This window comes from Lepisma saccharinum, chromosome 11 (genome assembly GCF_977018435.1).
Source record: "Lepisma saccharinum chromosome 11, izLepSacc3.1, whole genome shotgun sequence".
In the NCBI taxonomy this organism is placed as follows: Eukaryota; Metazoa; Arthropoda; class Insecta; order Zygentoma; family Lepismatidae; genus Lepisma; species Lepisma saccharinum.
In genome coordinates, this window is record NC_139239.1 from 66,064,000 (window position 1) to 66,208,178 (window position 144,179).

The window sequence follows — 144,179 nt, forward strand, 5'->3', positions numbered from 1 at the left end:
TAGTCACACTGTTACATCTTTGCTTGGCAAATGAATACAAAAAGAAAATATAATGTTAATAATAAAAATACAATAGTGTATATTAATACTAAATCTCGTCATTCCGGGAGATAACAAAGTTTGTCCGCGAGCCCAGGTGGGTGAGGCGAAAATCAAATATTTCAAAGTACCCAAGAATGAATCGATGTTGTGTAACAGCTTTGAAGACCACTACTCTTGATCAACGAGATTATACATTATTATTTTTTTTAACAGAAGCCATGCAAATTATTAATTCTCAGTTGTCCATCAACTGCTGATAAGGAAATTAAATTTTCACAGGTTTACGAGACTGTGACGGCAAGGGTGTTCCTTGTCTAACGGTTTGCTGGTTGTGTATACACCAACCATAGTAGGATAGATCCAGGAGTGATTGGTCTTGTAGAACACTAATGTATTACTTACATTTCATAGGCCTGGGCATGAGTTTTCTTCGTGACTATCCATTCATCAATTTTATCTAATCGGCATTCATCCTCATCGTCACGACAAGCCAAAAGTGGCAGAAAAGAGACGGTAAATATGAAAAATACAAATACATTATTAGCCTAATAATTTGCAATAACACAACATTAATTGCCAGTAATTGCTAACAATTATTATTAGATATTATTTATACTATTGAACTTATATCAACGGCTTGACACCTAATACAAAAATTTCTGCTCGAGAATTGAAACAAATTAATAGCCAACTTTCTCTGCGAAGTGGTTAACACGGCATGCCACGATGTCAGAGGTCCCAGGTTCGAATATCGGCCTAGGCATGGTTGTTTGTGAATGTTCCTTCATCAGTTTCATCGTATCATCACTCATCCTCACCTTCGCGATTAGGCAAAGTGGCAGAAAAGTGACGCTAGATAACAAAAATCAAATCAAACAATTTACTAAAAGCGAAACATTGATGTTTTATAAGGCATAGCTTAATCTAGGAATTTCTTCATTGAAATTTGATATATGCAACAATTTTTTTTTTAGTTGTGGTGGCTAAGCAAATCGTCCCAAGAAATGATTTGATGTTCAAGTGCAAGATTCACTTGAGAACGTCAGGGAAATTCTGATGCATTCTCTCAAGTGAATGCACCACTTTTCTCCCCTTACATAAACACCGTGAGAAGACGGTTCGAAATTACGTCACTGGCAATGCAACGCAACGTGGATGCACCAGCAGGCAGCGGGACTACCGAAAAGGTACACCTGAGATGTTTCCTCCCCTCCAGAGTCCACCTCCTTCCTTCTGGAACCCCCTCCCCGCATTCCCCTTCCCTTACGGCCCACAGGTAACTGGGTCGCTATATAAACGTGGGCTGCCGCGGTCAGGCGTTACCATAAACGCTACCCGGCCCCAGTAGACGGGTGATTGTGACTACGCCGGCTTCAGCTGCTGAAAGTTCAAGGACACCGTAAGCCGTCAGGTATGGTTCAAAACAGGAACCACAGAGTTCATGTGTTTTGAACCATCTTCTCTTCCGCTTCGTCTCTCTCCCCTTCTATAATTTTGGAACTGTTCTTGTTCAGTGGAAGGACACTCTAGGATATTGTCTAGTGATCCAAGTTGATAGTGGTGACATATCGTCTGTTTTAAGAAGAGGTAAACACTGACACTTCTTGACACTCTTCAAGCAGCAAGCGGTTGCAGCAACCAGTCTATTTGGACTTTGAATGTCGACAGCAGTGGTGCCAGAACTATAGGTAAGACAAATCTATTTCTTTATCGTAATAACACTAAAGGTTCTGCAATCTCGTTACTGAAATTCATATCCGGCCTCCGTGGCGTAACGTTCTACGAAGTTTTATGGTCCTGTGTTCGAATCCTGCCTAAATGTATGTTTGATTTTGTGTGTTCTATTCGTGATTAATCTGGGAAGCCGACTAAAGTGGCGTAAAAAGCACATAAACTGTTAAATGGTTGGATCCAGTTGTGTTTCTATTTTCAGCAATTGTTTAGGATTCAGATTTTAGTGCTTTATAGTCAATTACATAAGTATTGCCAAGCAAGTTGTCCATCATCGTGTTTCTTCTGTTCGTTTTACATAATGAGCTTCATCAATTGAAACAAAACTCCAGACAAACTGCTCACAAACTCGGCATCAATAAATATAACCCAGCACTCCTTAAAAACACGTAGCATGCAAGAGACAAATGTTAATATAATGGATAATGGATAATTTGCCTAACAATACTTGTGCATCCCACTGTACTACTACGATATATACACTGTGTTTTGATAACGCCACAATAGAGTCTGGGGCAATATCCCGTAAGCAACGAACAAAATTTAAAAATTGGGGAAAATAACCCAGTATATAGGTACCATGAAAATAGCCTAGTATGTTTCATAGTATAACAAAATTAAAAGTTCACAATTTTCAACAAAACTCGGTCGCGGAAAATGTAGATTTACGAAACTTTTGGTTGTTTTGAATTTCAGACATGGGATTGTTGGACCTTAGTTGTTATTAACATTTACGAGTTTTTTTTTTTACAATTATTGTTGTTCTTTCATTCTACAAGTTTCTATTTACTCTTTATACTTTTTGTCTACGCAACACTCGCATTATTTTCTCAATCGGTGTCTCCCTGTTTTCATCTTCCCAAATTTTGAATTTATGTACTTTCTTCAATTGTTCGTAAGTTTATAATATTTTTTTTGTTATCTTTATGTTGTGCCAAACATCTTCCTATTTACATAGCCTAAGTCCTATTTCACATTTTGATATTCTTCTTTCATGTTGAAGATTGCTGACTTTCGTTTGCCAGAATATTAGTGGCATTAATGCATGCAATGGACAATACACGATTAAGATTTTTTTTAGTATTTTTTGTTATCTTCCCACATTCTGACAGTAGTTTGTACTTTGGAATATCATCTGGATGTATTTGCCACTTTTGCTACTTAACATGCCGATCAAATTTAATGTGCTTGTTATTATAACAACATCTGTGAATTGGCGTACCTTGGGGTAGGGGAGGTTGATGGGGGTCATGACTCCCCCCTGAGCTTTGAACAAATTTTCCTACCAGAAGGAAAGTCAAATGAGGGAAAAGATTGCAAAATATCGGACTGTATCCTGCAAAAAGAAGACATAGCCTTTTGACGAAAGTCCATGATACGCCACTGCAGCCGTGTCAGACACTCCTTTATTGTGTTTCCAATCTATATTGAACATAGCATAAGCGTCGTTACCGTTGAGTTGTTGGAAGGGACATGATGTAGACTGTAAAACATCAATATCTTCCATATACAAACACATTTTTCAGAATTTTTGGGGGACAAGCCCCCTGTCACCCCCGTTAACGTCGCCCGTGGAACATATCACATTACTTTCAGACCTTGTTTTTGCTTTCAATACATGTGGTTTAAAACGTAAACGTTCCCTCTTACGTAATACCTATCATGGGGGTATTGCAGTGTTGAGTTTTGTGATTATGGAATGACTGGCAAATTTTATTTCATTATGAAGCAATGTATACGGTGAGAAATAACAAATAGAACTGCATTGATATAGAAAGGATAATGTCGTCATTCAGGCTGAACTTCCAAATGGTGTTTTGTTGAGGATGTGTCGACGTTTCTTGCTTGCTTGATTGAAGTTGTTGAATTTGTTGAGTTTATGTTTTAAGTCCACTTTATGCACAGTAAGGCTAATCGGGACTGGACCTACAGTTTAAAGTGGAATCCGAACCACTATGTGCCTCCACCGGGTATCGAACCCGGGACCCCTTGATTACAAGGCGAAGACGCTACCACTGCGCCATCACGGAGGCCGCTTGATTGAAGTGATTGAAAATAAGATTCTGGATGATTCAGCACTTAGGTCATTTATCCCATCACAAGGTGATTGGAGAATGGTGCTGATCACATCAGTATAGCAGAGGTGGAGAATGTGTGGGACCTTCGTGACAAGGTATGATGCACGCGGGATATCTTTACTTTATTTTTACCTTTACCGAAACAAGTGCGAGACTTGTCTACGTATGATATCTTACACTTGTGGAAAGTTTGTTCAGTAATTTATATGGGAAATTTTGGACCTGTAAAACGGACTAGGGAAAAGGGGATAACCCCGCATATCTAACTATCTCGCTTTTGGATGCGCCTGTTTATAATATGAAGAACATTGATATTGCCACAAAATTACGAATCTCCTCGAGGAAAGGTTTTTCACTCCATAAGAATAGCGTCCTGGATTATTTGCTAAATAAATGTTACATTTGCGAAATCATAAATATTATTATTTATTACTTAGCTCCTCAGGTCTTTGTGTTTGTCTTGTGTAGTAGTTCCTCCATTCATATCGGGGGTTAGGCGTAGAGCTGACAACTCTGCACTGTAAAAAGACATGTCAAGAAACAGCAATATAAGGCCATGGATGTTCCCAAGGTAAAATATTCCGGAGGTAAAATAGTCCCCCGTTCGGATCTCCGGGTGGGGACTACTTTGGGAGGTCCCTGGACTAAGGATAAGATCTACGTTAGGAATAAGGATATTAAATTAGGCACCTGGAATGTTCTGAGCCTTTACCGGCCTGGGGCATTTCAGTGTACAGTTAATGAGATAGGGAAGTATAAATTAGATGTAGTAGCTGTCCAGGAAGTTAGGTGGTCAGGAGAAGGGAATTGTAAAACTAAAAATTATACTTTTTTCTATGGTGGTACTGAAAATCATAATTTTGGAACAGGCTTTTTCATAAATAATAGAATTATCTCGGCTCTTAAAACAGTAGAATTTATTAATGATAGGATATCATATGCAGTTTTACAGGGTAGGTGGTGTAAAATTATTTTAATAAACATACATGCACCAACGGAAGATAAAGATGATAATACTAAAGATGATTTTTATACAGAGTTAGAACAGGTCTTTGATAAATTTTCTCAGATTCTGTTAGGTGACTGTAATGCACAGATTGGCAAAGAAGAGACATTTAAACCCACGATTGGTAAAGAAAGTCTTCATGAATTAAGTAATGATAATGGTATAAGATTGATTACTTTTGCAACCTCAAAGAATTTAATTGTGAAAAGTACCACTTTTAAACATAAAGATATCCATAAATATACCTGGTCTTCTCCAGATGGTAAAACTCATAATCAGATAGATCATATTCTCATTGATAAGAGAAGGCATACTAGTATAATTGACGTTCGTACACATAGAGGTGCTGACTGTGCCAGTGACCATTATTTAGTAATTGCTAAATTAAGAGAAAGACTCTCAGTGATAAATCATAAGCAACAAAATCTAAAAGTTCTAAAATTTGATACAGGAAAGTTTGCTGATGAAAGAATTAAGAAAGATTACCAAATTAGACTGTCAAATAGATTTGAGGTTTTGCAGGATTTAAATGATGATGAAAATATAAATGAAACAGACGTAAACAAGAATTGGGAGCACATACGTAATGCAATAGAATCAGCAGCTAAGGAAAGTATAGGATACCATAAACCGAGAAAAAGTAAGCCATGGTTAGATAATGAATGTCATAATCTAATAGAAATAAGAAATCAGGCTAGACTTAGGTGGTTAAATAACTCGGATGATACAAATCTAAGCAATTATAATAGAATAAAGCGAGAAGTTAACCGCACGTTTAGAAGTAAAAAAAGAGATTACTTGAAAAGAAAAATTAACGAAATTGAAACAAACAGCAAAAATAAAAATATCAGAGATTTATATAAAGGTGTCAATGAATTTAGAAAGGGGTGGCAACCTAAAGTAAACTTGATAAAAGATAAAGACGGTGATTTTCTAGCTGACCCAAGCGATATTCTAAATAGATGGAAGAACTACTTTAATGACCTTTTAAATGTTCATGTAGGAGATAAATCAGAAGTGAATGAAGTACACACAGCAGAACCTTTAGTTCCAGAACCTAACTTGACTGAAGTTAAAGATGCTATTAAAAGGCTTAAGAATAACAAAGCACCTGGCATTGATTTAATACCAGCTGAGTTAATTAAATATGGTGGAAATTCATTAATATGTCAAATTCATAAATTAATTTGTTTAATATGGAATAAAGAAGAAATCCCTCAACAGTGGAAATAATCCATAATTGTTCCTGTGTTTAAAAAAGGTGATAAAATGAACTGCAATAATTACCGTGGAATTTCTCTACTCTCAACAACATACAAAATATTATCTAACATTCTTTTAACAAGACTAACCCCATATGCTAATGAAATTATAGGTGATTATCAATGTGGATTTAAACGTAACAGATCAACTACAGATCAAATTTTTCACATCAGACAGACACTTGAAAAAAAGTGGGAATATAATCAAAATGTCCATCAGCTATTCATTGATTTCAGAAAAGCATATGATTCAGTCAAAAGAGATAAATTATATAATATATTAGTAGAGTTTGGAATACCTAAGAAGCTTGTTAGTATGATAAAAATATGCACCAGTGAAACAGAAAGTAAAATTCGTGTGGGTAATAATATGTCTGACAAATTTATAATTCATGATGGGTTAAAACAAGGAGATTCATTATCTCCATTGCTCTTTAATTTTGCCTTGGAATATGCTGTTAGGAAAGTAAAAGAAACTAAAGAAGGACTAAAATTAAATGGTGTGACTCAGTTGTTAGCATATGCAGATGATGTAGACTTACTGGGGGATGATGTGAATACAATTAAGAATAATGCTAAAATATTTTTCAAAACTGCTAAAGAGATAGGTTTGGAAGTTAACAAAGAGAAAACTAAATATATGTTTACAGGCCGAAACCAAGTGTTAGGTAATAATCAAAATCTAATTATTGATAACAACTCGTTTGAACCAGTTTCCAAATTCAAATACTTAGGAGTAATATTAACAAGTGAAAATTATATTAAAGAGGAAATAAAAAGTAGGCTTAATTCAGGAAATGCATGTTACTTCTCTCTTCATAAACTTTTGTCTTCTCGTTTAATATCTAAGAAACTAAAAGTTAAAATATACAAAACAGTAATTTTGCCTGTAGTATTATATGGGTGTGAAACGTGGTCCCTTACATTGAAAGAGGAACATAAATTGAGAGTATTTGAAAATAAGATCCTTAGGAAAATCTTTGGACCTAAAAGGGATGAGGAGACAGGTGAGTGGAGAAGGTTACATAATTTAGAACTACATAATTTGTACTCATGTCCAGATATTATTAGAATAATTAAATCAAGAAGACTTAGGTGGGCAGGCCATGTGGCACGAATGGGAGAGGAAAGAGGAGTTTACAGGATTCTTGTTGGGAAACCTGATGGTAAGAGACCTGTAGGAAGGCCAAGACGAAGATGGAGGGACAACGTTGAGATGGACCTAAAGGAAATTGGTAGGGATGGAAAAGAGTATATAGATCTTGCTCAAGATAGGGACAGATGGAAGGCCTGTGTTGCTGCAGCCATGAACCTTCGGGTTTAAGAAGGCTAGAGAGTTAGTTAGTTCAGGTCTTAGGATGTTAACAATTTAACAAACCTGAAAATTTTGGGGGGTAAGTGCCCCTCTTGTCCCCGCTAAGTTACGCCAGTGACCATAAAGCACTGCAATACTTTCTACGAGTGTCGGACATCTACTGTATAGGTCCCGTCCACAATGCGTCCGAAAGCAGATGCACGGTAACGATGACACGAAACTTGGGCCTACGTAACGAAACGAACAAGCAATTTTTCAAGGAAGCTTCTCTTATTGCCGTAACGATGCGGGTGGAATTCCACGGCAGTTCGGGGTCAGCCGTGCTGTGTACTATGTCACATCACAAGCCGTACGCCGCCAGGTTGGGACGTTACCGGTTGTGCCATTAATAATAAATAAACAAAAACTATTAACATGTCGCCAGCTGAATACAGTTTTGCCAAAACTGATGGGGAGGGAGGGAAAGGGGGGGGGGGGCTAGGACAGTTACTTTCTCTTGGTCACATTGAGAGGAAGCAAGAGTGGAAAAAAGTGTGTGGATGCTCCCTTAAATGCCACCACTGCTGTTTTGTCGTATCTCCACTTTTCATTGGAAATAGACTTGATGTCGTTATTGTGTTCCGTACATGTTAATACGTCACGTTCCGAAGTGACGTGTCTTGATGTCAAGCGGTGTGAATTATTTTGGATTGGTGTTTTAAGTCCACTTTATGCACAATAAGGCTAATCGGGACTGGACCTTCAGTTGAAAGTGGGATCCGAACCACTATGTGCCTCCACCGGGTATCGAACCCGGGACCCCTTGATTACAAATTGTGTAGTGTATTCAAAATCTACTTACATCCAACTTCAATCAGCTCTTCTGAAGAGTTGGTGCAGGTGGACATACGACAAAATAGTATCCAACCGGCGATATGCACAGTAGTGTACTCGAGAGCTATCAGACTTCGAGTCCGCACCCTGAAGTATGGTTGTACCCACTTGCTGACTTGAAAATTCCTAATTCATGTAACCAAGTATGAGTTTTCTGAGTTACAAATGCAATGTAATCGTAAACACGCATACAAATTTGGACCAAGAAAAAGTTTCTATCGGATAACGTCCTAAAACTGATGATATGATGCGGATACAAGATCATGTCAGCAGACATCGGCAAAGTGAAGTCCTTGGGTTTAACTCTGCCTCCTTGTATCATCATTCATACATTATGTTGTTCCTTTTATTTTATGTTCTTGTTTTAGATAAGAGTGACATCCGTTTTATCCAGAAATTTTCACAATTCATAGGTTAACTATTATCTTAATTTGTCACATAGACCATCTAATATTTTGCCGTTATGTGAAAGAAACATTTAATGCCAGTATAAACTGTGAATCTGTGCTGCATGGCTGAATAAATGCAGCATAGAAAATGCTGTTTTTTGGATGCTTAGAGTCGAAACGAGTTCTCAATGAACAAGACATTACCAAGGAAAGTTGTTCGTCCTGATGTTCTGTGCATGCTGTGAAAGTTTTGTCGTTGTTATATGGCCAAACATTATCTAAGATTTCACGCACAACAATACAACAGTTATATTTCTTGTACCACCTAAATGTAAGAAAAAAAGGCTTTTTATTATTATAACTGATAAGTTTATAACATTTTCCCCAGCTTTCTGCAATTCTGATTGGCACCAATGTCGTTCCAAAAGAGAATAAAGTATTGTCTGGTTAGCAACAGTCGCCATTGTTGATAATTAACCGCATGGATTTCAACCGTAGTAATGTTGGCATTTATACGGTGCAGACAAAGGATTCGGTTTCGATGCCAGGCAAGAGCATATTCTTTGGTGTGATTTGTCCCGGTTATTCTGCCCGTCGCCATGACGAATGTGATTGCAATTTTATTTCGTGCCATTATTTCACTTACCAACTTTGTGCAAAGGCACAGTTTGTTTTTAAATACATTTTATGCTTAGGTAAGCTGATCCGGACTTGACCTGGTTTAATTTGGGATCTGAAGCACTGTGCAAATGTGCCTACATCGAACCGAGATCCACTGATTTAAAAGACTATAGCGTCATTCACTGCTCTATCGGAAAGGCAACATAGAAGGCTATACTGCACAATTGACCCTTGTGTTTTACAGTTTCGACGTAAAAGACAAATATGTTCATTCGTAGTACTTAATTTGTGCTTCGATTTGGCACTGTAAATTATTCAATTACAACTTCCTGTTCTGTGAAATAATATAAACTTTCTTACATTACTTACCATAGGAGCTTTCCTTTATCGAAATCCATGATCTAAACACACAGTATTGTCAGATCGAACTTTGGTTTTTACCCTGGATTGTTTGCGATATTTCCAGTAGGATTCAACTATCTTTATTTCGTTTTTCCATCCGTATTTATGATTTTCATTTTATTTTTGGATATTATTCATTAATTTTTAGTTCAAAGGTTTTCTTGATTTCAGCTTTTCCAAGAACCTACAGATGGCCCCTTTCTTTATAGGTGGGTCCGCAACTCCCCTATCTTGTTATATCCCCTTTCTCAAAATAAAGGAAGCAAAATATATTTGATAAAGTCGTGTCTGTCACGTCCTCCTACTTTGCAATATTGGGTCTTGGGTTCGATCCTCGGAGGAAGCTCCGAAATGTAGATGTTGATCCAGATCGCGGATTCCGGTCTCGAGAGCCAGAAAACAGCGGCGATGGGACACATTCGCTGACCACGTGCCACCCAACGAAAGGCTGCTTTGTAAGCTTTGAACCTCAATATTGCACCACGAAGAGAGGGACAAAGTTTTGTTTATGAGCAAAGTGCAGTTTAGGGACAGGACCACTGTTTAAAGTGGGATCCGAACGACTGTGGAATGTGCCTCAACTGGGGATCGAAACGGGGAAACTTTTAATACAAGTCAGAAACGTTACCATTGGGGCCATTGGTTCTTAAAATTGTACAAAACGTTAAATTTTAATGCGTAGAAGCTGTAAAAAATACGAAATAGCTATTGCATAATTGCCGATGGTCATATTCATAATATCGAGCACCTGCTCCATTTCCAACAATCTGTTTTGACCTATGGGCAAGCTGCTTTAATATTAAGTTATCCGCAGGTTTGGAGCCCAGGACCCTTTGCTTCACAGTACGCTGAGTGTCGTGCCTAAAATTTTCGAAAGGGGTGGGGGGTGGGGTGAGGAATAGTTTTTGTAGTCGGCCATCATTTTGAAATGTTTTCCTGCCTTTGTTTTTTTTTTTTTTTTAGAAATACTGGGCCAAAGTGAGGTATTACCCCACCACCCCCTTGGGTTTAAATAAGCGGAAATACATGGTTGTTCACCAGAACCAAATTATTTTAGTAAAAGGTAAAGTGTTCCCCTGTGAATAGCACCACGCCATGAAGGCGTATAGGGGGTGTGGGTGTAACGCCCCACACTTTCTTTATCCGGTCGTGAGTGGGGGTGATGTGATCAGCATCACGCCCCTGACCGCCTTTACCCCCCCAGGGTTTCCCCCAGGTACCCATGTTATTCGACGCTGGGTGGGCGCCGGGGCCGCTTCCACCGTTAGAAAAGTTCCCGGATTTGAACCGGCATCGTGCATATTTGTATAGAGTTAGCAAGACATTTAATCAGAAATACCAAACAAATTTGTTGTTTACTGTTACCAAAAAGCTTAACAAAACGTTGTTTTTTTTTTAAATTTAAACAAATATGTAACCACTAGGTAGATGGCGGGTGAATAAGGCTGCGCTTAGAGATCAGTGAACACTAACAGGACACCATGTTGTCAGGAAAGTGACATAATAGCTCCAAGGACATGAAGGAGTTTGAGGATTGAGTCGTTTGCTTTCACGCTCCACTATTCAAACGGGACACGGGCTCCTATAAGTGAAGAAAATCGATTCACTGACCCTTCACATTAAACGCCTCCTGAGCATTGCAACAGGCAGCGAACCATGATCCTCTAACTTGCAAGAGAACAGCAATCGCGTGAGAAATTGCGACTGCCGTGCCAATAATACCGCGATTGGCCTAAGCTGTTGCTCTTCCTGCCCTACCGAACGTTGATTTTTCGATTTATTGCCGATCCACGACTTCCCATATCAGGAACTATGAAAATTCCAATGAAAACAGTGTCATTTCAGGACCAGCTCTATACCAGTTGGATATTTCAGTGAAACGTCTTCCCAGCTTAGTGTCTGAAAACTAAAATATCCTTACCTTGGTTAAAAGCTGAGGCTGTAAAGAGGCACTCAGCACACATAAGGACAAAAACAGGACAACACACAGAATTATACTGGCCATAGAGCCAGTCGCCAGAGCCTCGCTACTCTACAAATAGCAGTCCAGGGTGTACTACATGGAAGTGAGGTTGACAATTGGGTGTACTACGCGGAAGTTACCCCCCTAGTTTTATCATTATTTTGATCTGTTCCTTTGAGAGTTAGGTGGTAGACCAGCAATAGCTGGACATCGGCAAGCAATAAAGTCAGTTCAATTTAAATTAACCTTGCCCATTGCTCTTTATATTCGCAATATTTACATGAATATCATTTTATCACCCACAAACGTGGCATAATTATCATGGAAACACCTAACTACAATATGCTGTAATCAAAAATAAACTTAAACCCAGCTCAGTACCAAAAAAAAATAAGATTTCTTTGTGTGTATCCCTCTATCGCGCGCGCGCGCGCTGAAGAGTAGGCCTAACTCTTTCTCCAATTCCGCTCGCATTGCACGAGAGGAGGAATGATGCATTAAACTTAGACAATAAGATAAAGCCAACCTCTTAAGCTAAATAACTGTAATGTAGGTTTACATGCGCCAGTAACCGAGAAACGAGCGTTTATGAATTGTAAACTTTACTCTGCAAAGTTAGGTTCTTATTTCTGGTGTGCATTATTCCGCGCTGACAATAAAAAATCCTGATTTGCATAAAAAGTGAATGTCGAGCGATAGTGAACATTCCATTGTTGTGTTTGTCTGATTGTTTCGGGCTAATTGCAACACGAGTAATGCGCAGTCAGGAAGAGAAGAACTAAATACGTACATAAATTTCTTATAAGAACTTAAATGTTGTTCTGAGCACTAGCCTACAAAAGCATTATTTCTTGTAACGCATCGCATATGAAATATAAGGAAATTAATTGTTAATTGCAGGGTAAGTGACATTTTGGTCATTTTTGAGTTACAAATTAAAATGTGCCATCCTTCAATTTTCGAGTGAAATTGCCATGTCATACAATTTGCATTGGACTCAGTGAAGCCTTCTGAAATTGGTAAACACAACATGAAAACAATTTATCTACAGTACAGCTTCTAATAACCTTTTCTCTTAATGAATTCAGAAATAACGAAAATGTCTCTTACCACGTTTCACACCCGAGCCCTTCGATTAATTATTTGAAATTAATTGTTCATTGCTCTTCTGAGCTTCCTTGGGTAAGGCGATATTCCTTTTGTCATTGTCTCTGGTCTATTATTGGATAATTTTATTACTTATTGTCGCTTTACCTAACCTTCTTTGTAAGCTTTAGCAAAAATCCCTGTTCGGTTAGGTTAGACTAACTTCTATCAGGTTAAAAGAATAGTTAGGTTTTGTTTCTGTCGGTGCATGCAACAAATCTAAAGTTTTAGAATTAGCAATAAAGTTTAGAAACGTAAGATCAAGCTACGACTTCACGAAAATAGAACCATTAAGAGTACTTTACTATTCCTGCGTGCAGTCGAAACTAGAATATAGTCAGTAATGTGGAAACTGACTCAAAAATACTTAATTTTAAACGGGGGCGACGGGGTGGGGGCAGTTGCCCTCCGCCACTTTTTGCCAGTTTTGCTCCCGCACTATGCTAAACCTTAGGTATATACCAAGAGAAAGTAAACTGCCCTTGCCACCCCCACCCCCACCGAGTTTTGGAACAATAGCCGCCACTAATTTGAAGGCTTGAATGCATTCAGACAACGTTCCTTAGGTACCTCAAATTCAAACCCTATGGAGAATATCCAACGATTCATGCGTTTTCAGTAAAGTAGCACCAAGCAACTTGTCCTGTCTCTACAGATCAATTAACGGTATAATTGACAATTCCAACATATTATCAGCCGTGGCATCTAATATTTCCGTTGTTAAAATTAAAGTCCCAAAGCCAAAATATTTCATTGCCAGAGAGCGAACTTCTCCGGAGAGCGTGCAACTCTTAGAAGAGATTACAAGTGAAAATAACAGCATAAATATTTTTGGTAGGTTTGAGTTTGTACAAATTCATTTCGGTACCATTTCTTGTGTTAATGAGATCCTGGTTTTGATTCCCAGTAAAGGTACAGTCACCGGCAATACAAATGGGACAACTAGATTCTGAAATACTTACTTCCCTACTATGCGTTATGTGTGTTATGCGATGAGTGGATTTTAATAGCAACGCGCAAAACCCATTGCAGGGAAGCGAGTAATTCAGGAATAGGTGTCCCATTTTTATTGCTGGTGACTGTACATTGCCCAGTGCTTCGGATTTCACTTTGCACGGAGAAATACATTTGTTTGTATTAACTCAAAAAATAATTTCCGCTAACAAAGCATTTGTTTAAGTAGGCGACAGGAAATTCTTGTTCAGCAGAAACAAAGTCTCTTTCAGTAACCGTGCACATTTGTTCAGAGATAGCAAAATAAAATTGCCACAATTACCAAATATATTGTTTCTTTTTTATTTATTATTATTACCAAACAGCTTAACCAAACGTGTTTTGTTAATTCAAGCAAATTAGTTTATTCTGTGTGCATTGCTAATTAACCCATTTGAAAGTCAAGTGAACTTAAATGTTGTCAAGATCTTTGCTCAACCAATGGCGCGTTGCTGCTAAAAAGATCAATTACATTGGTTTGATAACTGTCAATGTCACTCCATTACATGACAAACTGTTAGGTCAACGTGAGAGCAATCCCATGTCCCACAATGCAACGGCGGAGGAATTCGGGACGACTGCCACTTCCGCGGTCCACATCACCCTCACAATGAAAGTTGGCGGAAGGAAAAGGTCCGCCAGAAGAGCACGTAATCTGCTCAAAAGCCTCCTTCGCCACTTGACTTAATCCCATTCCTTTCAGACACACTGACACGCACATGAAGCCTAATTGTTACTGGAGATAAGTTTGCGTATTTGCTTTCTGAGAGGCGGAGGAAAAAAAAACCATTGCTCCCAGGAGTGTAAATACGCCGTGAATGAAACTGTGTCAACAATCTCACCACTTGGATCCAAGCCTCCGCTACTAGTTACATGTAGGAAGGAATCTGTACTTCCACTCTCGAGAGGAACAATCGATAACTCGATATCGATATCGAGACCAATCGAGAGCAGGTCAAGACCTACAATGCCAGTGTGTTGGCTCATTTGAGTAGTAGACTACACAGAAGACAATATTGATCCACGTTTTGTGCAACTGATCTTCTCAAATGGTGCATTTTAGTGCATCACACGGAACAGAAGCTGATGCATTTCTGTGTATTTCGATGCATCAAAAGTACATCACTAGCAGTGTTTTGCACTTTAATAGTAGATATCACTCAAGTCAACTTGTTTGTGCCAACTGACACATTTTCGATTCTGTGTGTGAAAAGCAGGGTACATTATATCACCAAACTCAAAGCTACTGTAACATGTTTACATCTTATTCGGACGTACCAAAAGGGAGGGTTGCCCCCCATTTTACCACTTTTGCCCCCTCCTTATGACCTCTCTTATGCTAAGCCTTGTCTACCAAGAAAAAGTAAATTGTCCTTGTCCCCCGCTTTTGTTGCCCAATCGCCGCTACTGCTGCCTCATGATTTATTGATAGGTTGCATGTGCAAAAACTATGCGCTTAGCTTGTTTTAATAAGTGTTTGTTTACATTTTGAATTTTTAGGAAACTATTTTACGTCTCTTTACTATACTTTGGGATAATCCACGCGATGAAGTGAATCGATGAAATAAGTGAAGTAACAAACATAATCAAACATTCACTACTTACTCTAGATTTGAAGCTAGGGCCTGCGGAAGTTTCATCGAATAGAAACATCAGACGCAAATAGTTACATCAATATAAATAAGCTACAGGAATTTGAGCGTAGACGTACTATATTTCCACACGCCCTCTTTTACCCCGGAAATGTCCACTTTTTAGATAACAATAAGGGCGCTCAAGCGGATTTTCTTTTCAAATTAAACATGTCTATATACAAAATGCTAACAAAGATTTCAAAAGCGTTAAATGTAAGCTTAGTAAGTAAAAATATGCTTGCTGGTTGTCATGCTAGTTCGAGTGCAATTATGATCACTGCTAATATCGATACTCATTCACATTCGATAGCGACCGATATCAGAAATCTAAACAGACCCTATCGCGTCTCGTAATCTCATACTCGAATTCTTATCTGGTATTCTACAGCGTCCAGTTGATTTGTTTTTTTTTATAGTTACATTAGAAAATAGAAATTCCGAAATGAAAATGTACGAATCCTGGCCTGGGAAGGGATGTTTGGGAGTGTCCATTCATCAATTTCATCATATCATCCCCATCTTCGCAAATTAGCCAAAAGTGGCACAAAAGCGAAGTAACATAAAGTAAATCAGTAACAATGTATGCCATAGAGACATTAAAGAAATCTGTACCTTTATGTATCGTTGGCCTGCAGATATTCATGTCTCGATTATTAAATTGTAATCTCGTCAATGTCTCGAATTCGAAGGCAAGAATGATGCTTATATTAGTACTATTCTTATTTTAGATGGACATTTAATACTTCCATATTAAAGCTAAATTTCTTACTAAACCACTTGCATTTCATGTTCTAATTATAATAATAATTTATTATTAATTATTGAAAACCATCAGCACCATCTTTTGTTCAGACGAGAAAGGTCAGAACAACCGACGAGAAGTTCCGTAAATTTTTGTTTCATTGTGAAATTCTGCATAGGTGGCGCCCCGAGTATGCTAATGTCTTACGCGTAACGGTGAAATATTTCTTTTACCTCTTTCTTTTGCATCATTCGGTGTCCTCATCCTTTCCTTCACGATGTGGCATGCACGCGCTGGAACCTATACAGCATTTATGACTCTTATTCAAAGCCAGAAATAATTGATCGACAAACAAAACCCGTTCTTTTGCCTCCGTGTCAAGAAGCAAGTGCTAATTAAGCTCGAGTGCAGAAAACTCTGGGGGTCATCGCATACTGGAGCAGTTTAGTGTTTTTATCCAGGTTGAGTCGAGAGGCAAGGCTGTGCTCCCAGCGTGAGCAAAATTGCTTTCTCATGCAGTGAGATGCGAGACCAATCTTCAGCGTTGACATTTTAATTGGGTTTATTTTTTTCTGAAATTGCGAGAAAATGGTTGTACTTAGAGAAAAAGTGCTAATAACATTTTATATTGTGTATAATGTAACAAATGACTTTCTTTAAAAAGCAAGTGTCTATGGTGAGTAGTGTAAGAGTTGCGGTCGAAAAACTGAACTGATGCATACAATCCAACATGGCTGACGGCTTTTCAAGATGGCGAATTTTCCCGGAGTGGGAAATCTTGGTAATTTTCCGGATACGCTCAGGGTCACATGATGAACACATCTTTAAAAATTCGTTTCGTTATTAATTTTGTCCATCTTAAACTCTGGCTGTATTGGACTACTTTTGAAGGGCCTGCCCGATACCGTAGTGGCTAACGATGCCACAAGGAGTCGCCGGGTTTGATTCACGGTGGAGGCAGATTGCAGTAAGAGATTTATCCACACACCCGTAACGGACCCCCAACATTTTCTGCAACACCCTCTAAAATGTTTCACAGAAGGCCACTTTTTAGTCATTTTGGCTATAAATTTACCTTCATAGCCTCTCACCATACACCACCATATTGAAAATTCTGGATAAATCTCTGTCCACTGTGATTTTGATTGTACTTTAACACTGGCGGTTTCAGGATTCGTGAACAAGGGGTACGATAAGCAAAACAGCGCCCCCCCCCCCTACTTATACAGAATGAAAATCGATTACACAGTCTCACACCGTCTTTTATATATTACAATACCTTTACCAATTGACGTGACTAATGTACAATTTACTGCAAAAGCGAAGCAAGTGCAAGAGCAAACGTATTTTTGCGTAACCTATTTTTGTTCACATTGAATTTCAATAAATTTTAAATTTCCTGTTTTTTTGTTGATCCATTGTAATTTTGTACAATAAAATTTGCTCATGGTTTCTATTCTAGTACTTTAGAATGTATTACACCAGAGGCGCAACCACGAATTTTTGTCTGAGGGGTGTAAGTGCCAGGATAGACGTCCAATAATAATAATAATAATAATAATAATAATAATAATAATAGTGCTAATAATAATAATAGTGCGAATAATAATAATAGTGCTAATAATAATAATAATGTTATTATTATAATATTAGTTATTGTTATTATTGACTTACTATATTTTACTTCGCCTTTGTGCCACTTTTGGCTAATGAGTGATGATATGATGAATTTGATGAATGGACACTCACAAACATCCAGCCCAAGCCGGGATTCGAACCCGGGACCAACATTATTATTATTAATCGTAGTCGTAGTAGTATCAAAGACGTTATTACCCTCGTAAATTATGCAAAAAGGGTGTGCTATAGCATTTGTGTTCAAATAAATGATTTGAATATTTTTTTCAACACGTTAAATTTCACATTAATAATGGAAAACAAGTACGCAAACTATTTTTGAAAGATAGAAAATGCTTGATAAATGCATTCCTAATATTCTTTTTTACATTAACATGTATAACTTTCATGTACGATATATATTTCACACATATGCAACATGGAGCGACGTGGACACTAAATTGTGTACGTATTCAAGGTTTCTTTAATACATATTATACAACATATATTGTACCATTTAAATACAATACACAACCAATTGATCCATTTCACAATATATCAAGAGCAAAAATTACATAAATTGTCTCTCAAATGTGGACACTCCCTTTCCTCCGAACAATTATTAATGAATTTAAAACAAAATCAATTAAGACAAGTCTTATTTCTATGTCTGTTAATTTACAAGTACAATGCATTACAGATTACAATGAAAAATTGCGAGCGAAGCAAGCAAGAAAATTTTTGGATCCCATTTTTATGCAGGCTGAATCAATATTGATTAAATAGGGCGCAAATAATTTCACGGGATGCCAATGCCTTCTCTGTTTTACAACTTTTGTGCCTCCCCGATGGTGTAGTGGTAACATCGTCGCCTTGTGATCAAGGGGTCCACAGTTTGATACCCGGTCAAGGCACATGGCACAGTGGTTCGAATCCCACTTTAAACTGTAGGTCCAGTCCCGATTAGCCTTTCTGTGCGTAAATCAATCAATCAATTGTACAACTTATTTTCATATAGATCGTTCGGTGCCCAGGGCGGACTCCCGCCGCCTCCTAGCTATGGTCCTGAACTTGATAAGACTAAGAAAAACGCATTGCGTGCGAAGCGAGCAAGAGAATTTTACGAAAAGTATTTTTATTTGCATAAATTTTGAAGTTGTGGGGGGTAATTGTCTCCTGCAGCTACACTTGGTCGTCAATGTTTGCCCCCCTAGAACTCATTTCCGCCCAAGGTTTGGGGGGAAGGAGCAATGCCCCCTGTGGTTGCGCCAATGTATTATACTAAATTTTTCCTAGCCATTTTATATGTAGCCGAAATGTATGACGATTTTTTTATAAGTTTAATAATACAGTATAATTAACGTAAGAACTTTTTGGAATATACAACACTAGTAAAAAGGGTGCCATATTATATATGCTTCTAACGAAACTATTAACATTAAATTATTAATATTCAATAATTAAATAATGTAATACATGCCTCTATATTGTTAATGTCTTTTGTATTTGTTATAATAAAACATTGTACATGATACGAGGTAATACATACAAGTTTCTTTCAATATGTGTTCCGAACCTCCACCGGGTATCAAAATCTGGGATTACTGTGGCATCTGTTGGTATTATGGAATATTAGGACGACAATAAGTTAGTTATTGATTAACTTTTAAATACGTCAAACGTTCGCCTTGTAGAATTAACCGCAGGATATAGTATAATTTTCTATTTGTGTAAGCATTATTGTAAGCATTGCTTACAATGTTTAAATGCACACAACGTCCCTAATGCTTCATGATTACAGGTGTCGAACTCTTTAAGTTTCCAGAAAGGCAGGGAACGAGAGGAGGAGGGAAAAATTTGGTATAACCTAAAATAGGTTCTAAAAATTCCAAAGTAGGTTCTAAAAATCTTAAATTAGGCTCGAGAAATCCTGAAGTAAGTTCCAAATAACTTAAAAACCAAAACTCCTGAAAAATACCTACAATCGTTAAAAACAAAATTTCAAAAGAATTGTAAGAAATTTTAATAGGTGTATATAACAATCAAATATTAATTTTCTAACCAAATTTTCTTTTGTATACCTCATTTTGAAAATTATGCACACATTTTTGTAATAATAGACTTGTGCTGTTAGCCAAAGTTACTTCTTGATATGAAGAATAAATTACGCATGTATAATTTGCTGCACACACAAACAATGTTTTTTTCATGTTATTGTTATCCATAGTCAAACTCCGCCTTTTGTCTGCGAGAATCATCTTATATGTTGAAAATGGTCTTTCAAGAGAAGCATAGTCAGTGGTGCAAATTTGAATGCTGAAACATTGGTTCGCAAGTCGTGAATGCCACACAAGGACCGAACTGATGCGAAAGTGAGCAAGACGACACGGATCACAATACACTTTGGACAGACATTTTGCTTTGTTTACAGCTTGGAAGAAACATCATGGACTTGGGGAGAGGGAATTGACAGAGTATGTTTCAAACACGTTAGCCATTGAATATTTTCATCACCAAACAGCAAATACCTCTGTGCAGTGGCGGCTGGTGGTCTGACTTTATGGGTGGGCACTTGAGCCTCGCGTCCAGAAGGCTAAACCTTATATACAAAGGGAAATATACTGTATTGCCCCCCCCCCCCCCGTTTTGGAACCCAATCGCTGCCACTGACCCCGTTTCTGCGTACATATTGATGCTAAATACTATATTGGCAACCCAAGTTATGAGCACCTTTTACTGAAAATAAGGCTATGGGAGAGTTTTTTCATGAAAAATATATAAAATATTAATGAAATATCTCGGTGAATTTTCCGTCGATCACAAGAAGAGCCATGTTATTGGGTATAGATAATTCAAGATTCGATAACCTGACAAAATCACTAAAAATAGAGAAATACCGACCTATAATATTAAATATTATTCTCGATTTGCAAAATGTTTAGTAAAAACTTTCTCCCTCGCTCCGCTGTTAATAGTGAACAAGAATAATAATATTTTTTACATACATCTAACAAGCAGGGCCGGGCGACTGCCTGGGGCACCAAGCCGGGGCATCCTCCTTGATTAGAGCCAAATCCTAAGCGTGAGTTTATTTTTTAAGTCCATTTTATGCCTAGAAAAGCAAATAGAGACGATGCGTGGCTATTGGTTTTAAAAAGAGTTGGATTTATTGTTGACAAGAATTAATTAATTAATTGAGGCTCTGTGTGAAATAAAAATCATGTAAAACCTTAAAATATATACAAAGACCTAAAAAGAAGGCTTGATTTAGGCGCATAAACCTACAATAGGTTCTAACAAGCAACATCGGTTATTTTAGACACTATAAAACTTACATCAGTTACGTTTTTAATGAAACACTGACGTAACTTATTTCTTATTTACCTACAAAGAGAAAAATAGGCTAAAAACCTAAAATCAGAGGTTTACTGATGAGTAATTCTGTCCGTCTCAACTGTATACACAGATCTACAGAGCAATGGGAGTGCCAACATGGCCGGTGCGAACTTATCCTTTTTTAGAAGCACGCAAGCATGTTGCTATGCGCAACGTCCGGTAGTTATCTGGTTACGGAAAGATGGTCCAGTTTACTGTTATGATGTCCTTCCTAACCAGCCAAGTTGTTCCATGCCTTACATAAACAACCACTTTTTTTTCTTGTTCTTTTGTGTGTGTGTGTGTGCTGCGAAGAAAGTGGGCAGATCGTACTCTCTGGAAACCGGCCTGTTTTACGGTAAAATTCTTATTGCTTAGCTTTATCGTCAACACTGTCCCAGTGTTGCTAACTTATGTTTTTTTTTAAATGTCCAATTTATATTATTATTTCCTTGAAAAATCCTGAATGCAGAGTGCTTCATGGTGGTTAAAACAGCCTTTGTAGCCGAATTCGCATTAATGAAGTTCACGAAAAGTGAATCGACGTACAAATCACTTTCCCAAATTCTCTTCCCGGATGACGTTTACTAGCATAGAAACTAATTTCTGAGAGAACATATCAATGTACCGGGTGGCCAGAATTAAAGTTACCCAACTCAGAGCCTTCTGTAGCCTGTTTGAGGAACTCTGAAATTTGGTGAATCCAGTATGCAGACCATGGGGAAGAGGATGGCGATAAAAAAAAATCAATTTTCCGCCACCAGGTTGAAATGTGGCGCTGTACTTCCATGATGGGTTGTACAAATAATCACGTTAAGTGATTTAGCTGAGTTATTAATTAGAAAGACATTTGTTAGTGGCTGGAAGTTGCGAGAAAATAATCTCTCGTTTATTGCAAGATTGCAAGGTAAAGGCAAATCCATAACCAATTGGAGCAGTTTATGTCATTATTACAACCCATCATGGAAGTACAGCGCCACATTTCAACCTGGTGGCGGAAAATTGAACTTTTTTATCGCCATCCTCTTCCCCATGGTCTGTATAGCGGATTCATCAAATTTCAGAGTTCTACGATGCCTCAAACAGGCTACAGAGGGCTCTGAGTTGGGTAACTTTAATTCTGGCCATCCGGTAGATGCATTTATTTTGAGTATTGGGGGGATTGATTCTATTTGTTCCATTTTCCAAATGGCATGTGGGAGATCAGAGTAATATTTTCTTCCCTAGAATTTTTTGGTTATTGTAGCTGTCAGATTTTTTTTTACCACCCTACATTTATCGTGACAATGAGCATAAATTGCCAATTGATGGAGTACGAATACAGAAATAAACCTTCTTCCTTGCACAGAACTCTAACTTAGAAGCCTTTGGAGATAGAGGCTTGGGGCCAGAATACTTCTTGCACGCTACTGTATACACAAAAATCGCTTTAGAACGACACCAATCCAATTCGTTCGAGAGCAGAGTAGATATTTGGATGATATTTGGTAAAAGCATAATTATTAATGTTCTAAAGTGGAATGTAATGGTTGACCTTCTCTTTCCCACGTAGTACACCCTGGGTTTCGTCGTTGCAGACTAACGAGGCGGCTCTGACGCCTGAACCTGCAGCTATAGTGGAACCACGAGCAAAACAACCTGCGCAGACCCGCGAGTCATGTGCACCGTACCCCCGCGAGTAGGGGAGGGGGAGAGTTGACCATGTTTCCTTATGGCCCGAGGTGGAGGGAAGAAGGGAAAGTTGCGCGGGGACTTCTCGTCCCAAGATTTTTTTTCCTTGTGGTCGATCTATAGGATACTCGCCTATAGGGATTGCGTTGCCGTCCATATGTTTGTGATTGTCCATTCATCTATTATATCTAACGTCGTCGCCTTGTAATCAAGGGGTCCCGGGTTCGATTCCCGGTGGAGACATATTGCACAGTGGTTCGGATCGCACTTGAAACTGTAGGTCCAGTCCCGATGAGCCTATCTGTGCGTCATAGGCGTGCGCACGGGGTGCAAGAGGGGCAATTGCCCCCCATATCATGGGAGTTCGCAGATTTTCTCTAGGGAGGGGCAAACAATGTATTTTTCCAGGAGGGTGAAGAAGAGAGAATTCACTACTTGAGTTTGAAATCATCACGTTTCTGGATCCCCATTATAACTATTAATGTAAATTACTGTGACTTAAATCAAATTATATGTGTGAAATATATACTTTTAGGTTGACATTCACTTTCAGGGGAGAGGTGTGACCATCTTTGCCTCCCTTCCCGAACGTCCATGCCCCTATGTTATTATACGTTCACGTGAAATTTTGTGTAGTGGAATCTTATCGCTGTTATTAAACGATATTGTACTCTTAAAGAAAATGAAGTATTTTCTAGCCGATTAGGTTTTTCTTTTCTGACTAAACTTTCATTAAGGCTTTTGCCTCCCCTAATCAGAGATTCTGCACACGCCTATGCTGCACGTAAAGTGAACTTACAACAACAACATTTCTTCTACCCCATCATATCAAAATTCATCCTCATCGTCGCGATGAGCCAAAAGTGACAGAAAAAAAGACGTGAAATAACCTAATTTAATCAGTAACGTTCTAAAGTGTTTGAATGTGGATGAAGTCCATTTTCAGGGCTGAACATTACTGGATGAAGTGGAATACGAACCACTAAACAGCAAGACATGGGCAATAGATCGCGAAAATACTTTTTTGTGTACCCCTATCCCAATACGGAAATTGATTTTATATCATTGGCTGGCAACACTGCGAGACAATTGCAAAATCCTCAAAAGATGATGACGTAATAGCTTTCTGAATTATGGTGCTATTAGGGTTTTTAGGAAGATTTTACACTAAGGACTAAGGCACAGGATCCTTCAAGGTGCCTTGAGGTTAAATTAGACTCACCTTGACCAAGGTTGCCGACTGTTTCTTTCTATTTTTTTTTCGTGGTTCCGTTATATCTCGCCGCAGGGTGAGCAATTTGGTCAGTTGTCTGTCGGTCACAAGTTTCGAATCGCTGAAGTCGAGGGGAGGATCCCATTGGCGGGCGGGGAGAGGGGATAGGAGGGTGCGACGCATGCGGAAGAATTCCTACCTGTTGCTAGGGCGGGGGAAATACAGTTATGGCTAACTGCTTGCCTCTTCTAGGCGGCTTGCGAGCTCAGCAGGGTGAAGAAGAGAGAATTCGACTCGTTTCGTCGTTGCGTGAATCTGAGCCGAGCTTTATAATTAGATTGTTTACTTGAATCAGCCACGGTTTTTGTCTTTTTGTCTAATTCAATATGTGTTTCAAGAAACCACCGTTAGATGACACCTCTACTACGTATTGTATGCCATTTCTCTTACTTCGCTCAAGAAGTAACTCGGATATATATATATAAAAAATAGTTATTCTTTCTCATTTTGCAAGTAATTCAGTTACATTTATTTCCAAGTGAAATCACAGTTTTGCAAGTTCTCTTTACGTTACTGAATGCTAGAGAAGACATAACTCGTATATGTTTCGCACATAAAAAAGGAAATTGGTGCTCGAAAGATCTTTCTCTGAAGGTAATCCGACATCAGACTTTAATCTTTAATTAAGTTTTTTGCAATTTTCATGTTTAAATGTGACAATATAGAGGTTCGAATATTCAAAACATTTCAAAATTTATTTCCACTCTAAAATATAAAGAGGAACTGTTTATTTTGTAAAAAGCTATTATTAATTACAAAGACTGTTTGGAATCTTGTGTTAAATAAATAAAAAAGTAAATAGACAGCAATCCATCTCACAACACAAGAGGGACAAATTCTAAAGGGCACTTCTCTACGAAGATGAGAAAAATACTGCTCGCTCCGAGTTCCACGTGTGTGCACACGAGCGCTCTTTCCACAAATAAGGCGAGTTGACCAGGGCTGGTTTACAACATGTATCGACTTTATTTAATTTATCTATTGGAAAAAATTATTTTAAGAAAATATTTATTTATTGCTCCAAAACTCGGGGATTTTCGTGGAAACATGGTATATACTTTAAATGTAAGACAGATTGAAACCAAGTTTGAGTGGGTCAATTTAAAACTTGCACGCGGCAGAGACAGTTCTTTCACCGGGCATCAAAATACCAGACTTAATATTTAGTTTAGAGTGCAGTGGTGGCGATTAGAGGGCGTAGTGGGCAGTTGATTCCCATTATTTGTCCCACAATATGGCCTCTTCATTCTAAGCCTCGTTTACTAAGAGAAAGTAAACTGTGCTTCCCCCCCCCCCCCGCAGTTTTGGCACCCAATCGCCGCCACTATTGGAATGGAATGAGAACCACTGAAATCTGTTCTTCTGAACATAAATCTGAAAGTTCTAGCCTAGACTGTACTGAAAATAACGAGATATAACTAACTCTAGCTTTCGTAGTTACCTAGATTTCGCTTCATGTGGCAATACTGCGTGGAAGGGTTGGCAACACTTCAATTCCTGTTCTGAGAACACCCTGTGTACAGAAACAGATTCCCACGGAACGGAATTCTCAGAACAATATGTACGAACAGCGTGTACAGCATTTGCGACAGAAATCGAACGATCCAGACCGCTTAAAAGCAGATAAATCGAATTCTTAATTGTCTTCCTTACTCGGTTCATTGATCAAGGACCAGTTTCGCATCCGGAAACATGGAAAACAACGGATTTTTCCTCTGCTCATCTCCCTTTATGATATCATGCACTGATTCTTTCCATTACGCACCCAAAGGGGATCAGCCAGTATAATTTCCATGTCAGAGCGTCTATAATGTATGTGGAGGAATCCGTGAAACCAGTATTTCGTTAAGACTTGTGCTGGCTGCCCTCAGACAATGCGCCTATACCAGTGCAAAAATAACAATATTACTTGTTCGTTACTTAATGCTGAGCGCATCAATGGCCAGATACTGCACCACGTCCAATATTTCTAGTTACATCACAACAAATCATTAGCCGACCTTCGTGGCAGAGTGATTAGCACATAGCGCTACTACTCCAAGATTTCCGGTTCGAATCCCGGCATGGGTGTTTTTTTGTGAATGTCCCTTCATCAGTTTCATCATATTATCACTCATCTTCATCTTTGCGATTAGCCAAAAGTGGCAGAAAAGTGAAGTAAAATAGATAAAATAAACCAATCACAATAAACAACACATCATTGTTTAAATTGCGTATAAGAGTTTTTGTCAGTCCTCCACCATTGTTACTATTTACTAAAATAAGGGAATTGTGTGTAGTAGTATATTTGGGAACCTTGTAAGCAATAGCTCTCAAGAAACAGTCACTATCAATCTTTGATAAGAGTATTTTGAGTACAAATACACTCATGTTGTTACAAGCAAGAAGAAGACATGGATATTTCGATTTGAATTTTATTTAGCGTCGCTTTTCTGCCACTTTTGGCTAATTGCGACGATGAGGATGAGTGATATAATGAAATCGATGAAGGGACATTCACAGAGAACGCCCATGCCGGGATTCGAACCCGGGACATGTTTTTGTTATAATACTGTCAGTTTGAGTTTTAGTTTTAAGTACACTTGATGCACAAACAGGTTAACCGGGAGTGGGCCTCCACCGGGCATCGAACCCGAGATCTTTTGATTGCAAGGCGACGACGTTACCGTGACGTCATCGGAGAGGCGCCTGTTGTTCTGGGTAACTAACTAACATTGTTATTGAGCGTCGAAGATAATTCGTTGACGACTCCGTTAGCCACTGATGCATATCGTGGTTTCACTCTTCTTGTGGTCTAGCGGCGAGCGAGTCTTCTCTCGAGGTCAGCAGGGCACTCACGCAGGTTCACATGGCCCGTGTGCCGGAGGTCAAGGTCGAGCCTAGAATTTTGATGAGGAATTTGTGTCGAAGCTGATACCGATCATGCCAAGGGTGACAGCTGTGCTCATATTGTTCGTAGTGGACAGACTTGACCCCTGCTACAGATGTCAACAGATAACTTCAACCACTTAAAATGTAAGGAGGTCTGCGACAAGATTTGGGTAATACTTGAAGACTACGTGCAGATAAGGAAATATAAAGGGATAAAAGTGAGTCCTAACTCCTAGAGGGGTGGCAGGGCTTGTGAAATCCCCCTTCCCGGTCGACTAGCCCACTCCCCTCCCCTTATCTCCCCTCAGCAAACAAGGGAAAACTATATGTCTCTTTACATTCTTCTTCGATTATTTTCCGTCACTCTTCTACGTTTATCGCGATGCTGAGGTGATGGAATGTATTAAACACAATGTCTCGATCAGGGTTTTAATCTGGGATCTCCGGTATCTTAGCCCGTTACGGTGACCACACGGCCACGAAGGTCGGCAACTAGATAAACGTTCTGTCAGCCCAAATATGCATTTTTATGTGGTACGTCTATTTAGGGTATATTAGATTAGGTTAGCTACTTCCAGACAAAGGTCCTGCTTCCTCAATGCTCTGTCAGCTGCAAGATAGTGTTCTTTAATCCACAAGGCTGCATTCTTTTCGACAGGAAAATACTATTTGAGGACTTGACCAATTTTTCAATTTTGTTTGTTACATACTAAAGAAATGGCATGCTTTCAATTAGGGAGATTAAATCATCCTGGCAGGGATACAAATAATGTTTCTTTACCTGGGATAATTTTTTTGTGAGGGGGATCCCCTACACACACCCGTTAATTCTCACACTATGTTTCAAGAAGCTGGTAAGATTTTCTCCCCTCCCTTGAGTAACCAGTTATACAAACATTCGATCAGTGTTACAGGAAAGTTCTTTTTACAAATCTTTCAAAGCCACCCACGTCTGCATTATTGGACGAGAGAGGATCCACAAAAGAAAAAGAGGACACCGTAGTCCTACATGAAGCCCAGGCGTAGGCGCTCACAAAGGTGGCATCTGTCGCCGCAGTCCTCGATATATTTCCTCTCCACATTATGGATAAGAATGGGATTCCTTTCCCGAGAAGTGTCAGCCCATCTGATAACAATCCCTACTGACCCAGTCCTTCGAGAGGGTTTGGCTCCACATTGTCTTATTGTAACGGAACCTTTTGAGCCTCAAGACCCGGCGTTGCCAACTACTTTTCAGTAATATTTCTATCGGCACATTAGCCGGCCTCCGTAGTAAATACAGTATTGTAAAGTGGCGAAATCAAAGATGAATAAATATTGATTTTGTTAAACACAGCATCAATATTTTTCTTCTTTACAATTTACATATGAATTATTTGTATCAATTATTTATCGTTTGCTTTCTGTTTGTGATTTCTACTTTCGGCATTTTTCCATTTGTCATTTTCACTTTGGCCATTTTTTCCGTTTGCCATTTTTCCTTTTGCCATTTTTTCCGTTTGCCATTTTTACTTGGCCATTTTTTCCGTTACCATTTTTTCCTTTGCCATTTTTACCGGACACCCTATTTATGGGTACATGGAAAATCATCCAAGTCTTTTTTATTTTAAATTTCGTACTTTCGCTAGATGAAATTTCTGAACCTCTCCGATGGGGTAGTGGTAGCGTCGCCGTCTTATATTCAAGGTGTCCCAGGTTCGATACACAGTGGAGGCACATAGTGGTTCGGATCCCACTTTAAACTGTAGGTCCAGTTCCGATTAGCCTTACTGTGCATAAAGTGGACTTAAATACCAAGCGATTAACTGAAGAGTCATTGATTATTTTAATTCGCTTATCTAATCGCGAAGAAATTTATGGACAGGCACTCATAAAAGGGACACAAATAACCCCTACTGAAACTTCAATCCAGAACCTTCAGGGACAAGATTCCGTGTTGACTACTCAACAAGCTCTGCCATAAAGGTGGCTAAATTGTCTTTACAAATGACAAAACTATTTTCATAATTGCTCTGATTGTCCAAGTATCAGAATCGCCTAATCACCATTCATTCTCATCATTGCGATTGGTGAAAAGCGACAAACACGCGAAGATAACAAAAATACATACAAAAAAGATATTATACTAATCGGTAATAAAATCCTGCACATAGGTAATTGCTCTCGTGGTTGGCAACACTGGCCGTGTCACAATGCGAGGTTGATTGCCATCTCGATTGCGTCAGCACTGATTCCACGCATGGAACGCAACCAGTCACGGATCAACTTGACCGAGACCCTGCGTCACGTGCGTGTGATTTCCTCCTTGTTCTAATGACGCGAATCCGACAGCTCCCGATAGCTCGGAAAGTTATGCACATTTGTGTACAAGTATGTTAGGGTATCGCTGGTGCATGTTGCCGTTCTCTCATTAACAACGGCAAGTGGGGAAATATGTTAACGACTTTAACCATTATGTTGGATAGCTTTGTGACTGGTTTTGAAATTATGTGTGTGGGGGATTATAAGCTCGTAATATGCTGTATTTGCATAGAATTGCATAGCTGCCGATTCATTTCTCTTAGCCTACTAACCTTTCATGTATATGAGTGGAAGCTGTAACACGTGTAAAATACACAGCGAATGTCTGAGAGCGCTGTTTCGAAAACTACTCGTAGCTACTTGACAATAAGACAAGGACCAGAGATTCCAGGATTGAATCCTGGTCAAAGAACGGATGCATCATTGTGTTTGTTTCATCATCCATTTCAGCTGTGTATAATTTTAATTCTTCCTATCGTCGCTGTTAACCCACAGGCTAGAAAATTGACGTAGAATAACCAAACTACTTCATTGATTCTAGTCACTACATTTCGAGAATAAACATGAGAGTGAGAAATACTGGGTGGGATGGGAATTAAAGTTGAAAGTTTGAATTTCAGTCGCTAGGTGGCATTACCTCAGCGGATGTTTTCTATACGTTTCCATTCGGTTCACTTGTTGTAGGCAAGGGCGTTCGCAGGGACGGGCCAAGGGGGGAACTTGCCCCCCCCTAGGATTTCTGGAAAAATTTTATGCATTTCGAATGGTGAAATTGTAACGATATAATTATAACAAAAAAATGTTTTCTGTGACTTACAGGCCCAAAGTTACAGGAATTATTATTATTATTATTATTATTATTATTATTATTTGAAGTATGGTTACATTTAAGCTTATAGTCTATTTGTGACTGAATTATATAACCACAAAACAGCTTTTTGTCAGTATACAGTTATGCAAATTGTATATGGATATACAGAATATGGACATTATAAATGTATGCATTTAAAAACAAACATAAGTAGTAGTAGTAGTAATAGTAATAATAATAATAATAAACAAAAACCAATTTTGCTTGCATGTTCTTCCTTCTTAATTTATTAGTATATTTTTCTGTCTTGTTTGTCTTTTCTAGATTTTCGCGTTTTTTCCTGTCTTCGTCTTGCTTACTGCCTTCTCTGTTATTGTTTCTTTTACTATCGTTTCTCTTTTTGTAGTTTCGTTTTCTCCTTAAGCCTTTCTCTCTCTCTCTTTCGCACCTCACTCTGTTGTGTTTTCTCTCGTCCTCCTTACTCCCCCAGCTTCGGACATCATTGAATCTCTTCCTTTTTCTGTCTCGTTTACTTCGGTTTCTGTCTCTTCTTTCATTTGCCTTCCTTCTCGCTCTTTCACTTCATTTATCTCTCTTGTAGTTCTATCGTTCTCTTGCGTTTATTTCTGTTTCATATCTTTCTTGCTTGCTCTACTACTTCTTTCATTTCCCTTCATTCGCTCTTCCCCTTCTGACTGGAAAAAGATTGCTATTTTCCCGAGAAATGTGAGAATGACAAAATAAGAATCTTTTAACAGCAAAAGAAATTCTCCAACAGCATTTAGCGCATTTGATATGTAATAATTTTCAGGTTCACCTTTAGACAAGGTCAAATGTGCTCTCTTGAAACATAGTGTTCAAATAGATAAAAGAACTACACACTGGATACATACTATCAGTTTTGCAACAGCCAGTTGTGTATAGGTTAGGTTAGGTTAAACTGATAATGTTTAAAAGCAAGAAACGATACTCGAATGCTATTCACTCGACTGTGTATGTGTGCGTGTATGGGATCACGTTATTATTTACATGTTCCTAATCTTCCGTGAGTCTTCGTGAGTTACGCTTGCATTCGGGCACTTGTGCCGTCGGCCTGTTGGTGGTGTCGATGTCTCGAAGGCACTTCTTATCCTTGCCTTTCGGCTGGAAAGCGAAAGGAAGATGCAGTTGTCATTCGGACCACGGTGACAGCCACGAAGTAGAGGCAAAACGCTGGCAACGTGATGGAAAGTTGGTCTGCAAAATGTGGAAGAAAAAAGTGGTTAAAGGGGACACGATTGGTGCGAGTCTCAGCACTAACACCGGAGTTGAACGAACTTAAATTCAGCCGCTAGGAGACGTTCACCACATTTCAATATATACGTACTGAGCTTCTGTCAACAGCCAACTGTTGTCACAAGTTGACACTGACTTCCTCTCCTTCAGAGAACCGGAACCTTTACTAAGTACACGTCATATCCTGCATAATCATGCCTTTGTAATGCCTTTCAGGAAAGACATCTACAAGCAAGGGAATTAAATCGGCATTTCGAAAGGGACTAACATGTCAGTTATTGATTTGGTTTATTTTACTTTGCTTTTCTGCCTATCTTGGCTAATTGTGAAGATGAGGATGTGTGATGATATGATGAAATTATTGAAGTGACAATTACAAAGAACGGCCAGGCCGAGATTCGAACCCGGAACCCCTGGCGTCGTAGCGCGCTGTGCGCTAACCATTCCGCCACAGAGCTGCCCAAGTACAGGAGAATTTTCATTTCACCAAACGTCATATTTCTATTCAATATAAAATTAACAAGCGACTGAATAGGATTCCATTTCACACAAATATATAGTAACAATTATTACCACATATTTAAAAGTATTAAGAACCTTCTCGATTGTGTGGTGGTTATTCGTGTTGAAGTATGTAAAATTTGGTCTATTTTAAGGTAAACTTGAAAATGTATATACCGAACGATTTGAACACATGCGTTCAATATAGTACTCGGAGTGGAGGGCGCCATCCAGTGGCATGTCCAGGATTTTCGAAACGGGGCTTACGTGCACTTTTTTTTTAGTTGCCCTCATTTCGCCATCTTTTCCTAATTTTGACGTTATTTTTTACGGCATACTGGGCCAAAGGTGGTATTATAATCCTCACCGACCCCTGTTGGGCACGTCACTGGGGCCATCCCCTCGACTAGGATAAAATTTACGTAAGGCAACCCCTTTCCAGACTATTCCAAAGGCTCAAACAAACATCCCCCACTTAGGAATTTCCACTTCCAGCACGAAAACTATTAAGAAATCTACTTCCCAAAATATGTAAATGTATTTACGGATTGTTCTATCACTTCTGAAACTATATCAAGGATATTTAGATTTATTCGGGAGGATTTGTAGATTTGGAACTAGTCTGTATGGAAAATGTCCGATTCTGTGAAGAAAATGCTTGGCAGGGCCTCTAATGCGGATACCAGCATGCAGACACACTTCACACATTCGATATAATCTGGTTTGTGAATATAGTTGTGTTTTTTTCAATTCTTCGTTTCTTTTCAATTATTTTTAAAGAGAGAAGATATATGTGTCGGTGTGAAAGGAATTTAGAAATCGAGTTATCCTCGTGGTCGGTCAGGAATGTGTCCTTATTTGCGTACCAGTAAGAGGATATGGGGGAGGGGGGGGCACCGATACGAACAGCGCCAAATATAATCACCACGGAAATTGTGCCACGATGTCAATTCACATCCATGCGACACTCCGTAAAGAAGTTAGGTTAGAACTAACGGGAAGTGATGCCGTGTGCGAGAAGTACTACAACGCTCTGCAAATGTGGAGGCAGTGTAGCCATCCTGAAAGAAAGTCTCTAAACGTTTAAAAAAAATGCTCTCGTCAGCTCTCCACTTTTTATCTGGCAGGCTGAAATATATGGAAACGTAATAGTAAATTTCTTTCTTTCTCGCCAAGACAACGAAAAGTGACAGAAAAGCGAAGTAAAAATCAATGAATCAGTCAAAATAAGAATTAAAGTATCGCACGCCATTGTTTTTTTCCCAGTCGTGTCGATGTGTTTAGGTACTTTAACTAGTTGGCTGAGACTGCCTACATCTCGGCGATAAGAACCAACCACTCAAGGAAGATGAACTGTTACTAGTGGATTTGTATTGTAGTGCCGCAATTCCCCCCTTTTTTTGTCCAAGATGCACTTCAAACCGACATTATCGACATTATTCAATTGCTTTTAAGCAGACGTTTCTGTTACTTCATATAATTTGATTTTAATTCTTCCTAACAAAAGCAAAAACTATTCTAATAAACATTACAAAACGTTGAAACGAGTATTTCAGAATTGCGCTGTATAAATTACAGTGTAACTAAATTCATTTACTCTACCGTGACATTTTTGTTATTCATCAGCAATTACAACTTCCGAGACTTCGATATTACATAATGAAATATATGGAAACATGGAAAAAAAATGTCTCCCTGTGACAATGGAACTGCCCTTCCGTCTCATCATGTTTCCAAAACACATCTTTTACGAAAGGGAAATTTCACACTCGATCGGCTTTTGCTGGAAGTATCAGAAGAATTCAGTGGCAGTAGGTCGAGGAAAATTTTGATTTAGGAATAGTAGAGGAATTTCAAACAAACTTGAGGCATATAGGGGAAAGTGAGACGGAACTATTCCAAAAATTGCGTCTGACCTCTTCTGGGAAAAAAAGAAAGATTGGTAAATTTTGTTTTAAGATTGATTTATTGCTCACAAGATTCAATTTAATGAATAATATATACCTCCCAATGGCGTATACTGAATCCAAGGTCTGGGCTGTCTCACTATGCCACATGGTCCTAGGCTATGAATAGAAATAAGTTTACCAACTTCTAAGATATCAGGTTGCCAACTCATAAGAAATCAGGTTGCCAACTCATAAGAAATCAGGTTGCCAACTCATAAGAAATGAAGTTGCCAACTCATAGCAAATCAGGTTGCCAACTCACAAGAAATCAGGTTGCCAACTCCAGAATCACCATCATCATCTCACTGATATGAATAATTTTATTTACAATTTCTGATCAATTTTTCTCCTGTATTTTATTATCTAGACTCCAGGCTTCGCAGATAGCTAGCCTAGAATATCCGCTCCTGATACCTCCACCGGAAATCGAACTCGGAACCGCTTGATCATAATACAATAGATGGCTTTCTGTCAAGTATTGTTTTGTTTTGACTCAGTACCTTCATAGTTAACCATTCGTTTCAAGGGCTAGGATTTTCATGACAGCATCATAAGGGTGATGTGTTCTTTAAATATTGTTGAACTGCCTAATTGGTAGTAAGGGGATATAGAGGTATACACACTCGCTTTAATATAATATTTATTACGACACCCAAACCATACGGATCCAAACATGGACAGGAAGAAGACCCCTCTCACTTACCTCCTCACTTCCAGCACGCCACTCTCTCTCTCTGGCACCACCTTCTCCCAACGATCCCCAAACGCAATTCCCGATCAGCCACGACTTCCTCCCGGCCAATGTCTCTATTTCCATTACTCAACAATGACATTGCCAGATCGGAAGTCGCACCTGGATTCATATTTCAAAATCTCCTTGTCTGTCCACAATATATAGAAATTCATATTGTCAAGAAACTAATTAAATTAAGGTGCTTTTTAAGGGTATGTTAAGGAATATTTGGCCACTTCTACGTGATAGACCAAATCTTAATAGATTTTTGGTCATATTCAGCATATTTTCGCGTTTTCAATTAATACACCCATTTCCGAATTGGATTCGTTCATATTTCTTCGTTCTTAAATATGCTCCTCTTGTATAAGCCGATGTAGAAAGAAGCTTTTCTCAGTACAAGGCTTTGCTGGCTGACAATACGCAATCATTTTTATTTGTAAACTTACAGAAAGTATTCACTGTACATTGGAAATCAGGGCTCATAAAGTGAACTAAAAATAGTATGTGAAAATATCTCAGCATATGTTAAATATTGCTGTTCTAAACAGTTCAGCTGTTAGGGCATATTTTTCAAATTATAGTTCATATTTAGGTCATAATACATTTTTTATTTGGCATATTTTGGTGCTTTTTAGGTCATAACAATCCTATTCGTAATGATGACGATCTGTTAGCATTTTAGAATGGAATGTAAAGAGGGAATTTCTGCGGTAGGATCCTTGCATTACAGAGAGGAGATATTGGGAAAGTCTTTGAGACACCTGAAGGTTAAAATATCCCCCTTTCCCTTTGTCCCGAATGCCAGGTATATCGGAGGGTTTCGACGGAACTTTACAAAACCATCCCAAGCTGAAATAATAGCAATAACAACATGGGTTGGAGGTCAAGGTCACGTTACGGTGCATTCCTCGCGGTCAGTCGGCCAATGACCTTTATGTGAAGTGGTATGTGTATGAGTGTGTTTGTGTGTGTGTGTATGCGCCATGCTTCTTTCGCTTGCACGTTCCTATTGCTACGAATAAGCGCTTCGAGAACTGGTTTACGGCATCAGTGTCTCTAACTCTGCCTTCCAAAAGTTCCGAAAAAAAAAAACTTATACAAAAGATCACGACACAACTTTTACCTATCTCGCCACTCAAGGTTCCGGGTTTGAGCCATGAGCATTATTTCATTAGCTCGCCATTTATTTATTTATTTATTTAGCAAAGATCCTTAACAGAATATATTATTCCAATTATAATGGATCATATTAAAAACATTTATAATAAAGAATAAATATACATTTTAAAAATTACAGAATTACAAAATACAAAGAAAGAGATAGAAATGGTAGAAGGTATGTTATACAAAATAACAGAACAAAATACAAATACAATATAGTACAATCACAACAGAGTATCGCTAAATACTTTCAGGTATAAACATATTATACATCACACAATAGTCGATAAACACTAAGATTAATTACATAAATTGTACAAATATCAAATCCACATGAGAGTAAATGAAGCATGACTAAATACATAGTATTTAAAATAATATAATACAAGCACAGCTTCACTAAACACTGAATAATTTTAATACAATCAAATTTTAATACAATCAAATTTAATGTGAATTTAAATGTTAGGCAATGACAATATATTTCTTTTTATTATTGAACTATATATTACAAAAGGAAGCGCGAAGTCTACTTTAATTCCCTTTTGTTATAATTTGTGCATAGTCCGATAACAACTGAAAATTTATGTGTATTATTTTTCGATTTATCAATAAAGAAGGAAGCAGACATCTAAAATTTATTGGCTTAACACTAAATTTAAAATATTGCAACACTTCAGGCGAATCTATTAAGTAATTCATAATCTTATAAAGTGTAAAATATTGAGCTATTAATGTTCTAGATTTTAAAGGTGGCACCTCAAAATCTACAAGTATGATACATTGTTAATTTCAGAGGCATTACTTGCAATAACTAATTAGTATATCTCTTTTGTTACCCACTGGAAGATATAATGTCATTTATAGGGGCGTGTAAATTATAATAAAGTACAAGTTTGTATACAATTTCAGCTGACAGCAGTGAAAATTTGCTGCTGTTTGATAGTTTGCTGGTTCGGTGCTTCTGTCACGAGTGTTTGTAGGGAGATGAGGGAGAATTTCCTCTGGTTTCTATACCCCTTCTGGTTGCTAATTTTTCGCACCTGGATGAAGTACATAAATTATATTTAATGTATATGCTATCTCGATGCTTCAACAGTAGTAACTGGGTCTTAGGTGTTTGGGCTCCGGCTACAAGACGGACGCAGGTACGAGTCTCCAGTGGGGGAAGCGTAAGAACTTTTCTCCTGAGATTTCGGCTCGCGTGGATGGCAACGGTGACCACCCACCATCGTGAGGAAATTGGGGAGCTACGAATGAGTAGCGTAACCATGTCACGGGAACCTACAACGAGGACTGGGGGTTCGTCGCGCTGACCTTACGTCATCCCATAACAGGTTGGATGATCTTCCACCTCGGCAGGTGACGCCAACAGTCGATAGGCCCTGGCTCTCGCGGCTGTTGCGCCACATATACGTATCTACAAATATATATATGTGTGTGTGTGTGTGTGTGTGTGTGTGTGTATGTCCATAAAAGTAAAGCTATCTTTTCATGAAGTTTCGCAGGGGCGTGTGTTGAGGTAGGGCTCCACACATTCACAATGTAGGCCGTGATCAATTCCACGCTTCGGCCGTCTTTACAATTCAGGGTTACCTCCAGGTACCCACCCATTATATTAGAGACCGAGTGAACCCCAGAACCGCTGCTGAGACATTGTCGCATCCGAAATCAGAAACTTGCAGTCACACACGCACGTATATCGTCCTTTTTCTGCATCGCGACGAAGAAGATGAATTGCGATTAGATGAAACTGATGAAGGTACAGTTACAAAACCAAAGAATGCCCATGTTCACGTCAGGACTCAAACAATGTAACGATCGTAAGATCGTCTTGAGTCTCGCTCTCAACGCGCTGTACCACGGAGGAGACACACACCAGACCACACAAAAAGCAGCCCTTTTTTTGTATTTCTCCCTCTTCTGGTGATGTGGGTGCAATGAATGAAATGGAATTAAAGATCAAGAATGTACTTCCCACTTCCCTCTGCTTAATTGGGAACAGGGGGTGTGTCTCAAATCGCCGGTCTCTCCCACACCGAGGAAGGAATGCGGTAGTGTGTCACTGCTGCGAATGGATGATAAGAAAGTCTGTAAACCTTGATCGGTGCGCGAAGATAAACAGGTAGCAGGAATGTAGACCAGTAAGCTGGGAATGTTATGTGATGGAGCCACTTGTCCTTAATGTGTTCCCTTGATTTACCTCTGACGCTTGTACTTTCGCGGGGAAGTAGAGATGGACTGAGAAAGTGAAATTATCCGGTTCCCATTGATTTCTATATCTACTGTAGTGCCAGGCTTCTCCGTATGGCTTAACATTCGACACTAGCGCCACTGTTTTCAGTGCGGTGGATTAATATTTTGATTACTGTATCAGCTCCAGAGATAGGTCATCTGACTGCCACGTTGAGGGCCCTGGGTTCATTTCTCGTGTAGGTAATCTCAGGTGGGAAATCCTGCGACAATGTCCATGCGCAGAACTGCTCGAGCTCATTCCGCCTCCAATCAATGTGTGCCAGTGGGAGCGGGTAAAGGTGGCCGGGACGTGGTGCTGATCACCTCCAGTACGTTCAAGATGGAGAATGTGCGGTGCTATACCTCTACGCCCCCTATGTGCTTACACAGTACAATGTAGCTACAGGGGATGGCATTACCTTATTTTTGTTCTATTTTCGTTACTCTTTGTTGCTCTAGCACCTCTCTAGGCAGATCACGACGACGAGGATGAATAATAATTCCAGGATCCGAACGTATATGGAAACGTTACAGAATAAATCCTTCTTGGCATCTAATGTTCCTGTACCTTGTTTCAAAGCTGGTCCGCAAGTCACCTCGTTGGCCGAAAACTTTGAGTGCTAGATTCGCCATCAACGGTCCCAGGTTCGAGTCCTGCATGGACATCTAAGTTACATCCATTCTAATCGTCGCGATTAACCAAACCAGCAGAAAATCTGCACTAAATTAGCAAGAAACTGAAAGCTGATTACTTAGGGTATTTGCTACAAAGAAATCATCCGAGGAAATGTGTATTTACGGAGCTTCAAGTAAGAATGTATTCCAAATCGTGACATTACGTTACGTTATAGATTGTGTTTTTTTTTATACAAGTGTTTATAATCCGATAGTACATGGATGAACGTACATTGTTGTTAATGTCAATGTATTTTGTTGCATTTGCAATAAAATGTCATATTTTGGAAAGATCGGTATTGCTGCTACAACCAATTTTTGTCGTCGTCTTTTCTAAGAAAACCAAACCCAACAAGCTTAATCTAACCACCACAGATTATTTACTACCCAAACAACCTACAAGCCAATGGCAGTGCTTGAAACAGTTGTAGCAGCAATCAATACCTTTTAGAATACGGTAGCTGCTACGGGGATAGAGTGGGGTGTGGCAACCGTGGACAAGTTGAACTTTCTCGAACAGCCTATATGTGAGGTTTACAAGTAACTTAAAAAAGTATTTAAAAAAGTAAGTCAAGTCTTGACTTTATAACTAGAATCACAGTCCTTCGTTGGAAAACTAAGAGATTCCTTATCAACCATTCTTCTTCGAAAATAAGTCTTTTTGACATATGCGTAAAACATTTTACGTATTAGTTTAAAACCCATTTTTTTGCTTTTGATTTCAACATTGAAAACATATTTAACGCCTAGTGCTATCAATTACAAAAACATTTTATTTGTTTCTTTAACCCTTATATAAAGGGAACATCTGCGAAAGCCTTCTTATAAGAAGGCATCGACTCTCTCTACCAAAACTGACCCTTGTACAATATCCATCGTCTTCGGTACAAAATACCCGGTTCTTGTTAGTTGCTCGTATGCTGAACGGACACACGGGTTGAACTCCAGCAACCCAATTCCCCAAATAAGGCTTTCCCGGAATAATTCGTCCAGAAGTGGACGTTACCAGAAGTACTCTGGTCCGCCCATCGGCAGTCTTTCTTGCAAAGAGAATCAAGGTTTGCTGATCATTGTACTTGCAACAGTACCCTTTGAGTCGAAATCTCGCCCACGTACGCCATAAAAATGACCCTTATTTGCTACCGCTACAGGGGAACCCACCCGGACAAGAAAGATTCCGCCAGCCTGCATGATGCATAATGAATGTCGGGGCTTGACGTGTGCAATATGTTATGGGCGCTGACGATTCCCATTTGAATGGGAGGAGGAGGAGAGAGTCCGATACCCGGTTACTGCCTAAGCTCTGGCACAGTTTAAACATTACAGGCATTTCGTGTCATGTGGGAAGGTCACAGAAGGTCAAACTCTGATGTGGCTGTTCCACCTATATGAGGCGATGACCCCGAAATAGCATTGCTGTTGATTCAAATGTTTAGAAGTAACAGTTACTTCTTCCAATTAACTGTAATGACTTACTTTTTGAACATCAAATCGGATATATTTTTTTTTCAGTCTAACGAGTTCTGTATTTTGAAGTAATAAACAAACTTTAGAAATGGAAATACAATGACTGTCTTCACTTACATATATTTGGTAAGATGTTTTTGAGTGAAGTATTTTTCTTTTTTCAAGTATATGGGGTTTACTTTGATTTTCATGAGGCTTGTTACAATGTAATACTCCCAGTTCACGGGATACGTATTATTTAAGTTTATCACACTATGTCGACTCGGTGGTCGAGCTCGGGTTTAGTGGTCAACTTTCAATCTTGCCACCGAACTTCCCGGATTCGAGTCCTGGCCTGGAAATGGGTGTTCTTTGTGAGTGTCCCTTCATAAATTTAATCATGCGATCACACACAGACATCGTCGCGATTAGCCAAAAGTGGAAGAAATGCGACGTATTTTGTAAAATATACAATTTTAGGCTCTTTTCAAAGTAATTTTATTTTTTATTCCGGCGGAGACCCCCCTTGGTGTTTACCCATCATGGTTAAGGCAACTGGGGGTTTCATTCAAGAAAAGGAAGTAGCAGTCTGGTATTCAAGTAACAGAGACGACGGACTGGATGCGCTTACTACGCGTTATCCTATGGAAAGCCCTTTTGGCATACCTTGGAAGAATTGTTGTCACGGAGTGTGTTGGTACACACACACATATCAAGCTATGTTAATCCTGCCCACCAAAATTCAATGTTACCAAGCGACCGTAAGGTCCTGTGGTGAGCTCGTCGGTTGGCAGCACAGTGTCAAGGAAAGTGAAGAAAATGCGATATTTCGGTACGTTGATGCACCAGATCAAAATATCGAAAAGTGGTTCTCTACGAACATTCTCTCTCTGTGCTCAGGTAAAATCTGAAAAACTTCTGTCGACTGGTTCTCGAGATAATCCTGACCAAAGTTTCCCCGTAAGCTTACTAAGGCTGAAGAGAAATGTGCTCAGAATTTTGCCATGGTATAATATCACCTTAATCAAATAATATATTTGAACTTTTCTTATTCTGTCGTCTTGGCCGGAGTGGTCATAAGAAGCCGGAAGGTCCCAGGGTCGAACCCTGGACAAGGCAAGGATATATAATCATTGTGTTTGTCCCATCATCCATTTCATTATCCCTGCTCATCGTAGCGTTTAATCTATGAAAAGCTCTCCGTGGTGGAGTGGTCAGCACAGAGCTCTACGACTCCAGGGTTCGAATTCCGAATTGGGCATGGGCATTCTTTGTGGTCTCTTCATCAATTTCATCATACCAGCCCTCCTCCTCATCGTCCCGATTAGGTAAAAGTGAAAGAAAAGCGACGGAAAATAATCTTATTAATTCAATCAATAAAACCTATGAGGTAGAAAAAGGGACGCAACGTTTCCTCTTCGGAACACTGGAAAAAAACTGTTCTACTATTCCCGACGCTTCTGCGAAACTTTCTTTCATTCAAGTTTTCCGATGTATCGAGGTGCTTCGAGAACGCATGCCGTTCCCAGCCTCCTGCATTCCTCGAAGGCCATCAATATGGCTGAAAAATGCGAAGGGGAGGAAGTTTACCGCTACGCTCTGTCCTTCCCGAAGGCACCCACCGTCAGACACGCTTCCCCTTTCATGGAAACATTTCTGACCCACATCACTGAGACCGGAAGATGCATTTTTCACAATGGACATTTCCTAGGAATATACTTGAGCAAGACCTACATAACACGTCTGAGTTTCTTCCAGATATATATTTTTTTACCTTCTTGCTCCACAGGAAGCGGAATAATTCTTACAGAAAAGTGTTACCCCTATGTATGGTGTGGATTTATCGGACACAAACCCCTACAATTGCTTTAGTAAACAATTGGCAATAATAAGATTAACAGTTGTTCAGTAGGAGGTTCACAGATGTACGGTCACCGGCAATAAAAGTGGGACACTTAGATCTTGATAAATCTACTTCCCTTTAAGGAGTGTTGCCTAACTCAACGGTGATAAGTCAGCTTCAATAGCAACTTTTGAACAGGAAGTTGGGCTATCGCCGCTGAGATAGGCAACACACATAACTCATTCGTACCCGGTACCGGCACCTTTTTATATGTGATCATTTGTGAACATGATACCACAATATTTTGAGATGATCTTCTCAAAATCTTCTGATGGTCACAATAATAAACCAACATGAAGAGTGCCGGAACCTATCTTCCTACAAAAAACAATGTGTATGTATATAGGGAGAAATTATACAGAGAAATGCATAAAAGGATAACTTCATCAGCCGCTGTTCCGTGTGATGAACAAAATATGCATCAATTGAACAGATCAGTCATAATGATTTCAAAGAAGCCAAAAGTTACACGTTTAACTGTCCCAATTGTTGCATCAACCCTGATTTCAAGTTCTTTGTGACGAATGTTTGAGCGGGGGAGGGAGTGGCTATTCGAGTTCCAGTTTTGTTTTCAGTCTATGCAAAGATATGCTCCTCTGGACTGGACGTACAGTTTAAAGTGTCCGAACCACTGAGTGTCACTACCAGGGACACCTTGATTACAAGGCGACGATGGCAGAGTGGATATTCGATTCGAATACTTGTATATTCAGCTTATTCTCCCAAGATCTTCAGCTGACGACACGAGTATAGCTAGCGAGCCTATCAACAGTGTAGCACGTGAGCAAGAGGAATAGCGATAGGCTCGGGGTTGAGATCACATCAGCAGCTCACTTGTTGATTGGATGCTTCGGGAGTAGTGACTCGCCTCCAAGCTGCAAATGCAGAATATCCAGAGATATTATGGACATATCCTCACTCTAGCTGAACTTCTGTGATGTAAGGCTGTGGATCAAAAATGGGGAATTGAAAATCACGGAGTCAAGACAAGGAAAATTTACGAGAAACTCGGATAATACAAAAAGTAGTGAAAGCAAATCTTCTAAGTAAATCGAGGAGACAGAGAACGGTAACAGAAATAATAAGAAAAAATATAGGATATACAATACATTCAAAGAAATATAAGCAAATATATTCCAAGCTAACCTGAAATTCTCGCCTCTACACGGAAATCGTCGTAAACAAAGCCAAGTGATGACACGGTAAAGAATGCGGTGAAGCATTGGGATGTGCTAAAAGGATTCTGGGAAGATATTCGACCTAGGATGATTGGATGGGCGTGTGCGGAATGCGAGAGGAATGTAGCACACACACAAAAGCGATCGTGCATATGTGAATGTGTGTGATGACTCACTGGGCTTTTGGAAAATCCTTGTGAGAGCATTCTCATACTAATTGAAATTTCTAATTCAAATGAATTTCTAATTTGGATAAGTTACATTATATTCCACTTGTATAAGTCGAGGTTGTCTTCAGTGCTGAATAATTTGGTAAGAAAACTATACTTTATATCGATTTTCAACTTCCATAAGTAACTTAGTTAAGATACCGGTATATTAAAGCTGTAGATTATTTTTAACAAAGTAAAATATAGTTGTACCAGGATTTTTATTCTTTTTCCTCAAAGATGTGACTACTACTACTACTACTAACTTCAGGAGTCCCGGATTCGATACGCGGTGGATGCACATAGTGGTTCTGATCCCACTTTAAACTGTAGGTCCTTTAGCCTTTCTGTGCATAAAGTGGACTTAAGACAACAATTTAATCAATCAATCAATTCAGGCCTAACTTTGGGGGGATGGTGGAGGGGGGGGGGGCAGAACATGAACCTTAGAGATCCCAAATATCCGTAGACTGTAAATGTTAATATATCTGTAAATTTGGTGGAGGGCAGTGCCCCCTGTAATTATAATTTTCCCAACCTTAAATGCAGTTCTAGTACTGAAAATTGTTTATGAACAATAAATAATAATTTATGTTCTCAGAAGAGAGGAAATTGTATTTCCCTGGTTGAGAACGCATTTATATATGTAGAACTTGACGAGGAAATCCAAAGAAGGAAGGATATTCTCTGTACTTCGTTCAATTCAAAATTTCCTTCCCTTTCGCCGTGGAGTAGTTGGTTAGCGCACCGAATTTGTAGCAAAAATAGGTTTGTCGTACATTCGATGCCCTCTACCGGCAAAAAGCAATGTGTTCATCTGAAGACGAGAAAGAGGTTCTCTCTCGAAACATAGTGTTAGAATATGTATAGTAAAAAGCACTAGACAATGGATAATGTCCAATTAACATTACATGCTAAACAAATACATATTTCACGAGAACTATTTTTTTTAAAGTAATCGTGCACATGTATTTAAAGTTACCAATAAATTTGGTCATGGTTTCCAAAATATTTGCTCACAGTTAAAAAATAAAAAAAAAAACAAAAAAAAAACGAATGTGCTTTGTTATTAAAAGAAATCGTTTTTTTCCATGTTGGAAAGGAACTCTTTCTGAGAAGTCACGTGGTATTGTTTACCTTAGCTTCGTTCTTACCGTGGATGGAATTTGGTGTCAATTGACACACTTCGAAGTTTGTGTGTGTGTCAACAATTTCCCACGCCAGCAGACGTCGAGCTGAGTGTGTTCGTCCCTCTCTAAAGCTCTATTCTACGCGATAACCTACCACACAGTTATGAGACCCAGGGATTGGAATTCCTTCCATTGATATGGCACAATCAGGGTCTTGTGCAACCTGCTTGAGCCGGAACCCACCCCGGATTTCCACCTAACGATAGCGGATGACGTTAGGTTCCTCTCCGCTGTTACCACCTTTTGACCCGCTTCCTTATCTGTGAAGACACTCTCTACAGCAGTGAGGTGGTCAGTGTCAGAACTTGAAATAGGGTTAACTTAATCACCGGGCTTTTGGACAGTGAAAGAAGCTTCAAAATAGAAAAGTTACATTGGCAATTGTACTTCAGCGCATTCCAAACACAAAGACTTGATTGCTGTCTGTGGGAAGGGTGCATATAAAAAAAGGGGGGTTTGGAGTCAAGGTGGGTTGATATAACAGTATCGGAAGCAGAAAAATATATATTTACATATATTTTTTATTTGCTTTAATCAAACTGTTCGAATATTTTACAGCGCCGTTTACCAGAAAAAAGCTTTTCTATAAAAAACGTATAACTATATGTATGGTGCCAAGAACCATACAAGCAATTTTAAACGTTTTTTAAAAAAAAAAATCGATAAAATAATCAGATTTATATAAAAAATCATCAAAGATGATTTTTGAAATAAATATCATGATTTTTATCCACCGTGTTTGGAATAACCAGAAAATTAGTTTATCGTAACTAAATTTGGTTACACATTCTTGTAGTAATAGTGCACTTTTGCTTAGAGTTGCCAAAAACTAGTCAAACTTACTAATTTTAGTAAAAGCTACAATTTTTTTTGTTTACATTTACCAAACTTATTTTGTTAATTCGAAGGAAACCTTCTTTCCTGTGGGACGATAGAGATCATACAACGAAATTTCAGATTCTAAAATATGTAAAAATATAGCACAGACTACTGAAAGAAACCCACAATGATCTCTCTTGACGCTCATGCTCCCCTTTCCGAAATTCCTCGACAATCGGTGACATATGTAACTCGATAACGTGAACAATTACAACAATGATGATATCAGAATGGGTCGGAGAGGACGGTGTCCTCATTCAGCTATCCCTGTCTCTATTGCACAGCAACATACGAGGAAAACCTCGCAATTAAATATTGTATTTATTAAAGTTGATCCGGTACCACTTTGAACTTATACAAAACATTTCTCTTACGTCATTAAATGTTGTATTCATTGCAATATTTGTTCTTATAATGATTTCTATGTTGTCTACTACATTTTGTTATTACTCAGTAAGGTCTGCACAGAAAGACGTAGAAATAAATTATGGAAACTCGAGTGAAAATTGCTGTTTTTTTTTTTTTTGGATATTCTCATGCTCTGATCATGAATCCTTGATAACCCATTACTGCAAATACAATTGGAAATAACCGCTTTAATTGGCACCAAGAATAATGAAAATAAGAAATACGTTGTTCACCAGACGAAGCTCTCATGCTTTGTATGCTGAGTCTTCCACTTGTACGTCTGTTCAACTCATGCAGGTTATGGAAAACAGCTCGCGGCGAGACAAACAAGGCTTCCCGATGCTTCGAGATTTCTGTTCGACTCACTGGGTCAAATAACTGTGAACTTGGTTTGCCGTCTTCTGTAATTTGCCGGTAAATATATCGCGCAGCAAAAGCGATCGTCGTTCCTTGTATACATGCCCCCCCCCCCCTCCCCCTCGATGACACACTTTTTAGAATCACACGTGGTAATTTGGCAGTTCGGTTCGTAGTAATTGGTGGCAAAAATAGATTTTCCCCATCCCCTCCTCTTCGCATTTTGGAGCAAATCTTTCATATGGATGGGGAATGGTGGTGAACATTCCATTCTGAGATGTTTTGTTTATTCCCTTGGTGAGTACCAAAGTAGGAGCTGGCGGAGCTGCAGCCCCCCGTTTCAAAATAATGGACAATAGAATAAAAGTAAACGTTAATGTAATTAATTGATTTTTTGGAAGTATTGCGTGTGGATTACTTGAACAAATATTTCGTTTTCAGCGATTGATATTCGTTCTCAAAATTAGATATGAGACATTTCGATACATTTCCAATTCAGATCGAGAACAAGACATTTAGAAAATAGAGACAAGACCAAATTTTACTCTTTTCTTTGATAGTGCATGAAGCGGCAGCCATCTTGGATTTATGACGTCACGCACGCCATATGTTACAATTCCGGGCAAAACACCTGGTAGTACATGATTGTGTACCACACTAGCAACGCATCACCGATAGTCATATATTCGCTTCATTCAAAAACCCACGGACTATAGAAATATTGACATATGCCCCTGGACTATCTCGAAGAGTAACATCTAAATTTATTATCTCAGTCCAAGCAGTGGCTTATTTATTAAGACAACTTCAATTATTGTATTGAATGCGCATACGGTATATGACAGGACTAATAGAAGTATTCAAGTATACTTAATCAATTTTCGTATTCACATGGAAACGCTAATCAGAGTTTTTCGTATTATCAACAATGAGATTAAGTTGCTGTCAAAATATAATTCTGTATACGCGTCTGGGTATTAATACAGTTTGAACATTGGATCCTAAATATTTTCATACAGCCATATATCCACATGGTAATGTGCACATATTTAACCTATTTTGAAAGAAAAATATGAACAAAATTTATAAATCTCAAACTAAATGAGAATAAGACAAATCTAATGTTCTTGAACTTGTCTACCTCATCCTAGGTCGAACTGTCTACTCTGTTGTTCGTGAGTGTAGGACCATCGCTTTCTTTCATTGGCTGTCGTTCCTCTCGCCTTGCAGTGACCTCGTTGGTGAAAATATCTGTCTTGAAATCATAAATTAATGTCGAGCAGAACTATTTTCCTGCCTTATCCAAGGTGGCAACTCGTGAATAGGCTGCACTTAATAGCCCCTTCCTATACAGTTTAAAATCGAATTGCTATGTTAAACACGTACAAGTTTCAGTCGTTTTCTGAGAATGGCTTAATTTATCTTCAAGTCTGCAGATACAGGTCCCTTGCTTTCCCTGTTTCTTAACCTCTCCTTCACATAATCTGGCTATTTTGGTTTTAAATCCTAGTTTTTCTATCCGTTTTTGTTCTCGTTAGATCTGGAATACAAAACAGAACAATACTGGTAAATATCATGCAATACGTTAATTAGTACTGAAAAGGTGTTCAGTGAGGAACCCACCATATCGTTCTTTTTTCTGCCAAAAACTCAAAACTTTTGAAATAAGCTTACGTTATAACTGGAAAATTATAGCAAAACACTCAAACACATAAACTTACCTTGTAAATTACAGATTGTGCGGGAAAGATTATGGCCCAAACACCAGTTCAAAACAAATATACACAACGAGTCGGTAGCTGACGCTCTCAGTGTTGTCAATTGTCGAAAAATGTTACTGCGAAGTCATGCACCCCTTTATCCTATTTCTTCCACGTCAAATTTCCCTCTTATCAGAGTTTTGTACCATAATAGTATTTCTTCTCGAGTTTTTAATTTTACGACTCTTTACCTGGGATAGTGCCAAGACAAGACGAAACTTCACACAGTCTCATTATTGTGTCGTGTCTCGAAATAATAGATTCATCAATTAGTGCATCTAAGTAATAGTTACTTTTTTCGAGTAACGGTAACTGTAACTGAGTTACTTTTTCGAGTAACTGTAACTGTAAGTGAGTTACTTTTTCGAGTAACGGTAACTGTGAGTGAGTTACTTTTTCGAGTAACGGTAACTGAGTTACTTTTTTGAGTAACTGTAACTGAGTTACTTTTTCGAGTAACTGTAACTGTAAGTGAGTTACTTTTTCGAGTAACGGTAACTGTAACTGAGTTACTTTTTCGAGTAACTGTAACTGTAACTGAGTTACTTTTTCGAGTAACTGTAACTGAGTTACTTTTTCGAGTAACGGTAACTGTAAGTGAGTTACTTTTTCGAGTAACTGTAACTGTAACTGTTACTTTTTCGAGTAACGGTAACTGTAACTGAGTTACTTTTTTTGAGTAACTGTAACTGAGTTACTTTTTCGAGTAACTGTAACTGAGTTACTTTTTCGAGTAACTGTAACTGTAACTGAGTTACTTTTTCGAGTAACTGTAACTGAGTTACTTTTTCGAGTAACTGTAACTGAGTTACTTTTTCGAGTAACTGTAACTGTAACTGAGTTACTTTTTCGAGTAACTGTAACTGTAACTGAGTTACTTTTTCGAGTAACTGTAACTGAGTTACTTTTTCGAGTAACGGTAACTGTAACTGAGTTACTTTTTCGAGTAACGGTAACTGTAACTGAGTTACTTTTTCGAATAACGGTAACTGTAACTGAGTTACTTTTTCGAGTAACGGTAACTGTGAGTTACTTTTTCGAGTAACGGTAACTGTAAGTTCGAGTTACTCTTAGAAAGTAATTGTAACTCTGTTACTCTTAGAAAGTAATTCCTGGGTCACTGAGAATAACTATGAATCGAAAACTTTTAAGATTTTAATATTAACTAAGGTTTACGTAGATAATGAAAACAGGAATTTTTGGCGAACATAACATTCAAAAGTTAGAAAAATAATATCGATTTTTGAAAAAATAAATAACTGAATAATTCAGGTCCCCAACCAAAGGTTACCTCAAGTGACTTGGAAATGAAAAATTGCAGTTGTCGCCCCCTTTGATGTTAACGCAGGTAGTTTATGCCATTTTTCACAGAAGAAAGCTATTCGATCCCAGAGAACACCTGTTGAAAGCCCTTAATCACAGCTGTCGGCGCTCCCCTTTAACGAGCTCGTTCGTACTCAATCTAAGTAGACCAGAGTGACGTAGGCTGGCTATTCAATGTGAAATCGGCAACAATAAACTCTGCAACAACAGGAGTTGTAATCGGAAGTTTCTCCAGAAGAAGCGAGCCTTAATAATTTTATAAACGATTGTCGTTTGTTTCCTTCCATCGTTTCACCTCTTCCACCCGGCACTTGACTGTGTCAGGAACTTTCGACAAATTACAGCAGCAAGAAGTTTTGCGGGTGAAGTTTCACCAAGTACCAGTCTGCATTAATCTTGTACTTTGCTGTCCCCCCCCCCCCTTTTCTCTCTTTCAGTATATTCTTTCTTCTTTTCTTTCCATGCATGTCGCTTTGGTCCTACAGTTTTGTGGATGAAGTCGCGGCTAAAATGGCGACATCGACACTCGTTCTAGACCCCAAATCCAAGAGGTTCCTCCGCCACTGATATTTATGCCATGTATCAAGCTTAAGGAAAAAAACAACTTCACTTTGGTGTAAAGCTGTGGCAATAGGCAACAACATTGTCCTACGCCGGGGGGGTTAGCTAATGGAGCTACATCTCCTCCTGAATTTTTTTTAAGAAATCAAAATTTACAAGCTAAAGCAGTAAAAATCTCTGGGATAAACCAAAGTGATAAACCCATGTTAAAATGACCCAATACAATTTTTGCCTTTCAACAACTTTTAAATCGAAGGTTGAAAAATAAAAATGTTAATTATGAAATATTTTACAGGATGTTCGCATCTAGAACGCATCTATGTAATATCCATCTTTACAATTCTCCAGCCCTCCCCCCCGAAAAAATATCCTGCGTACGATGTGGCCAACAACAACAACATCCATTCGTTTTAATTTTTTATTATAATTTTGACTAGGGAAACAGAATCTTCAAAGCGCATTATTACTTTTCTAAAAAACAAAAAAAAAAAAAAAAAATGCAAATACATATGTTTTGTTAATCAGTTCATGATTTAAATTACTTGTTGTTGAAACTGTAGTCTATATTTTTGACCTAAATAGTATTTGATAAGCTTTATTCAAATTGGATTTAGTGTACAGACGACTTCATATAATCTCGCACAGAATTTTTTTTTAAGAGAGTTCAAAATCGAGATTGCCGTTCTAAACTAGCCTACTGAAGTTCACATGATTTCATGTGGTTCGGATCCCTAATACATATATTCTAATTATTCAACTATTTATCAGTTGCTGAAGGCGAGGCTTATCAAATTATTCTGCCAAACAATGCAACAATTTGTTGCATTTACAGAAATATTCAGCTGAATCTTGTTGAAGGTTTTCTTCCATTCATTATTAGATCCACAGTTTAAAACGTGATCTCCAGAATGTGGTTGAATTAAACAATTTATTCTAAATTTTATGCACAGCAAATATTCTACGCCTCCACTCCACTGTAGACTTGTAATGAAATTCGATCCGCCGGCCTCCGTGGCGGAGTATTTAGTACATCACCCTACGGGGTCCCGAGTTCGAATCCCGGAATGGGCGTTCTTTGCGAGTGTCCCTTCAACATTTCCATCATATTATCACTCATCCTCCACTTCGTGATTAGTAAAAAGTGGCAGAAAAGCTAAATAAAACAAACCAATCAATCAATCTATTACAAAGTATACTAAAAGGCCCACCCACTTCAAATTAATTATGGCCATTAAGAATTAGAAGGGAAGAGTGACTTCATTATCATCTGCTTACATCCATCACAGTAAAAAAAAGAAAGTTTTGCATTGCAACACGTGTAACTCTCTTGAGACAATACAAGGGAACTTTTTATCGCACTATTTGGTCGTAAAATGTAGATGACTGCGCAGGGCACCTAGTGACTAATGAAGCGCTCTGGCTTCGCAAAGAATAAAAGTGGTTAGCTTTCGGCTTTCAAACCTGAATTCGTGACACAAATCTTAATTAGCCTTCAACATAGCTTTCTGCAACGCTGACCACTTTGACAACCACTGCGAAAGAGACCAAGAACCTGTTTTTTGTCACCCGGTACTGATGATTCTCAGCTCTTCCGCACACCTGTTGCTAAGGCCAGGTCAATAAGTTTTCTTATTGGTCACCTGCGGGCAAGGTGCCAAAAGCGCGTTTGTGTAAAAACAGCCTCGGGGCATGTGTTGGACGAACACAAGAAAAAAAAGCATTGCGGTCTTGGACTTATTAATTGAAATTGGCATATTGCCCGCTGAGAGGGTCGACAAGACCGAAAACTGTTGGCAAATCTTGTAATCGGATATCATTGGGCAGAGGCTGTGTGTTTTCTGTCACTAACTAACTCTGGGTTCTTGTTTCATTCTTCCTCTTCGGTCATAAGTTTTCTAGTTTACTCAAAACAAAATATGCAATAGAACAAGTCATAAGGACAATAAATAAGGCACCTCAAATGCCTTTCCCGGTCATTCAGAACCTTTATTCATCAATAATATTAGGAACATTAAATTATGGAGTAGAACTGTGGGGGTTAAAGGGGAACAACACAATAACCAGCACACAAACAGAATTCTATAAGAGGGTAATGGGCGTAAGCAGAGGTACGGCCAACTGTGGGATACTCAAGGAATTGGGCTTGAACAGAGACACTGTACAAGCACGGATGAGGGTTGTTAAATATTGGATGCGATTATCATTAGAGGGCCAAACTACGCTGGAGGAAAACGTTCACAACTGGGGTTGGGAAGTGAAGAATCTCTTATACAATAATGGAATGGTTTGGGTATGGGAAGAGGGAGGAAAGGGGGGGGGGCATTTCACCGGAAAACCAAATCAGAGACAGATTACTGGACATAGACAGACAAGAAATAACAGCAGACTGCCAAACGAAGTCCTCAATCAGGGAACAGTTAAAAGTAAAAGATTGATTGATTGATTGATTTAGTTTATTTTACTTCGCGTTTTGTGCCTCTTGGCTAATTTGCGAAGATGGGGATGAGTGATGAAATGATGAAATTGATGAATGGACATTCACAAACAACCAAACCCGACCGGGATTCAAACCCGGGACCCTTGGCGTCGCAGCGCGATGTGCTAACCGCTCGGCCACAGGGTCGGGCGAAAAAGAATGGGGGAAAGCGAAATATATGAATGTTGTGGGAGAAAAGGAAAGAGGCGCGCTGGCATGGTTCAGACTAGGGGGATGGAAACAATTAAGGAAGAGAAACGAAGAAGGGGAAAGGATATGTTGTAAGTGCGATGGAGAGGAGACGGACGAGCATATCCTCCTGAACTGCCCTTCTACACGTGACCTAAAGGACAGGTTTCTGGAAAACTTAACAGCGAGGGAGGTGATAGAAGTGGTAAACGATGGAATAAAGACAACAGAAGTGGGACAACGAGTGTGGAAATACCTGTGGGAAATAAGAGAACGGCGGAGGAAAGCTATTAGAGAAGACAGCGAAATTAGTGATCATGCTCAAACCGAGCCATCTTTATACTGTAACGTAAAGTGTAAACACCCCTTATCACTTAAAGAAGAGGGGAGAGTGGGAGTGTGAAAGGCAGCCCGAGAAATAGTGCAAGGGGGAAGTTTGTGGGAAGTGAAAGATTGGAATAACGTATATAGAGACTTCACCAAAGGAACCAGACACATAACTTTATTTGATTGCTAAACTAATTTTCTTCTTTTCTAATTTTCTTATATCTATTTTTTTTTTATTTTCTTATATCTGATCAACCACTAAGAGTATCTGTATATTAACATTCAGAGGGTACAATATTAATACATGACTGTAAGGAAACAGTAAGTTTTTTAAAAAAAAATATATGTAGTGTGTACAGCGTACAGGCAGCACAAGGAAATAAATATCATGTCAATAATTTTCTTCATTTATTTCCATTTTGTGGAGAAGTTGAAAAAGTCTTTGAATCCCGGAGTTGGCCATCACTGGGTGCGTGTGTTGAAGGGGTGGGAGTGATTTCAGATGATCATCACTATCCCATATATACATATATTCCATTGTAGAACAAGCGACACAGCTTTCAATTTTAAAAGTGAAATTTGCATAACCTTGTATTGCAATTTTACAAATTATTTTGAATTTTAAAAAAATTGTTATTTTCAACATAGCTTTTAAGCGTTCTTTTTAAAAAAGAAAAGCATGTGCAATTTTCGGACAAATAAAGTTAGTTCTACGTCTCATTCCATCGTTTTGTACTCGTTCAAAACAGTTTTTGCTTGCTTGTAAGCTTTTCACACAACAACAAAGATCAATTTAGTATAATAGGTTCACCGTAGTGTGATTTCTTATGAATTGGAGCTAATGTGGACAAAATGAACATTTTGTGTTTTGCTACGAAAACAGACATTTTTTTGAACACCAACATCTTACGACTGTCTAGTATTTGAAGGGGATACAAGGGGCAAAATCGGGATCAAAGGACTTAGGGGTGCTGACAGCACTCCCAAAATCCATTGATCCAATAAACTGCCTGGTTTATGGGAGAGAAGGATCTAACATGCGTTAGTGAACTCACGTGTCAACAGAAAGTGTATATTTCACACAATGGTAGAAAACCTATGCTCTTTGTGGGATAAATTCACATTATTATTATTAAGAACTAGAACAAAATATTAAAAGAATATGAATACTATGTGATATATCATTCATTTTCTCACACAAATATTTTTAACAAATATTCGTTGTTTCCACCTGGTTCTGCTGAATGCCCACTTTGAGAAGTTTAGTTTTTTGTTTGAATATGGAACCAAAATTAGAAATAAATTAACATTTGGTGGATCTTTGTGATTGATTTATTTGTGTTGTCGCAAAGATTTGACGCGGCACGAATGAAAGTAAGTCTTGCAGTAGTAGAGATTTGTCCTGTTTAATGAATTTGGTCATCGTTTTGAAGGCCATGTCTTAATCCCAACTACTCTGATGTTAGCATGTGGGATCAATTACATTTATTATACTCATATTTATTTGGGGATAAAATAACATTAAATTACCAAACTTAAATGATTAATTTGAACAAAAATTTTATTGTAGAAAATATGTTGGTAATTAATTTCCTACCTCACTAATACGTACATTCCTTTACTCGCCTATCCCCCCTCCAGCTTGTAGGGCCGCCTTGACGTGACTACTTGTAGGGGGTTTAGTATCGAGGGCATTTTCATTTCATGCATCACTCATTTCCATAATTCATTAGGAGTATAAGGGGTAACACTTCCAAGTAGTACACCCAAATGTCAACCTCACTTTCATGTAGTACACCCAAATGTCAACCTCACTTCCATGTAGTACACCCAAATGTCAACCTCACTTCCATTTAATACACCCAAATTTCAACCTCACTTCCATGTAGTACACCCTGGACTGCATTTTTGCGGACTAACGATGCTCTGGCGTCTGGACCAATGTCCAGTATAATCTCTATGGAACTTGTGTGCTGTTCGTACGTGTATGGGGGGATTGTCCCTTCATCCATTACATCTTATCACCATTCATCCTCATCTTCGCAATTAGCCAAAAGTGTCAGAAACGCGAAGGAAAATAAATCCGTCAATCATTGAATCGTATATTCCTCCCCTTTTTTTCTCAATATCTTTTCATTCACGCATTTAATGCGGTGTCTACAGCCTCAAGTCGCTCCTCTTTTGATTTGCTTTTGTGCAAATATGTGATTTTTGTTCTTAGTATGCATCACTAGATTTACCCTTGAACATACTTTAAAAAGTAACAAAAAACATAGGTTTCAAGTGAACTTGATTTGCCATAGCTACAATGTAATCAACCCCTTCTTGCTTGTGATGTGAACAACAATGAAAGAAGGAACATCGGATAAACGAAGCGTCCCGGTACAATTTCACAGTTTATCAACGTTGTCTTCGCGCTCAAACAAACTGGCACAGAGTAAATCACCGTATCACAGACGGAGACTGCTTTGAGGAGAACTGTAAAAGGCGAACACGTGCTGCTTCTGGAAGTGCAAACGTTATTTTCTGGGTATCTGATCACGGACGTTGCTTTGTAGAATGTGGGTCAGCGGATTCAGTCGGTTGCTTCTCAGTCGAAGCCTACCTTGCTATTGTTTGCCCATTTATCAGCACGGTCTATCAACGTTGACACATGTAACGATAAAGGCTTAGCACTTATGGTAATCCCAGTGGTTCGATATAGCTTTCTTACGATCCTTGCATAATGTAAATGTGATGTAAACGTATATAACGAGAAGTGTTAATAAGGATCCGTCATATCGCCTCATACGTTTTCAGGCATTGAGGAAGGTTATTTTTTCCCATCGAAACATCTCACTCCCCATTCATGACTATGAAAAAATGTTTCTGAAGATCTTTTAAACGGTTGCGTGCCGTTTTGCAATTGTTCACCAGCAAATGTGCTGTCAAGAGGCGGGATATATTCTAATTTTAATCAGGGTTGGAATATTTGAAACGTAAAGATTTTAAAGATTTTTGATATTATCTAACTAACTAACTCCCTAGCCTTCTTAAACCCGAAGGTTCATGGCTGCAGCAACACAGGCCTTCCATCTGTCCCTATCTTGAGCAAGTTCTATATACTCTTTTCCATCCCTACCGATTTCCCTTAGGTCCATCTCAACGTTGTCCCTCCATCTTCGTCTTTGATATTATCGACACACTAATTTCCAAAAGTATTATTTTTCCAAAATTGGGTTATCAGTGGTGAAGTGATGTATACATGTTTGAACAATAGATTTTAAAAGTTTAAAAGAGAATGAAATTTATTATAGCTAAAATGTAGCAAATAATTTTCCACATCTTTCATAGAAACAGTACAGTTTAACTTACCGCTTCCGTTCCCAGCAAATATATAAAAAAAGTAGACAACTAAATATTATTTTAGCTCAAAACTGCATTTTTGCATGCATTGGGAATGAAGCTGATATACTTCACAAGGATATAATGATGATAATGAATTTGTTATGAATATAAGCTTATTACTAATTTATAATAATGATAATTGCCTTTTGATTATTCTAAGTACTGTTTCTGCTATTCAATTTTATATCAACGGACTGCCTCGTCTCCTACAAAAATTTCTGGCGACACCCATGTCTGTATGCTATTTTGGGTACGTACATACTTAATGTAACTAAACTCTATGACAAATATTTACGTCTCTTCTCTGCCTCTCCCATTCATTTCTTCTGGAGTCGCCACTGCTATGGAGGTCTGCCACACACTAATCTGGTGTACAGAAAAGTTCAAAGGTACTGCCACTCGAATTGTCAGGTGCCCTTCATGGTGCAAAACGTGCTGAAAGCTAGAAGTCTCACGTTTGAACCTTTGGATAAGCCGTATGCATATCATTGTTTGCCTCATCATCCATTTCATAAGCTCATCATTCATCCTCTTTGTCACGATTAATTAACCCAGGAGATAGAATCAATTTGTTCATTATCATATTCACGCAGTTTGTTCGGGACAATGTGAGGTTCAGCATTGGAACTGAAACGTCAACTGACCAACAGCTTCTTCATTAACACCTTTACTACACTACAATATCAGTCTATGTAACAGCTTAAGTTGTAAATTAAAACTGAATGAAAATAGTAACAGCAAGTTGCGTCTACCACTGGCTTCATTATTGAGGTGGTTACAAATAGTGGAATATATTTTAATGGTGTAGGGAAATAATAAGACTCAACTGAATATTTTCGACTCTACCGCTAACGACACAACCAACAAAAATAAATATGAGATAACTTACCATAATGTCTAATGTGTTCTATATGTCTTTTGTTGAAATTTGGTTATGCATGTTATCGAGATAATGACAGATTTTTCCCTTTTGTATTTGCAGATTGGGAAGATGATATGTACGCAGCCGTTCGTACTTGCGGCCATATCTTTGGTTTTGGTGCTATGCTACGTCAGCACGGTTGTAGCTTACGAAGATTTCACCACGTTGCAGCCGTCCGATGCGGACCTAGAGGAAACAACCGACGAGAACATCCCTCATCCCGAAGCCCTGGTTGTTGATGGCAGTCATGGATACAGGATGCCAGGACTTTTTGGAATGGATGGCAAACCATTTTATCTGGAGAAAGACCCGATTACTGGAGCAGTGGACTTCAGCGCGGGGACTGGGTCAGAAGAGGAGGGAGATGAACAGCTTAAGACTGCCGGTTCCCAGTCTACGTCTCAGCAGGCGGAAGTATCTGCTTCCTTGCAGAGGAAACCATCCGCTGTTGTTGTAACGCCGTCCGCTGTGGGAGACGATTACTATTACGACGACGAAGAGCTGGCTATGGAAAGTGAGAATATTGAAAGGAAAGACAGTGTGGGATCAGGCAGGCCAAATGATCTTAATCCGTACCAACTATTCCCTCCAGACTTCCACGAGTTTCTCAACATCCCCATCCATGATTACAACAATGGAACACCTGACAGTCAAAACGTTGTTCACGATAAATTCTACCCGGACGAAAAGTTCCCACTCATATCTAGTTCGTATGCAAACACCAAAGTCCAAGGTACAGGCAATAACAAGGTGCGCCCGCCAACAAGTACCACTCGTTCACCATCTTACTACACCTTCCGTCAACCTTATTCCACAACCGCTCTTCCTGAATCATTCAACGGTAATCAGCAACCTTACAGGCGACAGGAGTCGCAAAGCTCTACACATTACCCACCTGTGCATTATGGAGATTTCAGGAAACCGAGTGCTGACTCATCAAATACTCCCCTCAGGCATCCTGACGATGACATCATATATGATTATTACGATGATGTTTCTGATACTGGTTTCGGTCTTAAAACCTCAGCCCAAAGTGAAGATAGTGAAGAAGAGGAAGATCAGTTCCCACCCGCAAGACCGGATCGATTCAGCTCGCACACTTACCCATCGAAGGTCCAAGATAAAGTACCACCAAAAACCAACAAACCCGTGCTACCGTCTTCAACGGCTCACCCAGCATCAAACCCTTACAAGGAGCATACAACCAGAGCATCCGTGCCTAACAGGGCATCCAGTTATGTAACAAATAAACCAACAGAACCGAATCGTTACACGAACCCACCGTCATATACTTCAAGACAACCTGTTCAACTGGGACAACCAGCAAATCAACCTGGGAACAGGTCACCAGCACAGCACAACCAAGGTGGAAGTCAGTCTGGTGCTGGGAACAGGTCACCAGCACAGCACAGCCAAGGTGGAAGTCAGTCTGGTGCTGGGAACAGACCACCAGCACAGCACAGCCAAGGTGGAAGTCAGCCTGGTGCTGGGAACAGGCCACCAGCACAGCACAGCCAAGGTGGAAGTCAGCCTGGTGCTGGGAACAGGCCACCAGCACAGCACAGTCAAGGAGGAAGTCAGCCTGGTGCTGGAAACAGACAACCGTCGCCTGTCACTTCACCAACACACAGGCCTTCGCAAGCCCCTGCAAAATACTCAACCCCGATATCTCCCATAAAACCATTTAGTGTGAACGGTAACGGACCTTACAACTACGACGAGCCTTTCAGACCCATTTTTGGCCCAGGTGAGGAGAACGGTAAACAACGCCCTCAGGGTCCATATGCAAATAGTGGTTCAAGACCTACTGCTGATAGCACGCCGATCAAATTCAAACCTGACAGTGACAACAATTTCTTTGGTCCACCGGTATTCACAGGTCCACCATTTAAGGAAAAATTTACCGGAACTCAAGAAACTCCTGTGCGACAAACGCCTCCATCTTCACCGCAATTTTTCAATCTGCATCCAGAGAGGAATTCCAACATACCATCGTCCCCACCAAAGAATCCAGCACAACCACCTTATGGAGAAAATTCCGGAAGACCTACGCATATACAGGATAGGCCTACAAACTTTAACAGACCTACTACATCTCCACCACCGAAGAGAACTTCAAATGGTGATAAACCATCTCTTCAGGGTAGACCACCATACCATGATGACAATTCACAAAACAGAAGAAAAACCCCCTTTAGTGATGAACGATCTACTAATCGTCCTTTGCCGACTACGGACAGGCCTCAGAAACCGTCCGTTAGACCATCACACATTGGGAGCGTTTATCAGCAAGGGAACACACCAAGGCCACACACAGTGAGCGAGAGGCCTGGTTTAGCAAATTCAGGAAGACCTCAGTACTCTCAAGGACCACCTCCACCACCACCACCACCTCCCGGACCACCTAAACAGCCATACCACCGTCCACCTCAAAACAGACCCCATTCTGAAGAGGACGAATATCCAAAGTTGCGTCCTCCATTCAATAGACCACTTCCGGGTCCAATCAGGCCAGATTTCGAACATCCAGGAACTCTCATGAACAGCGGTTCTCATCCTCAAGGCGTCTTAATAGCACGCCCGAATGGAAATAACATACCTCCTCCACTACGCGAAAAGAATCATGTTTTACCTCCTCGGCCACGACCACAGTTTTCTGATGGACGTATACCACCACATCTCCAAAGGCCTGATGCTCCACCAATGAATGCACCTCCAAGACCACGTCCTGGACAAGATGGACCCATTCTGAAACCGGAAGCTGGTAGGCTTCCCCAGGATCTACATTACAGACCGCTTGGCGCTCCTCCGAAGACATCTCATCCTGGTCAACGAGTACCACCACCACCTGGGAGACTGCCTTACAATTCTCTGCCACATTACGCGAACAGACCGAAGCCGGGTCAGGAAGCGCACGCAGCAGCAAATGCTCCGAAGAAGCCCGGAATAAAGTACCCTGATCCGAACCTACCGAATATCCTCCCCCAGTTCAGACCAAATGCAAATGTCGAAGAAAAGCATTTCTCTCATGGCTTAGCAAACAGGCACCCAGTTGGTCTTGAAAGACACGACAATGTGCGACGTCCATATTATGATCGCATGCCACCTCCTCCACCTCATCTTCGCCTACGCATCCACAGGACTCAAGCGCCAGAAGACGACTACTCGTATGGAGCACCTCCACGGTTTTCGCACCCACCAGGGCCGCTTGTGGGTCGTCGCACCGGTCCCCAAAACGGACCCGATGCTGAGGAATCCAGGCAAGTGGCCACGCTGCAAATGATGCAGAGTTCTGCTTTCACAAGGGGCGGTTCAAGAGGAGAAGCCGGTACAGGAATAAGACCTCCGTTTGAAGTTCGTCCTGCTTCCTACGGATCTCGTCCAGTGGATGCTGCAGGTTCAGAAAATAGGCCAGTTTTTGTTGTATACCCGGTGAACGCAGGACAAAGGAACCCATCGCCAGTAGAAGGCGACGCTTCTGACAATCGCGGATCTCAAGGTCCTTCAGTCCAAGCTGGAGACGACATTCGAAGGCAGGACACTCAACCAGGATTTTCCTCACCGAATCTCAGAAGGCCAGGAGAATCTTTAGCTCGGTTCCCACAACAGGAAAACGCAGGAGGTAACATACCTCAACCAGAGCCTCCACGAAAGTCAGATTTCCCTTATGCTCTCGAACGTCCGAGCATGTTAGATGCAAATCTCGGAAGCAACGAGCCACAGCAAGAAGCTCAGGAAAAGAGCGACTCTATTGATGCCTCAGAAGAAGAGTATGTCGAGGAGACTGAAGACGATTCTGACTTCAACATTATCCCATACTTGCAAGACTATTTACCTTTTGGAACGAAGAAGCCTTCAACAAGACGACCATACACACCAACGACTCCCAGCTCGTCATCCAACACAGAACAAAATAACGTACCCCATCTACCCCCAGGCCACAGAAGACCACCCCCACCTGTACCAGGAAGTGTTCCTCCTCAAGATGTAGAATACAATCCACTTAAAGGCTACGTGAACATCCGTCCGCCTCAGCCTCTTGTACAGCGCCCTGATGCTGGTATCAAAACACAGCAAACATTATCTACGACTCTGAAAACTACATATTCACCAAGCAGCAGCCCGTCGCCTACAACACCGAAAACCTCGGACCAAACTCCCTTCAGGATAACAGAACACCCAAAACCAACTCCACTGATCATTACGGAGCGTCTGCCTTCAAACAGACCGCAAGGTTCTTCAGGAACGGAGATAACATTGTCGGCTGTTATGCATGCTCACGGCGGCGGAGATAACCACAGGATTTCTGATACTGAGGGCAAAGGTACCGTCTCTGCCACATCTGTTGGTATGAGTTTCCAAGCTCCATTCTATGCCAGTGCCAACGTTGCCCCGTCGCCAGGAGGTGGTTGGAGCGCAGTCGGTACCTCTTCAGGTAAAGAACGGATGAAACCAGGCATCGTGGACAGAGCTGAGGTGACCGACAGAGACGGTAGCGACAGTGATGGCCCATCACCAAAATTTGATTTCGAGAACTTCAAACCTCAACTGTTCGGAGGTTTCAAACCAATTTACTCTTTCCCCGAAGATGAAAACCCTGAGAAGCAATCACGAGGACGAGAGGAGAAGAAATTAGTTTGATAATCCAGTGCTCAAAGGCAGGAAGGAACTGTGAATGTCAGATTTGCTTTAACAGGCTACCTCAGGGACATGGCATCAAGGAGAATGATCAAGGAGGCTTCTTTAAATAAAAAATCATCATCATTAACTAGAATTTTCCTAATTTTGTTTCATCATCGTCACTGCGTCTTCGTTTCATTCGAATGGGCTGAAGTAGATTGACCGGTGGAAGAGTTTTCAGCGACTTCCTTTGGGAATAGTTCGTCAGACAACTTTTATACCTTTTTACTTCTTTATCTCTGCGGTGGTGTTTCCTATTATCAATCTGTTCTTTCCATTCGTGATGACACTTGTGACTCATAGACAAACACTAGCGAGGTGTGAACATCGTTGATGTTGCACCATGGACTTGTGACTCGCTTTATCATTACCGCCCCCAATGAATAATTTATTGTCCCTAGGACTCATGACAATACGTAAAGAGACAATCGCATCTGGAAGGTTGTTGTCGATGTGAGGGGTCCTTCCAGTGTACATCCGGAGGGTGAATTGGATCTCAGCTCACGATGCCCCCATACTCACACAATGAGTGACGTATCAACTTCTGCTCAATTGACTATCTAACTATCAAACCAAACTTGAAACATTATTTTTGACTGAAGTACGTGTTTAATATAAAAAAAATAGTTATCCATATCCTTAAAGAAAGGTATTAGCTTTTTCTTCTGCTTAACAGCATGCTATGAACCAAATATATATTAATATAGGGTTATACGCTCTCGAGTGTGAATGTGTGTTGTGCTAAGGTGGAACTGAACATAATTTTATATTTTCGTCCCTAAATTTTGCTTTACACATTCAAATGTAAAGGAAGATAGTGCAGGTGTGTGTTGTTTATCTGTGGAACAGTATTTAATGATCAATACGTGTGATTGTGATTACATATATTTTATGTGTAACATTTGCATGCATGTGAGTGTAGCTATGTGTGAATGTGAGCTGGTGCAGCATGGACAAAGAAATTAACAGCTTTGATCGCCAATTTCATTATTGGTGGTATTCTAAAATTTGTACAATTGTTAAAATGTGTTGTAAAAGGGCACATATGACATATAGGGAATAAAACGTTCCGCAATATTTGGTGATGGAACTTTTAGGTAGAAGCTCAGAGAATACTCTCGCTTGTGAGAATAAATGAATAGAAGGGGCAAAAATAATCAGGGATGTATAATTGGGATGCGAGAACTAGTATTCAATTTTTGTACTGCAAATATGTGTATTTTGCATTTACTTATTACAAGAAATAATTTATTGTCCGTGATTGTACAACACTAAAACATACTGTTGTTCGAAAAATAGTAGGCAACAGATTCTTGTGTATCAATAAACATATTTTCCTGTTTTAAGAAAATATCATTCTTAGTCATTCACCCAATAGTATTTCTAAGTGTTATTTGTATACAAGGTGATTCATAATCAAGGGAGGCAAAGTTAACATAAAATTACATGCATGTTTCTTCACGAGTTCACAGTAGAATTGATGTATCAAAATTAGTTCCTTCAAAGCTTCCTTGATTTTTGATAGCATATTAGTTATGCATTTGTACACGTTGCAAATTTTTTGGAATGTGGCATTGAGTTGTACTTCGACGTGTAAGAGCCAAACGGTTTCGAACAGGAGACTAGATCGAAATAGACACCATGTTTAAAGCAGTTACATGTGAATTTAGCGATGGATAGGAGTAAGAGGAAACAAGTTAGTTATGCCCATTTTTTACACTTGTACATTTTGGAGAAAGAATCCGTTTGGCTCTCATAGTGTTTATGGGACATTTTTGGTCAGTCTCTTCACGTTTGTGGATAGGAAACAACAGTCGACGCTCAATCCCCAATTACTTTTACACAAATTTCAAGTGTATTTTGTTTTACGTCACTGTTCTGCTGTCTAGGTTAATTGTGACGATGACGTACCATGAATTTTGAGACAAACTCACATCCATGCACAACCCAGGAATAGAAAGAACCTAGACCGGATCTCCAAATCTTGGCCTTCCCAGCAAAATATTACCATAGGCCCCCTCTACTCTACCTACCTACCTTTAAACAAACACACACACACACACACACACACACACACACACACACACACACACACACACACACACACACACACACACACACACACACACACACACACACACATATATATATATATATATATATATATATATATATACATATATAATGTATGTGTGTAATTCTTAATCTTATGTTGACAAAGTCTCATATAAAGGCCTAGAGGCTGATTCAAATGTCAACCCCTATAAAAAGTAAGGGAGTTAGGCTGGATACAATTGGACATTATTTTAACCCGGGGTGGGTGATCTAAGGTCGGAGTTTTTCCGGCTTTGTACCCGCATAAAGCGGCTCTGGGGCCCACCCAGCCTCAAATCAAATGGTACCCGGGGGGATGGGGGTAAAGGCGGCCGCAGCGTGATGTTGATCACATCACCTCCAAGATGGCCTACATCGAAAATATGTGGGGCCCCACATACCCTAAATGTGCCTTCATGACAGAATGCTATAAGCACAGGGACCTTTTTCTTTACCTTTACCTGTAGCCTATATATTGTATTCATTTCTGTACCCCTGAGTAACTACGTTGATTTTTTACATACGCATATACGATCCCTCTATGCCAATGGCTGAGAACCCCCTAAAGGCTTAATTGTATCCGGGCCCACAGCACTGCGGGGTTTTGAGGCTTGTAGATCCGGCACTGCGCCTGCATAGTTCGTAAATGCTGGAAAGGACATTGAGCACATGAAAGAGCATGTCTCAGCTTCATCTATTTGTGAGGTGCATTATTGGCATCTACCATCATATTCATTGCGGATCCACACATCACTCATGTTAAATAGTGTTCAAAGTTAATATTTACAAGGTTATTGTCAGAAGACTTAGGAGTCGCAAATAGTCCAGGAGTCACAATCGACGTCCGTAAATATTTAAATGTACAGGGAGTTTCTTTATGTACAGTGTTGACAAGCAAGATTTTCTTGGGTGCACACATCTGTTTTGGGACCTTCTCCCTCTAGACGCTATTTCCAAAATGGTTATTCCTATAGACAGAAGTAAGAAAGCTAGTGGAATTAAGTCATTTGGCTCTCAGTTTATTGCATTATTTAATTTTTAATTCGATATTTTCAAGTTCCAATAGAACTTTCATAATTATAGGAATTAAAAACAGAACTTTTCTTAAAAATTAATGATATGCTTCATTAATACTTCAAAGTGGAGTCAATACATGAAGGATGTACAATGATGATACCGTTTATTATTATTATTATCATTTAAATAGTTTGACAAAGGAAAATTTACCTGGGTTCGATTCCCGGGTAGAGGCACAAAGCACAATGTTTCGTATCTCACTTTAAACTGTAGATCCAATTCCTATTAACCGTTTCAGTATACATTTAACTTGAAATAAACTTTGACAAATGAAACTTTCTAAGCTACATTGAAACGATGTTTTGAAGAGTGTGTATGTGGCTTCATATTATACCTAGTGAGTAAAAAATGTGATAATTTGCTTCACATACTTTCCACACCAAAATATGGTTATGTATGTGACCTCATGTTATACGTACCTAGTGAATTTTGAGGAATTGTTTAAAGAATAGTAAAAACTCTTCTTTTGGACTTTTGTATATGGGGCGTCAACCGTGGAAGATTCAAAGGAAAGACACTCACATATTCGCCAACTAATGTAATAGTAACTAATAAACTATTATGTTTAAGCAAACTTGCAATTTTAGTACTGGAATTAAACTGGACCTCTAGATTGTCGGTGTTGACCCAGGATCGCGTCACAAGGTCAATTGGAATCTACTAGGAAGAAGTAGAGCAACGTTGGGACTCGCTTTACTGATCATGCGCCGTTGGATGGACTTGACCTTCAAGAGGTTTTTGCCACACGGACACAATTCACTTTTAACGTTAATGGGCCTCGATATTTTTAATCATAATTTTAACGATGCCATTTCGTTTCGATATACCACTGAACATAGGGGAAGGCGGGACAAGACGGGTTGACTAATGTTTGACCACATGTTTGAAGTACAAAATGAAATCAGATGTGATTTTTATTGCCACAGATAGTTTTATTGGTTCTTTCTTACTAATATTTAAAAAAATGTGAAAACTGAAAAGACACGGCTAATATTTGGGATATATTGTGATTTACTCTACATACTACTTAATTGTAACATTATTAAGTTAGAATAATCATAGAAACATAGTGGAAGTTTTAATTGTAGAATTGTATACACTTACTCACACAAACCACAAACATGAACAGGGTTTCCGTCTTAGCTTGACACACCTGCAAAAGAATTATTCGCCCATCGCATCGTACAGAAACACAACACCTGATCCAACCTTCATCAGAAAAATCCTGACAGTAGAGCCTTGTTTGCGTTTCTTGGCTTTGGAAAGACCAACTTACGTGGGTGCTGCTTTCATTATTTGATGAGTTTGTTCTGCTTTGTACGGTGATTCTGTTAAGATAGCTGTCTTTCCACGTCGTTTTGAACATCTTCTTTGTTCCCTTGATCTCTGTTTGCAATAGGCACAATTAATTGAGGACTTGTAACTTTAAAAGGAGGATGACGCTGGTTCCTCAGCAGCAATGTCGAAGGCTGAACATAAAGGATTGAAGCTGTTTCAGTTGTGGCAGCATCGGGAGGGAGCTGAATGCTGCAGAAGGCAACAAGTCTGTTCACATTACTGTCAACTGGGGTAGTACCCCTTTATGCCCCAACGTCACATTATCAGGTTACACTATCGTAACACGAAATGTGTGAATTGAAAATAACTACATGACCTGTTTTATGATATCAGACAAGCTTGCTGGACAAGTATGCGTTCACAATAATAACCCCATTGTAACTTACAGCAACAAATAGTTTGACGAATTATTGCAACAGAGGGTGAAAAATGTACATAGCTACATTCCATTCTATCTGGAACACCGTCTCGAACTGAGAACAGCGACTGTGCTGTTGAAGTTCCAAGAACATCAGATGATTAGCGCCACTTATTTGGCAAAAACACCCCGTACCCCGTCTTACCCCGCTTCCCCGGTTTGCCCCGCCTTACATTATAAACTTTCTTATGTAAAAATTCCCCTTTTAAAAAAAAAATCATAATTAAGACACCCATAACAAAGTGGAAGAGAGAAAACTGATTCGATAGAAATGTCCACAAAACGGAAAAGAAAAATAAACTTCACAAAATCCCCTAAATAACGACGACATTTAACTCATTTACGATACCACTTGCGACAGAAGAGAGATGTAGCACACGACTTATTATCAGGGGCATACTGACCTTGAACAAAGAAGCAATTATTCCTTGGTCTCCATCTCCTATCGAGTTTTAGGGCCCCTGTTTAACAGTTAATAGAAAATCAACTACCTTAACACTTACCGGTACAAATTAAATTATTGAAATGAATTAGGTTATTTTACGTCACTTTTCTGCCACTTTTGGCTAATTGCGACGATGAGAGGAGTGATATGATGCAATTGATGAAGGGAGACTCACAAAGATCACACATGCCCAGGACGGGATTCGAGCCCGGACCCTTGCCGTCGTAGCGCTGTGCTAATCACTCTTCCCACTGAAGACGGCGCTACAAATCGAGAATAACATGTGTGGACAATGTCGGATAGCTCGTATTTGAAAAAGGCTTGGGGACCCTCTTGTAAATATTTAGTGGAAAGCTAAATTTTAAATACAACATGCAAAATTATTATTAGCGGCAAATAGTTTATAATTTACCAAGTTTGATTGTTTATCGTGTGGCAATTATACACAATGGACTGGTTGAGTACTGGATTCTTGACTGTGGACAATTTACGCTCTGTACGGTGTATAAAGGTTTATTTCATATTAATTGACATCTACAAGCGATTGAGTTAATTCGACATTTCGAAAGGGACTCGCATGTCAATGATTGATTTGGTTTATTTTACTTCGCTCTTCTGCCCCTTTGGCTAATTCTGAAGGTGAGGATGACTGATGACATGATGAAATTGATGAAGGGACACACTCGCAAAGAACATCCATGCCCATGCCGGGATTTGAATCCGGGACCCCTGAGGTCGTAGCGCTGTGCCAACCACTTCGCCCACACAGGGACTGTGTCAGAAAGGTGCACGACAGGTCCTGCTCATCGCATAACGCGTGAGCACCCTTGTGTTCTGACGTCAGCGGGGAATACTTTCATTGTTACGCTAAATGCAGTTCACTTAGGATAAATAATACATTTGTTTGCTGTGTATTTATGCTAAAGGAACCCAATCCTAACAAACAGGCGTAACCTAACAACGTAGGCATTCCGCCTCTGACGTCAGAACTCGAAGTTGGTCTCGCGTTGTGCGATAACTCTCTGATCCGGTGCGGTGCAAGCGCTCCGTCCCGTTCTCTCTCGTTGCTCTCGTCTGCCGTCGAAGTCGTCCGACCTATGCGTCCGACTCTACATGTTCCCTTGCAGTATGGTTGTCACTTTTCCCGCCAGGTGTCGCCCCTAACGTCACCCACCACGCTCTAGGGCGCAGGCGCACAGGATGGAAGCAGAAGGCAGACGCCAACCACACGTTTCAATGATTTCCATCTATTTACTACTAATATTAGAAATGTGACTTATGATTTCTTAATTTTCAATTTTTCTACATTCAGTTTTATCGATAAAATATCCAAGAATCACTGAGTTTTACATCGTCTATGGAGTCCAATCGTCGGCTGAGTGTCCAATAGTGTGACGTCACAGCAGACGACGCTCTGGGACTGTCTTCGCAACGAGATAATTTGTTTTCTTCCTATCCATTTCAATGCTATTTTCTTTCGGAAGGAGTAGCTTTAATTATTGTGACAGCAGTTATGAAACAAAATTATGATGTGCATCGTACATCAATGTAAAGATGAGATTTCGGAGAATACGTCTATATACGTGAGCACATTTTGTACAGCGTGAGCACAAAAACACTCCCTGGTTTCAAGATGTCATAAAATTAATAGTTACTTGAATATTTTGATAAAATTGATATCCAAAGCTCAGTTAACTCAAAATATTTTAATATCTTTCTTTTCAGATATCGCTAGTTGTGAATTCGGTAGCTAGAGGGCAGTAACATCGAAAATGGCGTTCACTCCGCAGCAAAGAAGCTGGTGCGTGTTAGAATTTGCCAAAACAAGCAGTGTTGTGAGAGTGCAGCGTGCATTTAAACGGAAGTTTAATGTTGATCCACCTACACACAAATCCATTCTGCAATGGCATAAAACATTTGTTGAGAGAGGATGCATTTGTGATCAAAGAAAAGAACATTCTGGCCGACCGTCCATCTCTGAGGAAATTGTGGAGCGTGTGCGAGAAGCCTTTGTACGCAGTCCCAGAAAATCAACACGTCAAGCCAGCAGGCAGTTGCAGGTGCCACAAACTACCGTAAGGAAGATTTTACGGAAGCGTTTGCGTTTTCACCCGTACAGGCTGCAATTGGTTTAAACGTTATATCCACAAGACAAGGTAAAGCGACGTGAGTTTTGCGAGACTATCCACACTTTAATGTAGAACGATGAAACCTTTCTGACAAAGATCATTTTTAGTGATGAGGCGACCTTCCACTTGAGTGGAAAAGTGAACAGGCATAATGTTAGGATCTGGGGAAGCGAGTATCCGCATGCCACTCTTGATGTGGAACGTGACTCACCCAAGGTGAATGTTTTTTGTGCAGTGTTAGAGCGTGGAGTGTACGGTCCGTTCTTCTTTGAGGGGCCAACAATCACAGGTGAAAGCTACTTAACAATGCTACGTGACTGGTTAATTCCTCAACTTGCTGCAGAGAGAGGTGACTACATTCTACAACAAGATGGAGCGCTCCCACACTGGCATCAATCTGTACGCAGCTTTCTGAATGACAACCTCCCACACCGTTGGATAGGACGAGCTGGACCCAATGATCAAAATCTATGCAAGTGGCCCCCACGATCACCGAACATGACAGTTTGTGACTTTTTCCTTTGGGGTTCGTGAAGGATCAGGTCTATGTACCTCCACTACCCACAACCTTGAATCATCTTCAGGAACGCATCAGTACAGCTGTCAACTTCATCACACCGGATACGCTTGAGAAGGTGTGGTTGGAGCTGGATTATCGTCTCGATGTTTCCCGCGTAACAGGTGGCGCGCACATTGAGCATTTGTAATTCCAATGAACACCACGAAAACTTTGAGTTTTTACAACAACTGTGAACATTTCTGTAGAATACTACTTTTGGTATTAAAGTTATACCCTTTCAAAACCAGGGAGTGTTTTTGTGCTCACGCTGTATAACATATACCTTACAGATGAGAATGTAAAGAATAAATGGAGTAGAAATTTAGGAAATCGAGTAAAGCTCTTGCTACAAACGAAATTAGACCCGGAATCGCAGCCAATGGGCTCCGTCGCTTCAATCGACTGAGGCTGCTGGTTTCCCATCTATCATCCATAGCGGCAGCGTGACCGACTTGAGATGGGGTGAATTTCGGGCCGGTGTCACAGTGTGGAATGCCCCTCATGGTAAACGTTCCCCCGGAAAAAGTAAAATGTCCTCCCGGAATGAATACAATAGATTAGGTCCATTGTGAACTCCCCCCCCCCCCCATGGTAGAATTTTTCCCCTAGTAAACACAAGGGGGACGAAACACAATGGGTCTTAATTATTGTATATCTTCCCCCCGCAAATTCTACCATAGCAGACGTATGGTATTTCGTCCCCCTCTAAATTCATAGATTCGCTTGTCTATCGGTAAGGGGACGTTTTACATCAGTGTACTTTATCCCCCCGCAAATTCTACCATAGCAGACGTATGGTATTTCGTCCCCCTCTAAATTCATAGATTCGCTTGTCTATCGGTAAGGGGACGTTTTACATCAGTGTACTTTATCCCCCCGCAAATTCTACCATAGCAGACGTATGGTATTTCGTCCCCCTCTAAATTCATAGATTCGCTTGTCTATCGGTAGGGGGACGTTTTACATCAGTGTACTTCCCCCCATGAAATTCTACCATAGAAGACCATAGAATACCATGGTATTTTGTCCCCCCTCCAAATTTGTAATCAAGGGATCCCGGGTTCGATATCCAGTGGAGTCTCATAGTTGTTCGGATTCCACTTTAGACTGTAGGTCAAGATCCGATTACCCTATCTGTCAGTGGCGTATACTGGGTTAAGAACCTGGGCTATCGGACCATATCATAGTGTTCGAATGGACAAAAATTTGCTGTTGGGGGTGTTTTTGTTTTTGTAACTCATTTGGGGTGGCGGGTTGAAGTGATGTGACTCTGTGATTAAAAATATATACCTCACAAATAAAACATGGGAATATACAATGTCAGTAAGGAAAGGATTTCAAGAATTTCATTCTTATTAGCATAAATGAGAGGCCCATATTGTGAAATATTATGTAGGCCTATATACGAGAATAAAAAAAAAAAAATCCAACCTACCTATTTTCACGATTATAAGTTCGGGTACTCCTTGTTGGCGCAGTAATAACGTCGTTGCCTTGAAACTAAGGGGTCCCGGGTTCGATGCATGGTGGTTTAGATACCACTTTAACTGTAGGTCCGATTCCCATTAGCTTATCTGTTCATAAAGTGGACATACAAGAAAAATCCACAACGATTTGGAGCTTATCCTAATTCGTAAGCCGAAAAGACAACTTGTTAATTATGTCCCTCATTTCAGTTCACTACACAACACAGCACATATCATTCACAAAAATACAATCCACTCACTACTGTATTCACACGCTGCCTCTAAATAAATTCCACGCACCAAGGCCACTCTACGCGATCTAGACTAGAACTGGTCCTTGTCATTTCGGTAAACCATTCCCGCTCAGCCAACAATTTTCTACGCCCCACTGTATCTCTAGTTGTTTGAAGGTCAACGTCCTCTTTTTCAACTCCTCTGCAAGCGTTCAATTATGTTCTTCTCCCTGCCACATGACACTTTTCCCTTGCCCGCGATACTTTGGCTTCAAAATTCCCCATTCCTGGGAAGATTACGTGCTGAGAAAAATTGGTTTGCAACATTGACCGAGACTGTTGAGGAAGTTCAGAGGGTTTTTCCCCCCGCCATATGCAACTCTGTTCTCTCTCCTGTAACAGTTAGACTCCACAATTCCCCGATCCTGGGGAAATTACATGGTGGGAAAAATTGGTTTGCAACATTGATTGGAGCCCTGTCAAGCTTACCTGTCACCCCCGTGGAGTTCCCCGCCAGCTGGGCCAGCCGTCTCGCGAATTCAAAGAAAGCGGGCAATGTTTCCAACTTCTAAGAAATAGGTTCATCTTCTTATTGAAATGAAAAAAAAATTATGCACATTTTTTGATAGATATTTTTTTCTGTATTTTATTCCCCGAGTCTGGGCTTCGCAGATAGCCTAGATAGCCCCGAATATACGCCTCTGCTATCTGTACATAAAGAGGACTTAACAATAACCTCAGAGTAAGTTTTTCGCAGTGTGCTGTTTCCGGAATTGAGATAGAACGTGAGCAAAACAGTTAAGTCTAACATACTTCCACTGTTTAAAAGTACGTATACAATGTAAGAGTAAACTGAGTGACAATAGATAACTTTGTTCGGGCAATTCTTGAAAATGTACGAGGGCCATTTTTCTTGTAGTGGCAATACTGATGGTATACGCTTGTCAGTTGTCGCTGGGATAAAAGACGATCGGGTCTTGTTTAGTCTTGTACTACCGATCGTGTGTTTGGTGATGAATAGTAGCTACTGTTGTGTGGTAGTTAAAAGACGTTAAAGTAAAGTGTGTGTATAATACCGCCCTGAACAATGTTCACGTGTGAAGAACAACGAATATTCATCAAATTTCAGGTTGCACGTGGAAGGAAAGGTCGGCAAATTCACAAGGGCTCACGCGAGGCATGTGGGGATCACACTTTACCGTGTCGTACCGTTGTCAGATCGGCCAAGGCATTTGAAAGTAGACGTGAATCAGCCGCGAAAGAACATGGTGGCGGGCATCCTCGCACGGCAACAGATCCACACCACCAGTGCCGGAACTACAAATCTTGGGGCCCCCCGCAAGATATTAGCAAAGGCCCGCCCCCCTATACCTACCTACATTTACACCCCCCCACACACACATGAATAAATACATACATACATAATGTAGGCTATGTGTGTGTGTGTGTAATTCTTGATCTCATGTTGATAAAGTCGCAGGTAAGGGCCTAGAAAGGTGATTCAAAAGTCCCTTAACATCTATAAAAAGTAAAGGAGTTAGGCTGGGTACAAATGGTCATGATCGAAACAAAGGGGGAACCACATTGGTGTGTTCCAAGCGAACGTCCGCCACAGTGAATTCAACTCAATTTTTTTAAATAGGAAAGGTCGATATTTTTCCAGCTTTGTCCCCGCATAAGGCGGCTTTATGAACCACCCAGCCTCAAATTAAATGGTATCCGGTGGGGGTAAAGGCGGACGCAGCGTGGTGCTGATCACATCACCTCCAAGATGGCCGACATCGAAAATATGTGGAGCTCTACCACCACTTACCCTAAATGTGCTTTCATGGCACGGTGACATGCACAGGGAACTTTATCTTTATCTTTACCTGTATTTTGAGCTTCAAAGCGATAATTTAACAAATTGAGGTTTCGATTTTTATGCTCCTAATTCCTTCACCAATATATTGTATTATTTTCTGTACTCCTGAGTAACCAAGAGTATTACATACGCATGTACGAACTCTCTACTATGTCAATGGCTGAGGTCCCCCTAAAAGCGGACTTGTATCCGCCTCCCTTCCCTGCACTGCGGGGTTTTGCGGCTTGTAGATCCGACACTGCACACCACCTTGATGCACTTCGTACATTGCTGGAGAATGATCGGCCTTGGAACACCCACCTTATTCTCCTGACATGAGTCCCTGAGACTTTGATTTGTTTCCCAAGATGAAGGAACCTCTGAGGGGTAAACGCTTTCCAGACGTCCCGAACATCATTTCTGCCGCATCATTTCTGGATAAGGTGTGCGATCAGATAGACTCAATCGGCAATCGCTTCGCTTTTTGCCAGACAAATCCAGTGTTGCCACTTCTTGTAAGCAATTGGTCCCGGGTTTGATACCCGGTGGAGGCTCATAGTGATTCGGATCCCACTTTAAACTGTAGGTCCAGTCCCGATTAGCCTTACTGTGCATAAAGTGGACTTAAAACACCAATTCAATCAACCAATTTCGACCTCAATGCGGTCTCTGCGCATACTACCACGAACGATTGCATTGAAGGATTGTAAATGATTCCAGGTATGTACGTATCTTCTTTCATGCCTCTCTCATACATGTTGCCACTACAAGAAAAATGGCCCTCGTATATATAAATGTAATTAATTTCTTTTCGACGGAAATATGTTTAATCTTAGGATTTTCATATGTATTAACAAATTTATGAAAACGTTGTTTTAAATAACATGCATTAACCAAAACTAAAACTTCAGTTTACTTCAGTTCTTGGTCCAAAACTTCATAATTATGCTTGCTAATATGTAATTGAAGTATTAAAACATAGACACGTGATATTTAGCATGTTTCATATGACAACACAGAAAATGTAGAATATTTTTTTTATTGTGTATAAGTACAAGAAATTTAAATTAGTCTCACAAAATTTAAATTTTAAGCAGGTGATGTTTATATTTCCAATGATTTTTATCTAGTTATTACTTGAACCAATAAAATTTGCACATCACTGCAATGAAAGCTTTCTAAGTGTCAGTTCATGGAACACAACAGACATAAGTTTCCACTACGACAGACATAAGTGGCGTCGACAGAATGATGATAATCTGTTCAGGCATCCTCTTCGCTCCTTATAAAAGTGCATTTCCTTTTCAATTGTCTGAAAACTCAACTTCACCTCTTGCATTAAGCTCTTCTTCGTTTCGTTAACTGACCTGCAATGAAAGTTCATAAACTGCACCGTAAGATCCTGATCGAGGCGTCTGTTTTGGACGAAATAACGTCCAACCCGCATCTCTGAAGCAATGCGTTGATCCGTAAGCTTCCTGCATAACTTTGCTTCCAAATCCTCGATCTCTTTGGTGAATCTCGACCGTGCAGTGTTATAGAGCAGTTTTTTCTTCAGTGCGGACGTCTTGGAGTCCATGAACTTTTTCAGTTCTTCCTCAGCGCGTTTCCATTCGTCGTTGTAGTGCATTGTGAAAGCCTTCTCTTCGTTCCCTCCAGCTTCCTCGATATCTTTCCTTCTGCTTGTCTTCCGAGCTTCGCGCTGAACAACAACCATGTCTCCTCCCTTTGATGCGAAAGTTACGACCTCAGCTGCCGGGGGGTTCCCTCCTCTCGTGGTGGATTTGCCACGGAGCCCCGTCAGCTGATGCTGGTTCCTCTCGGCCCTGGTAGGAGTGGTCTTTGGGCTGTCGGCGAAGCCAATGGAAATCCCAAAGAACTGGTTTTGCTTCTTCTTCTTCCTTTTCTTTTTCTCGTAGAAACAGGTCTCTTTGCATAATCGTCTGAGGTTGCTTTCTAACTCGTTCAGGAGGTTCTCCGTCAATCGTCTCATCACATTGCGTTGAAAGTTTCCGAACTTCAAAATGTTGTCTGCTGTTTTGTTTTCATTTGAGAGCAGGAAGTGTCGAAGCTCTTCCTCCTGTTTAGATTGAAGCTCGATGCATCTCCATGCTAATGCAGCTTCCAATCTGCCAACTTCCTGCTGGAAAACTGAGAACGCGCCGTCCTTCAAAGTTTTCTCTTCCATGCGCTTCAGGGCGGAGAATCTTTTAGTTTCTATCGCCGAGTTAACTGTTATCATTGTATACTTCCACTCGACGCAAACGTAGTTCCTGATGAACTTTTCCCCTGGTCGAAATTGCGGTTCCTCTTCTGCGAGCTGTGAGGGCGCTGTTTCCTCAACTTGTAGCTCGATTTCTTCAAAGCGATCCACTTCAGTTTCGACATCTTTGTCAGATTCCCTTTTCGTTTTGCTACCGAAAGTCACAACTCCAGAATAACCCTTGTCGCCTTCTTTGGAATCACGGGCTGTGACTTTCATTTCCTTGGGTTCCGAACTCTTTCCTTTGGCCATGTCTTGGCCTAGACTTGTCGTCACTGAACTTTTGGCAATCGGCTCTAGTTTGTGGAAACCGTGCAGCAATATATCGAAAGCTAACACCTGCAGCGTGTCGTCTGCCTGTCTGTAACTTTTTCTTGTACTGGCTGAAAAGATAACTCTTGTCTGGCTGTCGGAGTGAATGAAAGCGACGCATCTCAACACTGGCAAGGATTGGTAAGACACAAGTCGAAAAGAGGAATGGAGAGCTATATACAGAGTCCTTGAACTTCCAGAGCGTGAAGAATGGTTTTGTTTGTATCTGACACACAGCATATGAGTAGTCATCGTCACGTAAAAATTTTGCTAAACAAGTTTCTGCTTTTTTCAGATTCTTCATTACCTTAACGTAAAGTGTTGCTAGAAGCTTCCTTCGAATGGGATGAAGATATATGTTTGTTGTTTCCCTACTAAGAATTTCCAGCCTCGTCTTGACCGAGAGGACGTCACTGAAGAGTTGCGACACAAGATCATTGGCGTTTTCCATGTTTTCTTTAACTTTTTGTATTCTCAGTGTTTTTCACACGTCTATCCCGAAAACTTGTGTACGCAGCTCTAAATTACCGGGCAACGATTTCCCTTTTATATTCAGTGCCAACAATGCGCTTGATCGTTACTTTAATAATTTTGCTAATCAGATAACTTATTGTGTTGTTTTCACTGAATCTATAACCTCGCCTACCCGTTCACTCGCTGCCGAATTCAACCCCTTTTGCGGCTTCGTTAGGGAATAAAGGCCTAATCACACTGAACTGTATTTCCAGTTAGTTGGCGCTGAACTGACCGGAAGTGATGGCTGCCTGACTGGTTTTGAGGAACAAGTCATGTTCTAATTGCAACTGGCTTTCCTGTGGAACAGGAATCCTGTGACTGGATTCTGTGGAACAGCCAATCAGAGCGAAGTTTGGCCTTGTGAAGATAATCTGTGAGTTTGCCGACGGAAAGTTTTTTGTCTGTGTTTTCCGAGTGTTGGCTTGTTTCCTTCGTTTCAGTTCGTTAGGTATTTAATTTATGCAAAGCGATGAGATTTATACGTGGCAAATATGATTAGCCGATAATGAAATACTTATTATAACACGTGCATTGAATGTTCGATGTATTTAGTTGAAAAAATATATTTTTAATGAATGAATGCCTCGAATCTCGTGTATGAATATGCATACCCGAGTTCGTTAAAAAGCTGGTTCAGTACGCATTAATTACCATATTTTCTTTCGGGCCAATTTCTAGTCCATGCTTTTAATGTTTAATTTTTAATACATCAGTATTTCTCCTACAACGATCTTCAAATTGCTCGTCCATCTTTTTAGATTTGTCTGCTCTGCGCAATGTATTGTGGGAACAAAAGAATACCGACAAGTACGGTAACAGGTATAGTGTTGAGGCGACGATGGACTGGCTACCCGTCTGCTAGTTATCGCCTCACACAATACTTGTTACAGTACTTGTCGGAATACTTTGAAGGAGACAGGTCTAAATAGCTAGTGAATATTACCATTTTCTTAATTTTGTAAAAGTTCTGTTTCTTTTTGAGCAGCCCTTGTATCTTGGGTCACTTCGTCCATTAATGCTGTTCGAGCGCGTGTTGTGAGATCTGTAGTATTATGTTGTGGTGTGACAGCCAGATTTACCGTCGTCATTATTATTATTGTTATTTCTCTAACTATTAGCCGTAAAAAATGTGTTTAATCAAGGTGTTGAGTGTCTTTATTTGTATGAATATATATTTGATTTGCAAAGCCGACGGGAGGAAGAAGGGAAGTCGCGATACTGACGGGCGAGCACCTGAAAGGTCACGTTATGCGTCTAAAGCTTAGGAAATTCGACCTTAACGACAACCATTTAAATATCTCGGGTTCCGGCGGCCAGATTTGTGTGGAATTTTTACCAGCGCAGCAACATGTGTGCAAGGACGGATGTGTGGAGTTTCGTTGCGATCAAGCAAGAATTACGGATGCCAGATCGAATTGGTTGTAATTGATCAGTTTATCAGTTTATGGGCACAGATTGCAGTTGAGCTCTGGGCGCCAGCGAGACGGAAACTTAATCCGTAGGAACCAAACCTTTAACACGATCCTGTCCAGCCTAGGAGACAATGGAGTGAAGTGGAATGACCTCTCCGGAAGCGTCCCTTCAACGACCGCCGAGCGTCCTTTTTCGAAATCGGGATAAAACGAAGGACATGCTTTTTCGACACACAGTTTTACCGCGATTCTCATAGCGAGAGCACCTCCGCGCTACCTCTCCGTATACCGTGGACTTTGCTCTGCGAACATCAGTGTGTGATAGGCAGTAAGTCGTTACGAGTGCGCTTACCTCGATCGCTGGAGGAGGTCGAAGCGAGACTGTGTTTCCGTGATAATCTTACGCCGTTTATAGTTTTTGTGAAACAAGGAACATCGAAAATCATGGCGGGCTAAGAGAAGAAGAGAGATGAGGGCGTTACCCTCGATTCGCCCGATGCCAGACGAGACACCATGACCCATGCCTACAACGTGCCAAGAAACGACGAGCTAAGCCGCCTGATGCCTACCAGCCGCCACACACACAGAGAGAGAGATGTCAAACGCTGCCATGTTGACGTTCCGATGCTTGAGATCGTCCGACGGTGACGGAGAAGACGCCGACGAGCCAAGAACGACCGCCCACCGCCCAGATACGACGTCCTAATCGCGCCAGACCACGGAGATGTTCACCGATCCCGAGAGGAAGAGGCGCCGAGCCCATTGACGTTTCCGACCGACGCCGACGACCCATCATCACTGATCCGCCGAGGAGCCAGATGTATGAACGCTCTCCGCATCTTCGTCGTCGCGACCAAGGAAGAATAGGAAAACCTTTCGTGTGAATACTGTGTGATTTCAATCGCCCTTAAAAACGCCAGGATGCACCTTGGAAGCTGAGAGATGGTAATGTATTCATCTGTGTGAATGTCAACACGTACCGGCTCGATTGATTTAGAGAACGCCCTTGAAATTCGTCAACATTTTGAAAACGCCCACACCACTCGGAACTTCATACCAAACTCCCGTCGCGCTTATCATTTGTAATTTATTTGTCTCAGGTCAATTTTTCTTATTTCTTGTGATTTTTTTTAAAATGATCTTACATTCGCTGTTGTTTGTGCTCCTTTGTATTTGTTTTAAGTGCGTACTAATAGAGTAAAGCGCCGCCCGCTTAATTGTTTAATCTATTTGAGGTTTGTTCATTTTTATGTGTCAGCGCTGTGTCGCTGCTAGCTACGTCAGGTCGCGTATGTGATTATTTGTTAAAGTATTTGCCTGGTAATATGAATTGCTCGTCGCGGCGAAGTGTTGAAGTCTCGCCTGCTAGAGAGTATATGTTGCGTCACTCAACGGAGGTTATTGTTATGTTTGGAACCACGTGAGGTCATGTAAAAGGAAAACGTCCGCCCACGTGAGCGTAATTGCCGTTGAGACGCCTTTGTTTATGCTGGACAAATAATGTATTGTCACCGCACCGACCTAGTTTTTTAAAAAGGGTGAACTTAAGTAAGGGCTGGCTAGGATTTGAGTAGCACTGGAGCAAAATCACAAATGACCTGATTAGACAAAATTCAGGGTAAATTTAAAGGTGAATGCAATAATTAGGGCTCGTCGTCATAAAACCTGTACATGTCATGTATCATTCTTGTGTTGATGACCCCGTGAAGATTGATTCTGTGAGTGAATGTGAGAGTGAAAGAGGGGGAGATGTAACGAATTGATCTTTGTTTTGTTATGAATAGAATATACTTTTTATTTTTCATGTTAATTTTGGGCTATATCATTTCGCACGCATGTCGCTACCCGTGATTTTCAGGTATGCAGCTAGCCGCTTCCCGGCAACAGGTAAAAAGGTGGTAATTGAAAGTATATGTTTTTGTTTGATATGGCTAATTGCTATGCACTGTTGGTCACCGGTTCCTATACACGAACTCAACCTGGACCGTAACGCTATTTCACTTGTTCGAGGGAGATTTTGCCGCCCCTATCTAGGTAGTGGTAGCATTTGTTTTCCCGGGCAAGGGAAGGGCGTAAAAGTTCTGTTTCTTTTTGAGCAGCCCTTGTATCTTGGATCGCTTCGTCCATTAATGCTGTTCGAGCGCGTGTTGTGAGATCTGTAGTATTTTGTTTGTGGCTTTTTTAAAAAAAACTGAGTCGAAACTCGAAATAGTTCCCGATCGACTCACAAGATATGAAGACTAAAATTGGTAAACGCTGCAAGTGCCAAAATAATTCAAACACCGCTTTTCCACGTTAAACTGTGAAATGTGCCATGCTTTATAATGTGGTAAGCGTGAAAAGTGGCTGGTAGTTCAAAGGGCGTGTAAAGAGGTCACTTTAGTGTGCACGTTCTTACGGGCTGATGTGCGGAACGATGCGATTTCCCAACACTTTCGCTTTTGGCACTTAAAACGTTTACCACTTTTAGTCCTCATATCCAAATTCGATGGATTGGTAAAACACTTGACAAAATGGTTATTTATAATTGAGTTGGCTGCACTACAAGCACAAGTACTAAAAGTATTATCATTATGTATTCAAAACCGAAACCCTTCGGTTCTTAGAGCAAAATAAGAACTTGCCATGACTAGAACTCTTGAAACATTGAAAACAATTGATTCACCGTCTATAATGACTGTAGTTCTGAAGTAAGAAGAATGATGTTTACATTTACATGACATTTTAGCATATTTTTTTTCAATCTTTGGTAGACAATATGAATAGTCATTTTCAGGACTTAGGTTTATTTCCAGGTATATTCGTATTAAATGCAGATACGTGCTTCCGATGAATGTCGTATTTTTTTCCTCGCTTATGTGGAAAGGTGAACTTCAATGTAAGCTAACGCAGGCCACTAGTTAAAATTTCTCACATGCACAAAGAAAGTCCAAAACATATTGTTACCTCCTTCAAAAACCTTGCGAATCAAATCGAAATTTTACCAATATCAACAGTTGAATGTGAAATCGTGTTCAGTGATATAAATCTAACCTGAACTGATCAGAGAAATCATCTAGAAGTTGCAACACTTTCACACTTTCTTTTTCTTTCAATAAATGGCCTTCCAATCCATTGCTTCAGTGTTGAAAAATCTGCAACAAAATGGATCAAGTGTAAGCATCACAGAAGCCTTGGCAAAGCAACTGGAGAGACATCAGATACAGGAATAGTCCCATTCATTTAGTCTATTCAGCTGATTTATTTTCTTGTACCCTGATAAATTTATGTCATTTTCAATAAATTTACGCAAGCATAAAATGGGGAAAATATGAAAATAAATTCTTTTTGTAGTTATGGATTCCTACAATATATTTTTGTGACAAATGTGGAAGTATTTAATTTGGGAAAATTTCATTTGAAAAATTCGGAAGAGCAGACGTAAACAGATTTATACCTTATCATTCAATCGACTAATTCTTAGAAAAGTGTAATCCTCCCCCCTTCCCCCACACACACACAAAGGAGCATTAGCCTGCAGCGCGATTTTCTGAAAGTAAATTTCATCTGCTTCCATTGTTTCACACTCATTTTAAACAATCTTCATTTAATTTAAAAGGTTACCAAGAGCAAATATCAAGTAAGCTAAGTACGATTGATTGATTGATTTGTTGATTTAAGTCCACTTTATGCACAGTAAGGCTAATCGGGACTGGACCTACAGTTTAAAGTGGCAACCGAACCACTTGTGCCTCCACCGGGTATCGAACCCGGGACCCCTTGATTACAAGGCGACGACGCTACCACTGCGCCATCGGGGAGGCAAGAGCTAAGTACGAGTACAATAGATTTCCACTGATTTAAATTCTTTTATAAAGGAAAATAATGTTTGTAAACAATACAAACTTTTGTGTTGAGTTCTTAGAAAATAGGTTTCCTCAACAGCAGCGCCTTGTACGAGGGTCACTATTTATATTTTGAGCCTAACAATAAAAAAAACAGGAATTTGGCATTGAAAACTGCTTTATTGTTTTTCGAAGTATTCTCCTTTATGGTCAATACACTTTTGCATTCGTTCGAACCATTTGTCAAAGCAGTTTTTCCAATCTTCTTGAGACACCTCCATAATATGGTTTTTGAACGCATCAACGGCGTCTTCCGCCGACGAAAATCGTTGTCCACGCAATTTATTCTTGACATTCGGGAACAAGAAGAAGTCATTGGGTGCCAAATCAGGACTGTACGGCGGATGACCCATCAATTCGATTTTTTGACTGTTCATAAAGTCGGTTGTTAGACGAGATGTGTGACAGCTGGCATTGTTTTGATGAAGAATGATCCGACGGCGTTTGTTTGTTTTCCGCATTTGACCGAAGACCTCTGGCAAACAAATTGTTGTGTACCATTCAGAGTTGACCGTTCTACGTTCCTCTAAAGGCACAGTTGCCACAGGACCAGTTTTCCCGAAAAAACAGGCGACCATTTGTTTCGATGTGCTTCGAGCGAAAAGTTGGATTGGGTTCATCTTGAAACACCCATACAGTCGACTGCTGTTTACGTTCCAGCTCATATGCATATATCCATGATTCGTCACCTGTTACAATCTTATATACGTCTTTTGAAGCACCACGATTGTATTTATTGAGCATTTGTTTGCACCAATTGACTCGAGCGTCTTTTTGAGTTTTTGTCAAATTGTGTGGGATCCAACGAGAACATACCTTTCTCACAGCTAAATGATCATGTAATATTTTATATATGCTGGTGGAACTAATGCCTATGGTTGCCTCAATATCACAGTATGTCACATGACGATCTTGCAGTATTAGGTTTTGCACAGCATCAATGTTTTCTTGAACAACAACTGATTTTGGACGACCCTTCGCGAATCTCGTCGGTGAGCGAATGGCGGCCACGATTAAATTCGTTATACCAGCGTTTCACAGTGGCAAAGGATGGGGCTTCATCGCCAAATGTGGAAGTAAGTTGATCGATGCACTCTTGTCTTGATAATCCACGTCGAAAATCGTAAAAAATCATCGCACGAAAATGTTCACGAGTTAATTTCATTTTATTGTTGTCGCGCAATCTCCAAGGCAACATAAACAACACAAATGAAGCTATTGACAAAACATTTGAAGTACGTTATGGTCAATAATGCCAGACGATTCCGTGCAAACGTCAAATCGCGCCTAACTTCTATAAGTGTTGCCAAAGCTCAAAATATAAATAGTGACCCTCGTATCTATCAAATTCTTTGAGGGGGGTACAAGGGGAACAACTTGGATCTGCCGTTTAGGGGGTACTATTGTACCCCCACAAATTTAGGGGGTATAATGTATCCCTGTACCCACCCCCTTCCTGCGCCACTGTGTACATACACTAGAATAACGTGAACTTAAAGCGAAAGTTTAGGTAATTTGAAATTTCCCATTCCTAAGGTAAAAGCACAGATAAAGATATATAAGCGGTAGACGCTGACGTTACAAGGGACACGCTTCTCATGAGGGCAAGAAGAAAAACAGCTTACAAAACTTCTTTATTATCCTTCTTCTCCAGGTGTTCCGGATTCGAATCTCGGCGTCAGGGGGTTCTTTGTGAGTGTCTCCTCATCAATTTCATCATGTCGTCACTCATCCTCAACTTCCCGATTAGCCAAAAGTGGCAGAAAAGTGAAGTAAGGCCTGCTTTACACGAAAGCATATGCTTACAATTTTTCTTAATATTTATGCCATGACCAAAATTTTACTGTGTAAAGTGGAAATAACCATTCAGAAGCGAACTCTAGGTCACGAGTGCAGATGTATTGGCGGCCGAGTGAGATGTAAACAAAGTATCACTTCACACTTTTAAAAACCGATAACTATTGAACCGAGAGGAATAACGTTTCCTATAAAACGTTATTAGGTACATAGCAGCGGCACTGCTTAAATACATGCTTTATAATGTGTTCAGTACACGCATGGAAGAACATTTTAGTTGTTTCAATTCTGAACACCGTGCACTCACCACAGATGGTGTAACTCGACGTGCTTTCGTGCTGTATATATTATACATTGCAATCGCAAAAGCTAACAGAAATGTTCCATGAAATGCTTCCGTATAATGTACTATCTGCTACAAGATTATTTGGAAGCATTTACATTGCATTCATGCTACCAAAGTGTTAAAAGAAATGCTTCCCCCCTAACCTAAGATTCCAACACAGAGGAAGCTGGGTTGATTTTGGACTGTCCTTCCAAATAGCATAACTTGCATCTCCAATTTCAATAAATAAGGTGGAACATAAAAATTCCACCATCTCGAACTTGTGATGAGACCAAAAAATAGTGAGTGAAGAGGCAGGGTTGGGGGAGCGAGAATATTTTGTGAGAGGGCAGCGAGGCCGATAATAAAATTCTGGGTGCATCAGCATATTGGCTATTTTCACGGTTCTACAATTTGCAACAAGCCCCTTGATAAAAACAAAACTTTGAACCTGGCATCTTGCAATATAATAACTAGGAAAAAATAAATAAGAGCAGAAATAATGATAGACAATTTGTCAGTTGATATTTATGCATCCTATTGTACTAGAAGAATTCCAATTATATATATGTATGGAATAGAAACCATGGAACCGTAATTTATACTTGAGCAGTAACTGCGATTGGGTGTCAAAACTAAAGGGGCGAGGACAGTTTACTTTTTCTTGGTGGGCAAGGTTTAGCATTAGGCAGTGGAGTATCCTGGATTTTCATAATGGGCATGCTGTACACAATTGTTTTTAAAAACGGGTTAGCCTAAATGATTCATCGGGTTGCAAAGCACTGTGTAACAAGTATACGACGTACAAAGACGGTTGATACATGAAAAGCTAGATACACTCACCAAGTTTCTGGTACATTCTTCAAATGTTCAATGTGTGCGCCCTGGGTCACCCGGCACACATCCAATCGGTAATCCAGTTCCCTCCATACGTTCACTAGCATGTTTCCGTCAATGTCCGGCACAGCAGCAGTGATGCGTTCCTGCAGTTCTTGCAGCGTTGTTGGCATTGGGGTACATAAACTTTGTCCTTAACATAACCCCACAGGAAGAAATATCATGGCGTGAGATCTGGCGACCTGGGGGACCATGGCAACAGAGGAACATCACCCAAACCAGCGTGTCCTATACAGCGATGTGGCAGTTCTCTGTTGAGAAAGGCGCGGACAATTGTGCTCCAGTGAGGGGGAACCCCGTCCTGTTGAAAGATGAAAGTCGAGGAGTCACCAGTCACTTGTGGCAACAACCACAACTGCAACATATCCGGTACACGGAACCTGTCACGGTCTGCTCGATGAAGAAAAAGGAGCCATACACCTTTGTCATGGATATGGCACAGAATACATTCACTTTTGGCGAATTCCTTTCCAAGTCCACACAGATATGCGGCAATTCAGTACCCCCACACTCTCACATTGTGACGATTCACCTGTCCCGACAGATGGAAAGTCGCCTCGTCGTTGAATATCAATGTTCCCGCAAAGTCATCATCATCTTCCATAGCTTGCTGCATTTTGGGTACAAAAATCCAATCGGCGGGCATAATCATCTGGAGTCAGGTGTTGTAACATTTGCACACGGTAGGGTTTGAAATGCAAACGGCGCCGCAAAACATTCCACACTGTTTTCTGCGGAATGCCCAGTTCACGGCTTGCACGAACGGTTGATTTTTGTGGGCTGCGCACAAAGCTCTGTCTCACGCGCTCCACGATTTCCTCAGAGACACGCGGTCGCCCCGTGCTTTTCCCTTTACACAGACAACCAGAATCACGAAACTGGCGAAACCACCGCAAAATGCTCTGGTGACCGACCAGGTGCAGCTTTTCCGTATTTGCGTACGAATGCACGCTGAACGCTCGTAACCGACGAACACTTCGCATATTCTAACAACACAATAACTCTTCTCCTGCATTGCCGCCATCTTGTTGAGCGCCGTCACAGGCCTGCCATCTAGCGTGCACGCGAGCCACGAGACGGGCTTCTTCAACTTGGTGAGTGTATCACCCGTCTTTGTACGTCGTATACTTGTAAATCAACAGTGCTTTGCAACCAGATGAATCATTTAGGCTAACCCTGTATTATGGAATGGGGGATAGCATTATACGTATTCAATAGTTGATGATTTGCACATTAACATTACTAAATATTGCATAACGTATAAAGTAGTGAAATATGGATAATAAAGTTCAAAACTCACCAGGTTTGATGTCTGATGTGGAAGTCTTCATAAAATTATAAAATCACTTGATATTTATAAACAGTTTATATTTACATTGGAGATTCACAATTTAGGTTTGTTTGGCTTATGCAAATAACATTATAGTAGAGGCCTAAATTACAATCAGATATTCACGAACAAAAGACCAGACTTCATTAAAATAATTTAAATGTAAATTCTGCTCTTCTGTTTTGACTGGTAAATTCCCTTATAACATCTTCGTAAAATGAGAGCAATGCTTTAATTTTCAGAAGCAGCTCTTTTTCAATGGATAATATACCAAGCGCACTTTAATCTTTCTTGCGATTGGGTTGCTCTAATATAATTATTAATTCTTCTTAATGCTGAAAAAGATCGTTACACTGATGCAGTTGAAACTGGTATTGACAAAATGAGTGTAGCCAACTTGTATTAAGTTTCACTCATAATGTTATGAATATTGTAATTGTTCATATATGGTACTAGTTCATACACAGATTTATTTTCAAACTCGGGGAAAGAATAGAGAGCAATCAACTCATTCTTTAGATTTACAAAGTCAAATAATAATCCTCTATCAGGTCTCCCCGATGGCGCAGTGGTAGCGTCGTTGCCTTGTAATCAAGGGGTCCCGGGTTCGATACCCGATGGAGACACATAGTGGCTCTGATCCCACTTTAAACTGTAGGTCCAGTCCCGATTACCCTTACTGTGCATAAAGTGGACTTAAAACACCAAATCAATCCTGTATCACACCCTCTGTTTCATTTTCCGTAATTTTTAAAAAATATTTCGGGAAAATACTGCACTAAGACATGTGGAACTTTGAAAGAGACCCAGAAATAAAAATAAACCAAACTTTAAACTAAAAGTGCATTGCACTGTACCTCCAAGGAAAAAAACAATCACTGCCACCTCTTTGTTCAACGAAACAACAAGGCATGCTCTTCTCAAGGTAGATAGAGATTAGGTAAAGCCATCCGAAGATTGCCGATCTTGCACGAACGCGTGACGTCACCGGAGAAGCAGTGAGCTCGGCTGAAGCAGACGGCCCCTAGCATTTATATGGGAGATTCAGAGAGCGAAAGTATATTATTACTTTTAGCAGGAGGAAAATTTTAATTGTCATCCTCCAAGATGGTATTGAGGCATCCTTTTAATGATTAGTAACATAACTGAAAACGCGTTACTTTTAAAAGGGGGGGGGGGGGCAAAGTACATGAAAAGAATGTATTTTGAAAATCCATATTCCTGAAACTTTCTGACCGATGCGCTACAAATAAAGTTACGTGTTCTCCTTTAGAATCTCGTCATTTTACAAATCGTAATATAATTTTAACAAAAACGTTGCATGCTAAAGAAAAATTAAAGAGTTTTAAAAAACAATTGATTAATTGGTTTATTTTACTTCGCTTATCTGTCACATATGGCTAATCGCAAGATGAGGATGCGTGATCATATGATGAAATTGATGAAAGGAAAGTAGACCCATGCCCGGGCGGGGATTCGAACCTGGGGACCCTTGGCATCGTATAGCGTTGTGCTAACCACTTCGCCACGGAGGCCAGCATTACAAGAAAATAAACATAAAATGATAATCATATGATATCTATGTTTCAATATGCGAGAAACATTTGCGAGGAGGTTATTGAAGTAACAAATAATTAATACTAGACGTTGTGATGAAAATTATTAATATATCTGAAATATCGAGAGTTGACATATTTTTCTTTCATGAGGCCAGGACAGTATTTGGAGGGGACGCTGGCTTGGGAAGGCTATAGCCCCGGATCTCGATCTACAAAGGAAAGGGGCTTCCAGTGGGAAAACATTGTCCAGAAGAAGGAGCGAAATGATTATTTTTAAATGGCTCAAGAATACAAAGATATACGTGGACATTTGCCAAGCTTAGTCTAAAACTTACAACTGAAATCGTACATGTGTGTGTGTGGGGGGGGGGGCTACGTGAGGTAACACAGTGGAACAGGGGCGCCGACTTGTCAAAATTATTGGGGGGGGGGCTCTGATCACTGAAATAAATTAATGAATGACTCATTCTCTCCCTTTTTTAAGTTTTGGCCTCAGAGTTCGGAATCTCATAAAAGCCCACGAATTCCTCAAAAATATCAAAACTTTTATTCATAGTTCTAATGCAGAACATTAATTGTTCACGGATGGATATTGGCACAAGTTTCGTCAACCATAATAGCAAAATATTCCCGACTTTTAATATCTGCTACCACGGAGCGCAAAACAGATCTCCCTAATATATCAACGATCTCGTTCTGAATGTCATGTTAGAGCCATTTGTAGCCCAAAAGTCTCATCCACTACCCTAGTTCATGCACATCGTCTCTTGACACTCTTTTAGTAAAAATTTCAACAATACTCATAATTACATACTTAGTATATAGTAATAAGTCATGTGTTTTGCTGTCTCTGGTCATAGCCCCCCAAAGTTGATGGTTTAGCGGTCTCAGACCCCCAAATTGATGGTCTAGAACATTTCAAATGTGTATTTAAAGTTAAGTTCATGTGGCACAATTCAGAGTAAACTTTACAAGAGAAGCAAAATAATACATTAGATCCTCTAAAGCAAAATTATTTTGGGGATCTGCCCCCACATCGTTAACATTGGGGGGGGGGGGCTCGAGCCCCCCCAAGCCCCATGGAGTCGGCGCCTATTCAGTGGAATATGATTCACAATACTAAAATTAAAATAAATATGTGGGAACAATAGAAATCAAAATATGTTGTAGCTAGTGAAGGCGCAATAGAAAAGATGGAGGGGTAAATCATATTTTCCCGGGGCAATCATGTGTATTATTCCGTTACATACGACACAAAAATGCATATTTTGGCTAAAAGAGCATTCATTCATTTATTTATTTTTGTCGTTATACTGGGGGCAGATAAGAGAGAGAGAGAGAGAGAGAGAGAGAGAGAAATTGTCCTGCCCCCCCCCCCCCCTCTTGTAGTGTGGCCACTGCCTATAGCTATGCTGGAGAAGAATGCACCAATTAATACATTATTAAATAAAACAGATACTTTTAAAACTTTTAATCAAATTATTTGTGAACTATGATTTAAATTTAAAGAGAGCACATACCTGTTTAATTTAATTTGGATGAGTTAACTTCTGAAGCCTGCCATTTCCGAGCCTTCTTCCGGTGTAACTGCACTGCCCTTTGAGCCCTAGCTGCTGCGTTCAGGTGGCGGAACGAGCAGAATACTAATTAAAACAAATATGTGACAAATATATATCAACAAAGCAACGTGTTGAAGCTATTGACGGCGTCAAAGAAAAGACAGAAGAGAAACGTGGAGAGTGCAGTGATATTTTACGGGAAGCAGTCATGTTTATTACACCCTTACATTTACATACAATATTAAAAAGTTCTGCTTTTAGATCTGGCACAATGCCTTTTTCACAAAAATGGGCAATTCCGCATTTTTTATATCAATCAAAATTTTAGATTTCTTCCGTTAGTTTTCTGATAATAGTTTTCACAGCTTTCCATAGCATTTAAGCATGATTTCAGTTGACAAGAACAAAATAATCTTATTTCAAAACATACAGCAAAAAGAAATCCAACGCGCTTAAGTTAAAACTCCCTTACATTGGAAGCCTGGAGAGAACAAAACAGGGGTTCCTTCGTAACACGATTTCTTGAAAACCATTTTACACATTTGATTCAACTTTGTGATAAATTGATTAGAAAGGATGAATCTTAACAGTAAAAGTTGTAACGTTTCCCCTGCTACCATATTTTAGAAGATATTCGTTGTCAAATATCTCAATATTTGCATAAGGAACCAGCGTTTTCCGTGCCGAGCGTTTCGACGATGACGTAATGCATCCACGGACAACTGCGCATACGATCTGCGCCGCCGAACGAGCACCCCCTTTATGCTTCTCTGTAGCTGTCACCTCACAGCCAAGGTAGATAGAGATTAGGTAAAGCCATCCGAAGATTGCCGATCTTGCACGAACGCGTGACGTCACCGGAGAAGCAGTGGGCTCGGCTGAAGCAGACGGCCCCTAGCATTTATATGGGAGATTCAGAGAGCGAAAGTATATTATTACTTTTAGCAGGGGGAAAATATTGTCATCCTCCAAGATGATATTGAGGCATCTTTTTAAAGATTAGTAACATAATTGAAAACGCGCTACTTTTAAAAGGAGGCAAAGTACATGTGAAAAAATGTATTTTGAAAATCCATATTCCTGAAACTTTCTGACCGATGCGCTACAAAGAAAGTTGTTTGTTCTCCTTTAGAATTTCGTCATTTCACAAATCGTAATATAATTTTAACAAAAACGTTGCATGCTAAAGGAGAATTAAAGAGTTTTAAAAAAATGATTAATAGACTTAGTTTATTTTACTTCGCTTATCTGTCACATATGGCTAAGCTCAAAGATGAGGATGCGTGATGATATGATGAAATTGATGAAAGGAAAGTAGACCCATGCCCGGGCGGGGATTCGAACCTGGGGGCCCTTGGCATCGTAAAGCGTTGTGCTAACCACTTCGCCACAAAGGTCAGCATTACAAGAAAATAAACAAAAAATGATAATCATATGGCATCTATGTTTTAATATGCGAGAAACATTTGCGAGGAGGTTATTGAAGTAACAAATAATTATTACTAGACGTTGTGATGAAAATTATTAATATATCTGAAATATCGAGAGTTGACCTTGCAGTCTCTAAATGTACTTTTAGGGTTACGCAAAACCTTTACTCAAAATTGCTAGTGTAAATTTATAAGCTATTAAAATTTAAAACTTATTCCTGTTCGAAAAAAAACTGCCAAGTCAAATTAATATTTCGTATAAATACATATATTTTTCTTTCATGATGCCAGGACAGTATTTGGAGGGGACGGTGGCTTGGGAAGGCTATAGCCCCGGATCTCGATTTGCAAAGGGGCTTCCAGTGGGAAATCATCGTCCAGAAAAAGGGGGGAAATGATTATTTTTAAATGGCTCAAAAATACAAAGATATAAGTGGACATTTGACAAGCTTAGTCTAAAACTTACAACTGAAATCGTACATGTGTGTGTGTGGGGGTGGAGGGGTGGCTACGTGAGGTAACACGGTGGAATATGATTCACAATACTAACATTAAAATAAATATGTGGAAACAATAGAAATCAAAATATGCTGTAGCTAGTGACGGCGCAATAGAAAAGATGGAGGGGTAAATCATATTTTCCCGGGGCAATCATGTTTATTATTCCGTTACATACGACACAAAAATTCATATTTTGGCTAAAAGAGCATTCATTCATTTATTTTTTTTTGTCGTTATACTGGGGGCAGATAAGAGAGAGAGATAAATTGTCCTGCCCCCCCCCCCCCCTGTAGTGTGGTCACTGCCTATAGCTATGCTGGAGAAGAATGCACCAATTAATACGTTATTAAATAAAACAGATACTTTTAAAACTTTTAATCAAATTATTTGTGAACTATGATTTAAATTTAGAGAGCACATACCTGTTTAATTTAATTTGGATGAGTTAACTTCTGAAGCCTGTCATTTCCGAGCCTTCTTCCGGTGTAACTGCACTGCCCTTTGAGCTCTAGCTGCTGCGTTCAGGTGACGGAACGAGCAGAATACTAATTAAAACAAATATGTATATAAAAAAACGTGTTGACGATATTGACGGCGCCAAAGAAAAGACAGAAGAGAAACGTGGAGAGTGCAGTGATATTTTACGGGAAGCAGTCACGTTTTTTACACCCTTACATTTACATACAATATTAAAATGTTCTGCTTTTAGATCTCGCACAATGCCTTTTTCACAAAAATGGACAATCCCGCATTTTTTATAACAATCTTGTCTTTTCGTTTACTTACGCAATTACCGACTGGAAAGGCTGTGATATTTTAGATTTCTTCCGTTAGTTTTCTGATAATAGTTTTCACAGCTTTCCATAGCATTTAGGCATGAATTCAGTTGACAAAAACAAAATAATCTTATTTTAAAACATACAGCAAAAAGAAATCCAACGCGCTTAAGTTAAAACTCCCTTACATTGGAAGCCTGGAGAGAACAAAACAAAGGTTCCTTCGTAACACGATTTCTTGAAAACCATTTTACACTTTGAATCAACTTTGTGGTAAATTAATTAGAAAGGATGAATCTTAACAGTAAAGGTTGTAAATTTTCCCCTGCTACTATATTTTAGAAGATATTCGTTGTCAAATATCTCAATATTTGCATAAGGAACCAGCCTTTTCCGTGCCGAGCTTCTCGACGATGTCGTAATGCATTCACGGACAACTGCGCATACGATCTGCGCCGCCGAACGAGCACCCCCTGCCTCACAGCATGCAGCCAAGGCGATATTCACGAATTGTGAAGGGGAAGAAGGGGAAAGGGGAGGGAAGATGCACGGGAGCAGCGCTTGGCCACGCTGATGCGGTATATCGGACAGCTTGCTCTGCGACGACATTAATGAGCATTTGTGCATTCTAATTTCTTCATATAGGAGAAGTATTTATTTTACACGAGAGCGCTCAACTAAACTTATATTACATTTCTTGGATCTGAAGTGAAAGAAAGTAATAATTCTTTTCCCACAATTGACGCATGCATTGCATGCGCCCAGAATACGCCTCTGGCATTAGGCCATAGTGTTGGGAGGGGGGAGGACTGTCTGCCGACGCCCCACTAATTGCCGCGCCGCCACTGTACTTCAACAAAATCGTACTTCTTAAAAACTGAAATATGTCCTCAGTAGTTAATAAGGAGTTGCTAAATCTAAATAATTGCTAATTTCATTACACTAACTGTATGAAATGTCAAATAAAATAATTCATTCATCTGTTGGATTGAGTAGCAAATTCTCCCCATTTATGTAATAATAATAATAATAATAATAATAATAATAATAATAATAATAATAATAATAATAACTTTGGTATAAGTCAAATAGTAACACTTGTTTGCCTCTATTCGATAGGCTATAATGCCATGGTGATAAATTGTTTACACCTCACGCGGCTGCCATTACAACTTCACTCGTGACCAGTGGCGCAGGAACGTTTTTCATTTGGGGGGGTACAAAATTCAGCCTCCCATATATATATGTCCAATCAAGTGTCGCAATAATAATAATTAGGATAATTATATTTTATTTAATTAATATATTAATTAATTAAATATGTACATTAATTAATATTGTATTGTTATTATTACATGAATAGGTAAAAGAATAGAACAGCAAGTATTCATTATCTAGCTTACGTGTAGTTAAGATCGCCAAGGTTTGCACAAAAACAACTGCCCTGGCAAGGAATTTAATGTCAGATAGAAAAAGAATTGAATATTTATTGAATAACAAAAAAGGAGTTAGATCCAATTAACGAAAAGTAAAGTTCCTGATTAATATTTTATGGATAATATCATTAGTAGTGTGCATAAATCTTTGGAATCCTTCAAAGCCGTATGAGCCAAATTCCTTGCCTTCCAATAAGTTCAGCGGATAAAACCATCGAGTATACATGCAGCAGAAATAACTCCAGGATTTCATTCGTGAATAACAAAGCAACGATAGATGTTATGCAAAATTTTATTTCACAGTTGGAAAGAACAAGGATTACCATTTTGTTTCCCATATGTACCGAGACAACTCCATGAACGCCCCTACTTTTTTGAGGAAGACGGCACGCAGTTAATGTAACGTCTGACCGTTATGTATGGATGTTAAGCAACTTCCTGCAGCCGCAATCGAACGAACGTGGCAAATTGGCTGTGTGGTTCCAACAGGATGGTGCCACAGCACGCGTATCGATGAACTTGCTACGTGAAATGTTTCCAGGGCGCCTGATCTCACTTTTAAGTCACCTTCCATGGCCAACTCGTTCCCCCGAGCTCTCACCCTGCGACTTCTTTCTGTGGGAGTACCTGCAGGCTAAAGTTTACCAAGGTAGGCCGAGGACAGCCAATGATCTGAAAGATGGTATCAGACAGGAAAGAGCGGCAATACCGACCAGACATGACTAGGAGGGTAATGCAGAACTTCAGGGCGAGACTTCAGAAATGCGTACACTGTGGAGATCGGCATTTGGACAAAGTCAACTATGTCACCCAAAATGGTGACTTGTGGCAATTTTGTAAAAAATAATTGGAACATTTTGTTCTTTGCAAATGTGCAATAAAATGGTAAACCTTGTTCTTTCCAACTGTGCAATAAAGTTTTGCATAACATCTATCGTTGCTTTGTTATTCACAAATGAAATCCGGGAGATATTTCTGCCGCACCCTAACTTTTAATTGTTACGCTGTTCAAGCATGGTATTGGCATTAATGAAGATTGAGTATAACAAATGCTAAACAATTATATTTTGATAAATTACTTTTACTACTTGGTAAGTCTTTTGGGGGGAAGGGGTCCGGACCCCCTGGACCCCCACAAAAACGTCCTTGATACCTAGGTATAATGTGAAGCCATGAGAAATATTCTCTTTTAGAACAGCACACATGAATGTCCTGTTATTTAATGCAAAATATGCATAAATATTTTTCATTGTTTTTGTTAGAATTTAAGTTTAAAAAAAACAAAACAAAAAAAAAAACATTTTAAAATCAGATAACAATTCTGAAACATATAAGGCGAAGCTCTGGACCTCATTCTGGGCTTATTTGGATTTCACGGAACAGAAAATCAGGAGTGAGGGGGATCTTGAGCCACCCCAACCAGGAATAATCATCTCCCACCCACTGGATATAGAAACTACATTATATAGAGTTCCACTTCAGTTCCGTTCATTCTAATTTTAAAAGTCCCATAGCTACGCATAAAAATATCTTTAAACAATTTATGGCAGATGTGTACCACATCCAATGCCTTTTAGAAGTCATGTATTTGGTATTTTCTCAAGCATCTATAGGGTGTTGTATTAAAAAAGAAAAAAATGAGTTCAGATGGTTCCCAATCAACTCGTAAGAAGTCTAACTTTGAAATATTTGTGAGAAATATGACAAATCATTTATTTGTAATATAATTAGCTGTACCTAATGACGCTCTTCAAGTACTGAAAGTAATATCATTCGGTTCATTTACAAAACCGAAATTCTTCAGCTCTCAGAAGTAGCAAGGAAAGCCATACCCTCAAAAGTTTATTCTTTCTTTTCAATTTTTGGTGGACAATGTGAAGAGCCGACCAAGGTTTATTTTCGTATGTAGTGGTATTAAATGCAGATACATGCATGTGTTTTAGGATGACATGTCAATTTCTCGTTTATGTGAAAATGTAAACTTTAATGTAAGCAGAAGCATGTGCGCATCACAGTTAAAGATTTTCGCATCTACAAAGAAAATCCAAAACACATTCCCACCTAGCGGGCCTCCGTGGCGGAGGGGTTAGCATAGCGCGCTATGACGCCTGAGGTCCCAGGTTCGAATCCTGGCCTGCCCATGGGTGTTATTTTTGAGTGTCCATCAATTTCATCATATCATCATCACTCATCCTCATCTTCGCGATTAGCCAAAAGTGGCAGAAATGCGAAGTAAAATAAACCAAATCAATCAATCAAATATTCCCATCTTACTCCCAGAGACCTTGTAAATCCAATCCAAAATCTACCAATAGAACCTGCAGTGAGTCTCATTTATCTCGTGCATTCATCTGACTAATGTAATTTTCTTACAATTTGACTTTAGAGTTTAACATAAAATGGCGTTGTGTTTGTGTTGCATTCGATATCACAATTAGATTTTAAGCAATTTATGTCCAATTATAAGTATACCTAATACATAGGTAAAAAATAGTCCCCCCTCTGATAAAATCGCAAATTGCACCCTGTTTAAATGTCTAGGAAATATTTCATTTCAGGTAGGAATGGTATCGCGATGCGATGAGTCGAGAATTGTCACAGCCTCATCTTGTATCCTGTGTGGTGAGGTCCTTCTCGTTCTTGTTTGTGCTTATTTTTCTTTCGGTTTCCACTTTGAAGTTATGAAAACTTATTCCAAATTTACCTCATTCTCAGATAGGCTAATCGGCACTCTATTTTTTTAAAAAAAAATATATCTTAATATATAGGTTTAAGTATAGTTTTCCCAACACCATCTTACAAATTTATGAAAAATATGGGTGAGGTACAGGAGTGCATTGTAACCCCCCCCCCCAGTTGGTCTGTCGTGTCTCGTCTCGTTCGTGTAAGTGTTCCATTTCGGAAAATTCCATTATAAATATTCAAAAGAAAATGGGGTCAGTCATACACTCTTCTGATGAAGATTTGTATCTTATCTTCGAATCGACGCGACCGCTGCTTTAGAAATGTGTACCCCCCCTTACGCAAAGCAGCAATCGTCTGCAGCGTAATTGTCTGAGAGTCAATCTGATTCCATCGTTCCACACACATTTTAAACAATTTTCATCTCGTTAAAGAGGTTTCCCAGAACTTAGGTCAATGAACTAACTAGTAGCAAGCACAATGTAGTATAATAAGTTTACAATTAAATGTTTTGAATTTCTGTGGTAAGGACTATAATGCTTAAAATTTATAAACAATAATACATTTTTTATTGGGCGAATTGATAATAGGTAATTTTAACAGTAGCACCTTCCGTCTGCTGTCAAATTTACCAAAGGGGGGTACAGGGGGTACAACTCGATTTACAGATTTAGGGGGGTACAGTACCCCCCTTCAAAAATTTGCGGGGGTACAATGTACCCCTGTACCCCCCCGTTCCTGCGCCACTGCTCGTGACCTCTAGATGGGAACAAAAGTCTATCGACAAGTACACTGATAAGTATCGTGTGAGGCGAAAACTAGCAAGTGGGTAGCCAGTCCAGCGCCAACTAGGGCATACCTACTGGATATTCAGTTCCGTGTGATGCGGGCTTTAGAACATGTCCTATTCCTACAAACCAGTCAAGCAGTCAGCCAGGCGGCCATGATTGCTACCTAGAAAGTTAGTTCAGCGCCAATTAGGGCATTCCTACTAGAATACCAGTTCCGTGTGATACGGGCTTATCGAAGTCTTGGACTGGAAGCGAAAAATCTTTCGAATTACAATTCGACTGCAGCGTCTAATACGATCAGTAGATGAAGTAAGAACTCGTTGTTTGTTTTTTTCCCGCGGAGTGCTACTACGTGCTGCCGACTGGAATGAACTTGTAGGACCTTTCCTACTCTGGCTCTGTCCGAAAGGTACAAAGTACAGACTTGAAGTATGGTCTTGGTGGAAGTGACGTCACCTAGTACAGTTCGAAAGCGTCAAGGACAGAAGTACGCAAGTACACAACTCGCAGTACAGATGGTTGGTGACTAGGCCACGTGGTTTCCACACTCGTTGTTCATTTGTTTAAATCACGGAGGTAGAAAGCAAGCAGCACAGGTAGATATACGTCATGGGCCAGCAAGTTGTTAGTTATAGTTCTTCTAATGTGTGGAAATGTATGTGTACGAGCATTTGAAAATGTTATGTGGTTTCTATGGTGCAAAACAAGTGTTTAAATGGCGAGGCAAACAACGAGTACTCAGTTTTATCTACAGATCGTATTTGGCGCTGCAGTCGAAGTGCAATTCGAAAGACTTTCACTTCCAGACCACGACTTGAAGACCGCACTCCAATACCATACTCGGAGGATGCTCGCTTCAAGTACGGTCTTGCACCTTTCGGACACGGCCACAGCCAGGATTGTTAAGATCCAGCAATCTGGCAATAGAGAGGAGAGGTGTTATTACTATCACTATTGCTAGAATCAACTTGATATGTCAATAATCGTCCCTCACCATGAACACAGTAGACAAATAAGAAAATGTGCCGTTACGAGAGCTTAGGGTAATAAATCCAAATTACTAATCTCAACACCACCATAGCAGCATCCTAATCGATACGAAGTAAAGTACGGAAAATTTGTTGGTCGTTGTCTTTCGTTAAGGGATTAGTTGTAAGACCCAAATCCGATGAATATGCAGTTTGTAAGAATGAAACTTGCCAACTGCGTAATGTGATATTTAAAGGTTATTATATCGAGTAAAGTGATAGATTGTGAATTTTATTTGTACATGTCCCTCAGGTTACATGCAGTCAATTTGATTATAAAGATATAATTATAGGTACATGTTGCAATATTTCGCCGCTTAGATCGATTGATTGATATCCGCACAATGTTGTGTACATATTATATTTGACCACTTGGTACTACTTTACTATACCGGAGACACCTATCAATAATTTATTTCGCAATTTTTTACATTGCTAAAGTACTATCCTGCATTGCGGAACATTTCTTTAGGTGAAATGATGAATTTCTAACGAAAATAATGTCTTTTTTTTTTTTTTTTTTTTTACATTAATGAGTACTTACTGTTGTTCCGTATTTCCCACAAACCATCCACGGGTAGCCCCAAAAACCATTGACGTTAGCCCACAAATTCATGATAGCCCCACGAACCATCACAGGGACGAGGTATGCCTACTAGGTTAGGTTAGGTTCCATTAGCACTCCTTTCGGTAAATTTCTCGTATCGGACAAACGGATTTCTTCAAATTTACAGGAGAAATTACTTACCGAATGCAGTTTCTTTATACTTATGGAAGTTCAAGGAAGTGTTTTCTCTCATCGTTCATTGAATTTTGCCGGTAAATCATTTATTTTTCGATATAAATGTGTGACAGATGCACGAAAGCTCTTGCATCCATTTACTTCCAGGTGGATGTAGCCTGTGTGTGATGACGTAATCCCGGTCAGTGTTTCCAAACACGTGTTTTTGTAATTGAAGAAGATACGTTTCCGCAAATGGTTTGTGGGGCTATATGTCAATGGTTCGTGGGGCTATGCGTCAATGGTTCGTGGGGCTACGCATTTTTTTTCGAAACCAATTTTTAACTATTGTAACCTATAGTGACCCTACCTAACCTAACCTTACCGGAAATGGTTTGTGGGGCTATGTATGAATGGTTCGTGGGGCTATGCGTCAATGGTTTGTGGGGCTACGTAGGTATTTTTGGGTGCAGTGGGGTGGAAACACTGCATGCCGAGTACGGTAGTGAAACTGTGACCGCCATTTTGCGTGTTACCGAAGGCAAAAAGAAACGAAGTAAACTGACTCGATATGTCGCAAATAGAGCTTATTTCCGTGAAATAAGCAAAATGCCACCTTCAGCAATGTTTCTCAATGCAGAATACGTAAGTACGAATATTCAAATTAAATGAAGTAGCAAATTTCATCCGTTTGTCCGATACGAGAAATTTACCCTCCTTTCATTCAATTTAGCATATACGGACATCGGTTTTTCTCGATGAAAGAAAATACACGGAATTCTTTTAATTTTAACCTTCCACGTCCTGTATTCCACTTCTTTTTTCAAGATTCCATGTTGAATTGCAAATTCCACGGCATCTTCCACATCCGGCAACAACTTCACGACGCATCCTCGACACGTCATCTTGTAAAAGCAGCAATATTGCGCATTGTGCCCTCGTGCAGATAGCAAATGGTGGCAGTCGCAATAGCACATCGGAAATAGATTTTTGTAGAAAACCACATGCATTCGCATTAAAATGGATCAAAACTACATTCCCGAACATCAACAACGCTACAGAAAATGATTTGCGTAAGTACTTTCTCCTGTAAATTTGAAGAAATCCGTCTCTGGTATAGTAAAGTGTTACCCCGTGATGGTTCGTGGGGTTATCGTGAATTTTTAAGGGCATGAGTTTACAATACCGGAGCACTCTCGAATTTCTATAAAATTTCGCCTACTTACTAATTTCGGTGTCCTGATGACGTATCTGTAGTTCATATTTGGCGGTCACTTGTTTAAAATTGTACATTTACGTGTAGAACTTGTAAAATAACCTTGCGATTTACCACGGTGATTGTCCATACACAGCAATTCGGAACCATCTTTCTTTCGCAATTCGTTAATGGTCTTCCTTTATGCACAACAATCTCGCAAAATTGAATATTGACGTCAGACGAGGTTAGGTTAGGCCTGTTAGGTTAGGTCCAACTAGCATAAATACAAAGAAAAATTAATATTTTGGCTAAGAGAACTATATCTTGCCTTGCCTAACATGAAAAAGCTCTCTCCTGTGATGTCAGAACACAATGTTGCTAAAATGTTGTGCAATAATTGACACCCATTTGGGGAAAATGGCGTGTACCATGGAGCTCCTGTTCTTATGGTAGGGTTACGTTACGTTAAGAAAACATAGTTTATTTTGTTTTTTTTCTCAGTAACACTTTACTATACCGGAGACGGATTTCTTCAAATTTGTTGATGTTCTTGAATGTAGTTTTGATCCATTTTAATGCGAATGCATGCGGTTTTGTACGAAAATCTATTTTCGACACGCTATTGCTGCTGGCACCATTTGCTTTCTGCTCAAGAGCACAATACGCTCTCGTATTGTCCGTATATGCTAAATTGAACGAAATGAGTGCTAATGGAACCTAACCTAGTAGGCATACCTCATCCCCGTGATGGTTTCTTCCTAAATTTTTGGGCTCACGCCAATGGTTTTTGGGGCTACCAGTGGATGGTTCGTGGGAAATAAGGAACAACAGTAAGTACTCGTTAATGTTAAGAAATAGACATTATTTTCATTAGAAATTCATTATTTCACTTAATAAATGTTCCGCAATGCAGAATAGTACTTTAGCAATGTAAAAAATTGCGAAGTAAATCATTGATAGGTGTCTCCGGTATAGTAAAGTAGTACTGGCGAAATTTAATAGAAATTGGAGAGTGGCCCGGTATTGTAAACTTGTTCCTTTTTGGGGCTACCCGTGGATGGTTTTTGGGGCTAACGTCAACCATCCACGTGGTAGCCCACAAACCGTTGCCGTTAGCCCCAAAAACCATCACGGGGACGAGGTATGCCTATGAGGTTAGGTTAGGTTCTATTAGCGCTCATTAATTACTCGATATCTCAAAAATGGAAATTATTTTCGTTTGAAAAAAGGTAAATCCCTTGTTAAACAATCTTTCGCAATGAGGTTAGGTTCCATTAGCACTCATTTTCACAGAAAAATACCTACGGAAGAGGAAAAACAAGGAAGATTAAGTACTCAATATCTTAGTGTAGAACAGGTATTTAGAAGTATTTTACACACATCTTAGGAGAGCGGGAACATGTATTTAGCACGATATCCCACGAGCCCTGAGAGCGGACAACAATGATTGAAATTTTCTTTTTTCCTCCCAATTTGTGGAAAAATGAAGGCTCATTTGTTTCATTGGTTCGGATCCATCGGACTTTACGTCCTTTTCCTAAGGAATACGTGTCATATATCGTTGGAAAGCTTATTGTATAAGGAATTCAACAACGTAAATCCAAAAGTGAGAAAAAATTACGTGGAGAAGGAAATCGATAAAAACCGATGTTGGTAGTAATCTGATATTCCCCCGACAGATCACTTCATTTTTACAGAAGAAACTACTTACGGTAATATGTTCCTGTAGCATTGTCTAACATCTGGAAGGTGTTTTGTGTGATGTGGGAATGTTTCATAGCAGAAATTCAACCATTGACGCATAGCCCCACGAACCATTCATACATAGCCTCTCGAACCATTTCTGGTAAGGTTAGGTTAGGTAGGGTCACGTATAGGTTACAATAATTAAAAATTTGTTTCGAAAAAGATATGCATAGCCCCACATACCATTCTCGCATAGCCCCACAAACCATTTGCGGAAACGTACGTTCTTCAGTTACAAAAACACTTTTTTTAAAAAAAAATTGCAATTACTTTGATCAAAAAAACATGAATACACGTTAAAGAATGTTCCATGAAGCAGATAGGTAAGTACAAATGTAAAAAATTGACAAAACGAAGAAGTTATAGGTGTCCGGGGAATATCAGATTTTTACCCCGATGTTGTCCGGATATGCGTAATTGAACGTACTGAGGAAATTTTTCGATGATGAAGCACATATTTAAGGGTGAAATGAGTGCTAATGGAACCTAACCTCATAGGCATACCTCGTCCCTGTGAATGGTTCGTGGGGCTACCCGTGCATGGTTTTTGGGTCTAACTTGAATGGTTCATGGGGCTACCTGTGAATGGTTAGTGGGGCTATCGTGAACAGAAAGTGTTGGGGATAAACGTATTTTACACTATCTACAAGTTTTTGGAACCTGTTCTTCATGCACCATACACACGCACAACGCACCGTGAACACAAAGAAGCAATCACCACGCAGAATGCAAACGAGCAAAGCAGACGCATTCACAACGCGGACACAAAGATGAGCCTGCAGTGTTGTTAACTCCCATCGGTTATTACCTAAAGGCAATAAGGACGTAAAGAAGAGTCTAGCCTCGGATCCCACTTTAAACTGTAAGTCCAATCCCAATTAGAGGGAAAGAGAGAGAGATGAAAAGAGAAGAACAAGGATAAAGTGGTAGAGAGAAAATAAGACCAAATCAACCAACCGTGGGGGAGTGGTTATCACAGCATGCTACGACACCAGGAGTTGCGGGTTCGAACCCCAACCTTGGCATGGGTGTTCTTTGTGTTTGTCACTTCATTAATTTCATAGTATCATCTTCGCGATTAACCAAATGTGACAAAAAAGCGATACTAAGTAACAAAAATCAAATCATTGATTGGTTGTTTGATTTGGTTTATCTTGGCTAATCGTGAAGATGATATGATAAAATTGATGAATGGACAGACACAAATAACACCTATGGCCAAGCTGGGATTCGAACTGTGGATCTCTGGCTTAGTAGTCAAATCGTTTTTGATTTTAAAAAGAGGTTGGAGTTACACATACTTTTTTTTAGTAAGGTGACTGCATCAGTAAATGACCAGTTAAGAACATTTTCCCACAACTTTATTTCTAGGTCAAAGAAAAAACAAAGTGAATCCAAGCAACTTGCATGAATGAATTTGTCATAATGTTGGGTTTCATTTAATACTATTTTAAAGTAAATACATATTATTATGAAAGAAATAGGTAAAGATTTTGAATTCCGATCAAAGCACTAGTGAATGACCAGCAAAATTCAGTGAATGACCACAAAATTTTTTAATAATAATAATGTTTCCTGAACAAAGAAATTTGAAAAAGTTACAGGCTGTTTTTTTTATATATATATTTTAGCATTTCAGGTATTGCATAGTAAACACCATAAGACCTTTCAGACAGGATATTTGTGGAGCTTGAATACACTCCTTGATGTGTCAATGACTGTACCTAATTTGATCAGCTTTGACCATTTCCATGTGTCAGCTTCAGAGTTATTCAAAACCTTTATTTCAGATGCATCCTTAAATTTATTATGAATCACTATTCCTGGAAAATATTCATCATCATAACACACTGTAGCATAATCACCAACATTGTGCATAATGCAATTTTCACTGCTTTCATTCTTGTTTTGCACAACAGATAATAACTCGTGTAAATCTCCTTCAGATTCTGAGGCCAAGGACATCTTAATCTGAATCTATTGGTCTTACTATTTACTATATCCTATCTTGTTCCGATGTGATAGCTTTTGATTTTTTCTAACATCCACTTTCACTTGTTGCTGTTTTCTCTCTCGTTGTTTTTGTTCATGATATGCTTTCCATTTCTTCGATGTTATTGCAAATGGTAATCTTCCTCTGGAGTTTTTGGTTGGCACTCAACCACAGGAGATGATTCTTTCCTCTTACTGTCGGTGACCAAGAACTGGCCTGCATTAGATGTACAAGGTTAGATGAATTTTTGGAGGCTGAGGTATTGATGTTCATATCAATGTTGAAATTTCAGCTTGACTTCTTTGAAGTTCACTTCCTTCAAGTAGCAATGAGTAGGACATATCAGTATTTTCTTCCTCATCAAAATGAAAATCACAAGGTTCATTTCCAGAAGCTTTCTCTTTGATTTTTTCCCAAAGATCAAAAAGAGGTATTTGGTTATACGTGTATGTCAGCGTTGCAGATGATTGGAGGGCATTAACAATTTCATCTGGATCTTCCTTTCTTTTCTGACTGCAGTGGTCATTTACTAGAGATGATGTCAAATTGGGATCTAGTGCATGACCCCCCCTCCATCCCCTGCTTTCTTGCAATTAAATGCACAACAGAGAATGTGTGATTTTTGAACAGTCTATTATTCTGATTTCATCATGTAACCATTACATAAGCAGGTAAGACTCTAGTTTATGTCCTTTTCCTAAGGAATATGTGTCATATATCGTTGGAAAGGTTATTTTATAAGGAATTTAACAAAGTAAATCCCAAGGCGAGAAAAAATTCCTGGAGGAGAAAATCGAGAAAAACTGATGTTGTCCGGATATGCGTGATTGAACGTACTGAGGACATTTTTCGATGATGAAGCACATATTTAGGGGTGAAATGAGTGCTAATGGAACCTAACCTAACCTCGTACGCATACCTGGTTCCCATGAATGGTTAGTGACAGAAAGTGTAAAAAAAAAACTTACTTACCCTACGGATGCCGGAGCGCCGGCTGTCTGCTAGCACGGTTTTGCGTGATTGGACGTACTGAGGACATTTTTCGATGATGAAGCACATATTTAGGGGTGAAATGAGAGCTAATGGAACCTAACCTAATATGCCTAACCTAACCTCGTAGGCATACCTCGTTCCCATGAATGTTTAGTGACAGAAAGTGTAAAAAAACAAACTTACCCTACGGATGCCGGAGCGCTGGCTGTCTGCTAGCACGGTTTTGTAAATGGGCGAGAAGGAGTGTGCAAGAAAGACGTAAATGGGCAAGAAGGACGTAAACTAGAGTCTACCCCATAAGCACAAATTTCACACACCTTGAATGTTTCTTGTACACATGATTACAATGTAGTAATCCTTACCTTATTAGCAATATCAGATTCTTTGCCTCGTCTGCTGAACTCAAACAAGTGTGCTCTTGAACTCCCTACCTTGTGACCTGGACAAACCAATCACAACCTACATAAGAGACTATGGATTGTAGATGAATGCAATATCATTGCTCATTGGTACAGTTTGTTCCAAGCCTTATTTTGCTTTGTAGTATTTGGAAATAGTCATTCACTGGAGATTGTCACTAGTCATTCATCATTTTGCAATCTTTTCCTGTCTTTGAGGTTCTCTTTTTAGGAATACTGGACCCTAAAGGGGGGCTGTTATGACCCACATCAACCCTCCGTGGGCACGACACTGATTGCTACCCCAAGTGTCAACGTCACTCGAAGGCACACATTTTTAGTTTAATGCTGAGAGTCCTAAATCTGACTTACCTAACCTAACAACAAAGCATTTGGAGAGGTTATTCTAATTGCAGTAAGCCCTAAACTTGAACCTAACAATGAAAGCATGACCGAAGCAGCAAATCCCTTCATGCCCTGTTCACAGTAAGTAAGTGAATGGCCCCGTGCAAACAAATACACATAAAGGATTATACAGAAGGTAAAAAAAAACATTCTCCAAAAGAAGCTGTAAGTAATTTCTAAGCTGATGAAGTACATCTTAACAGACATAAATGGAAATAAAACTACATTAGAAATGCATTGTGTACCATAATTAATTAGGAACTGAACCTGGGCCAGATGTTTATGTAAGGAGGAAGACCAACCTAAACAAATAATATATTGTGTGTTATGCTGCTGTCATGCTACATGTGTTGCATTTCATGAAAAGTGTCCATCTGTCTGAAAAATAAGAACAGGCTTATAGCATGCTTAAAAGAAATAAACACATAAAATATACTTTCAACAATATTATCCTGACCCGAAGTACTTTCTGCTCTTTCCCTAGATGCCAGTAAATATAAGATACTTGTTCTCGATGGTAAAAACTGTGAACCTTCGAATAATTTGAGGTGGACATCAAACACTGCTTCTGTCAATTTTCAGTTAACTTCACTAAAAATAAATAAACCACCTCAAAAGTAACAATCCTCTCTCTGCTGAATTGCTAAGTTATTGGCAGATAGTAACCTCAGCCCAGCTCTGGTTGTTCATGCTTCCTTGAGTGGTTAGGCAAGTTAGGTTTGTTATTCTTACCATTCATAGATTAGTTTAGAAGAGATAGGTTTGGTTGCCTTAATTTTCCATTCTTTCTTTTTCTTTGCACATACAATATACAATTTCCTCAAAATCTGTCATGCAAAAGCATCACACAACTTCATTTTATGAATGCAATAACTTCTGTTACTTTTTGGGATATAATTTCTCCAAAAGCAGTAGTTTCTGTGATAATAAGCACTTGAATTTCATCCTGAAGAACAATTAACACTCAATTTTTATCTTACAAACATTTGCTTACCTTACAATACAAAGCAAAACATGTAATTGTGAGTTCTCTACGTACCAATATTTATCATTTTCTTCCACAAAATATTGGACATTTGCACATCCAAGTCTGTATGAACAGAAATAAGACTCGACAATAAACAATTACATCTCTGTAGAAATTTCAGCAAAAAATTAAGGCTCAACCAGGACTCGAACCCGGGTCTCTAGCTCTACCACTCGGCTACCTAGCCAAACCTGGCTTTGCCTGATTTTTCACTCTTGCTGTTTTATCTGTGTGGAATCATCTCTCCTGTGTGACAGATTTTTATGTAATTACATCCAGTAGCGGCGTCTGCCTATTTGCACATTCACACCCAAATAAATCTGCAATGCAATATTTTTTTTATTATACTTATTCACTGAACACTATTTCCTTCAAAACATCAAACGTTCCACACCCATCGCCCCGGCTTCAATTTTTCGATTTACCAGCACCTGCCGGTGAGATACCTTTGCTCTGAACACAAATCACCGTGTGCTCGTCTGCCGCTGTTTGCAGCATGCAAGGAGTGAAAAGAGATTGGCGCTAGTAGCTTGCAGTATTATAGGCTTTACGCACACTGCAATGTCTGTGTTCACGATACAGCAGTGTTGCAATGCCATTCTGTTCAAGATCGTGTGGCGGAGTAGAGAGAGAACACACATCGTAAATCGAGGAATTTTTTTTTGGAAAAGGGACATTTCTATGGTATCTTTGCCGACCCTGTTCCGAGCATGACAGGGGTAAGGAAGAAGACAGAATAGGGGAGGACCACTGAAAGCGAAATGCGGGCTTTAAACAATGTCTTGCGTTGCCTTTGCTTGGTCAAAATAAACTGTTCTTGTGGCGTTGTAGTAGAATAATCCACCAGGGAGGGAGAAGTGGATCAGTCAGCTGTTTCCATTGCATGGCAAGATTGTTACACTATCAAAAGCTCGTTCCTGTTTCATTGCAAAGTGAGCATGATGAAAGGGAAAACTGTACATAGCGAAAGCAGAGTCGTAATATTTAACGTTGTTGAATATTTGGAGGGCAGTTAGCTACTCGTACAAAGCACGCAGCGACTGCAGTAATAAGACAGATAAGGCTGAAGTACGAAGCAGGGCAGTGTGGGCTGAGTGAGTGCTGTCATTTTCTTTATTCATTTTCTTGATTTCGCTTGAGTTTGTTGGTTTGGTCAGTCGGTCGTTAGAAATAAACAACTGCTAGATAGATTACAACTGATTTTCTGCATGTTGTCGTTGGATCGGCTACCTTGTTTGCAGGAGTGGCTCAAGATGAAATTTTCACCCGGGCAAAATGGAATTTTGGCATCCTCTACTTTCCACATTCCTCCAATATAAATCATAACCATGTTATATATATATATGGTTTTAATGGCGAAAAATAATAGCCTTATTTTAAAAATACTATAATGCTGTTAAGGAACATGTTTATTGTAGATATGTGTTTATTTAATACCTACATAATTATATCAAAACAACAATTATCTCTTAGCTTAGATGATTTTGCAATATACTTAAGTTATTCAGCAGTAACTTCAATTAATTCTTGTCAACAATAAATCCAACTCTTTTTAAAACAAATAGCCATGCAGCCGGTGGAGACACATAGTGCTTCAGATCCCTCCTTAAACCGTAGGTCTTCTCTATTTGGTTTTCTGTGCATAAAGTGGACTTAAAAATAAACTCAGAATTTGGCTCTAATTTGGTGCCCCGTTTTGGCACCCTGGGTAGTCGCCCGATCCTTCTTGTTTGATGTATGCAAATGTTATTATTCTTGTTCACATTTATCAGCGGAGCGAAGGGGAAAGTTTTTACTAAATATTTTTCAAATCGACAATAATATTGAATATTGTAGATCGGCATTTCTATGTTTATAGTGATTTTGTCAGGTTATTGAATGTTGAATTATCTATACCCAGTAACATCGCTCTTTTCGTGATCGACGTAAAATTTGCCACAGTGTTCCAAATTTGTAAATATTATTATTTTATATGAAATAAAACTCTTCCATAGCCTCATTTTTAGTAAAAGATGTTCGTAACTTGGGTTACCAATACATTTAGCATCATTATGGATGCAAAAAAGGGAGTGAGTATTTTGGTGATAAAACACTTCTTCTGGACGCGATGCTGAAGTGCACACCCATAAAGTCAGACCACCAGCCGCCACTGATTACATGTCTGTTGTGAGAAACATTGCTGCAACACTGTGCCACACATTGCATCTGCACCATAGCTATGCGTATGAATACTAGCAAACAAATGGAACTGTAGTTGCATGGCACACACTCATACTAACCACATGAAAATTTTCTTGCTGGTTGTTCTGGTTTCTTATTGTATTAACACTTAATAATAGGTAACAACTATGGCTTGCTACTTCTATTACCAATCATTTCTGAATTTGCAGAACCATAAATGGTAAGCTCTGTGTCAGGGAACAATCAATAGCCCATCAACCCCCTTCAAGACCTAATCTGTAGCAAATGCTTGTAAAGGTGGTAAAAGGTTACTTTGGGACATTTTGTCCCATGAAATGGTAAAACTTTAATCCTATTTAATTTTGGAAGCATTTGTCTCCAACTTAAAGAGGTCCTTTCCTCTAAATGCCCACATTTTGCAATAAACTACCCATGTTACTTTCAGAATTTGCTCCTTCAACATTTTTAAAAATACTAATGAATAAGGATTCTCACTTCTATTTTAGGAAGTTGTATGTTATATATATTTTACTATGTTTCAAATATCTCATTTTTTCTCATTTTATGACCCTTTACAAAGTACAAATAACAACTCATTTCTGTGAAAACACTTTTTAATGAAAGAAAAACAAACACAGATTAAATGTACAGTCCCACTAGATCTATGTTCACCTCAGTTCAACATGGCCACCATGCATGTCAACACAGAAACCCCACCTTTCATCAGAGTTCCTAAAAACCCTTTCCAGCATTTGTGGTGTAATGTTATTCACAGCCTGAATAATTCGTCCCTTGAGTTGTTCAACAGAGTTTATCTTGACCTTGTACACTTGCGATTTGATAAAAACCCCAGGCAAAAAAGTCCAAGGGTGTGAGATCTGGTGATCTTGGTGCCCATATCCGTCGCGAACCTCGTCCAATCCAGAGGTTCGGGAATGTCTCGTCCACAGGGTGGCTACTCACTGGGAATGCCTTGAATTCCGTGAATTATTGGCTCCAGGAATTATGCGTGAATTCTAATTGAATTTTTCTTTGTAGACGTCAAAAATTACAACTTTTTAAATCCAAATCCTATTCACATTTTATGCAAATAAAAATTATTTTCGTAAAATTTTCTTGATCGCTTCGCTCGCAATTCCTGCTTTTCTTAGTCTTATGAAGTTTATAACCATAGCTAGGGGGCGGCGGGAGTTGGCCATGGGTGCCGAACTATCTAAATGAAAAAGTTGTAAAATTGGTTGATTGATTTGTGGTTTAAAGTCCACTTTATGGACAGAAAGGCTAATCGGGACTGGACTTACAGTTTAAAGTGGGATCGGAACTACTGTGCCATGTGTTGAAAAAATAATTGAAATCGTTTGTTCGAACACAAATGCTTTAGCAACAACTTCTATCCCCTTTTTGCATAATTTACAAGGATAATAACGTCTTTGATACTACTACTACTACAAATAATATTTTTGGTCCCGGCGGGCATGGATGTTTGTGACTGTCCATTCATCAATTTCATCATATCACTCATCCCCATCTTCGCAAATTAGCCAAACGTGGCACAAGAAGCAAAGTAAAATAAAACAAATCAATAATAATAAAAATAATGTTATAATAATATTATTATTATTAGTACGTTTATCCTGGCACTTGCACCCCCAGACAAATATTCAAGGTTGCGCCTCTGATTGTAAATAGAAACTCAGAAACCTTAAATTAAATATTTTAATTATATTACGTGTACCGTTTATTCGAATTATAATTTTTGGATGTTGGAATCACATATACCATTTATATTATTAAGATATTTGTGTGTGGATGTTGAGAGGCGGTAATACATAAGGTTGAAATAGAGAAAATATCTACTTGAATTTTTGGAAAGTTCTCCTTGAAAACTGGGAATTATACTTGAATTTTATCATGGTCCTAGAGTAGCCACCCTGGTCCAGATAATCTCTCACAATGTGAGCAAAGTGGGGAGGGGCACCATCCTGTTGGTAGAACACAGTACCCAGGATGCCGTCGGCTAGCAACTGAGGTTCCAAGAAGAGCTGCAGCATGTCCAGGTAAGCATTGGATTGAATTGTGTCCTCTGCAAAGAAGAACGGGCCGTACACCCTCTCTTTCATGATACCTAACCACACATTAACTTTCGGCTTTGCTCTTTCCCACTCCATTGTTTCATGTGCCTGCTCTTCTGCCCAGATACGGGTGTTTTGTGTGCGTTGTCCATTAGGTTGTCATTCGCAACACTGTCAAGGAGATCCGCGCACATCTCCTGTCTTGCGGCGTAATCCTCGGGTTCCATGTGGTACAGTACCTGCACATGATAGGCCCTTTTTTTAAAGGGTATAACGCAGTATGCATTACACACTGGTGTGGGAGATCTCTGGACACTCCAGACTTAGCCGATGGGTAGATGCAGTAGGGCTCCTTTCAATAGCCTCATGGATGGTATGGACATGTTCCTGTGCAATTGGCAGACAACCTGGACGTTGCATATCGTGGATGATCCTCGTCCTCTTGAATTTGTTAATCAGGAGACGGATATTCTCTCTCATTGGTGCCTCCTTGTGGTATCGTTGCCGAAACCTTTCCTGGATGGCTGCAAAGGTTTGTCAGCCAGTCTTCAGCAAACAATACTGGTTCTTTCTTCTATGGTGAGCATCTTACAGTTAGACCTAAAAGAAAAGACAGATGTCAGGTTTTTTCCATGAAATGAGTTGTTATTTTAGAAACACCCGATATTTTTTTCCATACCAGTTGGGGGGGGGGGGGGGGGCGGTGACTCCTGCATTAAATTTTGTTCTGTCTTTCCATCATTCCCTATTAATTTCCACATTTATGCTCCATAAAAATACCTGGAAAGGACAAGTAATCAGTCATTCATTTTGAAAAACAGCAAAATACAAAGGATTGTCTCGCAGGCAGTTGAATGAAACAAGTTGCCTGGATTTGTTATTAAGAATTTTTCTTTCTGTAATAATAGTTAAAAAAAAGTTGACATCAAAAGTTTGTCAAAGTTCAAGTTCATTTTATACTCAGGTAGGCTATCTGGACTGAACCTACAATTTAAAATGGGATCCAAATCAGAGTGCAAAATATCTAACAGCGATGCGGACCCAAGGGCCCCTTAATTACAAAATGACACCATTACCACTATGACATTTGGAGAAGGGGGTAAATAGTTGTTGAAATCATTGTAAAAGCAAAAATTACTTTTAGGGCAAAACTGAAGCCTCCAAATAGGTAATTCCCTTACATAATGAAAAAGGAGCTTCTATTTATTCAGACATGCTTTACTGCAGGAAAAAAGCAACGTGCATATCAATTATTCAGTTGAGCATTTTTGCCCAAAGAATGTTCTTCTTGAAAACATTTGATGAAAGGGAGGAGAGATTCTTTATTTTTTAGTACACTTCCTGCAGTTTCACCTTGCTGGATTGGGGATGGGTAGGTAAGTGCTACAAACCCTAAGGCTAGGCCTGTCATCCAGCTCTGAGAAGTCTACTGTCATCCATAGTTACTTTTTTTTTTTATTTATTTAAGTAAGATACCTTCATTTTAAAGCAGAAAACTGATACTTGTATTGCTGATCCACCACCATATTTGAAACCCTGGCATGGAAGCAGTCTCGCAAGTTTAACCTTTAGGCAGTGGCAGCTCGTGGTCTGGGTCTATGAGTGTGCACCTTGGCCTCACGTCCAGAAGAAGTGTTATTCCCACTCAATTATTCCTGCCCGTTTCTGCTAATCGCATTTGCAATTGAAGTTATGACGCACCTTTCCCTGATGATGAGATGATAGCAGAGTTATATTTCATGAAAATTTAGAAAAAATAAGGTTTATTACAAAATCGAAATACCATAGTGATTTTTTTTAATCGATCACGAGAGAAGATGTGGTTTGTTCTCTTTTGTGACCTGTAGAAAATTCAGCATTCGACGACCTGACAAAATCACTCGCAACGCTATACCGATAAACTGCTATGGTTTGTAAAGGATAATAATATTGCCAGAATTTTGTGTAATTGCCGTGTTTTAATAATGTATATTATCTTTCTTCAATGTAAATATGTCCCATCAGAAATCCAAGTTTAATGCCACATAAACATTTCATCCTACACTTAAGTTAATTACTATTTTTAATGTAATTATTCACTTATACCAAAATTATCTCAAATGAATGACATAATAGTGCAAGTTACAGATTCTCGTATGCACTGAATAAAGAATTGGATTGACTGTTCTGTGACAAAAATACAAGATTAATCTCTGATTATTTGAAATTAACTTCCAAATACAAGTCGCAGCGTCTAAATGCACAATTCCTACGACATTGTGAATATTTTTAATTCAAACCTTTCCCATTTTATAAAACTATTTTCCCAGCACATCAGTGGCGGTCCCTCCATGGAACAGAGGGAACAGGCTGTTCCCTCCTACTTATCGCACTTTTGAGCTATTTAAATTATTTATATTAACATAATAAGAACACTTCTTTCTCCCAAAATCAACGTTTCCAAAAGTAACGCTGAAGAAAATCTTTCACGGTGGCTGGACGTTTGTTTACTTCACCTACCCCCAACGCATCATGGTTCTCACCCTCTACTGTCTGACGCCGAGTATTTCCGACCATGCGTGAAGGTAAACGATCCCCATGGCACCACGGAAGCTGAACACACTAGCTGTTCCCTCCGAGAGATATTGCAGATTCGCTTTTCTTCCAGTTTTTGCTATGTGCTGAAGTTGAATCGCGTCACAAGTGATACTTTCGAGTGTAGAAAGTCTATAACTTCCTAATCTCGTTGAGAACTTTCGTCTGACATTCATAACGAACTGGAAAAGTCTTCTAGAGTCTAAGCGTCTGCTAAATGCCTTGGCTAAACACTGCGAAACAGTTTCCGAGGGAACAGCTCACATCCACCTGTTCCACCAACCCCAAGACCAAAGTATCAAGGCACACAGCGGCAGGACAAGAAAGCGAATGTTGCGAGCAAGTTGCGAGTGTTGTATGATCGACCGGCTGAGGACGAAAGCCTTTTAGTTCATTGAACTTTGCAGATAATACAACAAACCAACACACATCCTAACTGAATTAAAAACTAAAACGAAATCATACACAAGGCATTTTCAAACGAGTTACTACAACTCTGTAAAATTATTAACTGGATATTCTTCCAGTAGCAAATAATATTGTTGTCCTTGTTTAATCCTGAGAAGGGAGTCTGGAACAGGTCGGGTTTTGTCACATTAACAACTTCTACTAATCTAGCGAACATCATGAAAAAACTCAGCTATCTGTGTGCCATTATTGCATTGAGGACGTTTGAATTTCAAGAATACTCAACTCTATGAAAAAACGTCAACTTAATCTACGAATAATGAGATGAAACAGGTTCTGACAAAACATTATTTTTTTTCAGATCACTCATAAATTTATATTATCAAATTTTTCTTTGTTGCGCATCAACAATTTTATTTTTAATGTTTTCTTTATATGATATCACATTTGCTTTAAAATTATTATTGTCATATAATTTGAACGTGCCTCATGTTTGTCACTTGACAATTTGTAATACCGTATATGTATCGTATATTTATTTGGTTCATTTCAATAAGGGTTGAATTTTGCTTGATCTACTGTATTATATTAAGACACCCATGCTTGGGGGAGTGCAGGTGACCTGTTCCCCTGCCTGATTTATCACCGCACGCCACTGCAGCACATGTATCAACGTATTCCACTCATCGCATCTGGCCTTGCATGGTTGAATAGTACGCTCAACACTACACGCCACACACTTTCCCCTTCCTTTCACGCCCATCCCCTCATTCGGATTTCAATACTTTGCTCAGAACCACATGAGGTGAGAGAGATCAAAATTTCCTTTGCTGAGAAAAAATCCCTCAATTTGCAATGATGCATGGTTTGTTCTCGAGTCTTGACTCCATCACACGGCAAGGAGTGGAAAGATTGCAACACTACATGACGAAGAGGGAACAGCACATGACCGTAGCTACGATGTCACAATTTTTTGTGCGAAGCGAGTCCGAAAGCCCTTGATCCAAGCCATAAGAGCCTTTCTGCTTTCTCTACCCACCGTCGAACACAGTGCCATTTCATTGTGGAGTCGGGTGCAACTGTGTGCACTTCCCAATTGTGTTCATGCCGCCCATCCAACGCGAGTTACTCAGATAGAAAAGCTGACGTAAGGAAGTAAATGGAAGGTAATGTGGCCCGAGAACATTTGTTGTTTTCAAGAAATGGCTTTCAATGAATAAATATAATAAAAATCAATTACATTGCACATTTATTTGGGTGTGTACGTGCGAGTGCACGAATAGGCAGCAGCCGCTACTGCCTTTAGGGGATGATCGGAATCTATATATCCCACCACCAGTGGTAGCAATTTGTGTGTCATTTCTTGATAACTACACATGATATTTCAGTTATCTTTTGTTGATTAGTATACATATGAAAGTATGACATACTTCCATTGCTACTATTATCAACAAGCGTAGTTTGAAAAAGTTATTTGTTTCCCCATGAGTATTATGAGATAGATCTTACAAAATCAGCTATAACTCCTCAATCACCGCTATATTTTACTTTTATATGTAATAATGAGAATAAAATAACACTTTCAACATGCACCAATTAGGAGTCCAGGTGGGGGACCAGGGGCAAATGCCCAATGTTCAAAATTTTCCAAACTTATGGCTTTTGTAAATGTTGCGTAATTTCCATTTTTTTTAAAAACTTGGCTGGGTTGGCCATTACATATCCTCCTATTGTGCTTCACTCCAAATTTGGTCCATCCAGTGTCTATAGGGCTGACACTATGAGTGAAATTCCGAATTTTTTTTCTGTAAGCTGGCAACAATGCTGCTCTAAACGAATCAATCAATTTGCACTTTTATTAAGTGGGTTATTTAGTACTAAAAAGTGAATATGGAAATATACATTTCTTACACTCCCCCCCCCCACAGTCTCTGCATTTTGAAACTATATGCAGATATCAGTGATTTATCCATTGTTGATCAATCAAAATGTGCAAGAAGTGAGTGGTCCCTTGTTTAGACTGAAAAAGGGTTGACATTCGTTCATTCATAAATACCACTCTTTATAAGTAGCAGAGCAACAAATAAACATTACTTTTTCATGTAACAGTAACTAGTTACTTTATCAAATAATATACGAGGGGCTTACTACAAGGGTTGATCAAATGAAAAGGTACAAAACGACACTGTCGGTGTAAATGAATACTTTATTCAAAGTATCCTCCATAGGCCTGAGCACATTGATTCCATTGATGAACGAGCCGAATGATTCCTTTTTCCCAGAATTCCTTTGGCCGTGACGTGACCCAGTCCTTCACAGCATCCTTGAGTTCATCGTCCGAGGTGAAGCGCTTTCCTTTGAGATGCTTTTTCAGGGGACCAAACACATGGAAGTCACAGGGGGATAAGTCCAGACTGTAGGGTGGATGGTCTAGCTGCTCCCACTTGAACCTGGCCAGTTCCGCGTGTGTGACCCTGGAGACGTGTGGACGTGCGTTATCATGGAGCAGAACCACACCCTCCGTGAGCAGCCCCGGTCGCACACAGTCTTCCCTGTAAACGTTCACCATCCCGCGATGAATATCGGCCGGTTTAACACCTTCTGCTGTCAGAAAATGGATAACGCCTCGCTGCTCCTCAACAGTCGAATTTGCCAATGTTAATGCCATCCTGTCCGAACACGCACTGCCGCGTCACTTGGACGGCGCTCTGTATCGGAGCCTCTGCTCCCTCCTGCGCATGCGCGTTGCCCTGCATGCTCCAATGCCGCGTGGCGACTCCAATCGCACCCCTACATATCACGCTACGTTCTCCCATCGCGGCATCGGTATTATATAAACGATTCCGTTGTTACGACGTTTCGTACCTTTTCATTTGATCAACCCTTGTATAATGATTCACACTTTATTTTTTTTCAGGTCCCATGGTCCACCATTCGAGAAGTGAGGACTGGCATATGAAGCTACGAGTCTAGTCTACCGATTGCAGGCAGCAGTGCCCAAAAGGATTCCCGGTGTTCACACAGCAACACGTTCCGTACTTCATTGTCTGCAGACTATTGGACAACATGGAAAGCGACTATAATGCCAGCGTTGGACAAGTTGGTTGGAGAGAGGGTGTGACCACAGCAGAGATTTACAGACGATTGGAAGCAGTGTGTGGTGAACATACACCTTCACGGAAAACCGTTTACAATTAGGTGGAAGGCTGGAAAACAGGATGCACGTCAACAGAAAAAGAGACAAGTTCTGTAAGGAAAGTGACTGTGACAACAGCAAGAAACATTACACGGGTTGACCAAGTCATTCTTGAGAACAGGTGCATCACGTTTTCTGAAATGGAGGTAACCACGGGTCTGTCCTGAAACACCTTGCAGCGAATCTTGCACGATCACCTTAATATGGGGAAAGTGTTCGCCAGATGGGTTCAGAAAAAAACGACCAGGAAAATGGGCAAAAGGAGTGCTCCTGCAACACGACAACGCACGCTCCCACACCAGTCGGGAATCAACCACGGCCATTGCTGAAATGGGGTTCGAGGTCCTGCCACACCCCGCGCACTCTCGTCTGTAAATCTCTGCTGTGGTGACACCCTCCCTCCATAGAAACCAACTTGTCCAGCGCAGGCCATTATAGTCGCTGCCCATGTTGTCCAATAGTCCGCTGACAATGATGTACGGGAACTTGCTGCTGTGTGAACACCAGGAATCCTTTTTGGGCACTGCTGCCTGCAATTGGTAGACTAGAGTCGTAGCATCATATGCCAGTCCTCACTTCTCGAATAGTGGACCATGGGACTATGACCGCCTACCTATTCTCGTAGCACTTCTGGCAAGTTGAGAATCGCAGGGGACCAACTTCCTTACTTGGATTTTTACCTTTCAGGCTTAAACCACATACGCTAACTCATGAAAAATGTCAAAAACAAGTCTGGTGTTAGTAAATTCAGATTTTTATTAATTTTTACATGCAAACATGCTTGAAATTTGTTAGAAAACAATCCGATTAACATGCATCGCATAAACTTACAATCACCGCTTCCATTAAGCTAAGCCACAGAATATCTCCACCCTCCTATTCCTCTATTTTATACAATGCGATTGCCAATATGACTTTTCTTTGCAGCGCTGTCAAAGTTATAATTTGTACAGGGTGATTGCCATTGTAGTTTTTTACACATTGCTGGCAAAGTTGTAATTTGTACAGCGTGATTATTTTTATATACAACATTTTCAACTAGAGAACTTATGATCTGTCATAAATTCCCCGGGGTTGGGAAATTTGACTTTCTTACTGAGAATCAAGAAGAAATGTCAAATACTTCATGCATCACTAAAATTATGACATTGTTTACATGCAAGAAGTTAGTTAGAAAACAAACACCACATAAACAAAGATATAACATGTAAGATTATGACAAAATATCAGATTCATATATTAAATAACTTAACATGCATAAACATAAAACAGAATACACATATGTACAGTGTGTATGCATAATCGCAGAACCAAATTTGTACAATTTTCAAGCATAAACACAAAACAACACACGTGCAGTTTACATACATCAGTAAAAAAAAAGAAAACACATCATGTACAATTTGCATGCAGAGATAAAATCATAACATATGCATCTCGCATACATAAATTAGCATGCATACATTTAAAACATGCAATAGACAACATGTATGCACAAACTCCACATATCACAAATATGGTACCACTATAATTTACAATTTGTTATCATGCTCTTAATAAATATAGTTAGACAGCATCATGCAACTGCTCCAAACCTAACTCATGAAGTTGCAAATCGTTACGCATGCTTAAAAGTTTGTTTATCCAAAGTTTTTGCTTGTCCAATGAACAATGCCAAGCTTTGATATTTTTTACGGAAATATTTGCAATGTCTTTTCCAGTGTTGCAGCATATGGCTTTCACTGTGTTATCATCATGAATTTGCATACAAACAAAAGGACCTTGGTATAAATTACAATATTTTTTTATAATGCAAGTGATAGTGTCACTTTGAGGATGCAGTTTTATGAAGATCAGATCTCCTTGCTTTACTGGATTTTTTGTTGCTTGTTTTTCATGCTGTTTTATAATATGTTTTTGTCTCTTATTGAAACTACATGTTTCTGCCATAAGCAGCTTATTTTTCCACGTCTCTACATCAGGAATGCGACCCGTTAGTACTTTTTTACAGATATTTTGAGGTTCAATATTTAGTCTGAGTTCTATAGGAGCATAACCTGTACTGGAACAAATTGAATTATTTAACAGATGTAAAATGGCAGCAACATGGCTAGACCATTGCTTATGTTTACCATTGCAAAATATACGCATCAATCTATTTATTTCCTGGTGATATCTCTCCACTAAGTTGGCACTTGGATGATAACTGGGAATGTAAAAAATGTTTACATTGAGAGCATTCATACCTTTTGTAAAATGTTCTGCACGAAATTGTGGACCATTGTCACATATAATGATTGTTGGTATTCCCAAATGGATGAAGTAAGAATGTGTTAGTTTTCTAGTTACGATGGAAGCTGTACTATTGCCAATAGGATATGCCACAAGATAACGGCTAGCAGAATCTAATACTGTTAGTAAATATTTTTCACCTTTGGAGGAACGTATGAATGGACCTTGTAAATCAATAAATAATATTTCACCTGGTTTTGAGGGTTTGTGCATGATTTCCAGATACTTAGGAGGATGTTTATCTGGTTTATTTTTCATGCAAATTTCACAATCAGTGATGTAAGATTTTGTGTCTCTTTTCATATGAGGCCAGTAAAATATTTGGTAAATTTTACCGAGTGTCTTGTCTGTACCAAAATGACCACCTTCATCATGATACTTGTGCAGTACAAGATTTACTAATGATTGAGGCACGCATATTCTTATCCGGTTTGGATTGTGAAAATCTTTGATGGTAAGTAGATCATTGTGAATAAGGTATATATTTTTCCAGTTTCGATGTTTGCTCTGTTGTGAACTTTCACAACCGGCAAGAACAGATTTAACACCACTGCAATACGGATCACTATTTTGTTCATTAACAAAATTGTTTTTATCACATATTAATGACTCATCAAGATACTCAAAGTTATTCATGAATATGAGTTCATTATCATGGTCATTAAAAGATCGGCTCAACAGGTCTGCCAAGAGGTTTTCTTTACCTCTACAATATTTGACATGGAATGAGTACTGTTGTATTTGAATAAACCATCTAGTCAGCCTATTGTTCCAAGTGTGTGCAGATTCTAACCACGTGAGGGATTTATGATCTGTGATAACAGTAAATTTTCTACCTAACAACAGTGATTTAAATTTGTCCAGTGTAAAGAGTATTGCTAACACTTCTACTTCAGTGGACGTATATGATTTCTCAAAAGGTTTCAAAATCCTTGACACGAATCCAATCGGACGCATGTTGTTGTCTACCAGTTGAAAACAATATCCTGCAATGCCTATATTTGATCCATCAGTTTGAACAAAGAATGGTTTGTTCAAATCTGGATGGTAAAGCATTGTTTCTGCAATAATGGACTGTTTCAACAACTCAAAGGAGCATTGTGCACTTTCATCCCATTCCCACTTTTTGCCTTTTTTCAATAACTGGTACAAGGGATGTGCCATGATGGCATAATCTTTAACATATTTTGATAGCCAATTGAAACTTCCCAAGACTTTCTGCAGTTGCTTGATATTGCAAGGGACAGGTAAGTCTTTTATGGCTTGAACATACTTGGGAGATTTCTCATAACCCTGTGCACTGATAGAATGCCCTAAAAATTCCACCTTGACTTGACAAAACCTACATTTGTCCAGTCTCAGTGTCATGTTGGCATCTTGTAACTTGTCAAAAATAAGTCTTAAGTGAAAAAGATGTTGTTCGAAAGACGCGCTTTTGACAATTACGTCGTCTACATAACATACTATAAAAGATTCCGTACCTTCCAAGGTTCGTGTCAGAGCATTAATGAAAGCAGACGTTCCATTGATTGATCCGAACACTACCCTTGTGAACTGGTAAAGTTTTCCCTGAAAACTGAAAGCAGTATACTTTCTTGCTTTGGGGTGTAAGGGGACCTGCCAGAAAGCATTAACCAAATCTAGGGAGGACAAACATTGACATCCATGGAAACTCATTAAGAGTTCATTTATGTTCATAGGATGTAATTGCTCAAGCTTGACATGTTTGTTGATATTTCTTTGATCTAAGCAGAGACGAATGCCTCCTCCGGGCTTGACTACAACTAGGAGAGGACATAGGTACTCTGATTCAGAATATTCAATAATGCCTAAGTTGAACATTTGTTCTATTTGCCTGCCAACTTCGTCCCTATATGCTAATGGTATTGGATAGTTTTTGTTAACTATTGGTGTGGAAGTATCCAGTTCTATTGTGTGTGTATACTTGTTACAGAGACCTGGTAATTCAGAAAACAATGTTTTATATTGTTTTAACAACTGAAATAAAGCTATCATTTGTGACTCATTTAAATGTTCACACTCTTTAACCCTTCTCCACAAGTCTTCATCAGAAGGATGAGAGGATGACCGTGGGGATATGTTAGATACAGAAGGTCTGAAATCTAACTCTTCTTCCGGACAACTTTCATTTGAAACAGCGATAAATTTGGAGAATTTGCTTCCTTCGCTCGATTCCAAGAGTAAGCCTCGCTGGACAAAGTCTAAAGTACTATCAATATTGTATAGGACATCTAAACCGAGAATAATGTCTACTTTTAAATGTCTGACTACCAGGAATTTAATGTAAAAGGAAAGTCCACAAATTTCAACGTTCAAATGAGTGGAACCTATTAGTTTGTCTTTCCTTTTCCCTGTATAGTCAACTAATTTAATTCCCGTAACTGGCAATAGCCGTGGTTTAGAAGCCTGAGTACAAATAGACTTCCACAGGGTTTCCGAGAGAACACTGACCTCAGCGCCACTATCGAGTAAAGAAGTATATTCCTTATTGTTTATTCTTACTTTTATGTGAGCAGAAGGTTTACGCTTGCTATTAGTATTTATGGGTTGCTTACAATTTTTGATTTCTGCACTGCAATCTATTTCATCACATTCACTTAAGTTTATAAAATAAATAGCAGGATTTATCCCATCACTCACATCACCTGCTTTTTGACATGAGCTCGTAACTAGTTTAACGAGTTAAACTGGTGTATGTCTGCCTGGACTGTGATTTCATTTTGATTGACATCATTTAACAGACCTTTTTGTTTCAAGAAATCAAAAACTACATTCATCCCAGACTTTGACCAATGAATTAAATCAATTCGGCCATTCCTTGGATTTCCTAAGTGTTTTTCAAATAGATCCAATTTTATACTGGAATCTGCATTCAAAAACAGATGACTAATATTCACTACAATGAGATTCTCATCATTCCCCAACTCCATTAGAAAATTATTCCACTGACTCCACTTACTCCACAAATCAGGATTGTCAGCAGTTAATAACTTTGGGATTGGTGGTAATGTGAGTAATATTAACTGATTCGTTAAAGGTAATAACTTGTGTATTAAACCTTTGAGGTCACTTTTCATTTTGTGTAGCTCTGTATATCTCAAAAAATCATTGGTGCCAATAAGCAATATCACTTTTTTACCAACTTTGGTATCTGGACGGATTTTTTGAGATAGGTTGGAAATAGTTTGGCCGCTAGTACATAACCCTATGTTCCGTTTACCTAGTGAATCATATGAAACAGTGTAGTTTGCCAAGGTTTCTGCTACGCGGATCATCATGGAATCACCTAGCAAATGAACATTATTGTACAAGGGTTCAATGACCTGTGCTTCGGTATTTGTTTTGACTGAATTGTAAAATTTTTTGTGTGTGTGATTAAGATTACTAGAGTTAGGTTGTTGCAAAGGAGGGTTAGCAGGTACACTCATGACACCTCCCTCTCGACATGAGCGACTTACTCGTTTCCCGAAAAAGTAGACTTATTAGAATTGGTGATTACATTTCTTTTCAAGTTACGCTGTGTGCTGGAATGATCAACAACCTCGCACTTGAGTTTGTCACCTCTGTCTTTAGACTGATCGGTACATTTAGTTTGAATAACTGCTACGTTTCTATTATTATCAAAGTTTTTAGTTCTACTGTTAAATACTGCCTGTGGCCTTTCACGTAATGAAGTTTTGCTAAGGGCTTCGGAATTTTCTATTACCGTGATGGCTTCACTCAGCTCGGTAACAGGTTTCATTATGAAAATTTCCTTAATTTTGAAAGGCATCAAAGTAGCAATTTGAGCTAGCCTTTGTGCTTCGTCAGTGTTAGGTTGAACAATCTGCAAAATTTTCCATTGGTCCATGAAAAATGTTAGCAGTGACCCATGAACAGACTTTTGATACTGGGAATTCAAGATTTTGGTGAGCATCGTTGTTTTCCAATTAGAATTTTGATAATGATTCAGAAACTGAATTTTGAAAGATTGGTAATCTGAAAATTTTTGCTTTGAGATCTTGTACCATTGCTTAGCATCTTTTGTTAGCAGCGTTGGTACATAAGTCATAAAATCTGTTTCTGCTATTTGAAATAACTCGAAATTCTCTTCGACATCATCTAAGAATTCAGATGGGATTAGTTCACTAGAAACTCCAGAGAATTTCGGAAACCTATTTAATTGATCTGACTTCAAGAAATTTATTTTAGTAACATGTGAGGAAACTTGATTTTCTTTGCACCTAGAAACACTCTTACTTGTTCCATTAGGGAAAAGTGTTGTTACACTATCATTATTATTCACATTTACTAAGGGAGACTTTTTCCTAGACCTATTCTTTTTTCTACTCTTAAACCCAGATGAATGACAGCTAATTGTGCTGGGTGAACTATCTGAATCACTTTCCCGAAACCTGTGTAGCATGGTAGTAGTTGAATTCTGTAGAACTTTAACTTGTTGAGCTACACCTGACAAAACGGGCAACACTGTATTGTTCACAATCCCCACTAAATGTTCTACCTCATGGGAAACATTACCATTTTGTAATTCACTGGTTTCGATGGGAATATTTTCACTTGTGTGGGATTTACCAGCAATAAAATTAAACCATTCTTCAGCTTCTGATGGCTCTTCAGTAGATTCCTGGTGATCTACAGGTGAAAATGCAGGCTTCTTTTTGACAGACTCTGGTACTTGTACTTGACGATGACACCATACAGTCTTGGCTTGATTGTTTTGTATTCTTTCTTCCAGTTCAAAAAGTTTGTTTTTCACAACCACCAGTTCCTGACGCAATTCATCCTTTTCTTCTATCAATTTTCTCACTTCCATGTCAACTTTCTGGGTTTCACTCCTAACCTTCTCATTCCTAGAAATGCATTCTTGCCTGTATAGGGACACATCTTTCTGCATGACATTCAGTCGGATGTTCAGATCAGCTCTTATATTTTTTTCTAGATTCTTTAGATCACTCTTAAATTCTGCTTTCACTTGTCCTAACTCCTGTTTAAGTTCCTCTTGTGACTTCGAGATTGCTCGCAATTCAGCCAATATTTGCTCCATATTTCTTATTTATCACGTAAAACAACTTAAGTTCACTTTGCACCAAACAAGAACTAGTTGAACACTATCACAATCGTGGAATCACATATTTCGTTTTTGCAAACTAGTTGCGATGATAATGTAAAATATTTCACATTATAATCTTTAGACGAATAATCTTTGAGACAGCGTACTGAGTCTCATAAAATCTTTTATGACCGCCTACCTATTCTCGTAGCACTTCTGGCAAGTTGAGAATCGCAGGGGACCAACTTCCTTACTTGGATTTTTACCTTTCAGGCTTAAACCACATACGCTAACTCATGAAAAATGTCAAAAACAAGTCTGGTGTTAGTAAATTCAGATTTTTATTAATTTTTACATGCAAACATGCTTGAAATTTGTTAGAAAACAATCCGATTAACATGCATCGCATAAACTTACAATCACCGCTTCCATTAAGCTAAGCCACAGAATATCTCCACCCTCCTATTCCTCTATTTTATACAATGCGATTGCCAATATGACTTTTCTTTGCAGCGCTGTCAAAGTTATAATTTGTACAGGGTGATTGCCATTGTAGTTTTTTACACATTGCTGGCAAAGTTGTAATTTGTACAGCGTGATTATTTTTATATACAACATTTTCAACTAGAGAACTTATGATCTGTCATAGGACCTGAAAAAAAATAAAGTGTAAATCATTATAGTATGCCCCTCTTATTTACGTGTTGTGCGAGTTACTCACTGTATAATATAATCTATGCTAAATTTGTACAAAATAGTCTTATAGTCTACTTACCTAATCCTTTTAACACTTTTGACGCAGCATAAAATGATTTGTGCCTAGAAGAAAAGAACCTGAAGAAGGGGGCAATCAAAACCCCAAACCTAGTTTCGAAATTCTATACTCACTCACGTAAGTAAGACTATTTTGTACAAATTTTGTATAGATTATATTTTATCAAATAATGAGTAACAAAAACTAAGAGTTCCTTTTGCAGTTACTTTCTTATGGTTTTGTGTGGATGAAAATGTTTGATTACTTTAAATTATTTTATATGTATATTTTCATGAAGGTCATAGAAGGAAAAAAAGAACAAGTTGTATCTTATCTACATACAATAAAGTTACAGAGTTAATCTTCAGAAGTAGTAACTGTAATTAATTTCTCAAACACACACCCATTTAAATGTTGCATAATTAATATTTATTTCTATTTTGGGTGTAATTAATTGTTCTATGAAGTGCGTGAAGAGCTATGTAGCAAGTTTCAGTCACATGATCTTTTAAAAAATAATGTCACATTTGCCCACCTTGATAATGCTCACCAACGTTAATATATCTATGTATTTTCAGGATCTGGGAATGACAAGTCTGGGTTGCAGAAAACTCTGTTCTGCTGCAACATCTGTATTAAGGCATGCCAAATCATCATCTTTACTGTGCTATGTGGCATGCGAAAGAAGTTTACATACTCAGGTGTGGTACTCTTTACATATTTTTTGTTCTATATCCCACTAAAAATTTGTTTATCCAATTTAAATATATCTGAAAATCTGGTCTATCCAAAATGATACTTTTTTTTCTGTTGGTATAAAACAGTATTTATTAGTGTGTACAAGTGATTCTAAAGTGATAAATCATTATACACATGATATATACAGGCTGAGTGCTAAAAATATATAGGGTTTCCATTTAAAAAAACATAAATTTGTGTTGAAAATCATACTTCCTTACATGTTGAATGTATTGTATCTGCTAATTTCATGAGGCCGTCTCCTAACTTTATGTCTGTGCAAGTAGTTTTTTTCAATACTTATTGTTGATCAAGAAATATTTGCAGTGGTAATGTTACATGACACCCTGTATACTGCAACTCTATTAATATTTTTTTATTATTGTATGTTGTTCCATATTCCCTGTATTTCTGTAATGTACATCATACTGCCTAATAAAATATATTCTGAATTATCTGAAAAATGGTCTCATCAGTAAAATCAGTTTTTAGTGTAACTTGTTGCTGTGCACATTAACTGTATTGAATTCATTAACTATGTGCTGCATTTGGAACAACAGCAATTGTGATAAGGTTCATCTGTGGACTGTTTGAGTTCAGTGATAATTTTCCATATATTAAACAAACGAAAAGTGTCTTGAATGTAATGTGAAACCATGTAAAAAGAAAAACTTTCGTTGTGACTAGTGGCGATAGTGAATGTCAACTATTCAGTTTTTTTAAAATCTGTAGTATTCAGCAACATGCTCCAGCTACCTTTACCTTCTCCCCCTGGAGACCCATTTATGAAAAGGCTAGTGAACTCCAGAGCCACTTCAGGTTGGAAAAATTCCAACCTTAGATCACCTACCCTGAGATTTGAACACAGGTCTCCTGCATGGAAGTCTGATGCCCTACTGATTGGATCACCATGGCTGCTTCAACCGTTTTCATCCATTCTTAACCAGTAACCTTGGACATGGGGTAAATTCTACCACAGCCTTTTTTCACATTCTGCATTAATTCCGCCATCCGTCTCCCATCAAAGGAATGCTACTGAGTACCTTCCTGTCAGTTGATTATTGACTGTTAAAGTTGATGGTTGTGTTCTTGGAACTGAGGAACCATAACATGAACTACTGCAATTTCAGGCTAGGGCAGAATATACCTCGTGCCCAAGGTTACGTTATTGTTTTTGTATTTGATTTTCCATGAACTACTGAGCATTTCACATGTTAATTTATAAATAATTTATTTGCAACTCATCCACGTCAGGACAAAACAGGACGATTTAATCAAGTCACTGACAAAACAGTTAACAGAACCACGTATGACCAGAATTGTGTTAAATAACGGAGACGTGTTGTATGCACCCTACCTGTATGTAGAGACTGCAGAAATTACATTTGCCACAACTGTGTAAATTCATTGAATATAAAAACTTTGTTAAGATAATGTTTCTTTTTCAGTCAGTAATATGAGGCTACTAATTCCTTTTGTTGTATATTTTTATAGATCGTAATTGTGTCGGACTCGCAGAGGAAACAGTTGCAAAGACTGAGTGGTCTCCCAGTTGTACATCACCATGGCTATGTGTGTGAGCTTCCTCCAAACCACAGGTTCCCCATGCCTAAATTCCATGGAGTGTTCCGGTACCTTGTGAGTGATGGTGTAATATCTCCAGATAAGCAGGTAAAAATAATGTTGCTAAGTACTGTGTTCATTTATAAGCACTGACTCAAATTCACAGTCATCCCAACCAAAGCCCCCAGTTCACTGTACGTAAGCCACCTCCATAACATAATGAACCTTGTAGTCTACTGGTGGAAACATGGACTACTCATGTCTTCAATGAGACAGTCGCACAAAACTACAAGAATATCAATCGTGATCGAGTAAACAGTTCTGCAACTGGTTATTGTCATATAATTGTATAGGTATTATTCACATATCACACTCTTTTTAGTAAATTCAGTTTTTAAATATGGAGTTCCTTTCGCTAAGGTTAAATTTATGGTTACACCTTCTTCCATGTGGTTTGATATCAGTGACGTGCACTGAGGGGTAGCTAGTCCAGCAGAGATAGATCAATCAATCTCACACCTCGAATTATATTCAAATCACAATATTTATTGTCTTGTTAAAGCCACCACAGCTCATATGCAACACCTTTCTTTTCCACGCTCTTCTCGTCCATCGGTGTTCTCCACGGGCAAAGCTGGCTGGATACCCTAGCTCCCTCTTCTTCAGCCAGACCAGTTTCCAGGTAGAAACGGCCGGCCCAAGGAAAAGGAAGATTTCTACCTCTACCTCCCTTGTCCCCTCGCTCCCCGCTGCAATGGTTGAAAGCCCGTGCTTTCAGGTCCCCCAGTCTATCTCCTATAGGACAGATAGGGGATTGGTTTCTCATAGATTTTTTTGTAAATCCACTAAAGAACTCAGGGTAAAATTTTCTGCAGTTCTCTGTATTTGCACAACATTTTACACGTTGTACAATATGTATGTATAATATGCGATGTAATTTTATTATTTATGAAATGGGAACGTGTTATGTGCAGACAATAATGTTATGCTTTCTTTTTTTTTTAAGTATGGAATATATAATGATTAAATTACAAATATGTGCTCGGGCTCTCTCTCACTCTCGTTTTAGTAGTGTTTTATTTAAATATACTACTCTTGGCATCTAACAGTCATAAATACGGATGTATTTATTTGGGCAAGAGAATGCGCGTTCATATTGTTGTTGGATTGGTTTATTTTACTTTGCTTTTCTGCCACATTTGGTTATTGCGAAAGTGAGGATGAATGATGATACGATAAAATTGATGAAGGGACACGCACAAATAATACCCATGGCCAAGCCAAGATTCGAACCCAGGATCTCTGGCTTAGTAGTCAAATCAAATAGTTTTTTATTTTTGAATGTGGGTGGGGTTTACATGTACTTTTTTTTTTTAGTACTCATTCATCATTTTGTAATCTTTTCCTGTTATTGACATTCTTTTTTTTAAGGAATACTGGGCCCTAAAGGGGGGAAGGTGTGACCCCCCCCCCCTGAGCACGCCACTGACTGCTACCCCAAGTGTCGACGTCACCGCACGTCACTGTTTGATATCCATAAGGGATAAGACAATGCCCTGGCATTGCATCCTACAGCTTTACTTCTTGTTGTATTGCAAGGAAGAATTGAGACTAAACCAGGTTTGGTAATCCACAAATTACACCAAACCAAGTCTCGCTCCACGTTAGAATTCATTTTTTCATAACTGGTAGATTGCAGACAGAAGGCACTTGCATTTACTCACTTTGTTCATTGTAATTGCCTCAATGGGGCACTACTTAAGGCAGTCTTTCACTTAAATGCCAAATCTGAGTTCTATAGCTCTTTGGCACCAGCGGAAAGGAGGGTCACATTATTGCAGGCTGATACACTAAAGACCTTTGATTGATTGATTGGGTGTTTTAAGTCCCACTTTATGCACAGTAAGGCTAATCAGCACTGGACCTACAGTTTAAAGTGGGCTCCAGAGACCTTTGAGTTCAATGCAGAGTTAGTTAGATGTGGTGTGTGGAGCTCAATATTGCATAGCTTATGATAGTATTAGGCAAAATTTGCTGCCTTTCTTGCACTCTAACATCTACAACATATTAATTAAAGATGTAAATGATTCATTCAATTTGTTAATAAATGCTTGTTATTTTATATTCAATTACTGTACTATCAGTTACCAAGGAACTTAAATTCTTCAACAGTTTCTTGAAGGAAGTTTTACTTATGCTACTGTGATAAATAATCTTGATTTTCAACCTCAATTGCCAGAGATGTTTGTCTAGGAAAGTTGGTAAAAGTACAGCAGATACATTTGTGATGTGCACTTTCTTTTATTATTTTTCCTTTCGCGGTGGCTCAGTCGGTAACGCATCTGACTACCATGCTCAAGGTCCCGGGTTCGATCCCCGGCCGGTTCAAATCCGGGAACTTTTCTAACGGTGGAAGCGGCCCCGGCGCCTACCCAGCGTCGAATAACATGGGTACCTGGGGGAAACCCTGGGGGGTAAAGGCGGTCAGGGGCGTGATGCTGATCACATCACCCCCCATTCACGACCGGATCAAGAAAGTGTGGGGCGTTACCCCCACACCCCCTATACGCCTTCATGGCGTGGTGCTATGCACAGGGGAACACTTTACCTTTTTTTTTTTTTTACCTTATTTTATGTAATTTTACAAATATTTCTCAGCAAACCTCTGGTGTAAATCAAGAATATTTACTATGAATGTACCAAAATAAAATTTTGCCTGATTCACATAAAGTACTGATATATGATTTACTGATACCAATAACAGATGTGATATAAAATTTGCAGATGTTCCATGCAAAAACTGAATGGTTCTTTCATGTCCTTAATGTATGTCAGTTTGTGACCTTAATAATTTTTGTCTTTGAAAAATATACTTATTTTACAAAATAAGGTTATATGAAGGATATATTCATTAAAATAATAACAAAATAGTAGAATTTTGCATGAAGTTACATGCTATTTATAGAAATATCTGGTTGATTGCTGATAAACTGTCACACCTATGTGCCTATATTGGCTGATTAATGTGAATCGTTACTAAATAAGGACATAGAAATTCTTGTAATTGTAGTTGTCAAATATGTATATAAGTTAATTTTACATTTGTATTCTTTGTCAGCAGAAACTCAATTCCAAAATTGCTGAAGTCGTAAGAAAATAGTATGTCTGCTTCATTCACATTTTCAGACTTCAGGTCTACAAATGTGTACAATATTTTGAATTCATTTCAGGTTATAGAACCACAGCAAGTATCAGAGGACCTGGCATGCACTGTCCATACTAAGGAATATGTAAAGAAGTTCTTCACTGGCAAAACCTCTCAATCAGAACAACGTGTGACTGGGTTTCGATGGTCAGAAGGTCTTGCAAGCAGAGTGAGATACGAAACAGGTAAAAAATAATAATTTTAATTGCATTAAAAATGTTCGGAAACATATTTATGGTTGTGGCAGTTCCTGTACTTTTGGAAGAGGGCTGTAGTTTTAATAACTCGAAAGCTGAACCTTCTACTATTATGTATGGACAGTGTTGTAATCATCTTTTGTCATTTGTAGCCTATGACTGGGTCAGCACGTGAAACTCTAAACTCTAGGTTGATTGTTTTGGTTTATTTTACAAGAGTCATTCAACGTTGACCGTCCAATTTGTGAATAAAAAAGTGGAGAATGATAAAACTGCCATAGGATGTACCTTTATCCTTTGTGAATATTGTGCGCTTGCCCAGATGTAGTTTGCATATGTGAAGTAATGTTAGCAACAATGGCGGCAAGTAGTGTGTGTGTAGCTGTGGAGCAGCAGTGTATGATGAAATTCCTTGTCAAGGAGAACCTGAAGCCAGTTGAAATTTTGAGAAGATTGCAAGCACAGTAAGGGAAACAAACGATGTCACGGGCAAGAGTGTACGAATAATGTCAACACTTTGACAAAAAATGCTAGTTGTTAACGAATGAACACATTTGTTCGACTGGGACGTGCAAGGTGTTCTTTATGTGGGTTTTTTTTTTTCGGGAAAGGCCCATGATTAATGCACATTGATTAAGGGTGCCATATGTAATGCCATTCGCAAGAAAAGACCAGGAATGTTGTCTTCAAATGCCATTCTTCACAATGACAATGCATGGCCCCCACATGGTCAATTTGACAGCAACAACTCTCCGAAAGGGTTTTGCTCCATGTTCTTACACTCCAGACTTAGTCCTCAGTGATTATCAGATTTGTTTGAGCCGCTTAAAGAGCATATGAGAGGGAAGAAATTGAAGACAGACAAAGCACTGACAAAAGATGTTCTGCAGTGGCTACGGCAGCAGTCAACTTCCTTCTATGCCAAAGGACTCGGGGAACTGACACAATGATGGCAGCAGTGCCTGGATTCTCAAAGGGGGATCCCTTTGAAAAACTCACACAATTTGGTGCTTGTAGGACTTTCCTAGATATAAAAGTCTTGGTGACCCTTGTACTTTGCTTTTCAGCCACTTTTGGTTAATCGTAAAGATGAGAATGATAAGTTGTATGAAGGAACATCACAAACATAAGGACAACACAACATGAACCCCACAGAAGATTATCCTGGCTGTAGGTCCAGATGCCTCGTTAGTATGCAAATGCAGTTCAGGGTGCTATTGGTTGGAATTCAATCACCAATACTGGTTGATACTTTTCTGGAATCTGGGTGTGTTGCGGAATCCTCCAAAGTGTATAAATGATACTTTCATGGACTCTAAATATCCTGGCAATTATTCAAAGTGCATAATTTTCATTATTTTTGCAACAGTATTGTGGGGAGAAATTCTTTTTTTTTTTTTTTGTGATTAAATAATTATCTCATGTGAAATTATGACTATTTTAAGGCAAAACTCTGGTAGGTTGGTGCGGTGTAGGTCGAATGGAAAATTTATGTATTAAATATTATAATTACTCTGCACTAGTTTGAATTGTTACAATTTTCAATCATTGGCATTGGTATTGATGGGAACCATCAAGAGTATTGGCACTGGTATCACTTCTACCCAACCATAGTTAAAAAAGTATTTAATGAACATAAGAGCTGAAGATTTGCTCTTTATTAACAGTTTCTTATCAAAGGTCTTTTATCACAGTTAAAATGTGATGGCAAATCGAAAGCTATGGATCTTGGACCATTCACAATCAAGATTATCCCCTTTCCCTTTTCAGATCATCTAGTTGGATTCTAGTTTAATTTAACCTCAGTACACAAACCGTACCAAACTTTTTTATGTTGCTTTTTTTTTCACCACCAGGAGGAACAGTGTTAACAACTAGGCTTGCTTTGGAAAGAGGGCTTGCTTGCAGCACAGCAGGAGGGACGCACCACGCTTTCCCTGACCATGGCTCTGGATATTGTTTGTTGAATGACATCTCTGTAGCAGCAAAATATGCATTAACAACAGCAGAGAATGTCAGCAAAGTTCTAATTGTAGACTTAGATGTGCATCAGGTAAGGAGAACTTCTAAATAAAGTAATTGATCAGTACTTTCCCTGTTCTCTATTCAAATGTATGTATGTGTTCGTCAGTCAGTAATAATTATTACAGACAGATTACAGAGGCTGTTCAGCGTATATTTGACCAAACGCGAGTCTTTCCCTCTGCACTCAGAATGAACTCACCCAACCTTGGTCGGTCATGTTTGTCAGTGTAGTGTGTGAGCTGTGAAAGAGTGGTTGTGTTTTCTCACTGGGCCAAAAATCCCACCCAAACTGAGCCACTTTTGGGAGGAGTGCGTTGTATAACTTTTCCAAGTGTTTTGTGTTTTCTTGCTTGGCCGAAAATGCTGCCAAAACTGAGTCGCTTTTGGAAGGGTCATGTTGTAGCCCTTTATGATGCAAAGTTCAGTGTGTCAATTATCAGGAAGTAGTGTAAGAGCATGGATTGTGACGTTAGTTTGACTTTATTCAAGAATGTGATCGGCAAGTATAAGGATTGCATGGCCCCAGCGTTCGGTTCTCCAACAAATGGGACGAGAACACGGCCGTGCACACAAGCCATCACCAGTATGCAGGCAAACTTCGCAGAATGGCCATGCAAGAGAATCCATCAACCCAAAGACAGATGGTGAATCATCTAAATATGTCTTTGGAAATTGTTAACCGCACCTTGCACCTGCATACTGGTGGTGGCTTGTGTTCATGGCCATGTTCTCGTCCCCTTTGTTGGAGAACCGAAGGCTGGGGCCATGCAATCCTTATACTTGCCGATCACATTCTTGAATAAAGTCAAACTAACATCACAATTCTTGCTCTTACACTACTTCCTGATCATTGACACACTGAACTTTGCGTCATAAAGGGCTACAACATAACCTTCCCAATGCGACTGTTTCGGCCAAGCGAGAAAACTTAAACACTTGGAAAGTTATACAACGCACTCCTCCCAAAAGCGGCTCAGTTTGGGTGGGATTTTTGGCCCAGTGAGAAAACACAACCACTCTTTCACAGCTCACACACTAGACTGACAAACATGCCTGACCAAGGTTGGGTGAGTTCATTCTGAGTGCAGAGGGAAAGACTCGCGTTTGGTCAAATATACGCTGAAGAGCCTCTGTATAATCTGTGTGTGTACACACACACACAGTGATTGGAAGTAGTGCATTACTTGTAGTGGTGCTACTATAGGTAGCTACAAAATTTGTAGCTGTCACTGTAGTGACACTACATTGGGTCATTCCATAAAAAAAGTGCCCTCAATCTCAGTTTTTTAAAAAGAATGCAAGGCTGTAACTTTTTTGTACCTTCTGAGTGAACAATCTAAACTTGTCATGTGGATAAAAATTCAAGTATTATACAAATTAACTTAGAAGGCAGAAGGTATTGTACATATTGTTCGTTTATTTTAATATTTTTATTTACTTTTGTTTTGTATTGTGTCCCACCTGTGACACTAAAAAAACGACAACATCTCCTTTAACTTTTACATTTCTTCTTCAATTCCACTAGAATATTCTCTTTTTTGTCTTAATTGATTTATTTTTCATAATTTGAAAATTCACAGAAATTAAAATTAATTTCTTATTAAGTAAAGAGACAGTGTTTTATCTGCCCAACCCATGACAGAAAATTGTTCACTTGTAGCTATAGCTGTGGAAAAGTATTCTATGTGTGTTGTTTCATAATTCATTGCACAGAAAGTGTAAGAAATATGTTGCTTAACTATTGGCAGAATAGTTACTTTTAATATAAAAAATGTAGTCTGTGCGTTCCACCCGTGACAATGGAATGCACCATTTTTAAAATTGTAGCTGTAGCTTTGCTACAAAATTCTTGTAGCTTATAGTGAAAATTTCATTACATCTACATTCTTTCTCGTCATTATATGTGGCAACAGTGTTTAGTCTGCAACCAAAAAAGTAAACCACCAGTATATGAAAGATGCATTATTTTTTGCTTCGGTAGTGATTAAATGTTATAAAATAAGAGAATTTAGTTTATTACAAAACTCTAGCACTTTTTTGAGGAAACCTGTCTCAAACTCCCCTTTTTTAACAGTCAAAAAAATTACTTGTTTTTTGTTGATGTTTGTGTTGTTGTTGTTCATGTTGGTTGTATAGTGCCATCCCCTCTTCTCCACACACATGCATACATATACCTACGTACACAACACACATATAGTGGATGAAAATAAGGACTAAAAGGGCTAATTAACAAATCAAAATGAAATTGATCTGATTTAATTTTTGTTATTTAGCATCACTTTTGTACCAATTTTGGCTAGTCACGACAATGAGGATAAGTGATGGTATGATGAAATTGATGAAGGGACACTTACAGAGAACCCCCCCATACCCAGGCCAGACATAGAGAAAAGAAATTTTCCACTATGTTGCTTTTCTCTGCAACTTAAGATCCAGCCCTTGGCCTCGGAAATTAAAAAATTTCCGGTGTCTCGTGAGTGTTTTCAATTTCCTTCTTATTTGTTATATTATATAAAATATTTTTACCTTGTTTTTACAGGGAGATGGGACAGCTTTCATATTCAAGGGCAATTCATCAGTTTTCACATTCTCCATGCACTGCAGCAAGAATTTCCCACTGAGGAAAGAGGAGAGTGATTTGGATGTGGAATTTGAGCCTGGAACAGGAGATAAGGATTATATGCGTAAACTTCAGGTAAACTTCTCACAAAGAACTAGCTCATCTGATCTGGTTGAGCTTGTTGCTACTTTATGCAGATTTAGTATTTGTTCCATTTTGTTTATGCATTAATTTTGCATTGCTTTGTAATTTAACAACGAAGATTTTATTTTATAATAAGACTAAAATGACAAATGCATTTGTCACTTGAAAATTAACGTACAGAAATAAATGCAACTCTTCACATTGAAGTGATGCAATAGACTTGCTTGTATCTTGCATGTTACTTGGACTGGGCCATTTTCTTGATAGTGTGCATGGTGTTTCCTTAGTCTGTCTGTTGTGAATGTGCAGTTAATTCTCTTTTATAGACTGGGAGAGGGGGACGGGTCCTAAACCATGTACCAGCGGACTGTAGACCAGGTGAACGAGAACAAGTCTCTGCGCAAGTAGTGTCGCGAGACGGCTCCACCAATGAACAGTTAGAGAAACGGGATTGCGTAATGGACGACTAGAGTTACCCGATTTCCCTGTAAGCATTGCAAACTTTTGAAAGCGACAATACCATACGCACGTGGCAAACAGACTGTATTTTTGTCTCCAGGTTCGTACACTTGGTTTAAGAATTTCTTGGGGAAATATTAGGGATAAAACAACAAGTGCAAATTTTGATAAGCCGCACATTTAGTGTTCGGCCTAAGGTCTGGATCGTACGTCCGTACATGCCATGAAATTTCCGTACATGTACAGGGTGCGGCAACGTAACTTCCTTTTTTGAAATGTGCTCCATGCAGCCTGTAGAGGTCGTAGCGGGGCGGGAGTGGTCTCATTCGACAGGTGCGAGTTTAAAGTTTCGTTTGCGTCCCGGTCAGTCGCAATCAAGCGTTGGAACAGTGAGGAGCGTGCGTTTGCCGTCGAGGCCTACTTTACGAACGGATGTTCTGTTATTGCAACCCAGCGCCCCTTCCGAAAGCGCTTTCATGTAGCCCCGTTGGGTCCTGTCCCGGACTGGAAATCAATTGTTGCCTGGGTCACTACGTTCAGACAAACCGCGAGTGCGACAAGACGAAGAACAGGAGCGGCACGTGCGATCACGTGAGAACATTGAGGCAGTGAGAGCTTCAATCTTGCGATCACCACGGCGTTCTGCGTGCAAACATGCGTCTGCCCTGGGCCCCTTGCGATTTTTTTTTTTTTTTAAATCCCACGTTTATGTTACCCGTCCAAGGACCCTCCAAGACTTGAAGGACAACATCCGTCAAGAAATTGCCAACATTCCCGCTGATATGCTGGTTCGGGTCATGAAGAACGCCAGAAATAGGCTTCTTCAGTGTATGGACAATGGGGGGCGTCACCTCCCTGATATGATTTTCAAAACTGTGTGAAACATAACTTTAGATATGTATCTACAGTGTAAAAAAAACATTAAACAATTCTAACTCATCACATGGGTTTTATTGCGTTCTGAAATAAGGAAGTTATGTTGCCGCACCCTTTACAATCAGGACCGGTTGGTTGGCAAGGCTGCACTTTCACCACTCGCTTTTCCACCTCATCCTCTGCCGCTATGCGTGGCCCTACTCCACAGTTAGCTGGGACAGGATATAGTGCTACTTGTTTGTCTCTTTGGTGTGAAACCCGTGTGTTGCATGTATCTTGTCACTGTTGTTTGAAAGATCTCTTTAAGACTTAAGACTCAGTTTTGAAATAGAACTAGTTTTAGATTTAGAAGCTCTGTAATGCACATTTTTTTTATCTGTGTGCAAAGATATTGTATGTAATTCATAATGCACAGCTGAAATGGTATGATGCCAATATTGGCTCCCTTAAGACTCAGTTGGACCTTTGACCAAAGCCAGGACAGCTGTTTTAGAATTTTCCTCAATTATTGGAAAATCACTATAATATTAGAAATCTGAAAAGTTACATATGCTTAGAATTTCTTCTGGAGTATTCACATGAATATTTGTCTGATTTGCATTCGTTGTTGTCTAGATCTTCTTCATCATCATCATCATCACCATCATCATCATCATCATCATCATCTTCCTCCTTTGCCGTTTCCTGCCTCTGGCTGGGTCGGCATAGAAGTCAATCCTCTCCATTTTTTCCTGGTCTTCCACCACTCCTCTGTTTCCATGGTATTCTATTCTTGTCCTCTTCTCCTAACACACTCCATTATCTGCTCCTTCCACCGACATCTTGGTCTCCCCCTTGGCCTTATTCCCACTCCTTGTGCACTGTAAGCTCTTACTGGTAGTCTTTCTGCATCCATCTTCTTCATGTGTCCGAACCATCTCATCTGTGCCTGATCTATCCTGTCCTGAAGCTTCTTCACCACACCCACTATCTGTCGGATCTGCTCATTCCTTATTCTATCCCTTCTAGTTTTCCCAATATACTCCTTAAAAATTTCATCTCCACTGCCTGCATCTTTCTTTTGTCTCTCTCTGCCATTGTCCAAGTCTCTGCTCCGTATGTAATTATTGGCACATAGTATGTGTTATGTATTACCTTCTTGCATTTCATAGGTACATCCCTGTTCCATATTAATCTTCAAATGCTTTGATATAGTCCACCACCCATTTGTCCTATTCTGTTTACCTCCTCATCTATTCTTCCACTTCTCTCAATTATGCTTCCTAGATAATTGAAACTCTCCACTAATCTCAACTCTTCCATGTTCATCTTTATTCTTGGTTAATTTGTTATTAGCACCTCGCTCTTTTCTGCACTGAATTTCATTCCTGCTCTTCTGATTTCCTCATTCCAACTATCAAGCTGGCTCTGTACTTCTTCCTTGTTTCCCCATATTACTAAGTCATCAGTGAACAACAGGGCCTTCATCTCTTGCTCTCCTATCTTCTTCCCCACCTCTTCGTTAATTCCATCCATTGTAATTATGAAGAACAGTGGGGGAAAGAGCACTTCCCTGTTTTAGTCCATTACTTATACTGAACCACTCTGTTCTTCCCACTGGTGTCTTCACACAGCTCTGGTTGGCCTTGTGTGCGCTCTGCATTCTACACACTATCTCTTCCTAGACTCCTTTGTCTCTTAGAGCCTTCCAAATCTTTGTTCTGTCCATTCTATCCTATGCCTTTTCTATATCTAGGAATGCCATAATCAAATCATTTCCATACTTGTAGTGCCTTTCCTGCATTTGCCTTATGGTGAATATCAGATCTGCCTCTTCTAAATCCATACTGTTCCTCTCACATGTTCAGCTCTGTCACTTCCCTTATTCTTTTCTATAATATTTTTTCATACACCTTTGCTGAGTGGCACATTAGTGTTATTCCTCTGTAGTTTTTACATTCCTTTCTGTCACCCTTCAATATGGGAACTATTAATCCCTTTGTCCAATCTGTTGGCACTTCTCTCTCTTGCAACACTGTTTTCAACACACTGTATAACCACTGCACACCAATCACTCCTGCTCCTAGTATCATTTTCACTAGCACTTCATCTACTCCAGGTGCTCTCTCTCTCTCTTCATTCTCTTCAGTGCTTCCTCCACTTCTTTCCATGCGAGATTTATTTTTGCCTTCACTTCTTCATGTTCATTTTCTTTTTTCTTGTTCAGCAATTTCTCGAAATTATTTCTCCACATTCTCCTTATTTCTTCATCCTCTGCTACAATATTTCCCCTTTCATCCCTTAGCTTACACCTGTCTCCTCTTTCTCTTCTCCTCGCTCTCAGTAATCCATACAATACTTTCTTGTTCCCATCTATATCTTCTTCTAGCACTTTGGCTCATTCTTCCATCCACTTTCTTCTTTCCTCCGTTACTACTGTTCTTGCCTCTTTCTTCTTTTCCACGTACTCTTTTCATGCATTTTGTCTAGATATATCAATAGTTTTAATAGATTTACGTAGCCATCAAACTATTGAGAATATTTAGGCAACAGTGAATGCAAATCAGACAAATATTCATGTAAATGCTCCAGAAGAAATTCTAAGCATATGTAATTTTTCAGATTTCTGATATTATAGTGGTTTTCTGATAATTGAGGAATATTCTAAAATGACTGTCCTGGCTTTGGTCAAAGTCCAGCCAAGCTTTAAGCTGTGCCACTCTGTGTTTGGAAGAGGTCTTTGTTATTATCAAGTTGTGGTTGTTGCCCCTGGAAACACACATTTACTGCAAATGAGGGTGAGTGTGGCTTGTAATTTTCATGTAAACTTTTATCTGCCAAAGTGTCTTTTACGACGTTCTGCTAATTTCACCCCATCTAACCTGCCATAATTTGCTACTATGGCTATCAACCCCCAAAATATGAATAAACATTTTCTTTTTCCTATCAATAGGAACATCTGCCATGGATATTGAATACTTTTAGACCAGATCTGGTCATATATGATGCTGGAGTGGATCCTCATCACAAAGATGATTTAGGGAAATTGGAACTTTCTGATCAAGGTGAGTAGTGCCTTTTCTGTGTATGCGTGTACAGGGTAGTGCAAAGAAAAAGGTAACCGAAATTCTGAAACATGTATTAATTCGGTTACCTTTTTTTGCACCACTCTGTATTATGAATAAACCATTCCACTGATGGTGGTACTTAAACAGTAGTGTGAATTCAAATTTCCCCACAAGATGTGGAAATTATTTTCCTGTAGTTTACGGTTATCACAAGCATAAGAAAACAGTTTTTTGTTGTGACGTTTCAGGAGAACACACACTCCCTTCATCAGGCATTTATTTTCATTTTGACTAAAGATAAAAAATTGCTAACCATTGTTATAACTGTATCTTTAATCAAAATGAAAATAAATGTCTGAGGAAGTGAGCGTGTGTTCTCCTGAAACGTGACAATGAAAAACTGTTTTCTTATGCTTGTAATAACTGTAAACTACAGGAAAATAATTCTACAATGCAAGCAATGCATACATACAAGAAAAACTAAGATGTGGAAAATATCCAACATCTTTGTGACAAAAGTATGTCATTACTTTGCTTTTAATAGTGAAATATTGTAATTAAAAAAAAAATCTATGCATTGAGGGGTTACATACATCCAATTTTGCCGGCAAACAGCATGCTTCCAGGTGCTACATGAGCCGCATTCTAATGGCACAAGAAACAAATTAAGTCACTGTATAAACATATTCCATTGGAACTATACTGTGAATGTAAAATGTGAAAAACCAATGTAAGTTTAGTGATGAAATATACATTAATTTTATTTGCAAAGTAACACCAAATTCCTGTTTTTCTGCAAAGTTAACTAACATCCCTTTTTGTAAAATATTGGAGAATTTGATCAGATACACACACAGTACGTGGCAATAGAGGCTGCATGATTGCATTGCAGATTTGTGGTGGAAGATACGATTCTCAAGTAGCATTTCCTTCCCCCACCCTCTTCCAATCTCTTTAGCACAGTTGTCAGTTACATCAAACTTGCAAGAGATGTCGCACCTTTTCTGACCTGCTCTGCTTTTCTTTTGCTGTGCTCAAGTCCCTAGTAACGCATCTGTACAGCAAGATGAGAAGGAAGCTACAATAATTTACAAATTGAGGGGCAGCGGGTTATTTTCTCTTGTTGTATCCAAAAAGTGCTCAGATGTACCTCAAAATATTTCATAACACACTAAAAATTAGGGATGGGCCGATATGAAATTCTGGCCGATATTGATAAAGCACCGATATAAAATTTACCGATGTCGATAACCGATATTCTGCCGATCCGATATAAAATTAGAAATGGTCATTGAAGAACCTGAAAGGTTTATTGACCTCCTTAATAAATGTGTGTTTCAAAGTGACTGCAGTGAAAAAGAAGTTGGACATTTAGACATTTACTTTTTTAGAAAGTAGGACATGGAGATTATCCATATAAATCGCAACAAAATGCCAGATTTTTGCACTAAATTATCAGATATTTATCGATTTATCGGATCGGTAAAATAATCGGTAATTTTACCGATAAACCGATACACCGATATGCCTATATCTGCTGATACCAATAGAGTACCGATTAATCGGTCCCATCCTTACTAAAAATGCTGACCAAGGCAGAAATTTGTTTAAAAACATACTATACACATGACGTTTCAATCTTCTAGCAAGTTCTTCTTCAGACTCGTATTATATGCACACACATGGCATAGGTCTAGACACAAGACCATCTGAAAGTTTCTTATGTGGGCCATTCCTTTCCAGGTATTCCTGCATGTGGCATCTCCTGTCAAGTAATTGGACATCTCACCTGACAAGTGATTGACAGGCACCTAAAGAATGCCATTCTCTTATCTTTTCCCTCACATCTGGATATGGAGGGATTCCTTATCTCCTGGTCTTCTTCCCTCTCCATTTCTTTCTTCCTTCTTCTTTCTTCCTCCTTCTTTCTTATCCTTTCCACTCTTTCTATCACACTCTTCCATTCTTTATTGATCTAAAGTCCTCTGTTCCAGTTCAATGTTTAAATGGGAAAAGGGGTTGAGTGACACCTTGCTGGATAGGTCTCTTAATTTGTAGCAAATTTTATAGGTCACATTATTTGTATAGAACACACTATTTTTGATCTAGAACACCATATTCATAAACATGCACTCCAAAATAGATTTCTTTGTATAATAAAATTCATCCAAATTATATGTACACCCAGCTGAATTCCACTTATGCAGAAGAATAAGGGAATTTTCTGTCACTATCATGTGCCACTAATTGAATTTTTTTTTACCACTTTTTAAAATTTTTATTTACAAAGAAATTATGTACTTATGTATCATTCTGCCAGTTTTTCTTTAAAATATTTACAAGTTCACATATGAGATAATCAGAATATTAAATTGGCTGTCTTTCAATCACATAATCCATTTTATCCATACCATTCCGGTATAGAACAAATGTACATTTGGAATTGTCGAAAATTTCCAGAATATTCAGACTTCGGAAAGGTATCCACCTGTATCTGTGATTAACTTTGAACTGTTCTATTGGTATCAACTGATATTGACATACGTATTACGTATCACTATCTACTCACTACTAGTATGACGGTAAAGTTTCTGAAACTCGATTTTTTATAATCGTTATCATATTATATTATTAATGTAAATGTGTAACACATCACAACATTTTCTGTGCAGCTATTAATTGTGGTGGATAAATATGGGTGTGCTACACATGTATAAATATTGCTCTGCACTCATGTTTCACGAGAGATAAATGTCACTTTGCTGTTGTGAAAAGAGAAGATTGCCAATGATGACAGTGAGTATCTGAACTCATATGATTAATATATTTGGTTGGAAAAAATGTGTGTTTTTGTTATTATATTATACAGAGAAGGTATTTTCGAATGTGTGTCTGGGCCTTGACTATAAATGAATGTTGAGCTTTCATCTGACAGGGAATGTCAAAAATCAAGTTCTAATATAAATGATGGCAGAGGTCATAAACATGTGGAAAAAGTATGAATTACATGCTCATAAAAATTTGACCACATCGAACTGTTTCTCTAGAATATTTTTTCTTAATTGTGCACTTCACTTGTTGCACTTATACTTCAAAATAATGATAGCACATAAATTATATTATTATTCACTTTATATGTACAAACAACATGTTAAATATTTTATATTAAATTATAAAATCAAAAAAATAACTAAATAGCAATGAATTTGAAAACATTTTTTTCGCCTGGATATCAACAGTTCAGAAAATATACAATCAAGAAAGTAACATCTAGTGATAAATGATAAAAATGTGATATAGAAACAGAAGGTAGCTACTAGACAAGGCGGAACCTCGACCGCCTCTAAATAATCTTCCCAACTCTTCTGTTTTCTACACTAATCTCATTTCAATTTACCTTTTGTTTGGTACTCTGGTGTACTCTGATTCAAGCCCTCGAAAGCAGGTCTACCTGCCCAGACTAATATACAGAATTGTGTCTCGGACACATATATTGACTACCTTCTACAAACACATCCTGTGTTTGGACCCGGTGGAGGCACATAGTGGTTCGGGTCAAACTTTAAACTGTAGGTCCAGTCTCGATTAGCCTTACTGTGCATAAAGTGGATGTAAACACCAACTCAACTGTGTTTGGGAACTGCTCACTAAACATAATACCCTACACTGAAGACTGGGACAGAATGAGTCTGAAACATATGTGTATACGTTAAAGAAAGAAACAATGATAATTTCAGAAATATTGGATCGGCAGTTTTACTAACAATGTGCCTATATCAGCTGGTAGCAAATGATCTGTCTCATCCATAGCAGAAGTTTCTCCTAACTGATATGTTTATATCTTTGTGCAGGTCTGTACAGGAGAGATCATTATGTTATTCGTGAAGCTGTATCAAAAGGTGTGCCATGTGCCGCAGTGATTGGTGGTGGCTATTCTAAGAATATAGATGAACTTTCCAAAAGACATACAATTGTTCATAGAGCTGCTTCAGCTGTGTGGAAGGAAAGGGGGTTATAATTATTTTTATAAAATAAAAATGTGTATATTTTAAGGGATGTGTTTTACTGTGTACTCATACATTTAAAAAGGGGAAATATATTAGTGTTCCTAAATCTTTTTTAAAAAATAACAATATCCCATTGTTGTTGATATATTGAATTTTAAATTTTCAGTCATTATCTTCATTGTTATAAAGTAGTTTTACCCTGAAAGGAAGATGATTTTATGATCTTTCTCCCCCCCTCCTAATATACTATTCATGAAGGTATGGTTCGAAATAAAAGTGGGCTGTAAATATAAATATGAAATTAATATTTTCCTATTTATGATAAGTGCAGGTAAATACCCCCTGTTAAAGACACACAGGCTTGTTTTGCTCTTATTTTTAAGTAA

At 39.2% G+C, this 144,179-nt stretch overlaps 2 protein-coding genes across 8 annotated transcripts in view; both read left to right on the forward strand.

The window, feature by feature from the left end:
* Positions 1-1,374: 1,374 nt before the first annotated feature.
* Positions 1,375-63,166, forward strand: LOC145994876 (uncharacterized). Of its 2 annotated transcripts, XM_083131315.1 has the most exons (3): positions 1,375-1,730; positions 57,224-58,506; positions 58,558-63,166. In XM_083131315.1, exons 2-3 carry the CDS (start codon positions 57,233-57,235, stop codon positions 61,802-61,804), a joined length of 4,521 nt encoding a protein of 1,506 aa, XP_082987441.1. In that variant the 5' UTR covers positions 1,375-1,730; positions 57,224-57,232; the 3' UTR covers positions 61,805-63,166. The 2 variants fall into 2 exon arrangements, with proteins under 2 accessions (XP_082987441.1, XP_082987440.1); XM_083131314.1 differs by having other exon boundaries at positions 57,224-63,166.
* A 34,744-nt stretch (positions 63,167-97,910) lies between these two features.
* LOC145995295 (uncharacterized protein SYNPCC7002_A1628-like) overlaps positions 97,911-144,179 on the forward strand; it is a 48,029-nt gene continuing 1,760 nt past the window's right edge. The window contains exons 1-8 of one of the 6 annotated variants that reach the window (XM_083131895.1): positions 97,911-97,958; positions 125,551-125,673; positions 127,205-127,381; positions 130,504-130,663; positions 132,532-132,728; positions 135,240-135,395; positions 139,672-139,783; positions 143,638-144,179. The exon at positions 143,638-144,179 is cut by the window's right edge and continues 1,760 nt beyond it. In XM_083131895.1, the coding sequence (XP_082988021.1) occupies positions 125,560-125,673; positions 127,205-127,381; positions 130,504-130,663; positions 132,532-132,728; positions 135,240-135,395; positions 139,672-139,783; positions 143,638-143,804 (1,083 nt within the window). In that variant the 5' untranslated portion in view covers positions 97,911-97,958; positions 125,551-125,559 and the 3' untranslated portion in view covers positions 143,805-144,179. The other 5 variants (XM_083131893.1, XM_083131892.1, XM_083131897.1 and 2 more) reach the window with 5 other exon arrangements.

Bases quoted from the DNA above. Each gene is read 5' to 3' on its own strand.
- LOC145994876 (XM_083131314.1), top strand. From the start codon at position 57,233: ATGATATGTACGCAGCCGTTCGTACTTGCGGCCATATCTTTGGTTTTG.